General features: G+C 38.9%; 9 protein-coding genes across 15 annotated transcripts in view; 5 read left to right on the forward strand and 4 right to left on the reverse strand.

The window, feature by feature from the left end:
• Positions 1-14,245: 14,245 nt before the first annotated feature.
• Positions 14,246-15,577, reverse strand: kcnf1b (potassium voltage-gated channel, subfamily F, member 1b). The gene has a single exon (XM_028566311.1). The coding sequence runs from the start codon at positions 15,575-15,577 to the stop codon at positions 14,246-14,248; it is 1,332 nt and encodes a 443-aa protein (XP_028422112.1).
• A 2,681-nt stretch (positions 15,578-18,258) lies between these two features.
• LOC114547081 (V-type proton ATPase subunit C 1-B-like) lies at positions 18,259-25,335 on the reverse strand. The gene is made up of 12 exons (XM_028566313.1): positions 25,207-25,335; positions 24,601-24,668; positions 24,016-24,101; positions 23,413-23,507; positions 22,270-22,361; positions 22,088-22,183; positions 21,909-21,977; positions 21,047-21,139; positions 20,868-20,955; positions 19,663-19,760; positions 19,432-19,561; positions 18,259-18,348 (listed from the first exon to the last, which is right to left on the reverse strand). Exons 1-12 carry the CDS (start codon positions 25,333-25,335, stop codon positions 18,259-18,261), a joined length of 1,134 nt encoding a protein of 377 aa, XP_028422114.1.
• A 1,319-nt stretch (positions 25,336-26,654) lies between these two features.
• Positions 26,655-47,677, forward strand: nol10 (nucleolar protein 10). The gene is made up of 21 exons (XM_028565926.1): positions 26,655-26,862; positions 27,304-27,349; positions 27,438-27,536; positions 28,214-28,291; positions 28,385-28,422; positions 31,588-31,724; positions 31,822-31,887; positions 32,111-32,171; positions 32,523-32,608; positions 33,542-33,620; positions 35,079-35,228; positions 35,373-35,439; positions 36,188-36,240; positions 38,456-38,582; positions 40,928-41,007; positions 41,180-41,278; positions 41,706-41,798; positions 43,097-43,273; positions 44,046-44,356; positions 45,122-45,224; positions 47,295-47,677. Exons 1-21 carry the CDS (start codon positions 26,797-26,799, stop codon positions 47,457-47,459), a joined length of 2,181 nt encoding a protein of 726 aa, XP_028421727.1. The 5' UTR covers positions 26,655-26,796; the 3' UTR covers positions 47,460-47,677.
• Positions 47,678-62,488: 14,811 nt separating this feature from the next.
• odc1 (ornithine decarboxylase 1) lies at positions 62,489-67,707 on the forward strand. The gene is made up of 11 exons (XM_028566202.1): positions 62,489-62,636; positions 63,463-63,599; positions 63,810-63,944; positions 64,270-64,443; positions 64,591-64,763; positions 64,853-65,069; positions 65,160-65,243; positions 65,446-65,608; positions 65,724-65,839; positions 65,956-66,170; positions 66,424-67,707. Exons 3-11 carry the CDS (start codon positions 63,843-63,845, stop codon positions 66,572-66,574), a joined length of 1,395 nt encoding a protein of 464 aa, XP_028422003.1. The 5' UTR covers positions 62,489-62,636; positions 63,463-63,599; positions 63,810-63,842; the 3' UTR covers positions 66,575-67,707.
• Positions 67,708-70,863: 3,156 nt separating this feature from the next.
• Positions 70,864-76,951, reverse strand: LOC114547084 (G-protein coupled receptor family C group 6 member A-like). The gene is made up of 5 exons (XM_028566316.1): positions 76,685-76,951; positions 74,323-75,114; positions 73,238-73,444; positions 73,035-73,152; positions 70,864-71,792 (listed from the first exon to the last, which is right to left on the reverse strand). Exons 1-5 carry the CDS (start codon positions 76,949-76,951, stop codon positions 70,864-70,866), a joined length of 2,313 nt encoding a protein of 770 aa, XP_028422117.1.
• A 2,955-nt stretch (positions 76,952-79,906) lies between these two features.
• On the forward strand, positions 79,907-95,492 carry LOC114546909 (matrilin-3-like). Of its 5 annotated transcripts, none has more exons than XR_003691091.1 (8): positions 79,907-80,352; positions 81,178-81,324; positions 82,673-83,248; positions 85,937-86,056; positions 92,034-92,153; positions 92,367-92,486; positions 92,703-92,853; positions 93,114-93,274. XR_003691091.1 is itself a non-coding variant. In XM_028566060.1 (8 exons), the coding sequence occupies exons 1-8, from the start codon at positions 80,025-80,027 to the stop codon at positions 94,514-94,516; spliced, it is 1,566 nt and encodes a 521-aa protein (XP_028421861.1). In that variant the 5' UTR covers positions 79,907-80,024; the 3' UTR covers positions 94,517-95,492. The 5 variants fall into 5 exon arrangements, 3 of the variants coding, with proteins under 3 accessions (XP_028421861.1, XP_028421862.1, XP_028421863.1); XM_028566060.1 differs by lacking the exons at positions 92,703-92,853; positions 93,114-93,274 and adding exons at positions 94,069-94,170; positions 94,464-95,492; XR_003691090.1 differs by having other exon boundaries at positions 92,367-92,853.
• Positions 95,493-96,147: 655 nt separating this feature from the next.
• Positions 96,148-113,781, forward strand: wdr35 (WD repeat domain 35). 3 transcript variants are annotated; one of them, XM_028565600.1, is made up of 28 exons: positions 96,148-96,571; positions 96,695-96,812; positions 97,838-97,909; positions 98,053-98,145; positions 98,232-98,360; positions 98,556-98,689; positions 99,162-99,327; positions 99,424-99,569; positions 99,877-100,002; positions 100,580-100,765; positions 101,000-101,035; positions 101,142-101,202; positions 102,155-102,299; positions 102,704-102,773; positions 103,164-103,217; positions 103,309-103,418; positions 103,516-103,735; positions 103,823-103,903; positions 104,258-104,394; positions 105,577-105,780; positions 106,332-106,478; positions 107,105-107,237; positions 107,371-107,481; positions 108,265-108,429; positions 110,076-110,216; positions 110,316-110,472; positions 111,000-111,240; positions 113,257-113,781. In XM_028565600.1, the coding sequence occupies exons 1-28, from the start codon at positions 96,548-96,550 to the stop codon at positions 113,405-113,407; spliced, it is 3,558 nt and encodes a 1,185-aa protein (XP_028421401.1). In that variant the 5' UTR covers positions 96,148-96,547; the 3' UTR covers positions 113,408-113,781. The 3 variants fall into 3 exon arrangements, with proteins under 3 accessions (XP_028421401.1, XP_028421402.1, XP_028421403.1); XM_028565601.1 differs by having other exon boundaries at positions 101,003-101,035; XM_028565602.1 differs by lacking the exon at positions 101,000-101,035.
• A 3,514-nt stretch (positions 113,782-117,295) lies between these two features.
• Positions 117,296-119,963, forward strand: kcns3a (potassium voltage-gated channel, delayed-rectifier, subfamily S, member 3a). The gene is made up of 2 exons (XM_028566791.1): positions 117,296-117,374; positions 118,563-119,963. The coding sequence occupies exon 2, from the start codon at positions 118,616-118,618 to the stop codon at positions 119,915-119,917; it is 1,302 nt and encodes a 433-aa protein (XP_028422592.1). The 5' UTR covers positions 117,296-117,374; positions 118,563-118,615; the 3' UTR covers positions 119,918-119,963.
• A 17,479-nt stretch (positions 119,964-137,442) lies between these two features.
• The window catches only part of fosl2 (FOS like 2, AP-1 transcription factor subunit), an 8,045-nt gene continuing 4,425 nt past the window's right edge, over positions 137,443-141,062 (reverse strand). The window contains exons 3-4 of the mRNA XM_028566238.1: positions 140,968-141,062; positions 137,443-139,439 (exon numbers count right to left, since the gene is read on the reverse strand). The exon at positions 140,968-141,062 is cut by the window's right edge and continues 13 nt beyond it. Coding sequence (XP_028422039.1) covers positions 138,843-139,439; positions 140,968-141,062 — 692 coding nt within the window. The 3' untranslated portion in view covers positions 137,443-138,842. The remainder of the gene's footprint in view (positions 139,440-140,967) is intronic.

A 141,062-nucleotide genomic window follows, 5' to 3' on the forward strand; every position in this document is an offset into this window, starting at 1 on the left:
GTGAATTGCAAACTGCATTTCCTGAGATGCTTCAAAAGAAAATGTCTTGTAATATATACCCTAATATTCTTATTTATTTATTTTTTTTATGTTATTTTTGTGGCATTTACTATTAGATAGCTGACAGTGGAGAAGAATAGTGACAGTAATATAGGGGCAGACCCAATGATACAGTTGTTTCCAACCTGGTATCACCCAATCGGGTATGAATTTGCATGTTATCACAACACATGTTTTGCTTTTCCCCATGTCATTTCATGTTATCTCAACGTGATCTCTTGGGAAGGCATAGTAGGGGGGGTAGAAAGTAGGCTGTTGCGTGCACCCCCCCACTTTACGCCCCTGGCCCATCGCAACATGGTCTTTAGTTACATATTAAACATCAAATATTTAATCTAGATAGGAAGCACAGGAGAAAAAAAACGACTGATCATAAAATAAAATTCAATGATGGGGAAAAAAAATCTGTAAAATGAATTGAAATTTAATTTTGAGAATCTTGAACTTGAACTTTTTAAATGATTCGCCTTAAAACTGAAACCGTCAGTACCCACAGGCACCAAGATTGTTTTTGTCATGTCGAAACACAGCAGCATGGGCAGTACCTTAAGGTTAAGGTCTTACTCACTGACTTACATTACCACGAGCCTCAGCAGTTTGGACTCTCCTCCGTCCTTTTACTTCTTTGAAGGAGCTATTATTAACTTCTGTAGAGGTGAAGCACTTTCTAGTCCTCAGAGATTAATGAAAAGGTAGTCAGCATATGAATAATTTAGGTTTGTCCTCTTCATTGCTGAACTCAATTTGGACAGATACCCACTTAACCCTACAGTTTCTTCTCCCTTCAGATAAAATCTTTTCAGGAGTTTTAATTGCCTTGGTGAGATTTTCTTTATGGTTGCCTGCTTTGCCGTAGCAGTGTGTTTATGAAGATATGAATAAATTATGAATAAAAACAGAAATCCATGATAATGCTAGGGGGAATGAAAATTCTGGGAAATGTATACATTTCAAATAGCCAAGCCTCAGCAGTTCAGCAGTGCTAATAGCAGTTGAGGAAACCATCATTTGACATTTGCCTGCTGCATTCCTTCTTTAAACCATGACCTAATACAAATAAAGAAAACTGCTTATGGAAATATTTGTAAGCAATTTTAGTGATTTCTTTAGCTTCCAATACATGTTTCACTAAGACCCAGTGCAGTGGGTTCATTTAAATGCTGCAGTGCATCAGAACCTTGTCAGAAAGTTTACAGTACAGTCATCAGATTTCAGAGTTTTCCCACTGCAACCTGTTACAGCAAGTCTGCATGCATCCTCGCATCCAGTCAGAGTGACAAATCTGGCAACCTGAGATATGATTGTGTTTGTATGCTCTTCCATTTGTCATATCCTCTGTATTTTTATCAACATTCTAAATGTGTTTCACAGTTACAGTCCCGCTAGATGTACAGTAACATCTCCTATACATTTTTCAGTTTTTTTTTTTTTGCTTTGAATCATGGAATGAGATCTTTATAGCTTTACTTAAGTACAAATGTCGAGGTTCTTGTACTTTACTTGAGTCTTTTCTTTTCATGCCCCTTTCTACTTCTACTCCGCTACATTTCAGAGAGAAATATTGTACTTTTTACTCCACTACATTAATCTGACAGCTTTGGTTACTAGTAACTTTACAAATTAAGATATTTGCACACAAAACACATGTAGTTTATAAAATACAATGGTTAATTATAAATTAAACTAGCCAACAATTTACAGGCTTACAGTACAGCTACTGCAGGTCCTTCATTCCAGCAGCAGTCAGACTCTTTAATGCAACATCATGATGTAGCACTGCTAGCTTTTTCTGCAATATGAGCCATCACTGGACAATATTCTGTACTATGCATATTTATTTATTAATCACTATTTGTTACCTCCAACTGTGCAATATTTCATTTCTGTATATCTGTTTATATACTGTCTGTTTATATAAAGGTGTTTAAATGTTTGTTTTATTACTATTATTATAACTAATTCTTCTTCTAACTTAATGTGTATTTCTGTTATTCTGATGTACATTTTTTTCTTTTGAGCTGCTGTAGCACAGTGTGGGATTAATAAAGTCTATTTTAGCTTATCTTATCTTATTAGACGATCAAACACCAAACAGTTTGGATCGTTTCCAATTTCTGAAATGTGAGGATTTTTCTGCATTGAGTACTTTTACTTTTAATACTTTAAGGTACATTTTCCTGATGATACTTCCATACTTTTACTTAAGTACCATTTTCAATGAAGGACTTTTACTTGTAACAAAGTATTTTTACAGTATGGTATTAGTACTTTTACTTAAGTCAAGGATCTGAATATTTCTTCCACCAATGACTACATTTATGTGAAAGGGGTCACTTGTAGTGATGAGCTGACAATTCTCCTGATTCTGCAGTTCTACAGAATGGTTCATCGTGTTTCAGGACACTGTTAAAGCTCACTATGCGATAGCTCCCCAGCACCAGTGGCCAGTCGTCATCTACAAAGGTCAAATTTAGTCAGTAAGCCTAATACATTATTATTTTATTTAATGAGCAAATGAATTACTAATGAACTTTTTAAGCATTTTGATATTACTTCATATTACATTATTAGCATCCTCCTGATCCCTAAATAAATAGTTAATTAACTAAGTAAATGGGTGAAAAAAGGTGCAGAAGACAGTGCCAATAAAATAGTGTGATTCACGAGTGATTGATCAAGTAAATAGATATATCAAAAATCTACAATTAAATTTAATAATAAAAGAACATGATAATAAATGAAAAAACATGACTTAATAGTCTATATCCACGACGTTCCACTTCCGAGATTGCTCCGTTGCTGCAGGAAATTCCGCCGGATGTCTGTTACCTTCCGCTTTCTTTGTGTGGGAATTTTAAACTCCGGTGAATTTCTGAGGACTATGGTTATCTGCTCCTCAGATCTCTGCAGGGTAAATCCAGACAGCTAGCTAGACTATCTGTCCAATCAGAATTTTCTGTTGCACAACTAAAACTACTTTTGACAATACACAAGTTCCTTCCCGAGACTATTTTGCAGCGGCACCGTGGCTCTGCCACCATGACGATTGTGATTGGTTTAAAGAAATGCAGATAAGCCGCAGCATGTTTTTCTCCCATCCCAGAAGGCTGTGTGGACTCGCCAGACCCTCCTCCGCAGCGCTGTGGAGGAAGGTCTGGCAAAGCGAGACTAATGACTTCAGGACACATGATGCGACTTTCCCCTTTAAATGACTCTTACCTTTTCTCACCTTTACATGCACTCTTTCTTTCCTCCTCCTATTTCAGAACATGCACAGTAATGTTGGAATAACAATATTTTTAAGTGAAATCTGAATAAATAGCCAGTGCATTGCAGTCGGGAAAACAAAAAACAAAAAGACAAAGCTCTTCATCTGCTTTAAGCTAAGAACAAGCTTCCTTCCTAATCAGTTTTACTTTTAGTTGTTGGTCCCCAGGCATTCAGAGAGCTGGAAATGTAGCTACATGTACATTTGGCCAAAAGGACACCATGGACTAAAATATTATCATCCTTCCCACAAGGAAAGATTCTGCATGCTTGCAGCAGCTCTGCAGCCGGTGACATTTTAAAGAGCAATTTGCAAGAAAGGAATGTGAATAGGAAGCTAGCTCAACCATATGATTGAGTTTCCCTCATGTCCTCAACGATATTTAAAAAGGCATACAGCGCCCAGAACAGTTGAGCTATGAACACATTATCCCCAGTTGGGTCTTCTCAAGAATCACAAAGTCATGTGTTTGTTATGGCTGAGGGGGTACTCATTGGGATAATACTAAATACTGAACTATGTTACACAAAATGCAAAAAGTGATGATCACTCCCCAGCCTCTAGTCTAAACTGCTGTGCAATGGTCATATGCAAACAAAGAGGGATTCATTATGTTGTATCTGTACTGAGGGGGCATCATGGAAGCCTAATTTGTATTTCAGTATTTCACATAATCACAAATTTGTACAGAATGTTTGTGCCAATCCAGATAAGATAAAGAAGTGAAGTAAGAACTTTGACCTGCTGGTGGCGCTACAGAAAGGAAGGCGTTCTGATCCTATATAGACCCCTGGGGTCCGGGGACCCCTCACGGGGGCAGCAAAGATCACAGGGTCTTTATCTGGTTTGAGGTTGAGGTAAAAAAAATTATTTGCACATGTTAAACAAATTATGATTATACACTAGAAAATATATAATGTGTACTAAAGTCGGTATAAAAACTATATATTTTTGTTCTCGCTTAAAATTGTAGGCAGGCTACTTAGTAGGCCAAACCTCCGGGACCTCTTAGCCTGGGGCCCTTGGTGTCATCAGGTCAGCTAGCTGCTAGCAGTTAGCTGCTAGCTGCTATCATCGTCTTTCCTGCCGCCATGGCATCACTATTTTATGAATGAAACATGGCGGAGAAACATAAAAGTGCTGATAACTCCTCTGTATCAAAAAAGAAAGTAAGGCTCTATCTCGAGAGTTACCTCAACTTCGGTTTCCGGGGGGGGGGGGCGCCAAGGAAAAAAGGTTGGGAACCACTGGTTTAATCCATTATTTACTTTGATAACACACACACACACACACACACACACACACACACACACACACACACACACACACACACACACAAGTAATCCAAAACAATTATTGTTCCGGTGCCGGCAAAAATTTCTCTGGGTGACCTTCTTTTCAGCCTGATGTCCGAATCTGAGTTTTCTGTTGCACAACTACAGCTGCTTACACACCAACCAGACAGCCAACTGTCGGCAGAAGGCAGTTGGACTGATCAGTCTCCCCGAATTGGTCAAAAAAGTGCCTCAGAACACACTAAAGCGACGAGACGTAATATGTCTCCATAACAGCAGGCGGCGCTAATCTGTCTTGTTGCCAAAAAAATGAAAACCGGCAGCTGATTGGACGAATGAGTCACGTGGGTCTGTTTGCTCTGGAAATTCAAAGACAGACTGTATTGGCGGCATGTTTAGAATACGATCTCATATTTTACTAAAATAGTTCACCGAAACGTGTTTCAGAAAACATTTTAAGCGAGAAATAGGCCGAGCAGTTGCTGAATCTGTCTTCATTTCAGCTCAACAAAGGTCAGTTTAAATGATTTTTGTCAGATTTTGAGAGACGCTAGTCACGCTCATTCTGCATTCCGTTTCCGGATTACCAATCACACCGAACAGACTCGAGTCACTGACCTCGCCAGACTGTCCAACGGCCGATCATCGGCTCTATGTGTCCGGGCCTTAAAACAACTTTTGAACATACACATGTTCCACCAAAACAAGTTCCTTCCCGATTTTGCAGCGGCACCTTGACTCCGTGCGACGCTTAGCACCGCCCAAGACGATAGTCCTTTGTTTCAACAAATGCCAATAAACCAGAGCACGTTTTTGTCCCATCCCGGAATGACTAGCCAGACCCTCCTTCGCAGCGCTGTGGAGGAAGGTCAGGCAATACGAGACTACTTAATCTAGCACCCTTAAGGTCTGGTAGAGTACCTCCACTCAACTATATGGTCTGTTTCACCCTCTGTTAGGTGTGCCATAAATTAGAACTCACACATACAGTGTGTCAGTACATGACCACACAGCAAACAGGACAACCCCTTCACCCCATGCCAGCAGTGGCCTGTGCAGTAGAGAACATGCATTATTGACCAAGAAGTGGTTTGCAAAAATAAAACAGTGAGACATAGTCTCCAGCATCGGCACTTGAAAACCCATTCTCTGAAAGAGGCGAGCGGCCCTAAAACCTAGACAGGTTACCAGCTGTGCCCAGGAGGAGTGCAGAACAATCATTGAGCGGGCAAGGCTGAGCGCTCCCGCCGCATTAGACCAGCAGACTGAATAAAAACGGATGTCTAAAAGGTCACCGTCTTGCTGCTTTTACAGATCTCAAGATCAATAATTTAGCTGCCTGTCCGTTGAATCTAACGTACAGACCCTGAATTGTTTCTCACTCCATTAATGAAGTGTAACTGTCTCCCACTTCCTAGATAAGTAAAAAACTCAACTTAATGCAAACTAAACTGACATTTCTTAATTAGTTATTGGATTTCAAAGTCAGACAGGGAAAGATCCCAAAGCAAAAGAAGTCCACTGCACAAGCGTCCATAAGTGAGACAGTGTGTGTGTGTGTGTGTGTGTGTGTGTGTGTGTGTGTGTGTGTGTGCGTGTGTATGTGTTCAAAGTACATCTGTGGCCACAGGGTGGTACCAAATGACCTGCGCGAGCGAGTGCTAGAAGGCACCAATTTCCAAAAACATTTCACATTTCTACTACATAAGTGAAACAATTTAAAGATATATTCATCTTTCCAACGGTGAAATATCTTTTTAACAACTTTATTTGCAAGGAGGATGGACACAGGGGAGAAGGCTACTAATGTTACATTAGGTACAATTAGGTAACGTTAACTTGTAAATAGCTATCAGGAAGGATATTTCATCGGTGATTTGATGCCTGCTGCAGATCAAATTTCCTTCGGGATAATAAAGTTGAAGTTGACGTTGAAGTTGAAGCTGTCAAATTGGGTGTCGATCTGCCGGTTCCGGCTGGGTTCCATTTCGACATTTCTAGGTTCTGCCCCAGTTTTTATTAATAATTGACTGGTCTCTTTCGGTTAAAATAGGGAAAGAAATTTGGCTCTCTTTCTCCTCGTCATTGTTATCATCTGCTTACAAATTAGCTGGCTTCTACTCCACATAAACTTAACAAATAAATAAATGTAACCGTAAACGCTGATTTAAGTGGCCTCCATGGTTACTTCCGTATGACAGTGTGTTGCGTGTGACATCTCTTTTTCAGTCATTCATTCAGTCTTTTATATATCCTCGAGAGACCACTGAGGGCGACCCCCATTTTCAATGTCATCGAGTCAGATTACAAAGACAAATACAGAACAACAACACAGAAAGTACAATCATAAGAAATATAGAAAGACAATAAAACATTCAGAATTGGAAAAAGATTTGATGAAATAAATTAGGATAATAGGGATGCAAAAATACAATTATGTAAAGCAGTTACAAGTAGAAGTTTGCAGGTTTAGAACCAGATTTCTAAATTGTCCAAGAGGCACAGTTGAATTGATTTTAAGAAAGTGCTGTAATTTGTTCCAGGAGTCAGGTGTACTTAAACTAAAAGCCGTTTTTCCAAGTTCAGACCGAGCTCGTAGAACATGAAAAGTCAGTCAGCAGAGCAGGTCTGATAATGTCCCTCTGACTAACAGAGAAGTTCTGTCAGGTAAGATGTCAGTTTTCCAATTAGAACCATATAGATACCAGTGAGTATCATGTCTTTCTTGGAGAGAAGAGACCACCCAATACTTTCATATAAAATACAATGATGTGTACCATATGCATGACCGGTTATGAATCTCAAGGAATTGCGATAGACTGAGTCCAAGGAGATTTAAGAGTTGAAGATGATGCATGTCTATAAATCACCATACTCCAAGAGAGACATGAAAACTGCCTCAACAAACCTTTTCCTGCAAAATGGGAAAGATGCTCTGTTAAAGTGCTCATATTATCTTCATCTACAGGTTCATAATTGTATTTAGAGGTTGTACCAAAATAGGTTTACATGGTTTAACTTTTGAAAAAAAAATTTTTTGTTGAACTGCACATTGCTCCAGCTCCTCTTTTCACCCTGTGTGTTGAGCTCTCTGTTTTAGCTACAGAGTGAGGCATCTCACTTCTGTTCCATCTTTTTTGGGAGTCGCACATGTGCAGTAGCTAGGTAAGGACTACTAGCCAGTCAGAAGCAGAGTATGAGGGTGTACCACGCTAGCAGCTAGGCGAGCATTATAACGTGTGTTACAAAGTGACGCACGATTGTCTCTGAAGTAAAGGCTGGACTACAATAGAGCTGTTTGGAGCAGTTTGTGAACAGTGTTTTCTCTGGAAGATGGTAAGTCCCTTTGGGGGGGACTTTGGGCTTTTTCCCTTTGTAAACCTATAACATGCACACAAAAATATATAACACAATAAAGGAAAGGGAAAAAGCCAAAAAGCATAATATGAGCACTTTAAAGTTATTTTGCATATGTGGATCAGTTCAGGCTGGGGACCAGTGTATGTGTAATGTCCTGTTATGTCTGAAAGATGTACTGCAAAACATTAACCTCTGAATGACAAAAATGACTTTAACAACAGGTAGATAACGCCTGTAAATGTACCTACTGCATGACTGAAAAAGGACATTTTTGTCCAACTCAGCACCTCAATATATCTGTAATGATTCATTCTTTTGACGTGCATGCGAATTTGAAAAGAAACCCGATCTTTAGCTCTAGCTCCATTAAATCTATTGCATCGAATGAACTGCAGATTGCATTCAATGTGGGGGTCCAGTTTAAAAGCAACAGGCTTTGTCGCGGCAGAATAATGAGAGCGAGGCTGTTATTTAAAGACTGGAGCCATGACAACAGAAGACCACTGCTGTTGAGGGAAATTAGTTGTGCTTTTTTTTTAAGGACAAAGAAAAGCAAAGGGGGATATGTTGCTAAAATGTTAAACGTGAGATCACATAAAGGATCTAAAGTTAAGCTCTGTGTTGGATGCAATAGGTATGACTGACAGATGTTTTTGTTTAAGGGGTCTCCAACAAGTAGCTCGCCAATAGGTTGACAAACTGAGACACAAAATGACCACGATATTAAAAGTGAGGTAGCTAACTTTGGGGGCCATAGAAGTGTCAAGTGGTAATGTTTTCTTGGACCCCGAGGAGTTTTAATTGATGTAGCGAACTATGTCAGCTAAAAGTGTAAAATAGTCATGAACCTTGATGTGAAGTGAAGATTCTTCATAGGCTTTGGGTATTGTAATTTCATATAGCTTCATTCATGTGGCTGGGTTAGCTCAGTTGGTAGAGCAGGCGCACATATATTGAGGTTTACTCCTGGAAGCAGTGGCCGTGGGTTGGACTCCGACCTGCGGCCCTTTGCTGCATGTCATTCCCCCTCTCTCTCCCCTTTCCTGTCTTTATCTGTCCTGTGGAAATAAAGGCCTAAAAATGCCCCAAAATAATCTTTAGCTTCATTCAGCTCTTGTGTGTTATGTAAATAAATGTAAGCTATGTGATGTAAGTAGCTCTTTGCCACTTTTAAAGTAGCCCTTTTTATGAAAAAATGTTGGAGACCCCTGACTTAGAGGGATATACTGCCTGCACCGCCATTTGTTGCAAAATACAAAGGGCTGCATGTTCAAGTCACATAATGCTCTATAGCTTTGTTTTAGATGCCCAAAGATTGGAAAACACTTGGCAGGCTGAGATACTGCATATTCACATGAGAAGGTCTGACATCTGGGATGTAAGAGTCTGCTGCCAAGCAGTGTTGTGTTCATGTAATTTACTTGTCAGAAAATCAAACCCAAAAACACATGGGCACTCAAGCCTGACAAGAAATTTTTATATTTTATTTGAACAGAAATTAGTTGTGATAGGTTCTCTAATTGCAAAAGTGTGATTAAGGTACATGGGCACTATGTACTAGTGCTACATTGCTGCTAGACAAATCTATCCAGTAAATAAAAGTCCTCCTCCAAACATGTTTTAAATATGTAAAAATACTGATAAGTATTAAAAGCAAAAAGCAAAAACTCTGAAAAGGGGCTGAAAGAACATCTAATCTTTCTCCATCACTGAGAAATTCTGGATTTGGTCTCGTGCCCCGTCCGCCAACGCTGCTCCAGTTAGGTTGACCGTAGTCTCGCATTGCCAGACCTTCCTCCACAGCGCTGCGGAGGAGGGTCTGGCTAGTCCACACAGCATTCCAGGATGAGAGAAAAATGTGCTCTGGTTTATTGGCATTTCCTTACACCAATCACAATTGTCTTGGGTGGCGCTAAGCGCCAGACGGAGCAACGGTGCCTCTGCAAAATGGTCTCGGGAAGTTAACTTGTTTTGGTGGAACGTGTAACGGTCAAAGGTTGTTTTAGTCGTGCAACAGAAAAACTCAGATTCGACAGATAGTCTAGCTAGCTGTCTGGATTACAATTACAATTACAGCTGTCTGCCATCCAGCGTAATTTTGTAAATGTGAATGTGAAAGTGAAACGTTGTCAATACAGACTAGGTTGACCTTAGTCTTGCGTTGCCGCATTGACGCAACTGTGTGTTGCAGTGCTGCTGCATCAGTGCTCATATCTGTTTGTGAAACTTCCAGTTCCCTACACACTAACCTATGCACACGCCTACACTACTACATTACTATGACCAGTTGGAACTCATTAAAAGTGACTAATTATCTGTATTAAACCAGTCTTCAATCAAGATCTATTTACCATTATATCCTCCTCTAGACACAAGTGCTCTCTGGCACTGTAAGGATCGTGGGAGACTGCTCCTGTGAAGCATCAAGTCCCACTGGGGAAAGACAAGTATTGACGAGCAGGTTTCTTAACGTCTTTGATGCATTTGTTTACAGGTTGCCATGGATCCCACATAGGAGAGCCACAGTAAGAAAGACATTACAATTACAATTACAATATTGTTATTCATTTATTACCATTGCACTGAACTGCCTTGCACTATATTTATATTTAAATCTTAAATCTCAGATTATACTGATATTGCACTATTCCTTCCCTCTCTTCAATTGTTATTGTATATTTCTTGTACATTTGTAAATTCTATTGTATTGTTATACTGTATACCTAACATTATTTTTTATTTTTTTTATATTTCTTACTGTCCTTTCTGTTTTTATTCTTTATATGTTAAGTGAGTGTTGTACTTTGAGAGCCAAGATTAACCGGAGGCAGATTCCTTGTTTATTTACGCAAACCTGGCCAATAAAGCTGATTCTGATTCTGATGCAACAGCTTTGCATTTTAAATGTGAAGGTGAGTTTGTCTCACACTGTGGTCAGCAACTTTATAGTTTCAACCGGTGTGTCCGTGCCACACAGCAGGACTGATGACTGAGTCATCTGTAATGGTTGCTGATGCATAACATATGAAGTGCTATATTTGGTTAAAGTCAACGTCACTTCATGTCTCTCAATTTCCCTTCATCCTCACCTCACATACATCTTTCATGTCATTTTTGTCAGTGTTGATCAACAATCATTTATTCCTTCTATTTTCAGATTGCAAAACATGCTCTTTTCAAATTTGAAGCCGTAGGCGTAAAGTGCGTGTAAAGTTTTGCGTCTTTACACACCCTCAAAAAATGCCAGCACTAACGCTCTACGTATCTGATATCGGGAATGATATCTGCATGATGGTGGAGACTTTGACACATGACGAGTCCGATGAATTTAGATTAAATGCAGCTTTATTCAATATTGAACAAGTTTCTCACCGAGAGATAGATAACCATGTGTACACATCTACCCATAGTGTCTCAACAAAATGACTCCTCCTTCATACTTTTTGGGGCTTCACACATTCCAAGCTATCTATTTCTGTGGGACACTATTACCTCAAAACTAATCCTTTCATGGAAGATACTTCTAATAGATTAACACATTCCAGGCTCCAATTTCCTGTGGGTGAAGGTTGTCCTCAAATTAACCATCTTGTGTAGTACACTACATACAAGATATGAAATATATTTGAAACGTGAATTTCCAACCTATCAGTATCATTTGGTCTGATTGCTGCACTCTCAGCCAGTGAAGCTGACAGCTCATCCTCTGAGACGCAGTGTGAGTAGGTGGAGGCAGGACGAAGGAGTGAGATGGAGACAGAGAGAAACAGCGGGTGGGGTGCTGGTGGAGAAGAAAGGGAGTGTTTCTGAGTGTTGAGTGTGCGTGGGCGTGTATAGCCTTAGTTTGAAGTGTTTCCCCCGCTGGGGACGTCTGTTTCTCATAGACCACTGCTTTGGATCGTGTCACACGCGAAGCACAAACACAGAAACGTATAGGGCAACAATAGCAGATAACAGACACAAACACACTGATAAATGTGTATCCACACATACACAGTCACAACTCACAGGATCAACTGTGACATTCACCCACACAGCACACACTGACCCATGCCTTGCAGGCTACAACTCCGTTTTAGTGGAATGAAATCTATTTACTTCAAGTATTTTCTGTCATCATCCCTGTGTCATTTCTATACAAGATGGCTGCAGGAAGAAACAGTCAAACACTGATGGTGGCACCTTACAGGATGAAACATACGCAGACTCACTTCTGTAAACTCAAATACAGTTTTTTGTCTCGCAAATGCACTTTTACTTTTGATACTTAAATAGCCTACATTTAGCTAATAACACATATCCTACTCCTCACTTATTTTACTTAAAATATCTGAATACTTCCTTCCTTCACCACTGTTCAACTCTGTATCTTGGTGATCTTTTGGCAAGTAAATGCTTATGTATTCTTATACTTAAATTAAGGATCTTTTCACAAAAGTATTTGAAAATGCAATATGCAGACACTCTGTATCTTGGTGATCTTTTGGCAAGTAAATGCTTATCAACAAAAAGTACCTTATCTCTTCTGTATTCTTATACTTAAATTAAGGATCGTTTCATAAAAGTATTTGAAAATGCAATATGCATACACGCACACACACACACACACACACACACACACACACACACACACACACACACACACACACACACACACACACACTGATACATACAGACACACACACACTTTATCTTTGGACCTGAAAAAAAATATTGAAAGAATATTTATTCACATCTCTGGAGGAGTGGATGGCATTGTCAGCAGCTGTTCAGCAGCCACCTGTAGTTAATGTCTGGTTTGGTTAGATGTCTCCTGGACTAAATATTAATAAATCACAACATATAAAAAAAAACTCATTTTTATTAGAAAGCACATATACTCACGACCTTGGATTGTTTAGCTTTTTTTTTTAGTCCCCACCACCTTTGCCTATCTGTCCCAAGACCCACTGACAATGAGATCAGCTAGACACAGGGCACAAAATAACACAACATATGAAAAAAATATATTCCTTCAATCAACTTTAGGGTAATCTGAGATTAATCATACAGCAGTTATGTGGGGGATGCAATTTCTGACTCATTTATAGTCTAATTTTAATAGGTATTTCTAAAAAATGATCCACCCACACTGGTCCAATTGAAGTCCCTATCTGATACATTTGCCACCAAAGCACTGACACCTTATTATATTATATTATATTATATTACATATCAACTTGATTATTCTACTGTCCTCCAAAGAAAACAATCTGTATTGTTATTATTATTATGAATATTTGAAATTTGGACTCAAGTGTCACCTTGTCCATAACTTACAGCAGCTTACAGGTGATGCTTTAATGATTCTCTATGCACAAGTGTATATATACAGGCAGGGGCAATTCTAGGATAAGAGCATTAGGGGTGCCTGGAACCCTTTTAACGTATTTTTAAGCATTATTCTCATGTGCTAACTGTGCATTTTAACATAATTTTGGACCATCGTGGTAGGGAAACCATGAATTATGTACCGTAACTAGAAAGTCAACAATGCTGAGAAAACTTCCTTTAATGCTGAGCCACAGGGTCGTTAGGCCTACTACAAAGGTGAGGTGGTTTTACAAATGAAATTGGATTTTTATCTATGGAAAAACAGACATTTCTGATATTCACTTTCAATAACTATAGAACATTTTTGATTTATGCTATTTTGACCTTGGCTGTAAAGCACTATGTTCTGTAAAATGGCTCAGAATTTTTTTCTGAATGATCTCGGCATTTAGATTATGGGTTTAGTTTCACAATACTGTGATATTCCTAGAGCAGAACTCCTTTTTATTTATTTTTTTTATTTTTTAAGCAATTATTTTTTTAGGGGTCAAGTTTAGGGCTAAAATCGTCCCTGTACACAGGTTCTTCATGCACAACTTATTGTTCCATAATAACACACAACAACAGTTATGGAACGAAATAACTGCACCGTGCAGTAATAAGCAGCACGTGGCAGAGTCACAGTCAGCTGCAAAGACAACACCTGTGAGAAGGCGCTACAGTATATGTACAGTGTCACTGCATGGAGCTGTGCCAATGTGTCTGCAGGGCCAGGCAAAGTTTCCTGTCTTATTGTAAAGGTCTCTGCGTACCGAATTTTGTACAATTACTTTAGATGTTTTTATTGTGGTGCATTAGACTAGGTGTGGACAGGTGACCTTTTGATTTGCACCTTTTTATAGAAAGTGAATTGCCATCATAACAGCAGTAAAAGCTCTTGGGAAAGTCTTTATTTGCTCAAACTGCTGGTGCTTTCTCTGCGCGCGTCCTTGCCAGACTTCAGCTCCATCAGCTCCACCTCGTGCTTCGCCGCAGTCTCCAAAACTTTCTGCTTATTGTAGAAGACCACAAAGTTATTTATGATGGGGTGGATGGGCAAGGCGATGGCTATTACCCCACACAGAAAGCTCACGGCTGCGTTGCACTTCCCGAGCGTGGTTTTGGGGTAGATGTCTCCGTAGCCCACCGTGGTCATGGTGATGATGGCCCACCAGAAAGAATGCGGGATGCTTCTGAAAAGGGTCTCTGGGTGGCTTTGCTCCATGGTGTATGCCAGCGCCGAGAACACAAAGATCCCCACGCCCATGTACATGAGGAGCAGCCCCAGCTCCTTTAGACTCTTCTTGAGCGCGTAGGTCAGAGTCTGCAGCCCGGAGGAGTGGCGCGCGAGCTTGAAAACACGCGCGATACGCATGATGCGGAGCGCCTGCACCGCTTGTTGGACGTTAGTCAGCTCCATCATGGATGTGGTGCCAAGGTAAGTGAGGGACAGGACCACGTAGAACGGCATGATGGCCATGAAGTCAATGACGTTCATGAAAGAGAGCGCAAAGTGCAGCTTGTTCGGAGAGGAGGCGAGGCGCAGGAAGTACTCCGCGGTGAACCATAACATGCAGGCGGTCTCGATCCCCTCCAGGACCGGGTGCTCCACCAGTTTTCCCTCCGCGTCCGTCACCTGGAGCTCCGGGATGGTCCCCACGCACATCACCACCGCAGAGACCAGGACAGAGAGGAAGGATGCGATGGCAATGATGCGCGCCGGCAGGGAGGAACCCGGCTTCTCCATCAGCCTCCACAGGAACCTCTGGCACCGCTGGGTGCGCGTAATGCACTCATCCACCTCCAGATCCTCCAGGATCACTTTCACTTTGTTCGCAATCTCTGTCAGCTCCTCCTCCTTCTCACTTAGGCAACTTTTACAGCACTCGTCTAAAACATTTTGGTCTATTTTCCAGAACTCCATCTCCTTGATGAAACAGATGGGGCAAATGCCGGGTTTGATGTGGATTTCGCCAAAGTAGTAAACGTCGATGATGCATTTGAAGGCTTCAGGATCTCGGTCAAAGTAAAACTCTTTTCTGCATGGATCGAAGTCATCACAAAGTGACGAGATAACTTCATGGTTCTGGGTTGAGCAGTTCAACAACTCCGCTAGTCTGCTCTCCGGGTAGCGGTTCAAAACCTCCCCAAAAAGCACCACACGGACTCCGCCAATGTTCACAGCAATCTCCCCCTCGGCGCACAGCCCAGTTCTATATTTTGGCTTCGGAACTGTCCACATTTTACTTAATGTTTGACTGAATAAATATGTAGCCTATCCTATAACGTTAAAGTAAAGCGTACTGACCACAATTGATGTCCATTATTTCGGCGCGTAAATGTTTTCTCTTCAGACTGTTTCATGCACTGAATGGCACAGCTTTCCCTAACACTTCCCTCTCTCTCTCTCTCTCTCTCTCTCTCTCTCTCTCTCTCTCTCTCCATCTCTCCATCCATCTCTCTCTATCCCTCACTCTCCCACTCCCCCTCTCTCTCTCTCTATCCCTCACTCTCTCTCTCTATCCCCCTCTCTCTCTCTCTCTCTCTCTCTATCTCTCGGAACAGGTCTTTCTTCTCCTGTCTGGGAGATGCAATATAATAAATATATAGGCTGTTTAGGTTGAGAAGACAATGCAGTCAATAGGCTGTGTGTCAATTGAATGAGCACCGTTAATCAGCACTGCACCCTACAATACAGGCACATTCTAACTCCTCCACAGTGGTTATAGATCCCTATTGTCCATTTAAAAAGTTGGAAGGTAAATAAATTTGGAGTGAATTACTGGAATGTGTGTTGGTAATATCCAAAGGAAATCTTCCAACACCAAACACATTGATTGATCAGCTATAATGCATGATAGCTGATAGAAAAGTGCTGTGAAAATGGAGACAGAACAGAGATAGTGCACTCTCTGGTGATCATGTGCTGCATAGCATTCTGAAAGTAACTAAGTACATTTACTCAAGTGCTCGTTAAGTACAATTTTGTGGCGGTAGTACTTGAGTATTTCTTTTTCATGTTACTTTATACTACTCCACCATATTTCATAATTCTGTATCTGCCAGCTGATGAAGTTACTGGTTAGTTTTCAGGTTAGGATTTTAAATTTTACATCTTTTTGGTGGGTGTGACCCCTTACAAAAAAGCAGTGTAGGTGGGCTCATTGTCACGTGTCAGATATCTGATTTGTTAGCAGTTAGGCCTACACCAAATTCCCGCTCTAAACTACTCACATGATTTTATTTAAATACAAGTTTGAGTGCCAAAGAGGTAAAACTCTCCAATATTTCACAAAAAGAAAAAAAAAATATTAGAGAATAGTTAAAAAAAGTTTTTTTAAACAATTCTGTTCATCAAATTTGTGTTATTTCTTTTCTTACCTTGTAAATCATCCAACAACCTTTCAGATTTATCTTGTGACCCACAATATTGGGACATGGAACCAAACTACCTAAATGAATATAGCTAGAGAATTCAGATTTGGCATTACACAATGTCAAAACTATGGACAGTTTTTAACAAAGGATCATAATAGATTCAGCCAAACCAGAGCAATACTTTTTTTATTCTACATATTCTTCTTCCTTTCTACATTATCCACAATGCAACTTGACCAAAGACAGTTCGGTCGGAATAGTAATGCTAGTAGCGGCTAGTGCAGCCTCAAGCAGAGATGATGAGTGGGCTACAGAGGTCTAGTAAGCTCACTTCTCTCTGACTCCCCAAACTCAGATCTGTTTCATTTTCAAACTTGTAGCCTTCAGAGCCGGGACTTGTGTATTTCACATTGCTCCCCCCGGAACCACAAAAGGCTTTTCACAACTTTTTTTGTACTTTTTTTCCCACATAACGCAATTGTACTCCCCATGACCTGCAAACAGACTTTTGTGTGTTAAATTGGTGGAGTTCCCCTTTAAAACTAGCTTGACTAGCTACAAAATAAAAATCCTATGTACACGTTAATGTGTCAGTATACAGTATATATAATATGTTAGTCACAGTGGCCATGTTTCTGCAGAACAACTGTGTTTACTTTCTTAAGATTTCAGTGCTGGTTGAAATGGCGACACCTCTAGCTACTGGTGGTAACCCCACCACTAACAATGAAAACTACTATACAGACTATATTTACATTGAATTACTATACTGAAAAAATCTTGACCATAAATATTATCAATAATGTAGTCTGATTTCATGAATGGATTCAGGATTATAACCCTATATGATATGATTGCAGTACTGTTTCTTGGGTTATTTTACATTGTGGTATTGGTACTTTTACTTAAGTAACAGATTTGAGTTCTCCTTCCACAAATTGGTAGCATTACATTAAAAAACATTCTGATGTAATGAGTTAAAAGTGATGTGGGGAAAGGGAAGTACAGAGTGATGCTGTGCTTTCCCTTCAGAATAATATAAATAATATACAGTATAATGCACCAAAAATGTATGGACTTTTGTGTTGAACAGTGTGCAACTGCGCATTAAGAAATCACACTGTGGTGGCTGTTAGGTCTCTAGGAAGATGTACTCACTTAAAATGCTTGAATGTGCACCTTGACATTAACATTTACAGTGCATATTCTTGCATATTCAAATGGTTCCACAGTTCCATGTGCAGCACATAGCAAAGTGTAGTCCATGTGCAGCTGATATTGCGGGTGATATGTGCAGTGAAGAGGACTCAAATCCATCCACTGTTCACTTGACAAGATCATTTACACTGCTGTCCAAGGGAAGCTTGACAGTTATTTCTGGCTCATGAGAAATGTTGAAAACCAACATATCCAAGATATCACTAGTTGTGTTTTATTTTAGAGTTAAGGGTCTTTATGTTCCTGGCTCTGAGTGGTCCGCTCCACCACAGGAGCGACAGAGCCCATATTGCTTAGTCATTGTGTGGGTCCTCTCTTTGTTGACTGTTAGCTGATCTCCAGCAGATTGGTGTTGATATGGAAGCAGACGTAGGACAAGTACTCATGCTGACAGAGTCCTGGGATATCACAGCTTACCTGCTTGGCAGAGGGAGACAGGAGAACACAGACATCAACATTACAGTAAATCTGACTGGACAAACACTCACACTTACTTGCTATTATTGGCCTACGAGAAGCGTTGTCAAATTCTCTCATTACTATTCACCACATATACTTTCTTTCTTGATACAATATATTTCAATTGTGTTTGTATCTTGATAGTGAAGCCTTCAGTATGTTTGAATCTTTACAACACTGAATGTAAGCAACATGCTAAATGAAAAAGTGTGAATGAACTTGCCAAAGCCATTGGTGGAAGCAGCAATACCACAATTTAACAATGTCTTATCAATAATTATATTAACAATGGATCAAATCACTACATACAATGTGAAAGGGGTTGCTTGTAGTGTTGAACCTGCATAAATTATCACCTAACTCTTCATTTCCCCTCGACTCTACGAAGCATTCAGTTCATTGTTTTGGTTTTACAGACCACGACTTCATTTAGTTCACTCTCAACACTCTGATCAAATTTGTTTCACACAGAGCAGACAGCTTTTTTATAGAATCTCTAATAGAATCTCTATTAGGGGTAACAAACCAAATATATGCCTCTGGAATGTGTTCAAGTTAAGTAGAGGAATAGCACAACATGGCAATACATTGAAAGTTTAAGTAATTAAAAGTTGTACTTGTGTTAAAGAGGTTAGTTGCTCTCTACCCATGGTTATAGGCTAAAACACTGTTGTGTCATATAAATCCATGATGGAATAAAAATAAAACCCATTCAAATTAAAACTCCATTATCACTTTTAATTAAAACTGGCTCAGGTGTCATCCTGGGACTGATGTTTCACAATTAGGCCAAGTGAGTCAGTTATTGCTGATGAAGACTGTGAGATGTGGTTAAAAGCTGTGAAAAAAGCTAGTAAGTGGACCTTGATTTGACATTTTGACACATACTAATCCCGCAGTCAGGAGTGAACATCCATGCTCCAAAATGTGTATGTTTGTGTCTTTATACCTTTTGTTCTGTGCTTTAGATAAAATATGAATGTTAAAATGGCATAATCATAAGCAACGTTAGAAGCAGAGAAAGTGGATTTGGCCTCTTACATCTGTCTTGCTGGCAGTGGCGGTGGGGTCCAGATGTATGAAGAGAGAGGCGAGTTTTTCTCTCAGTTTCTTTGAATGCTTCTTGTCCGTGTGCAGCACAAGAGCCTGATAGTTCACCGGTAATCCATACCTAGCAGGAGACATCCTTATGAGTCTACTCACAGGAATCTAAATCACATGTCATTTTTCCATTCATGTTGAGAGGAAATCACTATTGTTATCAGCACTGACCTGAGGACTGATTCCACAAACACCCTCATTGCTTTCAAGTGAATCCAGGCAACAAACACCTCACTGAAATTCACCTTAAGCCAACGCACGAAGACTCCCTATGGAGGAGGCATGCACTTTTATAATATACTACAATACACAACATATTAATAATAACAGAATAATAAAATATTTTACATACACACAAATCCAAAACACTATATATATATATATATATATATATATATATATATATATATATATATATATATATATATATATAATTAGGGGTGGAGAAAAATCTATTTACATTTATTTATATTATATATATATATATATATATATATATATATATATATATACATACATACACTACCGGTAAACTAATCTTTGGGGTCACTTAGAAATTTTCATTCCACTCCATTATAGACAGAATACCAGCTGAGATCAGATGCATTGCTTTTTTAACCAGGGCAGCAGTTTTCAGATTACATTATGTACATTATGTGCTTACATAATTGCAAAAGGGTTCTCCAATGTTTTCTCAGTTAGCCTTTTAAAATGATATCAGATTAGTAAACAGAATGGGCCTTTGGAACATTGGATGAATGGTTGCTGATAATGGGCAATGTAGATATTACATTAAAGATCAGCCACCCACTCAGATCAGCTGGTATTCTGTCTATAATGGGGTGGAATGGAAATTTCTAAGTGACCCAAAACTTTTGACCGGTAGTATATATAAATATATAAACTATAGAGCAGGGGTCTTCAACATTTTTTAGGCCAAGGACCCCTTAGCTGAAAGAGAGACAGAGTAGAGACCCTTTTAGTTGCATATTAAACTGGGACAGATGGATGAAAATGGAAGTATTGATATAATGTATTATTCAAACATTATGTTTTAATGTTAACCATACACGTGGAAGGCAAAGTAAGTTCTTAAGTTTTAAGGTAAACTGTATCTGTGGATGGCTACCATAATGGCTACCTTACTTAGTAAGCATTTCATCAATGTTGTGTAAATTTAATGGGTTATTTTTTGTACGAATAGGCCGATTCATCTTTGCTTATAATATGTTGGATTTATGGAAACAAACAAACTTTCAAATAATATATATCAAACAATAATTTGGCGGCCCCTCAGCAGTGACTCTGAGGACCCCCTAGGTGTCACGGACCCCGCTGTTGAAGATCTCTGCTACAGAGTATGATGTTGGACTCACATATTGTTCCTTCTTGAGAACACTATGCTTCTTCATATCCTGCTGCTTCTTCGCCTCCATATCAAAGCTGTAGTCGCGCACGGTGAACCTGTGTGGATCATAGGCTACACTATGGTAATTGACACAGACAACACAGCTTTTACTTGACTCTGTATTTTCTGGCAATCCGTCCTGCTTACTTGCTCTCCTGGGCTTTGGCTTTGAATTCACACACAGCTCTTTTGAAAAGTGTAACTGAGAAAAGGCCTCCCTCTCCGTCCTCGTACAGCTTCCTGATGATCACACAAAATAATGACAGAATATTAGGGCGACACATGAGGACATGCAGCAATATGTCAGGCTGAAAGACAACAAAGAGAAAAAAAGTGAAAGCTGAGTGATATTGATGTAAATGGACTGTTCTTATATGGCACTTTTCTAGTCTCAACGACTACTCAGAGCGCTTTAACATTGTACAGGAACCATTCACCATTCACACACATTTACACTCCAACGCACAGCATCGGGGGTAACTCGGGGTTCAGCGTCTTGCCCAAGGACACTTCGACATGGGACTGCAGTGCCAAGGATCGAACCACCAACCTTCCAATTGGCAGGCAACCGCTCTACCACTGAGCCACAGCCGCTTGATGTACTGTAATACTGCGTTGTGATGGTAGACTAGATATTATGCATTGTGAATTTCTATAGCAAAGACTCTAAACTGTTATGTTATGCAAATTAACCTTAAAAGCTGTAGGGCTTTCACAATTCATCCATGACAAATTTTGACAAAACTTTCAGTTTTCGCTCTGCTTTAGTTGCCATGCTACAAAGCACTTTATTTTTCTTATAAGATATGCTAGAAAAGAACATTTCCTTCCTTGCAACTGATCCAAGCTACACAGACTCTTACTTTCTGCCGGTAATAGAACACCTGTGGTTACTTAGCCTGACCTTTTAGAGGCTAAAAGAAGGTACTTGGAGCTTTGCGGGTGCTCTTGTACTGAGATTAAGTGGAATGGCTTGTCTTACAGCCGAGAGTGCATAAAGACAGCTCACCTGCTGGACCGTGGAACCACAAACTCTGACAAAGACTCATAGGTCCTCTCCCACTGCAAGTAGCTCCCTCTGGGACCAAAAAACATGAACACAAACACATTTACACATAAAAAAACAACACATGCAACCCTTATGTTACACCATAGAATGAAGGTAGAATAACTTTTAGTGTCACCAACCTGGTCACCACTACCAGTAGAGTGGTGAGGTACTCTGAGACCACCAGGTCTTCCTTCCTGACTATGTCATTCAGACTGCGAGTTTGCAAAGTCCCACTGGGAAGACAGACATTCCAGTTCAACATTTCATTTTTCATAAAATTATTTAGATTTTTACTTAATGTGTCAGTGACGTCACTCACTCTAGTTTGTGCTCGAGGCTTTGCAAGCTCATTTTCACACTGTTATACGCCGCAGCTCGAGATTTTAATTCCGTCTCCATCTGGGAAACTTCCTGACACACATGCAAGTATTAACAGGACATGTAAACATCAGGAGTGCATTTGATATTAACCTCAAACTATAGTCTGGGATAAGAACTAATATATTGAATACCTTTAATATTATTTAATAGTTGGGGTTTGTTGGTGTGTAAGACATGGGCCTTTACCAGGCAAAGAGGGTCTAATGTCAAGTTGCATTATTAGAAATGTAGAAACCACATCGGAATTGGAATTGGTCCCCGGCTTTTTTAAAGACACAGTGAAATGGTATATGCAATTCCAAGCTCTAATTGTGTGTCCAAGTGGTAATTGTTCATCTCTTGTTACATGCTAAATATTAAACATGAATATGAAAAAATCGTAGCCAGCACCTCAAATGTGATTTTGAGGAAGGTATGGGTGGAGGTGAACAGTCCTATAGCCATATATCTCTCTACATCTATACAATCAATCAGTCAACCAATCAACCAATCAACCAATCATTTTATTTGAGGGGCAGTCTTAGACAGTTTCGTCATTTAGACTCCTAGTGGCCTCGTCCTGAGCCTCTCTGTGCTGGCCTGGAGAATCTGGCTGTTACCTGGGTGGTTTGGATCTTTAATGATTCTCCTAGCCTTTTTCTTGCAGCGCCCCATGGTGTAAATGTCCTAAAGGCAGGGCAGGGCCACGCCTATTGTATGTTCATCCGAACGAACCACTCTTTGCAGGGCCTTACGGTCCTGTTTGGGGCAGTGCTGTTTCCCGTCAGGATGCCCTCAATGGTGCCGGACTAGAAATTCCTCAGCTCTGTATCATTTGCTATTTGCTAAGCAACCACCACTTTGAGAGGTCCAATCACATCTGAAGGACTTCATTAAAATCCCTCTAGATAACCCATTTTATTTCGAAATATGTTACATTAGTGAAGCTACGGACACTATAACTTCCAATTCACTGTGAGTTTCAATGTTTCTTTTGTGTCTTCCAACTTTGCCAAAGTACAATAATAAATTGTATGATTTATATATATGTATATGTATGTATGTATGTATGTGTGTATGTATATTCATTTAATATAAGTACCTTGTTGATGATGTCTGTCAGGCTGGAGAGAGGCAGAGCTGTGGGGTACTTGGCTTTGTCCCACTGAAACTTGGTCATGTAGCTCATCAGCTCCACTTAGAAACACACAAGAAGTCATAACCTAAAAAGAAACCAAAAATTGCACAACAAACACACGCCGCCACACAGTAGAATAGGAGTGTCATTCCGAAAACATAAGGGGAAAAGCACTGTAAACAAGCACACTACATATAAGGAGTCACACAGCACTGCACTCCAGCTAAAAGAGCAAAGCCGGCAGAGAAAATACCCCTCAGAGACTGGAGGTAAGCTTTCAGGGGTGACACGGCCGCTGTCTGATTCATGCCGTGGTCTGATGGGAGAAAGTGATCAGAGACAGTGGTTAGCTTGGTTTGGGATGGACAGCTGTTCATCTCTCCTAATCTCTGAATGTATGTGTGGATGTTTGCATGTATCCATGCATAAAGACCCTGTTTAGGTAGCTCTTAGTCTCATTTGCAGTGTGTGTCACCTTTGGCTTCTAAGCACTCTCCTGATGAGTTTTTATATGATGTAATTAACACCCCCAGCATGTATCAGCTTGTGTGTTTGTGTATGACTGACCTCCATTGGCTAAGGCGTTTTCCAGCACTTTGTCACTGGACTGCTCCATCACCTCCCTCATAGTCTGATGTGTTTTTTTAATCACACTGACAGGAAAAACATCATAATTACAGAGGCGCTTCAACTTTTTTTGTTACAATTTTAATCATTTATTGGCTCCTATTGTGGACATTGGTTTTTGGTTATCCAAGCAAAGACCTCTAGCTTAAAATAGATTAAAAAAACAATGAATAAAACTGAATAAAAACCAGTCTGGGCTAAATTACAAGACACGATCTGTTTGGTTTGATCTCCCTAAGCCTCATTTTTATGTCGCAAAGAGACTATAACATCCCCTACACAGTCCCAGCTCAGATACACCAACAATGAAATTCAAAGCAGGAGGGAAAACTAACCGTCAGCTGACCCTGACTATCAATTAATCATGGTGTAGACTCACACAAGCTCAAAGTTACAAGTCTTAATTAAGGACAAAGCTGCACATTAAGCTACAAACGTGAAATGGCCAATGACAATCATGTTTTCGTGTGCGTCAACCGAGCATGGGCAATATTAGTTTGATTCATCATTCTTGGACTTTTTTACCTTTCAGTCAGTGTGTCGAGCTTGGAGAGATCATCTGACACGCTGAGAAGACTGTCCAGTATTCCCACCTGGGGTCACAGCATAGACATCACAGTCAGTGTTACTGTGGCTGATGTATTATGGATTTGACATAGAGCTCAAACACAACAGTACGCAACAGTTCTGCATGTATAATGACTAGTGAATGTACTGGCATTTAAGATTTTTCGTGTAGAGATGTTCACATATGAAATTCATGACTACAAATGTACATGTACGTTTGAACTCTTGGTAGAAATGAAAAACTGCTGTTAAAATATGATTCCTGGTGAACTGAGATCATGCTGAGTAAAATGGGTCAGATGGAAATTTTGTCTCAAACTGTAGCGAGCAACCTGAGCCTGTATTCCTTCACCAGAGAAGGACATCAAACACCATCATCCTCCTCAACTACATTACTGGTATAAACACCGCACAAACATACAAGAACAGTTATTTGTTTTTGACAGTGCTGTTCTCACAGGGCAAGAAGAAAGATCCCTTCATATCTGGTCCTTATGTCTATATATTTGATCCGTTTACTTGGCTCCTCCTAGACTCTCCCTAAGAACAGATACACAGCATTACCTTGAGATCTGGAATGGAGAACTTGCTGCAGGAGGCCAGGTTAGTTTTGACAATTATGTGCTTGAGTTTTTCTACACTGGTTAAACTGGTCTTGTCCAGAGGGACAGAAATAAACGAAAATTCTGTCATGACTCCAAGTGCTTCACATAGAGACCTCCAGTCAAAGTCCTCCTAACAACAGGCTTTGGCACCAAATAGCCTGTGACCTAGAGCAAACAAACATACAGTAAGGTGAACTCCATCATCAAAACATATATAGGCGTTCACACAGAGCTGACTTTGTGAAATAAAATGTAATGTTTTTCTTTATATTATTCTTTTTCTGGTGTCCCTAGGAGCACATTAACATTTGCCCTTAGTTATGGCTACTTGAAGTGTAATAAAAGAAACTACAAAATGAAAAGAAAGTACCTTTCAAAGCAAGCATTCTTACCGTCAGGTTATCTTCATGACTGTCCTGTGTCAGTCCCACTGTGAGTGTTGGAAAGTCTGAGCGGCAGCTCCACCTGAGACCGCCTTCTAGGATGACAAGAAGCTGTTACATCACTTCAGGTGATTTGAATAGACTAACTGAAATTGATTGACTTTCAATTTGCAACTTTGCTTTCACTCTCCATGTTCCTCAAAGAAAAAAAAAGAACAGAGCTGTTTTATTCTAAAGCATTTGTAACACTTGTTGGGCATTTGGAAGGGGGGTGGGTAGATCAATGGGAAAATGGGGTGGAAAAAAAAATGATGATTTGTACTGGCTTTAAACTTGTATCAATGTAGTTGCACCAATAAAAATTATATTAAAATATGATTTTTTTTGTAACTTTCTTATAAATGGGAACAATAAAAAACGTTGCCTGTCTAGAAAGGCTGCATCACTGAGTTTACATTTTACACAGAATATTTATGTATTGTATTGTATTGCATTGTATTATTGTATTGTATTTTATTGCATTGTATTGTATTGTATTGTATTGAAGGCCTATCATATTGTGTTGTATTGTTTTGTAGACTACTGTAGTTTTGATAATATTTAGGCCATTTGTAATAACCTGCCCAGGGAGGACAGATGAAAATAGCTCATTAGCCAACTCTGTCACATTAACATTAAAAGGTGAAAACTGAAATGTAAATAAATAACGTTAATAATTATTTTTAAAAAGAAATATGTGTCGAGGTTGCTTTTATTTTGTATGGCTATTGTACCCTTGAAAACCATCTTAATTTAATTTTCAGTAATTTGTATCAAGCGAATAAACTGATATTTAGTTTGAAATTTAAAACGGCGACAAAGACATATCTAGCTAAATATAGTCTATAGTATTGTGTAAATAAAAGCGTTGCTATCTAACAAAGTGTGTAACTTAAAGATTAACGTTTTGGAGTGTTTCATCCATTTTAAAATAGATGTGTTTATTTTACCCAGAATAACTTTGGACAGAAGGGGAACTGTGTTCAGCAAGTGTGGTTTCTACTCGGACCCATTTCGGAAAACTCACCTTCACTTCCTGTTTTTGCTCCAGAGCGAAGCAACGTGCAGTTGACCGGTGTGTGTAGTAACAGTGTTATGTGTGGCCAGAATCTTGTGCACCTTCCACAATGCAGATATCTAGTGTGAATGACGTGAAGATTTACAATTTAAGCCATGGGAAATCTCTTCCAGAGGTAAGAAGGACGGCTTGTTGATAACGCTAGTTACATTTCATACTCATGGGAAGTCACTGCTTAACGTTACCTTGAGGCAAGCTAGCTAGCTAACACAGCTATTACGTGATAACAGCAGTCCTGACATTGTGTATTGATAAAATGCCAATGCCAAACTCTATTCAACAACGCCACACGACAATATTATATTACACGACAATATTTCATTCAAACAAAGGAGGACACCTGACTATATAGTAGAACATAATTTGGGACTCCTGATTTCAGTATGCTTTGCCGGTACTATTACTTCACCTAGATTAAAATAAGCCGAACAAAGGTCAGAAGCGAGTCATATGAAACACAGCTATACGATTTGAAAGTATTGCTGTAACTAAGCATTGCTTTTATTTGATTTAATCTGTATGCTAAATCCTCCTCACCTCTACCTCTTTGATGCAGTGGCTGTCAGATCGGAAGAAGAGACAGTTACAAAAGAAAGATGTTGGTGAGTTCCCATTTCAGCATCACAGACTGGTTAATTGTTTTTAAAATGTATGTCTTTATTCTGACTTTTTATAATTTCTTCTTCTCAGACATCCAGCGCAGGATCGAGCTCATCCAGGACTTTGAGATGCCCACAGTGTGCACCTCTATCAAAGTGTCCAGGGATGGTCAGTTCATCATGGCTGCAGGTAAGACAAATTGTATACAGTGTTTTAGCAAACCTTCTTTAAAGGTCCCATAACATGGTGCTCTTTGGATGCTTTATATAGACCTTAGTGGTCCCCAAATACTGTATCTGAAGTCTCTTTCCTGAAATTCAGCCTTGGTGCAGAATTACAGCCACTAGAGCCAGTCCCACAATGAGTTTTCCTTAGTAGGTGCCATTTCTGTGTCTGTCACTATTGAGGAGGAGAGAGGGGGGGCAAGGTGGAGGGTGGGGGTGTGGCCTTGACCAACTGTCACTTTGCTCGTTTGAAAGCCATGATGTCTCTCTCTCATGGGTGGGCCAAATTCTCTGGGTGGGCAAAGCAAAGAAAGGGGAGGTAACCTTGCTCCTTATGACCTCATAATGAGAAGATTCCAGATCGGCCCATCTGAGCTTTCATTTTCTCAAAGGCAAAGCAGGATACCCAGGGCTCGGTTTACACCTATCGCCATTTCTAGCCACTGGGGGGGACCATAGGCAGGCTGGGGGAACGCATATTAATGTTAAAAAACCTCATAAAGTGAAATAAATTTTCATGCCATGGGACCTTTAAAAGTGAGAGCGACATCAGTTGTCAGTCACAACAGACCTCTAGAATATTCCCCTAAGAATATTTAGGCGGTCACTACATTTTTTGTGTATGTTTCCCATTCATTCCAGGCACCTACAAACCCAGGATTCGCTGCTATGACACCTACCAGTTGTCCCTGAAGTTTGAGCGCTGTCTGGATTCAGATAGTAAGTTTCGAAGACAGAACAAGGCCACTTGCCGTATGGCATGCATGTCACGTATGTCTAAATTGACGAATTTCTTTTCTTTCTCTCTCAAAGTTGTGGCTTTTGACATCCTGTCTGATGACTACTCTAAGGTAAGACATTGGGGGCACCTCCCAACACTTTACAGATGCTGTTGGAATTGTTTGTTTTAGTGTATGATCTCTGTTGTTACTTATGCACATGGTTTAATACGGGTTTGGTTTGTAAAAGCATAGTATTGTTATGCCATCACTTAAAGGAAGTGTGAGGTTATCAGAATCTGGTAATGACACTTACCTCCACATACCTGTAAAATTATAACATCTAGACATCAAAGACCTACGTGTTCATAGGGATCCTTGGATGAATTTATACGAAAGAAAGAACAGACTTTTTCATGATTAAAAATAGGCTTGAGCTGTTTGAAATTAAATGGTAACTGCCGTTATTTCCAACCTGGACCCTACTTTCCTATGTTTTTGTGTGTAAGTGACTGATGGGAACAACAATCTTTGAAATTGGTCCAGTATTAAGCGTGAACGCTGTAACAAACAGCCACAGACCCGGGCTGCAATGTAACCCTGTGGGGCAAATGTTCAGCATCAGTTTGGTCCACTAAAAGTGCTGTTTTTGCCGCTAAAAGGCTCAGATTATTATTATAAGTGTATGAACATTATGGAAAGGATCCCTACAGAGATAGACATTTTTTAAACCTCTTTAAGACCTTTCTGTTTAACCAGAAACAGCTCTGAGATCGCTAGCGCTAAACCTATCAGACTCACAGTACTTTTAGCGTGTATAGAGCCAACATATTTTCACACGTAAATCGGTAAACTATGTGCTTATTTCAACCCAAACTGGAGTTTTGATGGTTGGAAAAATGGAAAGATGACCCAAAACTGCTTTTCATTGTTTTATTTTGTTTCTGTCGACTTTGAATGAAATGTATTTTACGATGCTAACATTACTGTTTATTTACGTGGAGTCCGGTGGATTTAGCGAACGCAATTTTGTGGATGCTTTTATGTTTTAAAAAAAGGATCTCACGGGCACCTGGGTAGGTCACCTGGTAGAGAGCACGCCCACGTACAGATGTTCAGTCCTTGAGGCAGTGGCCGCGGGTTCGGTTCCAGCCTGCGGCCCTTTGCTGCATGTTGTTCCCCCTCTCTCTCCCCTTTGATGTCTAAGCTGTCCTGTCAGAAACAAAGGCCTAAAAAAGGATCTTACTTTTTAACAGAAAGGTTGACCTCCTTAGAAATCCTTTCCATAATGTTGTCAGACAAACTGAGCCTGTCAATGGCAAAACAAGCACTTTTGTAAACGTAAACCAGACAGCTAGACTACAATTTTACCACTAGGCCGACTGCAGCAATTTTGCTTAAAACTGGACCAATGTCAAAGATTGTTGTTCTCATCAGTCACTTAGACACAAAAAGGTTGAAAAAAATCCCCCCGGTAATTACCTTTTAAGCCAAACACCGGACCAGACAGCTAGACTGAAACCACCCTGTTTAAGTCTTCAATATAGCAACAAAAAAACCTGTTTAATCAACAAAAAGTATCCAATACAATCTCCCAGCATCAATCATATTACAGTTTTTCTCAATCACTTTGGCACATTTACTGCCTTATAATTGTCAAAACTCTAAGTACAATCCTCACACCACGGGTTACATTCAGCACACCACTCTGTGACCTGCAAAAGGTGATTACTCAATCAAAATAATTAACTCCTGTTTAAAATGTAAATAAATCCATCAATGAATAAATCATTGCCATCAAAACAAAAGATTAATTTATCATTGCGGACCAAGACTGTCAAAATGCAAAGACATCTTGTCAAATGACAGTGTACTCTAAAAGTGTGATAGTTACCCTCTGCAATAATGGCCAGTTGCTAACATTGTATATTTAGGCAGCTGAATAGTATTGATGTCAGCCATTGCACACACTATACTTGTTCAATGTGTGTACACACCAGCCAACCACAAATACACAAAGGAAGCTTGTACAGAAAAAGCTATACAACCGCAAAAATATCAGGAACTGTTGATGTGCACGAAAAAGCTAAATATTTATGCACTTCAAGGGTCATCCAATCTCAACTCTCTGTCTGGCCACAACATTTTATTGACGTCTCACCTGATAACCTCCCTTGCTGTGCAACAAGGGAAAACCCCCTTGGCATGAAGCAGCCCCCCTCCAACAATCTGCTGTGATATCCTCACCTGTCACCTGTTTGCGTTTGGTTGCTCTAAATTCTATGGAAGTTGTGTTGTTCCCCATACAGCCTAAGTCTATTCATCTGAAAACTTTTACAACAAAACCAGATACCTATTATGTATCTAATATATATGTGACAGGTTATTGTTATTGTTGGTTGTTCTATTTTGCATGCAGGGATTTACACAATGAGCACGTGTATAGTTGCATTTGAGAACAATATGATTCTATAGCAACTAAATGCAAACTATTATCATCTGCAAGGCTTACTAAATGCATTTTTTGCCAAAGCAATGACAAATAACTGACCTAATGTTCATATAAATAGTCATGTAGTTTGACCAAGTTTAGTAGTCATTCGACAATTGAGAAAAACTGTAACGTCCACAGAGAAAGCCAAGACATTACTGGGTTAAATCTGTATTTCTTTAAATAATAAAAAATGATTTTTGGCTTTTTCCCTTACCTGTATTGTGTTATATATCTTTTTTTGGGCCATGTTATAGGTTTACAAAGTGAAAAAGCCCAAAGTCCACCCCAAAGGGACTTACCATCTCCAACAGAAAACACTGTTCACAAACTGCTCCAAACAGCTCTATTGTAGTCCAGCCTTTACTTCCGTGACGAACGTGCGTCACTTTGTAACACGCGTTATAATGCTCACCTAGCTGCTAGCATGGCACGCCCTCATACTCTGCAACTGACTGGCTAGTAGTCCTTACCTAGCTATTGCGCATGTGCGACTCCCTAACCCTAACACTTCCAAAGATGGTACAGAAGTGTGATTCCTCACTCGGTAGCTAAAACGGAGAGCTCAACACACAGGGTGAAAAGAGGAGGTGCAGCAATGTGCAGTACAACAAAAATATTATGATTTTTGAAAATTAAACCATGTAAACCTATTCTGCTACAACCTCTAAATACAATTTTGAACCTGAAAATTAGCATAATATGAGCACTTTAATATCTAATTTAATTGACTCTTGAAATGGAAATGCAATACAATATTTTTGTTACTACAATTGCCTTTAAAGTTTTTCTGTGTGTCTGTACAGTTGGTGTTTTTACACTGCGACCGCTACGTAGAGTTCCACTCCCAGCATGGACACTATTACAAGACACGTATTCCAAAGTTTGGACGGGACTTTTCTTACCACTACCCCTCCTGTGACCTCTTTTTTGTGGGAACAAGGTGAGAGTGAAATTTAATGATAGATGTTGAGGCACAACTTTTAGATTAATGGCATGTCGGAGGAATAAGCTGTTAATGTTTTGCTTTTAATTTTCAGTTCCGAGGTGTTCAGACTAAATCTGGAACAAGGGCGCTTCCTCAACTCTCTTCAGACTGATGCCGTGTAAGGATAACAAAGTGTTTGCCATAACTGATGATAGTTGTAATGTGCTGTGATGCGTGTATGATCCAATAAGAGTTTACTCTAGATACAGCCAGGTGAAAAAATTGAAATTGTTGTACCACTGAAGTCTGTGGTGCCATCTGACGTGAACCAATAAGCTCTTTGCCGTCATTGCTATCAGCTGATGTTCATGGTGCTTGTTCACGTGTCTTTGATCTCTCAGGGAAAACAATGTGTGTGACATCAACCCCGTCCATCATTTGTTTGCCACAGGGTCCTCTGAGGTAAGTGCCACAGCAGGATGTGTGAGAAAAGGAGGCAGTTATTAGCTGTGTGTGTGTGTGTGTGTGTGTGTGTGAGAGATTCCCTAATGGTAGATTTTTCTCTCATGTATTTGATATTAATTGGTATACGCATCACACACCAGCTGGGCTAATACAAATAAGTTTGTTACACGAGTTCTGAGTGTTAAAGATCATATTTTCCAATATGAGAAATTTCCTATTGTTGGTGTTAAAAAGGCCCAGTTCGTTTAAAAGAAAACCTGTTTAAAGTCATGAGTTGAAAGCGTCCATAAATCTTCCATTACCCTGCATTTGACTGACTGTTTGACACGTCTTCCGTTGGATTACCAGGGAAGGGTTGAATGCTGGGACCCTCGTGTCCGGAACAGAGTGGGCATACTGGACTGTGCCCTGAGCAGCCTCACTGAAGGAACAGAGTATGTACCAAGCTGCCACACTGAGATGTCAAAGGATTTCAGCTGATGTCAGCCTGACGATGCATATGTAGCCCCATGGCAACACTTTTCTTCCACTGAAAAGAAGTTGCAAGCTGTGCGTCATTATGGTGCACTTCAGAATATCCCGCTTTCATTTGATTCACAGCTTTATCCTGTCAGGATCAGATTTATTGCCAACCAAGAGTAATACATATATTAACATTATCAATAAACATATTATAAAGGGACTAAACCATTAGGCAAAAGTACTGCTGCCTACAGAGTAGATATATTACGAAAAAAAGTATGTAAAAAGACTCTATATGGGGTGCACTGGTAGCTCACCTGTTTGAGCGTGCGGCCCATGTACAAAAGCTCAGTCCTTACCGCAGGGGCCCGGGTTTGATTCTGACCCGATGCCTTTACTGCATGTCATCCCCCTCTCTCTCTCTCTCCTTTCCTGTCTTCAGCTGTCCGGTCAATCAAAGGCCTAAAATAATCTTCTTCTTGTGCAGGGTTTGGAAGGTACATTTATATAGCATTTACTATATACAAATGAATCATGGGAAAAAAATAGATACATCAACATAAATATCAACTTTGAAGGGTATTGGGACCAACATAGTCACTAAGAAAGTGAGGCGGGGTCAGAAGGAATGAAATTGGATGGTGTGTCACAGCCTCTAGCCTTCTTGTACCTCCAGGTGGCGCCATCTTACAGTTCACACACTCTCCCCTTTCCTGTCTTCAGCTGTCCGGTCAATCAAAGGCCTAAAATAATCATACAAAAAAAATGGTTTGTGCAGGGTGTGCAAGAATATTGACCAGCCATGTGCAAATGTTTACAGTATATATAAGAGGCATAACAGTGTTTACCATTATTTTTTGTCTTGGTGTCTCACTTGTATTACTCTCCTTCATTTCTGTTGACAGAGTTCAAAGTTTGCCCTCAATTAGTGCGCTGAAGTTCAACGGCTCCCTCACCATGGCAGTAGGCACCAGCACAGGACAGGTGAGCCTAAAACATGAAGCTATCGGTCCTTTTGGCATGGCTGTCAGAATACTCTGTACCAGGGGTCTTCAACGTTTTTTTAAGCCAAGGACCCCTTAATTGAAAGAGAGACAGATCAGGGACCCCCTACTACATATATTGTATAAAATGAAGTTGCATATTAATCTGGTCCTACAATAACTTTTAGGGCAGCCTAAAGCATTTATAGATACCTTTTTTGCATAGAATACTAAGCTATTCAAATAGCCTAATAATTGTTGGCATGATTTTATACATCATGTTTTAATGTTAACCCTTAAATGTGAAACAAATGTGAAACAGTCAATCCTTTGGGATGAACTGTATCTGTGGATGGCTATCTTAGTGACTACATTACTTATTGGCCCTTACTGGCCAATAAGTAACCTACCATCAGTGGATTTATATTTGCTAATAATATGTTGGAATCATGTTAGACTTTTTAATTTTTGAAAAAACTTTGGAGGCCCCTTGGAGATACTCTGAGGACCCCCCTCCCCTGTTGAAGATCCCTGCTCTATACCATTTCATTTATTAATTCACAAGGACAACACACATTGATCAACATTTCTGGAAATGTGCCAGTGTTTGCCAGCTGGCTAACTTTTATTTGGCGACATGCTTTGAAACCAGAGCAACAGAAAACAGAAAGACATTAGTACAGTGGACAGTGTAAACTATCAGCTGCCCGCATGGCGTGAGATTCTGCCTTCTTCCTTAAATTAGTTGACCCACAAATAAGGGGCTGATGTCAGTCACGCCTCTAAAAGGTTACACTGTTCTCAAAACAGTCAAGGTCAGGAGCAACCAGTTCCCTTGTTATGTTGCCTCTTTTGGTTTAATGTAGGCTGGTTGGTGTTTCCAGTGTTACACAGCAGTCTGGAATACACCATTTACATTACTTACACCCATTACATTAGAGGCCAGAGCTCTGCAGATATTGTACCTCATCAACTCCTATCTTCAAGACAAATGCTGAAATTATGTTACATATCACATATTGTTTACAGAAATGTCCTATTTTAAGGGGATTTTGTCATTTATTACTTTATTTAACAAGAAGGTAGAAGGTGCAATATGTTGATGCTGCTATTGAACTAAGGCATATCAGACATGTCAGTTTACAGGAAAGTACTTATATTTTTTTATTGGAATTGTTTTGTTATTATTATAAGTATAGCTTTTGTGATACATGTTCTGTTTGACTGTTCAATGTTCCATGCTTATTAAAAGAAAAACACCAATTGCTGGTTTTATCTTTTACATAGCTAATATTGAACTGCAGCTTAACTTTTTTTATTGCAAATCGATTTGTAATTGTAATATTTGGCAGATAAATCGCAATTAGACACCCCCTCCCCCCCAAAAGAAATCGTTAAGCCCTAGTTTTGATGTAAACGGGACAGTTGCATTGGGGACAACGGTTGCTTTGTCTTGAAGGTGCTGCTCTATGACCTGCGCTCCAACCAGCCACTGCTGGTTAAAGACCACTTCTACAACCTGCCAATCAAGTCACTCAACTTCCAAGATCAAATGGACCTGGTCGTGTCTGCCGACTCCAAGATCATAAAACTCTGGAACAAAGACAGCGTAAGATTCACTAACAGCCCTCACAGGAACTGACTTCCCTGACTTGTGCCACATGTGAATGATGATGTGTTAAGGATTGTTTACATTATCTTTTTAAAGCGTCCGTACTCTAATATCAGGACTGAACTTATCTATTCACCACAGGGCAAGGTCTTCTCCTCCATACAGCCTCAGACCAACATCAATGCTGTTTGCATCTACCCTAATTCAGGTGAGAACAACTTCCCCATCAACATAAGATACACTTCATCGATCCCATTCTGTGTACAGTACAAGAGTGAAAAAAAAAACTATAAATATCAACTTTGAAGTGTATTGGAACAAACATAGTCACTACTAAAGTGAGGAGGCGGTCAGAAGGAATGAAATTGGGTGGTGTGTCACAGCCTCTAGCCTTCATGCGGCCGTCTTTTACCCCCAGGCGCCGCCATCTTACAGTTCACACACACTTTGATTTTGCTGTTTTGTCTTGTCTGACATTGCATTTTTGTTTTCACAAGGAAAAAAACTGAAGGCTAACTTTCACATTGAAGTCATCATTTAGTCCCAACTTAATAAGATTATTTTTATTTTTTTTTGTTTTTGTTTTTATGTTATTTCTTTTTATAAATTATGTTTCATTCTTAAAGCTGTAATAGAGCAGTGATTGACGCTCACAAATTGTTGTTGTTCTTCTTTTAGCTGCTGAACAGATATTTACAGTTTTCTCATTCCCTTTTCATTTTTTGGACAGAAATATATTCTGCAATATATGCAATAGTATAGTCAAATAAAAAGCTTTATCTGCCACTATCACAAATACACATGCCAGTTTTGAGTTTGAAGTGCAATGGCACCTTCAAGTATACATGAGTCATGACTGAAACTAAATTCCGAGTTTACACCAAAGATAAGCTCAATAAACATGCCCGGCTTTTGTCCTCACTTTGTTTTGCCTGCATCATGTGTGTCCTTATCAGGTATGCTCTTCACTGCCAATGAGGATCCCAAGATGAACACATTCTACATCCCGGTGAGTGCTGAGGCTTTTACTTTCTTTACTGCTGACATTATAACCCGCATCCTGTTCCATCAGGTGCTGGGCTGACGCGTTCATATTGAGACAAATACTTTTATGGGGCAATAAAGGCTATTTGATGTTACAGAACAGCAGTTTGTACAAGGTTCAGTAATTCAGGTGTTTAAGGAAGTGTTGCGGAAAAGCAAGCAATAGAGTGTGTGGGCATTAATGTGGTTCTCACAAAGGCCGCTCAGCATAATGAGTAAAGCTGCTGAAAGCTTGTTGTCATCAACAAACGTGTGACTCTCCTATGGTCTGACATTATTCTAGAGAAGGTGTGTGTGTGTGTGTGTGTGTGTGTGTGTGTGTGTGTGTGTGTGTGTGTGTGTGTGTGTGTGTGTGTGTGTGTGTGTGTGTGTGTGTGTGTGTGTGTGTGTGTGTGTGTGTGTGTGTGTGTGTGTGTGTGTGTGTGTGTGTGTGTGTGCACAGTAAACTTGACTTTGCTTTGTGTAAATGGATAAAGTGACCTGCTGGACATTGGCCCTTCTGTCCTGCTTTAGAGGGAAAGGTTAGATGAAGGAATACATCACACTTAGCTGGAATACGTGTTAGATCTACATCTGAAAAAAACAACTGTTTTGCTAATCGTTTCTTTTATGGCCCTGAGCTTCAGGAAATTGTGACAGGCATTCCTACAAGGTCCCATGGCATGATAATTTCACTTTACGAGGTTCCCCCAGCCAGCCTATGGTCCCCCAGTGGCTAGAAATAGCGATAGGTGTAAACCGAGCCCTGGGTATCCTGCTCTGCCTTTGAGAAAATGAAAGCTCAGATGGGCCGATCTGGAATCTTCTCCTTATGACGTCATAAGGAGCAAGGTTACCTCCCCTTTCTCTGCTTTGCCCGCCCAGAGAATTTGGCCCACCCATGAGAGAGACACATCATGGCTTTCAAACGAGCAAAGTGGTAGTTGGTCAAGGCCACACCCCCACCCTCCACCTTGCCCCCCCCCTCTCTCCTCCTCAATAGCTACAGACACAGAACACATCTAATGGTGCATCTAAAGAGCACCATGTCATGGGACCTTTAAACTCAATTGACCAAAACAATGAAGCAATATATTGAGAAAAGAATTGGAATATTAATTGATGATGGAAATTTAAATTGATAACAATAATACCCCTTCAGGCTGATTCAAGAGTCATGATCACCCTGTCGGGGCTGTATTCGCTATAACAACCGCTACACTTTACATTATCCCTTACATAGATGTTAATAAAATTGACGCACCTGAAAGTGCAAATTTTTTAATGACATTTTTAAACTGGTGTAGCCTCTAATCAAAATCCTTGGATTAGATATTGTAAATTCTAATTTAAAAAAAAGAAGCAATTTCCCCTTGACTGATCAAGTATTTTCTGAAAGGACTGCATTCGTTGTACAATGACAATAAAGACAATTTGATTCCAAATGTTCTATTCTTTAATCTTTATCTAAAAAATGCAGAAATATTATAAAAAAAAATTTGTACAATCATTCCCCAAAATAAGGCCAAGCAGGCCAGCTCAAAGTCTGTTGTTTCCCGTATCGAAGACTTTTTGAGAACGGCAACACACAGAAAGCGAACGGAGAGGGGCAAAGCCCGACATCGGATGACACTGAAGTCAGACTTAATCCTACGTCTGTTGAACCAGACTAGCTGCAGACAGATGGCCCAGGAATGCACAAATACTGTCCTGCCAACTTTTTCGGCCCAGGGAATCGTTCTACATCTCACCTCCACAAATAAATTGGATTCACACCCAAAGACGGGGGAATGTTGCTTAGAAGGTTCACAAAGGTGCTAACGTTAATGTATGTACAGGATACACGCACGTGTTGTATAAAGATCTAGCTCTCTCCTAATATGAAGTTACTTGCGATCCCTCTTCACAGGTTGCGTATGTCTATGGGTTGTAACCAGATCAATAAAGGTAAATTGATTGCTTAACCGGAGAAGCAGTGACACTCTGCTGTGCCGATGCTTTTGCTATATTACCAGTTCTGGGGTTACACTTGAGAATTGAGTCATTTCTAACTGGAATGGAAGTTTGAGCTCGTACAGTCTATTTTTGGTTTGACAAATACATGACAGGTTTCATACTTACTCAGCAGTCTAAATCTGAACCTGTGTGTGTGTGTGGGGCTGTGTGTGTGTGGCTGTGTGTGTGTGGCTGTGTGTGTGTAGGCGCTGGGCCCTGCACCTCGGTGGTGCTCCTTCCTTGACAACTTGACCGAGGAGCTGGAGGAGAGTCCGGAGAGCACAGTGTACGATGACTACAAGTTTGTAACCCGGAAGGACCTGGAAAATCTGGGTGAGACCTTGCTGCCTTAATTTCTATTCACAGACCTCGCTGCATGTGGAAAGAAATTTCAAAAGTCATACAACCAACCATGCAGAAAATATTTCCCCAAACATAAAATATTTCGTAAAATACGAGATCTTATTCCGAACGAGCCGCCATTATGGTGGGTTTTGAAATTCGGGAGAAGCCAGACCCACGTGACGCATTCGTCATTTCAGGTTTTCATTTTTTGGCCGACAATACAGATTAGCGCCGCCTGCTGTTATGGAGACGTATTACGTCTCGCGCACGCGCAGAACGTACGCTCAAGTCGGCGTCGCTTCGCTGTGTTCCGAGGCACCTTTTGGACCGACTGGAGCCTAATGATCAGTCCGACTGCCTATTCTGCTGACGGTCGGCCGTCGGGTTGGTGTGTCAGAGCCTTATAAGGGTTTGCACAGTTGGTTAGACTGCCTAACCACAGGCCTAGAGAGTGATTGAGAGGTTTAAATAAGAAAAGTAGTATGTGTGGGGTGGCGTAGGGAAGGAGGGTCAGGGGGAGTGGATACTGGAAGGGTTGAATGAACACTGGAATGCAGGCTCAGCAGTAAAGAGATCAAATGACAAGAAGCAGAAAGGTGGTTGGCTGCTGTGGAATAAAAGGAGAGTTGGGGCGGGGGGGGCAGGGAGCAGAACAGCAGTGTTGGTTTACAGAAGCTGTGTAATGTGGCCCTGTTATGTAACCTTGAGGCAGCATGGGCAGAAATCACTAGACGAAAAGTCACAGGATTAGCAAAGATATACGATTCATCATAAAGAGGCTGCCCCCGGCTAAAGAAGTTCTTAGTCTACTAACACTCCTATGATTTTGTCGACTAATCCATTAGTTGATTTTTTTTTTTTTTTCAAAAGATCTGTAAAAATTACTTTCTCCATAAAGAATCATGCAGAAGCACCACTTTATATCTCGTGTCAACCAGAGATGTGCTCATACATTTCTTGGAAAAAAGTCATTCAGCATGAACAAAGCATAAAACATTACAAATCGACTAAAGAAATCAACTAAGACCAAAACGACCGACTGATCCACTAAGAGGGGGCAGCCCTACATGAATGTCTGTACCAAATTTCATGGTGTTTGTGTCCAATTCATTTCATCATTTGCATGTAGGATAGACAGAAATCCGTTTTTGGCAGAGGATAGCTTTTTGGCAAGAAACCGGTAGCCTGTGAGTTGCAATCAATAAGTCTTAAGGGATGTAGCATCTCTCTGCCCGTACTGCTGTACTGCGCGCGGGGAGACGCACAGAGATTCCTCGATTTATAGTTGGATTTATTTATAGTTACCGTATTTTCCGGACTATAAGTCGCACTTTTTTTCCTACTTTGGCTGGTCCTGCGACTTATAGTCAGGTGCGACTTATATATCAAAATATATATAATTTAACATGTTTTTACATGAAAACATTACCGTCTACAGTCATGAGAGAGGGCTCTAGGCTTGTGACAACTAGAACGCTCCTCCTAAAGACAACTGAAAAAGAAAAGAGATAACAAACTGCAGGTAGTAAAATATGCAGCCGAAAACGGTAATCGAGCAGCAGAAAGAGAGTTTGAAATGAGGGAGAAACTTATGAGGGAGACTGGCGAAAAGGTGACTCTTACTGCAATGAAGAAAACAAAGAAAGCTAATCGGCTAATCGTGGGCTGAAAGCGAGACGGCCAGAGCTGGAGGAACGAGTCGGGAGGGGCTCGTTCACGGCGCAGTTACGTCTCCACGCCTTTTAATACATCCATGCTCCACGCCCTGCTAGCTAGTTGTTCTGTGTGCTATTGTATAGTTCAATAACTGTTAATGTGTTACGTTAACAAACCGGACACCTACCGTATTCAGCGTATTGTTCTGTGTGCTATTGTGTAGTTGAATAACTCTTGTATTTATAATCTAAATAAATGCGACTTATATATGTTTTTTTCTCTTCATGACGCATTTTTTGACTGATGCGACTTATACTCCGGAGCGACTTATAGTCCGAAAAGTACGGTAGATTTTTATTATTATTATTATTATTATTATTAGATGGTATTTCAATATTTGAAAAAAAAAGTTAGAGGATCACCAAAGTCAGATTCATCCTGGGAATCATTAATGTACCCCTGTACAAAATGTCCTTGCAATCCATTCAATAGTTGTTGATTTATTTCAATTAACAGACCATTGGATTGCCATCCATATACACACAGTCATAAGTGGCTGGCTTGAGTTGGCTATGACGCTCAAGATGTTTCTGCCCAGAATTTCCGATTAACTTGTTTTTGTTAATCTATTCAGCCGATTCCAGATGATTGTAATTCCTTTTCCTTATTCATGTCAGGTTTGTCTCACCTGGTGGGATCATCTCTCCTGAGAGCCTACATGCACGGCTTTTTCATGGACATCAGGCTTTATCACAAGGTAAGGTGTAAGACTTTTTTTTAAGGTGTCTGCTATATCAACTTTGTGTTTACATATCTTGAATGATGAGCTGTGTTGTTCAATTCAGACCGATCATGACATAACAGACAAAACCTGTTGTGAAAGTGTCTCAAAGAGGTATGTTTGTTGTTGCTGTGTGGTTTGGCTGCAGGTCAAAAGCCTGGCAAATCCTTTCGCGTACGAGGAGTATCGCAAAGATAAGATCCGCCAGAAGATTGAGGAGTCCAGGACCCAGAGAGTGCAGGTCAAGGTGAGAGGCCCTAACTCAATGTCTCGTCTTTCCACTAGTGGGTACAGCTTCACCTAGTTTGTAGAGTAGAACTCTTCAAATCTCCGACACTGAGAAGTCTGTTTGTTTAATGGATAAAATCATGCAAATAACAATCTTTTACTTTTTTTTTTCCACTCGGCATACCATTACCATATACAGTTCTTCCACTTCCTGTTGTTGACATGTATCAGCTCCACTAAGCATTTCATGGGGTAACATGTACCTTTCAAACTAGTTTGCACTGGTTTTTTCACATCCTGTCGAACTCCTCTCGATAGCTAAGTAATTATTCGTTGACGTCTGTGAAAATGTACATGCTGTTCTTGTCACGAGTGGAGCTGATTGGTTCATATTGCCCCATTTCCTGTGTATGTAATCCAATGTGCACATGTTCTGACTGATACAGAAGCTGCCCAAGGTGAACAAGGAGCTGGCTCTCAAGCTGATGGAGGAGGGTGATGACGAAGCAGAGCTGGCTTCTAGGAAAAAGAAGGGCAAGGTGAGAGAACATAGATTACCTAATCAAGGTGTTTATGTCTCAGTTTGTGCTTCGCACGTCTGCTGTCTCCATCACAGCACTATGGGTTGAAAAACAACCTATAATGTTCTTGCTGTACCTCTTTAGCTGGATGTAAACTCAGCAAAAAAAACGAAACGCCCCTTTTTCAGGACACTGTATTTTAAAGATGTTTTTGTAAAAATCAAAAATAACTTAGAGAGCTTCATTGTAAAGGGTTTAAACAATGTTTTCTTTGCTTGTTCAATGAACTATAAACAATTAATGAACATGGACCTGGACAGCTTTCAGGCGCTAGGCAATTAAGGTCCCAGTTATAAGAAAATTAGGAAAGTAAAGAGACCTGTCTACTGATTCTGAAAAACACCAAACGAAAGACGTCCAGGGTCCCTGCTCATCTGCGTGAACTTGCCTTAGGCATGGTGCAAGGAGGCATGAGGCCAGGGCAATACATTGCAATGTCCCTACTGTGAGACGCCTAAGACAGCCCTACAGGGAGACAGGAAGCACAGCTCATCGCCCTCGCAGTGGCAGACCATGTGTAACAACATCTGCATTGGATTGGTACATCTGAATATCACACCCATGGGTAGGGCTGTGCTCGATGGAAGAAATTCTTAGTCGACTAATTCAATTCATTCAATTGTATCGACTAATCGATTAGTTGATTTAATCAACAGATCTGTAAATCTGAGTTTCTCCGCAAAGAGTCATGCAAAAGCACCACTTTAATTCTTGTGTTTACCAGAGATGTGCTCGTACATTTCTTGGAAATAAGTCATTCAGCATGAAAAAAGCATAAAACATGACTAATGACTAATAACTAAAGAAATGTAAGTTGACTAAGACAAAAACAACCGATTAGTCGACTAATTGACTAAGAGGGAGCAGCCCTACCTACGGGACAGGTACAGGATGGCAACAACAACCGCAAAATCTGGCCAGCCTGGTGCAGTCCATGAGGAGGAGATGCACTGCACTACTTAATGCAGCTGGTGGCCACACCAGATACTGAACCTTTGTTCAGGGACACATTATTCCATTTCTGTTAGTCACATTTCTGTGAAAATTGTTCAGTTTATGTCTTAGTTGTTAAATCTTTTAATGTTCATACAAATATTTGCATATGTTACGTTTGCTTCAAATATAAAAGCAGTTAAAAGCGGCAGGACGTTTTTTTTTTTTTTTTGCTGAGTATATTTCCAACTACAGCATCTGTGAGCAGGAGAACGCCATCGCCCCTTATAATGTCCAACCACCTCAAATGTCCACACCTGCAGGCTCTCCCCAGCGTCCTGGGAGACGACCGCTTCAAGGTGATGTTCGAGAACCCAGACTACCAGGTGGACGAGCAGTGCGAAGAGTTCCGCCTCCTCAACCCCATCGTCTCCAAGGTCGGACAGAAGCGGAAGAAGAAGCTGCGTCTGCTGGCTCAGCAGACCGCCGCTTCCCAACAGGTAAGGCTGAACTTGTCGGTTACATTTCCCTGCACAGGTACGGGGACTGCATTGAGTTTGATATTAGCTTGCGAACGCGGTCCTATGTTTCTCCCTTACTGCAATTCTCCACCGAGCGTCCTTCGCCACGCGCCATACCACACCGGGAGCGTCTTGCCTGCCCGACTCGCAGATGTTATTGTCTCTACAAGTAATTTACAGAACAATCGCGTGTTTATTAAGCTAGTATCTACCTTCCACTCCAAGCACTCCTGCATGCCTTCTCTTTTCTAATGATGTCCTGATCTGTGATGTCTATTATGTTTTTACACCAAGATGAACCTCACGTTTTCCGTGGTGTTGTGAAGGAGACATGAACGATATTTGGGCGATATCTTTTGGTAAACTGACTGGATACTCGCGCTGTTTCGCTGCCTGCCCAGCTGTCCGGACGGCCCGCAGTACGCGCGAAAATAGACCTGGCGCGAATCTTCAGAGGAGCGGAGAGCCGCTTCACGCACGCTTCTGGGACGCGCCGTGGTGCGGCCGGTGGAATATCGAGCATCGACTTGAATGGCAGCGACTGGTCGCGGCACCTCCGGAACGCAGCTCCGCCGCGCCCAGTGGAAAACAGGGGTCATTCGCAAGTCTCTGCAAGCAAGTGGTGTTTGCGCATACTGTTATTTCCTAGACATCGTATAGGATAAGGCAGGATGGAGCTTCAGGCCTGTCCTCAGCGCCAAGAAAGAATATCACAGATCACTAACTTTGGCTTTGTAAAATCTCTTTCCAGGCGGATGAAGACGACGAGGAGCCCGAGGGGCGAGCCAGCTCCGAGGAGGAGAGCTCGGACGACGACAAGAGCTGGGTGGAGGAGGTGAGGGAGCAGCGGAGGTTGCTCTGGGAGGAAGGCCGAGACCGCCGGAGGCAGGAGAGGAAGCAAGCCGACCGCAACACCGTCCTGCTGGAGGGGGAACGGAACGGAGAAGAAACTTCAAACATGGCCGAGAGCAAGAAGACAAGTCAGCCTCAGTACTATCAGATCAAAGCTGGGGAGGAGTTCAGGAGTTTTAACGACATGGCCCGCAAGCAGAGGCTACAGAAGTATGTCATTTTGGAAATGTATTAGATGGAACTGTTCGAGGTGTGCTGGCTTGTCGTTGCGGGCGACACTCTTTGAAACCTATTATTCAGATTGCTTTAGGGTTTGCAGCTGTTTATGTCGGGAGATAACCTGACCTGTTTCTACATGAATAGATTTCCAAACTTAAAGGAATTCGCCGACTTATTGGGAATTTAGCTCATTCACCGTAACCCCCAGAGTTAGACAAGTCGATACATACCCTTCTGCTCCAGCGGCATCAGGCCAACATGCAGGTGAATGGTTCCAGCAATCCTACTGCTCCGAATAAGTGACAAAATAACGCCAACATGTTCCTATTTACATGTTGTGATTTGTAGAGTCACAGCGTGTACAAAAAACAAAGTAACATGAGACACAGCCATCAACATGTAAATAGGAACATGTTGGCGTTATTTTGTCACTTTTGTCACAATTCGGAGCAGTAGGCTAGTTGGAACCAGTTACCTGCAGGATCTATGCTAGGCTAAGCTAATGCTGGAACCGTCAGACAGCGTTACAGCACGCACGGAGATGAGAAGGGTATGTATCGACTTGTCTAACTCTGGGGGTTACGGTGAATAAGCTAAATTCCCAATAAGTTGGCGTGTTCCTTTAAATCAATAAATAAAAATATAAATTATAATAATACTGCACTGGAGTTCCCAGCCAAAACAATAACTCTACTCTCTGACTGCAGTGTATACGGTTTGGTATATTGTTTCTAAGGAATCTGTGTATTCTTCCAGGGCTTCTTTGGAGGACCGTCTGAAGTTGGAGGAGCACTCCGGAACAAGCCACATGGTTGACACTGCAGTGGGCAGCAAGCAAGTCAGCTTCACTCTCAAAAAGGTAAACTGTGTGTTCACCATCCTCTTTCTCCTATAACTCACTCCTATCACTCCATTGTTTAAAGCGATGAAGAACAAATATAAAACCCAAATCATGGTATCTACTGTACACCAGTGCAGCCAATTGTCCAACGTGGAGAGGATGCACTCAGGTGGTCTGAAGATTATTGCCAAGAAGAAGCTTTTAAGTTCCTACTAGCGCTGTCCTCGACTACAGAAATTCTTAGTCGACTAACACTTATATGATTTTGTCGACTAATCGATTAGTTGATTTAATTGACAGAGCTGTGCGCTTTGAAAGGTGGTTAAGACTAGAAAAGCACAATATAAATGTAGTTAATTAACCATCTTTAAAACTGAGTTTTTCCACAATTAATCCTGCAAAAGCACCACTTTAAATCTTGTGTTTACCATAAATGTGCTCATAAGTTTCTTGGAAATAAGTAACTAAGCATGAATAAGCATAAAAAACGACCGATTAGTCAACTAATCGACTAAGAGGTGGCAGCCCTAGTTCCTACAGTCTCTCACAAAAAAATTTACTTTTTAGAAAGGCTAGTCACAAAACCAGCTCTAGACAATGTAGACAATTTGGTAAAATTGTGAATAGCTACATTTTTGTAAAGCAAAAAGGCATTTCCTAGAACCCATGACAACAAGCAGTTCTTAGTAAATTACTGGGATAACCTTACAGGCACCGCTAGTGATTTCACTGTTCACACATGCAGGAAGATTTTTTGTACTTGCTTTGGCAATGCCAGAATCGATGGGGGGAGGGACAGCCCAACAGTGCTTATCCCTGCAATGTTCCTGCTAAATACCAAAAATCTAGTTGTCGGTACCGATACCCCCCAAAAGTACACAATACTCCATACCAAAGTCAATACCACAGCGTGTAGTTAACGGAGCTAACGTTAGGATGTGACAGACAATGGCGGTAAGAAACCGACTTTACTTCTGGTTTGCGAGCTCCCGGTGAAGTCGGGAAAGACGTTGCTGTAGATGTAATGTTACGGTTACTAGGGTGGGAAATTAGTCGGACAGGTTACCCTGCATATCAATCCCTGCTCCCATTTACACATGACCCAATGCAGGAAATGTCCTTGCACATTTCAGGGAAAGACTGTATGTGTGAAAGGAGCTTTAGAGTGATGTCAACATACACCAAACAAGAATAAGATGAGCAACATTCAAGTAAATGGGTTCGTTTCACTACAGTATAGGCCAGAGACTAAATTAGAAAAAGGAAATAGAAAAGAGCAGAAATGTACAAGAATAACTTAACTTCATAACTAAAATTAGAAAGCGGTAAAGAAATGTGAAAGCAGTGAAAACACAATTAATAGGTCTATAATCCACCAGGTTTATAATAGAAAACTTACAAAAATACTTGTGACTTTTAAAACCCTAAATATCATTTTGATATACAAAAGGGTTGTTTGGGGTATGTTATTATTAATTCACCTAAATGGACAATAAAAAAAAAATATATATATATATACAGTATACCCCTCACATTTTAGTAAATATTTCATTATATCTTTTAATGGGACAACACTGAAGCAATGACACTTTGCTACAATGTAAAGTATTAAGTGTACAACTTGTATAACAGTGTAAATGTGCAGTCCCCTCAAAATAACTCAACACACAGCCATTAATGTCTAAACCGCTGGCAACAAAAGTAAGTACACTCCTATGTTAAATTCCCATAGAGGCAGGCAGATGTTTATTTTTAAAGGCCAGTTATTTCATGGATCCAGTATACTATGCATCCTGATAAAGTTCCCTTGGCCTTTGGAATTAAAATAGCCCCACATCATCACATGTCCTTCACCATACCTAGAGATTGGCATGGTTTTATTTCAGTTGGCCTAATAGCTGGTTTGATTTGCATTGAGAGATGATTTTATGGAAAGTACCCCATGCAAATCTCTATAGTATAGTATATAGTGCTTGCTCCCCGAGTATAATTGCACAATGACTTTACTCCATGAAGGTACAAGTGGCTGAAATGCAGTAGTTTCAACACAATTTCTGTAACATGCATTTATTCTGTCCTCATTTGTAGTCAGAGCAGCAGAGGAAGCAGCAGCAGGCCGAGCGGGAACACCACGAGGAGAGGAAGAAGCTGAGGCGCTCAGCCGGACACCTGAGCAGCGGCCGCGGGAGAGGCTGGGGCCGCGGCAGGGGGAGAGGAGGACGAGGGGGAGGGAGGGGGAGAGGCCGGTACTGAGAAGGGCAGCCTAGTCCACATCCAGGGCCTCTGTCCTGGATGGACAACAGAGGCATTACCGGCACTGTTTTTTTTAGCGGCTTTCATTAACTCAACTTCAAGTGTCTTCGAATACAGATTTTAAGCTGTGGAGACATACTGGAGACTGAGGATTCTGCACATGTGGCAAAGACTGACATAGATGAACAGACAAGCCTTAACCCCACCCCCACCCCCACCCCCACCCCCACCCCTGCTCCTGGGTGGTATGTGCCATGTGTTTAGCCGCTCTTCTGCGAATTCTGAGCATAATCAGAAAGATTACTTATGTCCCTGCCTGTGTGTATATAATGTCTATGCCATTATCCAAAGGCAGGGATGTGGCCCCAGACGGAGTTAGAGATATGAAAAGCTGAAAGGACTCAACATGACCCGCCTTGTCTCAGGCGTCTAGTTTCTTACAACTGCTCCTCAGTGGAGTCAACTACTTCAGTTAATGGAGGGGGAGAACATTTATACTGGTGCAAACACTGTTTGTATTTTAATACTTTTTGTCATTACTGCATATTGTTAAGCCAATACTGGATTAACAGCTATTGTACTAATATATTTGGTACAACACTTGCTTGACTACATTGCTTTTATTGCTGAGTGCCAAAATGGCTCAAAATGTGCAAATACTCAATCAAACTAGAGCATGCTTCCTTTGCAGCAGTCCACTACTTTCATGCGTCCGAAGTAAGAGGAGGGGAAGACAAAAATGTGAATGAGGGAATTTTTTTTTTTTTTTTTTTTCCCCCACCAGCAACTGCAGTTCTTGGAAATAGAAGGACTGCCTGGGTGTCATCCCATCCCCCAGTGTGCTGGTGGTGTGAACCCCCTTCTACTTCAGCATTGGTTCATTTCAAATGGGAGGGAGGCGCCTTTCAGCCCTCCGCATGCAAACCCTGGCCCCCAGGCTCATTTGAACTCATTTGGTGTCGCCATGCTTTTTTCACCATCACCCATCTGTCAGGGTTAGTGACTGCATGAGCAACCACTTATGGACAAATCCATTAAATTAGCATGTTGGGACAAAACATTTCAAGAGCCAGACATAATTTCACTGTTGAAACCTTTAGAAGAATAGTTCAATGGTTTGGGGGAATACACTTATTTCACTTTCATGCTGAGAGTCACATAGGAGGATTGATACCACTCATGTCTGTAAGGTAAATACCAAGCTAAAGCTGGCAACCGGCTTAGCTTAGCATAGAGACTGGAAACGAGAAAACGGCTAGCCTGGCTCGGTCCAAAGGTAACGGAACTTGCATACCAGCCCAGATTAAGCTCACTGATTGATACATTGTATCTTGTTTGTTTAATGCCTACAAAAAACTGTAAAAACAAAAAAATAAGTCATTTTACGGGGGTTATGTGCCAGACTCTTGGCCGGGACCTGCAACTTCCTGGAGTCGGCTGGTCATTTTTAACACTTGGGATTTTATACAGATTTAACAAACAAGAAACATTGGTGCAATAAGGGAGCTTTAGAGGCGCTGATAAGCAAATTCTTTTACCTTTTGACCGAGCCACCAAGCTGCTTCCCCTTGTTTTTCTGTCTTTTCTTTCCTGTGCTAAGCTAAGCTAAAAAGGCTGCTTGCTCCAGCTGCATATTTACCATACAACATAAGTCGTATCAGTTCTCTCATCTAACTCCCAGTCACAACACAAATAAGTGTTTTTTACTCTCCAATATGAAGAACTATTTCTCTACTATATTACATTACCTTTTTTATTGCCGTGTAACTTTGTATACAGCTAAAACAGGGTTTTATCATACTTTGAAACAAAATAACTGGTACAAACCATTTTGAGGATAAACGGGACGATTGTTATCCAGGTTTTTGCTGAGAGATTACCATCCGTTGAGAGTAGGTTACTGAGGCCAGGTGACAAAGCTCCTGCCTAGTTCACTCCTTTGTGTTGGGACACCAGTGACTGTCCCACCGGAGAACAAATAAACATCATTTAGCAAAGTGTCATCTGATAAAGTTCTTTAGGCTGGGTTCCAGGCAAATATCTCTTTCACAATGCTTTTGGCTTCACCATGACAACTGGCAACCGGGCCTCAGGAAGTGGGTCAACCAAAAGCTGGCACAAAGAATAAGGAAACTGAATTTCCACAAAGACAAGGAAGTGCTATTTGATATACTTAACCTCGTATGCCAAACCATTATGTAGACTGGCCTGCGGTTTGAGATTTCTGATATGGAATTAATCAAGGCATGTCTTCACGTAATGATCAAAGATATTGCTTAATCTGATCAGAGCTTGATTGCAGTAGGACATTAGGCTTAATGGTAGATCATGGTGTGATTAAGGTTTAATTATAGATCTATAAGAAGCAAGAACCAGGGATCCTTTAATGTGACTGAATCAAACCATATCTGATGGTCTGTGGTAGCGGCCCCCGTTTTTCCTCAGAAGGGAGGTGGATTTAAAGCTTTAGTGCGTAACCAGTGTTTCCGTTAGGATTTTTTTTAGCAGTGGGGGCAGGTCCGAACACATAATTGCATTATCTTAATGCAGTGTAACTACTTCAGCATGTTAATAATGCACCTCAAATACAAACGTTCTCTGACGTGCACTCTAGTAATGCAGCCATATTTCTGATACCGTGGGGGGGCGCCACGGTCAAATCAACATAGAGGAAACACTGCGTAACTTTTTGATATTAATGAACGTCCGTTACATTCAAGCCGTTGCCAAATGAGTTGCTACAAAGCTAATTAAGACTATCAGCTCCACACAACTCTCTCTGGATTTCTCACTTTGGCTGTGTCAGAAGATTGGGGGCGCACGGTGACTTTCGCACACAGAAGCTCAAGTGAAGATAATGACCTCTTCTGAAGAGTCCATCATGTTTTTTTAATTCTACTTGTCCTCCTTGGCTACTAGCAAATGCGTGGAGGAGAGGTGGGGGCGGTGCACGTTCACGTACGGCTTGTATCATGTGGATGCGCCGACAGAGTTGTTGTCATTACTTACCTTCCTCCACAGCGCTGCAGAGGAGGGTCTGGCTAGTCCACACAGCATTCCGGGGAGGGGGAAAAACTTGCTCTGGTTTATTGGCATTTCTTTAAACCAATCACAATCGTCTTGGGCGGTGATAAGCGTAGGACGGAGCCGCGGTGCCTCTGCAAAATAGCCTCGGGGAAGAAACTTGTTTTGGTGGAACATGTACGTTCAAAAGTTGTTTTAGTCGTGCAACAGAAAACTCAGATTGGACAGATAGTCTTTTATGTTGTGAACAACTTTTCAAAATGTCCTTTCCAAGCTAGACTCATTTATTGTACATATCTGAATCTTTTCAATCAATCAACGGGTTTAAATCCTCATATTCCTCACCGCATGTCATTATATAGTCCTACCTTTGTTGCTCTCATCACTGTAATTGCCTTTCCCTGTCTTTCTGTCAGCACTGCTTCTAGGATCTGTAGATTATGATTACACCTTCAAATATCCCGCACAACTTCCTTGTCAGTCTGTCACCACCTTAAGTAAGGTATGAAGTATACCTTCTTGTTACTGGATTTGCTACTTTTTCACCATTGTGATTCTCAGTCTTAAAGGAACACGCCGACTTATTGGGAATTTAGCTTATTGTCCGTAACCCCCAGAGTAAGACAAGTCCATACATACCCTTCTCATCTCCGTGCGTGCTGTAACGCTGTCTGACGGTTCCAGCATTAGCTTAGCCTAGCACAGATCCTGCTGGTAACTGGTTCCAACTAGCCTACTGCTCCAAATTGTGACAAAAGTGACAAAATAACGCCAACATGTTCCTATTTACATGTTGTGATTTGTATAGTCACAGCGTGTACAAAAAAACAACGTAACATGAGACACAGCCATCTTCTAACAGTAAACAAACCGGGAACTATATTCTCAGACAGGCTTGCTGCGAGCATATCACTCCGCCCAAGTACTATATTCTTCCGCATTACAGCATTACAGCACGCACGGAGATGAGAAGGGTATGTATCAACTTGTCTAACTCTGGGGGTTACGGTGAATAAGCTAAATTCCCAATAAGTCGGCGTGTTCCTTTAATACCCTAAATGAGTTCAAGGGGCGTCCCCGTGGACTAAAGGTCTGAGATTCCAACTGAGGACCTTTGTTGCATGTCGCCCCATTGCCTTCTCCCCATGTGTCATGCTTATTCTGGGAGGCTCCACTAAAGAAAAACAGTAAGTATACATTGTAAGAGACATATTCAAATACAATAAAATAAAGGAGCCTATAATAACAATCATAAGAGGCAATAAAAAAAAAAAACTATAAAATAAAACATGAAATAGAACGACTAAATATAAGAAGCAATAACAAATACAAAAATATAAAAATTTCAAGGCATATTTACTAGCAGTGACTATTGCACACAGGGCCCTATCTTATAAGTGTCTTTGTTATTTTAAGACCGTTCCAGCGCCCACGTCATTTAAATAGCAAATACACCTGCGCCCATCTTTGCGCCCATGGGTGTTGTTATCTTGAGGCAGCGGGACGTGGTCGCGCCATTAACCAACAAAAACCTGGTCTAAAGTCAATAAGGCAGCATTTCATTGTTATTTTAACAGTGCATTAGTAAAATGGGCCTAGGCTCGTGCACACTATGCATGTTACACACACACAGGGAAGCGCAGCAGCACACAAACATGCAAAAGATTACAAATAAAATATTACGGTGCAAATCCGCCATCATGATAGCCATGCGCCATGGTCCAAACGCGCCTGGCTTTTAAAGGGAATGGGAGATGACACTCTGATTGGTTTATTGTACGTTGCGCCCAAAACACACCTATGAATTAATGAAGACACTATGTACAACCCTTTAGCAAAAGTGGATTTGTACACGCCCTTAACACACCTGCCCGAGGCGCTTCACACCGTGCGATTAAATTGTTAAAATAGGGCCCACAGACTGAATATTCAAATTAAATAAATTTTAAATTATATTCCTGTCACTCTACTGTCAACTTTTAGAAATAAAAGCAAAAAGTGGAGCTCAGGGGATACTATACAGCATGTCAGTGGTGATGATAATGATAAAGTTTTATTTAGAATATTTTTATGCAGTGAGTGAATTGTCTATTTAATCCATTGAACCTTGATTAGGTAGACACTAACATTGCAAGGACCTTTCTTTTAATTTGATCATACACGCATGCCAACCTGCTGTAACTTTGTAGGCATCTGTAGTTGGTCCAATGGTTTGCTCTTTTGCTTCTACCCCTCCCATGCTAATTTCATAGAGAACCATGACACATTCAATGTTTCAATGTGAAGCAATGAGCCTTCTCTTCAGTCTGTGCTCCCCCCCCCTCCCCGCCCCACCCAATAAGGATCAAAGGAGTGAAATGTGCTGATGCAGCCTGTTCACCGAGCTTCAGGCCAACCCCGGAAAGCACAAAAGTCTTCCATTCTTCCAGTGAAAATATGATCTTTTTTTTTTTTTCCTTTTCTGCCTTAGTCTCCACAGTGCCCGAGCGAAACCAACTGTTGGCAACTCAACCTTGAAAGAAGACGAAATGATGAGTCAGCAGAGAGCCAGATTAAACAACTCTCCTCTCATCACTCCAGGAACAGAGCTGACAAGTGGGCAAGTGGGGCAGCTGCATGGCCAAAAGTCTCATTAAAACAACCTTTTGATATAATGCAGACTGTAATTAGGCTGAAGATTTTTGTTACATTCAGGACTGTAATTTGAAAGGTTTTACCATTGAGGTATTTCTTTTGATGTTACCGCTCATTTTGAAACATTTGAGAGCATGTTTTCTCCACAAAAAAAACCTATCTAGTTGTCCTATATTTTGTCCTATACTTGTTTCCAAGTGCACTGATTGCAAATAACTCCTGACATGAACTCAGGAAACTGTAGCCATCTAGCATTCAGATTCTTCTTTGTCATTCATTCTCCATTCGGTTCCTGTGTCTGTCTGACAGAAAGCTGTATAGAGATACAAAATAAATGTAGGTCACTGTCGCAGGGAGCTTTCCACCTTGATGTTAAGATGTGACCCAGATGTGTCAGCAGCAGTGTTAGATGTGCACATTTCACCCTAATAAGCAAGTGAGTGATAGACAAAGGCATTGTATCTGTGTACAGGCCAGGGCTTTAAATTAACTTAATTAAAAATGTTTAAAGTTACCGGCCAATCAGATTTTCCACTAGCCAAATTTCAACAAAAATTGTAACTAACTTTACTACTTAATTTCAGCTCCTTTTGGTTTGTTTTGCACTGTTGCGTTTGTCTTCTCTGTTTCAGCGTAGCTCTCAAGCGATACCGCACATGCTGCGTAGTAGCTGACGGTTGTACAGCACGTCACGACATAAGTATTAATGGTTCAAGCTGCGTTGCCAGATAAAGATGATGTTTTCCAAGCCAAACACACATGAAACCGCCCAAATTCTTGCCAGAAAAAAGACCAATCTGGAAATCTGTCGCATCGTTTCTGCAGCCTGAAGATTCAAACAGACCCAGTGTTATTTTATTCATTCACCACCGGCCAAATTGGCTATTAACTTTACGATGTAACCCGCCAAAGTTGATTTTTACCCACATTTGGCGGGTTGGTGGGTGTCAATTTAAAGCCCTGGTACCAGCCATGCGTGGACAGTGAAAACAGGTTTTAGTGGTAAGATTTATTTTTCTGGTTTTCTAAATACAAGGGCCTGTAACAACCTTCACTGTAAGGATGTCGGTTTGTAGTCGTTCTGACCTCGAGACTCAAGACACACAAAGATACAAGACACGTTGCAGCTGCATGATATCTCAACATTATCACCATATGACGTTTGAAAAATAAGCAGCTCACATATTTGGTCTTTATATGGTGATATTAACACCATCCCAAGGAGTTACAGTCATTTAAAGAAAAATGTAGCCGATTAAAAATTCTATTTTATGCAGCAAGGAGTCCTTAAAATCAATTCAGATCATGTGCTCTGCAGGAGGGAGTTTGAGCTTGTTCTCATGCATCCAAAATATTCCTCCTCACTAGCATTATGTCCCAAATACCATGTAACATGGTGGATAGATGCTTTAATGTGGGTGTATGGTTCTTTGTTTAATATTAATAATAACCTTTCATGCAAGAAATGCAGCCCAAAGTGCTTTAAAATAAAGAAAGTACATGACATAAAATGAGCATTAAAATATTGAATCCCATAATTAATGGAAAATAGCACGTAAAAATAAAACACACCTGAACAAGACAAAATAAGATGAAATAGAACACATAGAATCCAGAAAGGATTTCAGCTTTGTCCTGGTTTCACTTAAAGAAATGATTGCTAATCCATTTTTTTATTGCCCAAAGACAGGTAACAGAGTTATAGCTGCAGCATCATTTGGTCTATACCACTGTTCATCTCAGGTGTGGCCGTAACACAAATAAAGCTGCCTTGCCTTGCCTTTGAGCTAAATTCTTCAGACAACATGCTTACATGCACAACAGGCGTTTTTCACGGCAGACATTTCGACTCATAATAAAAAACATTCACTTTGTTAATATGAGACTTGAAGTTTAGATCTCAATCCAAAACATCAATGAGACTTTAACCTGAGGTTTAATCCATGGAGTTAATGCTCCCAGATCGTCAAACAGACTTTCTCTTTTTGTTTTATGACTGATCAGTTTTGTCTCTTTTAACTTCAAGAAATGATTGCTGAACCATTTATTTATTGCTCAAAAGACATAGCTGCATATAGCTGCAGCAACATTTCGTTCAGCAGAATAACAAGACGTGTAACCTCAGGTTTAATCCAGGGAGTTAATATTCCCAGATTGTTAAACAGACTTTCTCTTTTTGTTCTGTACCGATTTGCAGGATTTCAGTTTTGTCTCATTTAACTTAAAGAAATGATTGCTGATACATTTATTTATTGCCCAAAGACAGGTAACAGAGTTATAGCTGCAACATCATTTGGTTCAGCCGAGATGTACAGTTGTATGTCATCCGCATAGCTATCTCCAAGAATGTGAAGTAAAATGTTCTCCTATTGATGTATGTTTTAAACCAGTTCATCAAGATTCTAAAGCCATGTTGACGAGTAGTGGGAGGCTTTCCTTAAGTTCTTCAGTCAATGTATTTCAACGTTCAAAACATATTTATTGCCCAATGTTAGGTAACAGAATTATAGCTGCAGCATTACTTGGTTCAGAAGAGATGTACATTTGTGTGTCATCCAGAGTGGGGCATTGGAGTTGGGAATTACTGGAATTGTTGGGTCTTGTTAAATTAGAGTGTACTCTATCTGTAAAGTGTCTCGAGATAACTCTTGTTATGATTTGATACTATAAATAAAATTTTATTTCATTGAATTGGTGTTTGTACCCAAATTCAAATGACGATCCATCCAATAGCTGTAGAATACTGTTTTAATGTTATACAGGATCATACTGTAAATGGCAATGCATTCTAGGGGAAAATTATAATATTACAGCACTATCTAAGAATGTTACAAATTACAGGAATTTACTCTTAAAGTGCTCATATTATGCTCATTTTCAGGTTCATAATTGTATTTAGAGGTTGTACCAGAATAGGTTTACATGGTTTAATTTTCAAAAAACACCATATTTTTGTTGTACTGCACATTGCTGCAGCTCCTCTTTTCACCCTGTGTGTTGAGCTCTCTGTTTTAGCTACAGAGTGAGGCATCACACTTCTGTACCATCTTTGTTGGGAGTTGCACATGCGCAGTAGCTAGGTAAGGACTACTAGCTAGTCAGAAGCAAAGTATGAGGGCGTGCCACGCTAGCAGCTAGGCGAGCATTATAACGTGTGTGATACACGTTTGTCTCTGAAGTAAAGGCTGGACTACAATAGAGCTGTTTGGAGCAGTTTGTGAACAGTGTTTTCTGTTGGAGATGGTAAGTCCCTTTAGGGTGGACTTTGGGCTTTTTCACTTTGTAAACCTAGAACATGCACAAAAAGATATATAACACAATTAAGGAAAGGGAAAAAGCCAAAAAGCATAATATGAGCACTTTAATACCAATGCATCTTTGGAAAAAAAAAAAGACGGGAATTACAGTATATTACTGTAAATTTAAATAATACAGTCAGAAACTATGTCTATTTATGGTAAAATAGCCCAAAATTTAAAAACCGTATGCTTACTGTAAATTAACAGTAGTTTACTGGAGAAGCTGCTGCTGCAAGTATTACTGTAAATTTACGGTAAAATGTTTTACAGTGTAGATTGTTTCCAGTCTTGCTAATGATACCAGTGCCAGTGTTTTTGTGAGACTGGTTAACTATAGCAATGATGGGAGATCTGTCAACAACAACAGGGCCATCACAAGTTCAATTACGGGACATTATGTGACATGTATAATTCAACTCCATGAAATAACGTGTGCCACTGGTTTCTGTCTCGATGGTTGAATGCTCCTCTCCGGCTCTCTGTGTGTATTTAACTTCCTAGCAAAAATGGTTGTTAACTTTTTTGCCAAAATGACACATGTCCTTCTTTATACTTAATAAATATATAATAATTTCTTTAGATGACGTGCCTGACTTGGCCTCTGAATCTCTCCGCGGTTGAAATGAGTGCTTAAAGGTTCAGAGTTAATTGAACTGGCCCTTCTTGAAGAAAAGCTGGTCCCAGTCTGGCTTCTGGTTCACATGGGCTAGAAACACCACTGGGGACAATCATTTTTGAAAGAAATACTAACACGTTATGCACGATATGATAGAAATGTGGGAAAACGTTGTTGAATATCGTGATAAAGATATTACTTGCTATAAATAAACAGATCTTGTGTTACCCAGCGTACTTAGTTCTGCCTTTCTGCTGCTTTCAGTATTCTGCTAAAATACAACAAATGAATTGTTGAATTTAAGAAATAATTTCCACCATTCTTTTATTGAACAAATTTTAAAAAAAGGAACTGAAGACAAAAGGCACTATTAAGAAAAAAGTGCATTTTTCTACTAATTTCCTTTTTTCAACTCAAAAAATCTCTCAGTGACTTTCGCAATACGTTGCAGTCTTTATTACACAAGTTGATATTGTTATGACGATTAAAAAAAACTGTTTAATGTCCTGTCCTAATTCTTCCTCATACAAATTAAGAATTGGAAGAGTTAGCAATAAAACACAACCTCATACACTCACTGTACTGTGTAACTAAAGTTACTGAGTCATTTCGCTAACTTTAAGGCTCTTTTTTTTACTTGTGCTGCTGTACACGTTTTATACATTAACCTGTAATTATTAAAAAGTTACTCAGGCTCACTTTAAAAAGACAGAGTGTTTCCTTTGTTAGTGGTGGTGAACCATTTATAAATTACAGCCAATTGCAACAAAAAAGGTTATAGTTCAAACAGTGCCCTTTAAAAAAAATTACAATTTCATGCTCTGTATCTGCATGTGGAGACCAGAGGGTGAAGACAAGCATCTACAAATAGATTGCCTAGACAAGATGTGAAGAAGGCAGGAGTAGTGTGATTGTGACAGTGACAGCCTTATGAATGAACTGACTATGGATGAGCGCAGTCAGCAGAGACCCAAAGTACCAAATGACCTAAATTACAAGCCACCCTGTGTATTTCAGAGCTTGACATTTACGTTCACTCTTTCATTGAAATGTCTTTCACAGTAAATAGTCTCATTCTTGTTTGATGTGTTGCATCTCCCTCTCATTTTACGCCAATCTGCATTGACATAAAACCGACATCAGGGTTGTGTCTGAATTCAGGGATTGCAATACAATTTAACAACAATGCACTTCCTTTCTGTGGCAGGCTAGTCACGGTTCAGTGGCTGCGTGGTGCAACGGTTTGCACCAGCTGTCCGGGTGGAGTCCATGGCGCTTCATCAGAGCTGTACGTTGATTGAGCTACTGTATCTGTGTGTCAACATGCTGCTGGGGGCTCGCCCCATCAAGGTCACATGAACCAGAGTCAAAAGAGTAAAGGAACAAGCCAGGTACCATCTGCTTGGATGGGCCTGGAGCCACGCAGAGAAACACTAAGACATCCGGTCTTATAGGCAGCTTTCTGGACCAATGACAAATGCTCAGGTATATTGAGGTCAAGCTTTAATTGATTTTGCCTGTTAAAGGGATACGCCACCGTTTGTTGAAATAGGGCTTTTCACGGTCTCCCCTAGCTGTAGATTGGTGGGCCCACGCATTTTTTGCGCATGTTGCCGGTTAGCATGTTGTGAGTAAAAGTCAGCCAACAACGGACAAAGAAACAACCTAATTACTTGCACTGAGACAAAAAATGCGTTGGCCCACCTATCTACAGCCAGGGTAGACCGGGATATGCCCTATTTCAACAAACGGTGGCGTATTCCTTTAACCTCTTATGAGCAAACAAATTAACAGAGGTGGAAAGAGTACAAAAATATTCTACTTAAGTAAAAGTACTATTACTTTGATGAACTCTTGAGTACAAGTAAAGTTACCGTTAGTAAAAAGCAGTTCATTTAAAAGGTACTCAAAGTAAAAGTTACTTTCTTACTTTTTAACAGCAGGGGGGAGATATATTTTTTATATTTATACTTATTATATATCTTATTTATATTTATTTAATTAAATTGCAGTCTTTTGCGATTTGATAAGGGCACAAAGCCGCTTCGGATTTGAGTTTATTGACAGTTACAAAACAATGTTGGAGACCTTTTTTTATTTACTTTTTATTTACTCAGTAACAGATTTGATTTAAAATGTAGCAAAGCGCAATACTTCAAACAAAACATTCTTAAGTAAAAGTAAAAGTACATATAAAAACTACTCAATTACAGCTTACTGCTTCCCACCTCTGCGAATCAAACTATCTTGAATATATACAAAAACACATTACTGTGTCTGTTGCATGATCAGGTAATTTCAGTTTAGTTAAACAAAACAACATAAAATCTAATATTCAATATTTATTTAAACACATTTAGACTGGACACTGGCACAGATCAGTGCTGTTATCTTTGTAAGTCTCTGCTATGTGCAAAAAAAGGTCATACCACATGATACAAACAGCAAGTTTATCTCACTTGAGAGGTGCTATTTGTTCTGGATGAGTTTGTTCATGTATCTTTCATTATCTTGGTACATGAAATAGAGCAGAGTGTATTCACTCAGGAAATGCCAGGGAAAGTTGTGTTTCATCTGCGTATTCTCACAAGATGTGTTATGCACACTGAGCTGGATGGTACAGGAACACAAGTTGATGAACGGTCAAACTGGCTGGGGAATTTCATTATGCAACTATCAGCTAACAAAGAAGGGAAGGGAAATACAAAGCCAGATGCAGTGATACACATGACACACGTCACCAAGGCCCGTACACTGCACTGTATCTTGTGGGTGGCCAATAACAATCATCATCCTTGTCCTTTGTGAGGCCTTGTAAATGTGGGGGATAGGCTACAATGGTCCACAGTCACGATAAACAGAAAGTCCACACATAGCGAGAGATAGACTTTACAAGAGGAGGAGAAGGAGACACAGACATTTGGTGGGAGAGAGACAACAACAGAAACAAAAGGAAATGACTGGAGTCAGGAGAAACAGTCTAACTCGGGATTTCTACGTAATACGTTTTGGGATCTTGTGATTTTGAACAAGCTGATAAACATCTGTTGAAAATAAATTAGCCCCCAAGTGTCGGCCCACTTCCTGACTGACAGGCATGGGTCTGCATAGGATGTGCAGCCTTCTAGAATAAGTTCAGATACAGGGTAGGACCATAAGGAAAACTGCAATGTATGAACATTATTGCAGATGATGTCATCATACAAATTTGCCACTTAACCTCATTTAAACTTTTTTGACCGATTCAGAAAGGGCTGTGCTTTTTACTTTTTGATAATTAAACTTCTTGGAAAACATGACATCATTCACCAACCCTGCAGAAGATTTGAATGAAAACCCCGTTGTGCAAAGAGTTGACTGCCATCTTGATTGTGGCCTCAAGACCTGGAAAAGATATTAAGTTAAGCCCACAAATATGTGGTCCTCATGAAGCCCTAAAGTTTGCTAGTGTCCTGGAAATAATGCTTGTGCAACATTTCCACATGTACTGTTGGGTCACAGTAACCAAATTCTTAATTTTCCTCCATGTAGTAATGTCGGTTTGTGAGCCAAAAGTCTATAAAAGCAACCTTTAGACTGATTAGACCGTGCAGTAAGGGGGAAATGTCTGGGTACAGGAATTTAAGGGCTTTGGGGTTAAAAAGTATCTCACGATCTATATCTAATATCTGTATCTAAGATACTTTTTTTTTTTTTTTAAACCCTGCATACCATTCTTAGTAGCTTACAGTGGCATAATGTATTTTCATTCATGGCAAACATAGGATATAGTCATAGATGATAAAAATGCATAAATTGTATCTAATACATTTATACTGACCTACAAAGGCAAAAGACCTTAACTCGATAGAGTGTGGAACTGAGAAAAATTAATTTAAAGTTTTTTAGTTGTCCAGCCAAATGAATGACAGGTAGGACACTGGAAATCTGGTAATTTTATGTTTTAGTAATGAACTTTATCTACATAAAAAAAAAATCTTGAGCTCAAACTTGACTTTTTGACTGTTGACCTCTATTTTGAAGTTACTGTACTCTGCCTTTGTATTGTCTGCAAAAAGTTAGACGCACGCCAAAGCAAAAGGCAGTAACTTCCACATTATCAATATTTGGTTGCTGATCACCATTTACAAAATCATTATAGTAACACCTGTATAAAATCTAGTGATCATGGCATATATTTTGGATGATTTACAATTACTTATAGGCTCTGATGGCTATAAGTTATAGCCACCGTTTCTCCTGGGCTTTTGGAAGTTACTGTTAAGACAACCCATTATTTTCTCAACGAACTTAGATAGCTACCTTTCCACATGATAAAGGATGTCTTGAATGTCCCAAAAATATCATTAACTCATTTTTGACCAAAAACAAAGTTAGGCTACTGCCTTAGAGTATTAGAACTTGGCGTTGCAGTGCCTGTGTTGACACCTTGCCATCTCTGTCATCTTGTGATCTCCTTTAATCCCATGAGGTAGGTCAAAAACTCAACAACTGAACAGACTGCTATGGAGCCAGGTCACATCATTGAGGCCATGCTGTCAGTCAGAGCCAGACAGCGTGAGTGAGCATCTCTGGGATTAACACAAATGCAGGGCAGGTTTCTTCCATCACAGCTGGCCATGGGGAACCTGTAGGCCTACTGATGATTGTTATCATCATGAAGAGCATAGAAATACTTGCGAGGGCTGCGACTAATGATTATTTTGTTATCACTTCGATCGAACCTGGGACCAGAGAACTATAGAAATTGCATTTGTGCTTGAAAAATGACTAAACATGTAAGCAATTATACAATTAGTATAATAGTTTCCAATCTTAATGTTTTTTAGAACATGTTGTAGGCTCCATCCCTACACACAGTCTGGCAAGGACCGCCTAGCAAAACAACACCAAATGGTCCATAGCATGGCTATGGACAAGTATATTTCATGTTAGGAATCTGGTTAAGAATGAGTAGATGGCTGAGTCAAATATACAGTCGATTCAGTTTTTTTAAGCTTTTAGCATATTGAATGTTTGGACTTCCTACAAAGAGAAAAACTTCAAATTAACTTTTCAAATGCTCAAATCCGCATTTTACTTTTTTTCATTGAGGTAAGGAAACCTAGAATAAGAGACAATACAAGCAAGCCTTTTACATGAGAGGTAAAAGCTGCATGGGGGCTAGACCATAGGGCTAGACAGTCTTGTGAGAATGGTGGTGGCGTGTTGGTCTGGTTTTAACGTCACCACAATGCAGTGGAAATGCTTAGTTTACATAGATAGAAGGCCGGTTTGAAGTGTCTGTGTTACCTAAGAAATCTTGTGCGTGTCCCTGTCTGTCTGTCTCTCTGCCTGTCTTCCCCGACCCCACCATCTGGATAAGGGCAACAAGCCTAAACCGGTTCATACGTGGATGGGAGGCCGGTTTCAGCTGGCTGCGTTGCCGTAGTAACGAGCTCTCTATAAATACTGTCGGGTCTTTTACCGGTTCCCACTTTAGTTCCAGTCCTCATACAGCCGACATCTCCAGCAGCGGACTTCATTGTGAGGAGGAACTGCATACTTTTTTTTAATCCCAGCATCCTGGTCTAATGGACACACTCTTTGTAAATGCTTTTTAAGGTAAGTCAAGGATTTTTTTATGTCACGTCACATTTTAGATTTAAACGCTTTTCAACTAACAAAGGGTAACTAACTTTCGGTTGTGGCGGGTTAAAGAGGACAAATAAATAGGGTCTTAGTAGGGGTGGGTATTCTTGCTATTTCACCATAAGGTCAATGTATTTAATAATGGAATCGATCTTGAGTTTAACATTACGACGTGGCCGGTGTGACAGGCGGCTGGTTAGCTAACGTTATTTAGCAATGAACATATCGCTGTTAACCTTGCTAACAAACTGGCATAACGTTAGCCTGTTAATATCCAGGGCCGTGGACTTTGGCGTGTTGCCGTTAACGTTATGCTGAACAAGGTTTTTAAACTGGCTGTGTTAGCTTGGCTTAACCACGTTAACGTTACCGTTAACTTAAGATGCTAAATCGCCTCATGGCACGAAGAGCTCTAGCTAGCTAACGGAACCGGCACATTGACGTCAGTCGTTAGTCACCGATTGGTTCCTTTTCATGCCATTCTTTAAGCTAAAGGCGGATCTTCTTTGTAATTTGATTAAATCTTCACTGGGCGGGGTTTAAACACTTTTCTGTGCAGATGGTGCCAATAAAATTAGTCATGACCGTTATAAAATGCAGCGTTATTTATTAAAGGCCTATTTTAATAAATTTTAAGCTAATTATAATGGTTTCAACAGGAAAATCCTTGTTTTTGTGATAAATTTGTACATGTAATATTCCTAGTAATGTAATTCTGTGACTTCAATGATTCAGCCTTTCAGGAAAGGAAAAGCATTTTGTATGTTTTAAAAATACTGTAAACTTCTCTTGTTTACAGAATAATCACTCTAGGAAGACGCACACTGGCCCAGGCCTTGAGTGTTATTTGAAGGGATTTAACTTCACTGGCGAGCCACCTTGGCTTCTCTGCACCTGAGCAACCCCAACACTAAATTTCATCTCTTTCATATCCAGGTAAGCCTTTTCAAGTCTGTTTTCATTTGACAGAAAGTGACAAAATGATTTTTAGTAAAGTACCATGATTTTGAGAATTCCTCAAATTTGCACGGTTAAGAATTTCCCAAGGGTGGGGGAATGTTATGAACTTTGGTAATCAAGGAATACAAGACACTGTGTTCCCAAAGCTGAATATACTCTCAATATGTCCTCCACTCCCTCTTTCAGTTTACTAGTGACTCACCAAAAGGACTTGTGACCATGAACACTGCCACTCCCAACGACTTTGACTTCTCTTTCCTTGAGGAGGGTTTCTCTGCCCGGGATATAGTTGATCAGAAGATCAATGAGTCTTCCATGACGGTAAGTGTCCAAGCTGCCATTGTTCAGGGGATACACAGATGGCCCCCTTTTTTTTTTTTTTTTTTTTTTTTAAATTTATTTTTTTGTTGTCGTTCGGTGATGTCAGCAGGTTCAACTCTGAAAGCACCTTTGTCCAGGTTACTGCTTTTGCGTTGTCTGAATTGTATTTCCTTTTACTTGACTCTTAAGCCCATGGTGATGCAAATGATTGAAAGTTTTAATATTACAGTGTGTATTGTTTGCAGTGTATTGGAAAAATGTTAAACTCATATTTTCCTTTTTTTTTTTTTTTTTTTTTTCTTCTTCCCCCCCTTCTCAATTACAGGATGATAGGGATGCGTTTTACATCTGTGACTTGGGAGATGTACTGAAGAAACATCTGCGCTGGGCAAGGGCCCTGCCTCGCGTCACTCCTTTCTATGCTGTCAAATGCAACGACAGCCAGGCTGTAGTTATGACACTGGCATCCCTGGGAGCTGGCTTTGACTGTGCAAGCAAGGTGAGTGTTGGAAAATTCCCCTAGCACTAGATGTTCTCAGAATAACCCAATACAAAGCGCTCTTTGATTAGCTGAAATTACATTGGCAGCTCGTGTTTTTAGATTGGCGCTTTTTATTGCTGACTGTTTGCATTGTCCCCCCTCTAGACAGAGATTCAGATGGTTCAGTCTCTGGGAGTGGATCCAAGCAGAATCATCTATGCCAACCCCTGCAAGCAAGTTTCTCAGATAAAATATGCGTCTGCCCATGGGGTTCAGATGATGACCTTTGATAGTGAGGTGGAACTCATGAAAGTGGCCCGCTGTCACGATAGTGCCAAGTGAGACCTTTTTACCATCAATAAGATATAGGTGTTTTAGTGGTATATTATCATTTATCACCCTAACTCCCTTTCTGCTTTGTGCCCAGGCTGGTGCTGCGTATTGCCACGGATGACTCAAAGGCAGTGTGTCGTCTGAGCGTGAAGTTTGGGGCAACACTCAAAGCTTGTCGAGGTCTTCTGGAGCGGGCTAAAGAGCTGGGGCTGGACGTAATTGGCGTCAGCTTCCATGTTGGCAGTGGCTGCACTGATCCCGAGACCTACTCCCAGGCAATCGCTGATGCCCGCTGTGTCTTCGATATCGGGGTGAGTTGTGACAGAAATTTTATATATAGATTATTTTTTTTCACCCAGCAAGGTAAACGTGAGATTTTGAATTGTTTTCTTTATTCCTAGAATGAGCTGGGCTTCAACATGGACCTGCTCGACATTGGAGGTGGTTTCCCTGGTTCAGAGAATACTGAACTCAAATTTGAAGAGGTATCTTGTTTTTTTTTTTTTTTTTTTTTTTTTTCCATGGGAAAAATATTATTTCTGTTTTGGTCTTGGACAAGCCAACACATCTTTTTTGTACATTCAGCTGCAACATCCGTACTAGCTCAAGATAATTCCTTTTTTCATGGTCTTATATTTAACTTTTTTTTTTTTTTTTTTTTTTCTCTTCCCCCCCCCCCCTTGCTAGATTACTGCTGTAATCAGCCCAGCCCTGGACAAGTATTTCCCTGCTGAAACTGGTATCAAGGTCATTGCTGAGCCAGGGCGCTTTTATGTGGCCTCTGCTTACACACTGGTTGTCAACATAATTGCCAAGAAGGTCATCATGGACGAGGAGTCAGCCTCCGATGGTAACTACCTTAATTTAAAAAAAGTTAACTTTACATTTTAGAAAATTTGAGTTTATTCTGAAAGCACATTTTTGTTCCCATTTCTCATTGGTGAAATGATTTCTGCTTTCTTCAGAGGAAGACGAAGGGACCAGTGATAGAACTCTGATGTACTATGTCAACGATGGAGTGTATGGATCCTTCAACTGTATACTTTATGACCATGCTCATTGTTTGCCAACACTACACAAGGTAAGTGAAACTCAAGGACTGAGAAAGTGGGGTGTGTGTGAAGTTTATCATCAGGGGAAAGGTGAAACAAATGATAATGGTTTGTCTCTTCCCTCCCCCTCCCCTCCTAATAACAGAAGCCAAAGCCAGATGAGGTCATGTACCCCTGCAGTATCTGGGGCCCAACATGCGATGGCCTTGATCGCATTGTTGAACAGTGTTACCTGCCTGACCTGCAAGTGGGTGACTGGCTGGTTTTTGATAACATGGGTGCCTACACGGTGGCTGCCTCCTCCACCTTCAATGGCTTCCAAAGACCTGACATTTACTACGTCATGTCCCGCACTGCCTGGTGAGTAGATGTCACAAAAATGGTAGTTGGTAATGGATCACTATCTATCTCTGTATGTTTGTACGGGTAATGGCGGCAGCATGGTTGTTAGCCCAAGCAAAATGTTTCACCCTGTGGAACAATTGTTGTTTTTTTTTTTTTTTTTTTTTTTTAAATCTTACTTTCTGCAAGTATGTCTGGTCATGAGGAACATTTTCAAATTTTAGTATTGTTACTAGACAATCTAACTTTCTATCTGCATTGTCTTCTACAGGCAACACGTGCAACAGATCTGTTCCCAGGGCATGCCAGCTCCTGCGGAGGAGTCTTGTCTTGAAGTGCCAGCCTGCTGTGGTCGAGAGAGCAACTTGGAGATTCCCAGCTTGGAGATGCCCGCTAAGCCCTGCCAAGCCCATGTGGTTTAAACGTGTTCTGTACATCGCAGCAATGTTCTCCGGATCTAGCATCCTTATTAATTATTGGAGAAGGGCGCTTTTGTTTTTTTTTTGTTTGTTTTTTCTCCTTCTTCCCTTCTCCCCAAATGTAGATTTTTAAGGCCAGTTACTTGACCGGAGGAGAATGAGAGTGACATGTTGTTGCACATTTTGTGTTCGGTACAGAAGTGGGGATCAACCCTAAATGAAATGAGGCTGAATCACTCTGGTGTCTCTGTGTGTTTCAGGCAGAGTGTTACAGGGCAACTTGTTGCTGCAGTCTTCTGCCCTAATTTGTGGTTAATGACTGTACGAACTGGAACACTGCAGTTCATGAAGAAACCATCTTCTGAACTGATATAGTGTAGGGAGACAAACCTTTTTGCTTTGCGAAAAAATGACTGGGAAAAACAACTTTACTGTGTTTCCCTTCAGTAAAGTGAGAGGCCCAGTTAACATCGGAAGTCTCATCCTTAGCTAGTAACTCGCAAAGAGGCGGTTGGAGTTTGATTTGATTCCTCAAATGGCTGCTATGTTTATTTATCTTTTCCATGATCTCCACTTCTGTACAGAACCACTCAAAAGTGTTAATCCTCAAGATGTTAACATGTATAAAACCTTTTATTAGCCACGCTTTCCTATGCAAAGTGTATAGGTACACACAAACGTACAGGAAATGAATGTGTCCCATTCTGCTAGTCAAAACACCATGTAATGTGCTGATCTGGCTGCAGCACTTGAAATCTTTTTTTCAGACGGCACTATAGAAATGTACTAAATACACATTTTTAGCTACCCATGTCAAGCATGTGATCCACCAGCTTTACCCAGGTCACCCGGCACTGCAGCTGCCACCAAAAACCAATATCTTTAGGATTAACTCTTAAAACACAGGGACTCAAGAAGCAGACTGCCCCTCTCCTCTTCTCCTCCCTTATTTTGTAACCTGTAGAAGGCAAGTCTGTTCATGATATGAATAAGCAGCAGCAGTGTTAAAACTATACGTTTTTAAAATGGATATGAAAGAGATGGGATTGCAAAATCATAATGCTTTCCTATGGAAACTTTCAAGTTTTTGTATTTTTTTAATAAATAAAACTTCAGGTGCAGAGCCAAATTATGAATGATGTGTGTTTTTGTTATGGGACAAAAAAGAAATTCATTGACTACTTGTATAGCACTATGGACCATTGAACACTATTCTTAGGATGTTTCAAGAGTTCCATCTAGTGTTTGCAGCAGGAACTGGTTTTAACTGGTGCTACCTGTGATGTTGCCACAGTGACCTTTGCAATAATAACTGACATTCCTCCTTTTCACTGGTATGTGTTTCCACTCATAACTTTCATACACATGTAAGAATTTATTTAGCTTTCCAGTGTAGACACGTGAGCCTAAAATAAACCCCCTTACTTGGAATGCACTCATGTTCAGACAGGTTTTATAGCTTCTCTGTGCTTGGAATGTAAATTATCCCTCAAGTCAATCCTGAACTTTATAGATTTTATATTATGCATGCTGCAACTGGATTGTATAACTTGCCCAATCTTAAAAATAACAAATCAACTTTGTTCCAGAGAGTTACTTCATCTACACAACAGATTTCCACACTTAATAGATTTTATTGGCAGTATTTCAACAGTTCTTACACCTGTCTTTTCACATCATTGCTGTCATATTTTTTTGCACAAATATATAATCCACACTGTAAAGAAAGCAAAGCTTTATGAAGCACTATAGAATAAAAATTTACAAAAAGAAAACCAATTGAATAAAATAACAGGCACTGAGATGGCACAGGTACTATATATAGTTCAAGTTCATTTATTTATATAGCACATTTAAACAGCCGCTAGACAGACCAAAGTGCTTTACAGCGCAAGCATATAAAAACTAAACCAGCAAGACAAAGCATAAAACACAAAATAAATGTATATATAAATAAATATGTATAAATTATATATATCATAGATCTAGAACTGTTCTATATCTATGACAGGCACACACACACACACTCTGATAGCAGTGTTGGGTGCCAACCTGCTCATCAGGAGAGGTCAGGGGTTCCGTTTCTTGCTCAAGGACATTTCGACTCTCTGGAGGAGCCAGAGATTGAACCACTTTCGATTACTAGACCAGTGGTTCCCAAACCTTTTGACATCAAGGACCCTGAAAACTGACACATTAGATCACAGACCCCCATTTAATAAGATTTTGTCCCAGGGTTCCCCATTTGATATGATTTTTATTTTTGCTTTTGTATGTTTTATTACCAAAATAGTCATCCATTCTGTCATTGTATTACTTATGGATGGAATTTTAGTTCAAATGAATTATTCCTCTTTTTTGGGAACCAACTGAAATCCCCTCAAGGACCCCCAGGGCGTTCCCAGCCTCCATTTTGAAAATCACAACCGCTCTACCTCCTGAGCCCCTTTTAATGGGAATATATTTTGTGTGTGATTTGAGTATCTGCCTGTTATAAAGGCGAGTTGTACCAGTAGTAACAGTAATATGTTGATACATGCATACATTTCATATTTATATTCACCACATGTGGTTCTACTCACATTTACAACATTCTAGTAACATCTGTAGTAAGTGACATCACATCCATAACAGTAGTATTTACAGCTGTTTGTCATGAAATTGGAGCTGCAAAGTTTAATCGCTTAGTTGTCAACTATTAAATGAATTGCTAAACTATTTTGATAATCGATTTGAATAATTTTTTATGAAAAAAAGGTCAATATTCTCTGATTCCAGCTTCTTAAATGTGAGTAAACTGAACATATTTGAGTTGTGGACAAAAACAAGACATTTGATGACGTCATCTTGGGCATTGGATATTTTCTAAATATTTCACCAGTCGATCAATCCAGTCGATTAATCGAGAAAATAATCTATGGATTAATCCACAATGAAAATAATCATTTGTTTCAGTCCTAATTTTAATAGGCAGCTTTTTATTTTACTACTACTTCTTTACAGTTTAGATTTAATTTAGGCAGCCGACGGCCAACAGTCGCCTTGGTGTATCAGGGCCTTTAGTCTGCTAAGATATTATTTGATGCCAACCCTACATATGACACACACACACTAGAACCATAGTGTACATACAGTGTGTGATGACACTGTAATTGTTGAAGAAGACATTTTAGGAAATACACTTTGCTTTCTGGCAGAGGGTTAATTAAGAAGATTGATAGGCTTACCAATCTCATATTGGATTGTTAAATACAAAGACTATACAGCCAACAGTCCGTTAGCTTAGCTTATTGGACATGTTAAAAAAATAATAACAAAAACACAACGTTAAACTTGTCAGCAATAAAAAAAAAAAAAAAAAAAAAGTAAAACAAACGGCATCCTCAGCCACATATAAACAACAAATAAGCAACTTAAATAACATTGTTCATCTTCAAAAGAGGCAGAAAGAAGTTGAAAACCGTCTGGTCCCACCCCCCTCTTCATTTGTATTCGTTATTCATAATAGAAATTCAAATTGCATCCATCAGTGTTCATGTTCAACTTAGTCGGCTGGAACAAATCAACCCTTTTGGACAATAACAAGATGTGTTATTGGGTTATGTGTTATGTGTTGTTTCTGAAGTTTCAGTTTTTGGTTACACTTTACTTGAAGGTGTCTACATAAGAGTGACATGACACTGTCATGAACGTGTCATAAACATTATAAACAAATCATAAACGTTTATGACCTAACGCTTCTTTTAGTAAGTGTCATTCGGTTTTTGTCATGACAAGTTAGGGTTAGAGGAAAAAAAAAGAAAACCTCGTCGCCAAAGGCACAAACCACTGGCGGAGATCAGAATCTCGGGGGCCCCCCATCGAGCCCCTCGGTACAAAAGTACCTGTTGCTGCAGCCTCCTGTGTCTGGTTGGGTTTAGGGTTAAGAGACAGGGGTGGAGACAAGACAAAGGTTATGGTTAGGGGTCAAAGGTTAAGGTTAGGGGTAAGGTAAAATGGGTTAGGTTTAGGGGGCTAGGTGGGGGTTAGGGTTAGGCGGGGTTATGTAGATACTTTCAAGTAAAGTGTTATAGAGTTTTTTGTTTGGATTGTAAAAAAAATGTCAGGTCATTATCACAGGTAAATAAATCTGCTTCCCAGCCTAACTAAATATTAGTAATTAACACGCTGTATTTTGTTTGATGCAAGTGTCAAAAACGTCAATAATGCTACAATATGATTTCCCCACAGGAAGACGTATTTCTGTGTGGTTAGGTTTAGGGTTAGGGGTTACCCCAGATGTGCATGTGAGATTATGATTTCACCACAGTTATGTCGCTCTGCTCATAATGCTTCCTGATGTACAAAGTAATGGCATTTTCATTATTAATCTCTTTCCTGAACACCATGATGTAACACTTTGGGGCCAAGTGACATCCGAGGATGCTGTAGCTAGAAATGAGAATGGCGGAGCTTTCAATGGCACTTTTGTACTTCCCAACCAAACTGATATAAATCGGGATGAAGAAAATCCAAACAATTAAAAACAGCAGCATACTGATGGTGATTAGACTTGCATTTTTATACAGATCTGGCAACTTTTGACCTTTGAATGCAAACAGGAAACAAATAAGGGCCAAGAAAGCGTTGTAGCCTAACATGGCAATAAAGAATCCAGGGGTGCCTTTGTTACACTGCCGCAGGACAATCTCGCTTGATATGTCTTTATATTCAGGAAATGGGGGATGCAAGTACAGCCATGGCACACACAGGGCCAACTGGATCCCAGAGACAATTGTCACCACAACCAGCGGCTGGTTGAGCTTCTTCATCAAGGAGCCTAACTTTAGGTCAAAGTTGAAGCCCACGAAGATTTGGAGCAGGTTGGCCAGAATGCAGGAGATGCAGAGGGAGAAGGCTATGCCAAAGAGAGGCAGGCCTACCTTGCAGGAAGCCTCAGTGGGTTCCCCCACAAAGCTAAATGTAAGGCAGAAGCAGAGCAGCAAGGACAAAAGCTCCAAGAAACACAGGTAACCTCCAACGGCCTTAACAACAGGAGTTCTGCGATGGATTGCAAACAAAATAGCAAACACAATGGAAACTATAATACCAAAGACTCCCAAGACACTCAAAAAGATATTGAAGGGATCTGACCAGTTGAGGAAGTCAACCATTTTCTCCAAACAGATATCCCTCTCTGGAGACGAATAGTTCCATGAACTGCAGGGTTTACACTCCACACCTATAGAAGTGAACAAAGAAATGCAAATTGAACTGTATGAAGAGAGGATGGATATTTTTGCATATTCATCATGGAGAATGAATTCCATTGAAAAGTGTTATGAAAGCGAATATTTTGTTAAGCAAATACCAAACCCCAGCATCTGATCACCAATACAGTGCAGCAGTGTGACAGTAAAGTCGCGCAACATTTGCAAATGAATCCAACGAAGACAGGACAACAAACCTGAACATAATATTCCATATACTACTCCTGCATAGGAGAGTTCAAACTTTTTAACTTTTGAATGCATTATTTAATAATATAATAATAAATCAACTGTTTTTTTTGCATTAAACTGTTACTTCAAATTGCCCTGTATAGGATATCGTCTTAAAGCTTGGTGTAAACAACATATTTATTGTCGTTTCATGGTTTTGGTTTTCAGTTCAGATGTTTCCTGTTCTATTCCTTGTCCGTGGTTCTGTTTAGTTTGCCTGTGTTCTTTTAGTTCGTGTTCTCTGTTTAGTTTTTCTAGATCCATCCGTTTGCAATACAGGAAGTGAAGCATTTGCATGCTTCACTTCCTGTATTGTTATAGTGATCAATTTCATGTGTCTAGTTTTGTTGAGTGTTGAGTCAGATTAGTCTTGAATGTGTTTCACCTGTCTGCGTGCTCACTTTGTCTGGTGTCAGTTTATCATCTCACTTTACTGTCAAAAAGTTCTGCCTGTGCCTAGGGCTGTGTTTTCTCGTGCTACTGGTTTTTGGATTTTTGGATAATTACCTGCTTACTTGGATTGTTAGTTTATTTTTTGGTCATTAAATCATTCAGCTCTCCATTATCTCCTCATCTCCTCCTCTGCATTTGGGTCCAAACCTGCAAATCCTGACTCGTGACGTCGGTGGTGTGTACCCTGATCACATTTAATAAATCTTAAACCCTGATTTAAAACCTTGGACAGTTGGAGCATAATAATAAGTTTTGTGGGAGTTTGAGAAGCAGATCAGAAATTTATTTTGGCCCAAAACCATTCTGTGCTTTATGAAAAATTAAGCATAAGGTTCAGGGGGCCCCTCAAATCAACAATTATTTGTATGTGTGCACTACAGATTATAGCTACAGATTATAAAAACATTCCATTCCAACTTTCCCCTATTAAATATCCTCAGTTGCTGTATGTATCTATTATAGGGATCCTCTTAGAAGACAGGATCTTAATTACCTATTTGAGGTGGTGCGTATTTAAAGGAAACACTTACCATCTCCAGGAGAAAATTCTCCTTCTGCACATGGAACACAAATGTTGCAACACGGTTTGCTTTGCTTTTTCAACTCCTGTCCTGGTTTACACGTTTTAGAGCAGTTGTAGGCTGTTACCTTTAAAAGACAAAAAAGATGCAAGACCAAATAATATCCATAGATTATTTTGGGAAATAAATATATCATGACATTCTAACCTTACCGTCACATTGCGCATGCTTCTAACAAGATCATCAGGGACTTCAAATTTTCCATCTGGCCAGTAATGGCCAATGGTTTGTATGCGTGTGGGGGATTCAGCCATGACCCAACGTAGAATATCATATCCTATGTTGGGGTCTCCATTGGCGTCAAAGAATATATGCGTGGTGTTCACAGTGAAGTTTACTTTCTTGATTTCCATAAGAAGCTGCGGAGACAAACAACATTGATGTAAAATGAAAGAAATGTTTCTTTTTTTGCTTATATTACTTGCAAAAGGACAAATTATAAAACAGGAAATATTTCACATAGAAGACTTTCAAAAATGTTAGAATATTGTAGGTATATTTTGTCAATAACAAAAGAAATACATTTCTGTTCCTTTAAAGGAATAGTTTGCTTATTCCTTTTCTTGCAGAGTTTTAGATGAGATGGTCTTGATCAAGGGAAGTACATTCGGGAAACGACAACAAACTTCGAGCTAGCAAGCTACACGCTGAAAATGGAAAGTTTTGAAGAAAACTTTGACTGTGCAAAAAGGTAGGCCTGCTTGGTTCTTTCGGGGACTGATTGTAAAGACTTACAATGAATATGTTTACGGCATTTACTCTCTAACTGGGACGTTTTGGGACTGACCATGGTGATACACTGGTAAGAGCAAATTAGCTAATTTATATATCTCATGTTTACTGTATTGTGTGAACAGTTGACTTCATTTTACATTATAGGTGGTGTTTTCTTTTTGCGGGGTGCAAATGTTCCACCGAAACAAGTTCCTTCCAGAGACTATTTTGCAAAGCCACCGTTAGTGCGTCCGGGAGCTTAGCGTCACCCAAGACGATTGGGATTGCTTTAAAGAAATGCAAACAACCTAGAGCGTTTCTCCTATGCTGGAATGTATGTGGAGTGCCGTGGAGATAGGTCTGTCAATGTGAGACTGAGAAGATCGCTAGTGGCATCAATCGTCTCATCAAATTCTGCAAGAAAAGTATTAAGCATTTTTTTCCAAAAAATGTCTAACTATTTCCTTAAAGACACACATTAGCAATGCATAATCTCCAATGTCAGAAGATAACTTTACTGTACCTCCAAGGCTGTAAATGGGGTGCTACGTTCACACACGTGTTTGTGACACTTTAGCAAGCTGCGAAGCCCCTCAACAATGACTTGAACAGCTAGGTAGATATAGTATGATTCATCCTGGTCAACGTAACTAGCCAAGCAACTCAGATCCAGACATTGCTCTGTTAGCGAGCAATTACTTCCTCTGTTCTTCTCAGACTGATTAGAACAAAGTGGATACTGAGTCAGGTGATGTTCGAGAATGGTGTTATTGGTACCGTTGAACATTGAGATGACATAGTCTTTAAAACCAGGAACCTCATTCCTCTTAGAGATGAATCCGAAAACCTCCCCGGCCATCTCAATGCGTGGCATTGCAGTGATGTTTTCAGAGGTGGACCATGCATCACTTGCAATCCAAGTTCTGTTGAGGTTGTGTTTGATAGCTGCTTCCATGATGATAACAACATTGGCTTCCTTGGTGAACACGATAACGGCTTCAGCAGAAGATGCATTGATTTTGCGTACCAGCAAAGCCAGCCTGGTTTTGGAATTGTTCGTAGAAAAGTTATCAGGCAGGATCTCAGTGAATTCAATGCATATATCCTTAGATTTACTGATTATGTCCGCAATGCTATCACTGCCGTACTTCCCGTACTCATCATCACTTCCTATAATGCCCACTGTTTTCCAATTAAACTGTTTCACCAGCTCAGCAATGGCTTTTGTCTGATACAGATCACTAGGTACTGTTCGCAGAAAAGTTGGGAACTTTAACTTGCTGCTGAGTTGCTCACTAGTCGAAGAATAGCTAATCTGTAAGAAACAGGAATATATCATGTTAAAATGGTTTTGCATGCTGTTTGCAACATTAATACTAAATATAAAATTGAAAAGACATTGGTAGAAGCAACCCACGCGTAGTGGCACTTGACAGTGCAAACACATGAAAACATGCCAAAACAATCCAATGGGTCACATGTGTCAAACTCAAGGCCCGCGGGCCAAATCCGGCCCCTTGCAGATTTAGATCCGGCCCGTATATCAGTTTGGGTTCACAATAAATTTTGGCCCGCCTAGTTGTGCGCCAAACCAAAAACACAGGAAAGTGTTTTTTAAACTGCAATTATATGACATTCAAAGCAGAATATGGCATATTTGCCAAATCTGAGACTCAGAAATTCCCCCAGAAGAAGGAGTTTTCATATTTAGGCTGTGAAACAAGAATGGAATCATTGTTTTGCTTGATTTGCTAAATTCTATGATGGCTAAGGAACTCTTTTGATGACTTTTGAAGGTCTTCATGTCAACAAAAATGCAACAAAAAGCAACAAATAGGTGAAAAATGTCTGAGAAAGCCACAAAAAGTCAGAAAAAAACAACAAACATTATGAAAAAAGCTACCAAAATGTAAAAAAAAAAAAAAAAGTGACATGCAGTAACAAAAGCACGTCAATAAACTCTACATCTTTTTCCAGTGTGGCCCTCTGGGAAAATGAGTTTGACACCCCTGCACTAGGTGGTGGCTGTAAATGTTTACATACAAAAGAACAGCTACCTAGTGACTCTCTCTGTATGTGGACTCTCTCTCTCTGTATGTGGATTTTTACTATGCAAAGCCACTTAGTGACCTAACACAGTGAAGTAAAATCATTGGGGTTCCCCTTGAATCGCTCCAACAAATTTACTGGAAACTCAGCACTAAAAAGGCACGAGGTATTATGCAGGATTCTAGTCATCCGGCATACAATCTCTTCTCCCACCTTCCATCAGGGAGATGTTTGCAGAACATCCAAACGCGCACAACACGTTTTAGGGATAGGTAATAAGGTTATTGAACAATAGCACAACAGGAAGGAGGGCTGTGGTCTGAACTTAGTCACTTATGTGTATTGTGTTTGGATATTCTATAATGTTTTTAATGCTATTATGTTTTTAAAATTGTTATTATTGACTGGTGCTGAGAGAGTGCAAAGGCATTGTATTTCATTGCTGTGGTACTTCGTACTAATATGCATATGACAATAAAGTAACTGAAGTAACCTACACAAAAGGGGAAATTGTTTGTATGGGAGGAAGGCTGTCAGTGCCGCTACGCGTGGGTTGCTTCTCTTTCTTTCTCTCTACATTCAATTGAATTCCCGACCGATTTGATTGAACTTCCTGAGCACCCTGGACTTTTTTTTGTCTTTCCATGAATACTAAATACTTTGTCTCAAGACAAATTAATTACAATTATTGCCTTATGTGTTATCAAATCTTAGAGTGAGATAAAAAAAATTCTGTCATAATAATCATTAGCTCTAAACTATTCAAAGGCATCTAACATATTTTGCTTTTTCAACTGTACTTAATAGGACACTATCAAGTACAGAGAGAAACATACCTGGGCCACTGATGACAGAGCAAAAACTCGTGCAACAGCTATTGATACTTCAGAATACCTTTCACCTATCACTGCCTTTGTTTGGGGTTCAGGTAAAGCAGATTGAAAGGTTGGAGGTACTAAGCATTTATCACGGTTCTTCAACATCTGGAGTGTCGCTCTTATGGCAAAGCTGACATCTCCACAAGTGTCATAGATGTCATATCCAATGGTGAAGTTGGGTAGAACCCCAGCACGCTGGTTTATTTCTGTGATGGCGTATATCATCACTTGAGACCTAAGGAACACTCGTAAATCATAGCTGCAAAAATTGACAAAGGACACATGGAAACAAATAATTTATGTTATAGTCATGTAAATGGACTAATTGTTAATAAGAGCGCACTTTAATTCAATTTCATTTATAGTGTCAAATCATGACAGAAGTTATCTCAGAAGACTTTACAGATAGAGTATGTCTAGAGAGAGAGAGACTTATACTTACTCACTACAGGAGATTGTTGTTCTATTGGTTTGTAAGTGAATTGGGAAAAGTCCTCCAATGATGATGTCCCCAGGAGAGTAAGCATTTAGAAGACCAGAACTTGGACAATGGCAAAACACACTCATGATACTCACAAATAACCACAGCAAGAACATTGTGGATACACAGGGGTAAAACACATGCATGCAATTGTTCCTTTTTCTAGAGTATGAACTGGTTCATTAACTACAGCTGTCATATAACACCTACTATGGGAAGTCAGACTGGATCATTTGCATTGTCAGGTGTGATCTACTTTAATGCAAAACACTAGCACATCTTCAAAAAAAAATTAAAAAAAACACCTCGTGGCACAAAAATAACACGCTGATTTGAATTGCTCATAGAACCACCCCATTACAGTATTGAATTATTTATAAACTCTTGATGATTTTCCTACCTTCAGATGATAAACTGGTTTAGACAAGATGGGTGTATGTATTTGACTGCATTTGTAAAGCATTTGAATTGTGCAATGGCTCTTTTATTCAGGTCAGTGACCCCAAAAAAGAATAACTGTGGCGCAGTTTGCAAAAGAGTCCATGAGAGGGCAACATGCTACATGTAGACTATGCTCTTTGAGTATCTTGGGCCTTAAAAAGAATTGTGTTTTATTTAACAATGAGTCATACCATCATGGTCATTTGTTCAGTTACCATAGCTTGAGTAATATGGACATAATATAATTTATATTTTGCAAATCAATTCAGGCCCACATAAACAGGTCATTATTGAATCAGTGACTTCTTAAAACACATTTTATGATGTCGTGTTTTTACCCTCTCATCTATTAATTTCATTGAATTTATTCATTGTCATTTTTACTGTATTTAAAAGGTGTCCCTTCTTCTGTTTTCACTATTACAATGATGTCTATAAGAATGAACTGTCGAGCACAAAGGCCATTTCCTCATGGTTATTATTTATTATGTCAGCAGAGGTCAGAATTGTAAAAGTTATTCCAAAGCACAAGGCAATACATCCGTGGAATACTATAAATGGGGATTTTAAGTTAATTTGTTAAAATTCTGAAAAGACACTAAATGTAGTACTGCAACATTAATATCTTCTCAGGAACAATTATTATAGCCAGTGGTACAAGAAGTACTGGTACAAAAGTACTGAGATCTTCTGCTAAAGTAAAGCAACACCACACTATAAAATACTCATGCATGCATTCATCATTTTACTTAAGTAGAAACCACAAACCTTTTTAGCAGCAAAACCTACTTTAGGTATCAAAAGTAAAAATAATCATTAGGTGACAGAATGGTTTATTATTGAATTTGTATCACTGATCAATTTAGGCCAATAGCTGTATTTGAATGTTTTATCTGGTGGAGATGGAGGGCTAATTAAAGCTACTCTGGGCTACTATTTTGGTTGTTTGATTTAGGAGAATGCATCATATTCAATAAGCTGATTATAATATTAATACTTGGAAATACTCAAGTAAAGTAGGCTTAAAACTGTCGCTGTAGCTACAGTACTTCGCTGTAAAACTTTTCACTGTCAATATACAGTAATATACTGGCAGCAGCTTCGCCAATAAACTACTGTTTATTTACCGTATGCATTAAATGTTAACCCCTTGACGCCTGAATTTATTCACAATTATATAAACAAAATATTATGTGTGTTTCTGGCTCCAAGCTGATGCTAAATTAAGTTGAGATTGTTAATTTGTCTATAGCATATGGAATAGATATAAATTTAGGTATGATGCAAATTAGCGACAACAGGCATTATGGTAAAATTCTTTACAAAATGGTAAAATTAATAAAACACATAGTAGATTTCATTCATGTCACAAAGTTGTTAGAACTTCTAAACTGTAAATGACAAATACATGGATCTTGAAAACGGCAAGAAAGAAAACACTCTCCTACTCCCTAACCTTGACAGTAGTTTCTTTAGGGTTAGGGGTAGGGTTAGGTTTAGGGGTAGGATTAGGTTTAGGGTTAGGGTTAGGGTTAGGGGTAGGGTAATGGTTAATTTCGCTTCCGTGAACCGGATGTATCTCCCACTCCGACCGGTCCTACGAGAAACCAGTGCATGCAAAAGGTTCCGAGGTATGTATCGCATGTAAACAGACCGGCATTGGGGGGAATACACACGCTATCTCGCCTGCAGTCGGAATGGAAGGGGTTTGATGCAAATTAGTCAGACAAAAGACAGTCGGCGTTAAGGGGTTAAGGTATTTTACTGTAAATGGTCAGTTTCCTACAATATTATTTGTATTTACAGTAATCTACTGGCTGCAGTGTAATTCCTGCCTTCCTTTATTTTCCCAAGATGCATTGGTATTAAGAGTAAATACCTGTAATCTGTAACGTTCGCAGTTACTGCTATCATATTTTTCTTTTCTCCCAGAATGCATTGCCATTTACAGTATGTTCCTGTATAACATTAAAACAGTGAGATAGATACAGTGTACCCTTCCAATGTTTCTGATAGTCCACTAATGGTTTTATATGAAAATGCACCTTGTAGGCCTAAATTGGTTAAATTAATATTAACAATAATATATATATATATATATATATATATATATATATATATATATAAAATGGACTGAATAACTTTCAATTTAGAAGGTAGCAATCCAGGATAAATTAATTGAATTCTGAACCCACCCTCACTCGTGCAGGATACCCCCCCCTCTTTCCAACGTCTCTGGGCCTCATGTTCTCCACGCCTTGTGGGCAGTGTGGACGAGATCATATAAAAAGGCTACAGTACAGTAGTGGAAGTGGAAGTGGGCCGAAGTGCATCCGGACCAGAGGCGGACGGAACACAACTGTGCGTGTAGGCAACATGACCTCATTAATGTGGGGACTGCTCTGTGTCAGTGGCATCCTGGCATCGGCAACTCGGGGAACTTTCCCACAGTTTGGGTCACGCAACCGGCAGATCCACTCAATTAGCCCTTCAATCCCACGAGTTTCCCCGCACGGCCCTCCAAGGGTCTCCCAGCGCTTTGAAGATATCAAATCTATTGAGCAAACCTCTGACGAACTGAGTGCTGAAACTTTTCAAGAGGTCCAGCGGGGCGGTTCCACAGCGCGAGCCTTCCAGCAGCTGCAGCAGGGTACCCGAACAGGTGCCAACAACCTGGCGCAGGAGAGGAGAACGGACAATGGAGGTCGGTTGGTCTTGTAGATGTTATATGTACTGTTCCTTCATTGTCAATATCCATCCACTTGTAGTTAATGAGTGCATTAACCATATTATATTTACATACATATATATTTGTTTCAATGCGTTTTGGATGAATTTAGCGCAACCGTTTTAAATTAATCTGACGGCTGAAGATAAAATGGATAAAATATACTTTATTTATCCCGGTGGGGAAATTCCCAAGAAAGGCATAAACTGCAGGGACTCAGGTTAAAATGGTCTCTTTATTCTCCACAGTATTAATTAAGACATCAATGGAATCATTCGGTGACGGAATGGTTTATTATTGAATTTTTATCACTGATCCATTTAGGCTGATCGAGATTGAGGGATAATTTAAGATACTCTAGGCTACTATTTTGGTTGTTTAATTTAGGAGAATGCATCGTATTTGTTAAGCTGATTATAGTATTGAAATGTAAATCTTGATCTTGGAATTGACTAGTAACTCTAGCTGTCAAATACATGTTGTGGAGTAGAAGTAGCATAAAATGGAAATACTAGTAAAAGCACAATCTTAAAACTGCACCTGTAGCTACAATAGGCCTACTTGAGTACTACAGTCATAATTAAGACATCAATGTACCAATACAGTATACTACAAATTGAGCTGCCCAACAAGCATGTAGTGCATACTATTTTCCCTTCTTTGATATTCACTTTGAAAAACTATTATAAAGCCAGTAATCATTATGCATGCCCATCATGTGGCATCTCATTTTGCTAGTTAAACCAAAGTAACTACTGCTCTAATGCTTTCCCCTCTGCCTTCTACCCTCCCTTGGCAAAGCTGGTGGCACTAATTCTAGGTTTAATCGCTATCAGTCCTCCCATCACCAGCCGTCTTCACAGCTGCAACACAACGCTGCACCATCTGCACCCTGGCAGCCCGCTCGAAATCCGAGTGGCTCTCTTGCATCCATCAGAACTGAAGCAGGTACTTAGGTTTATCCATAACTAACATGCTCATTGAATTCCCAAAAGGCAGATGTAGAGCAAATTTTAAAGGGTCATATATGCCCCCTAAGATATTTGTCTCATACAGTTTGCTTATCATTTACTAAGCTGAAAACATTAATATTTGTTCTGATAAAGCCCATGAAGAAGGGGAAAGTTAAAGCTGGGTGTCTTTCAAAAATGATCAATACCGATACCGATACCAGTACAGATAACGTGACTTTGATGCCGGTCCCTGAACAATGCTTTTTTTTAATGCAATTTTATAAAATCAATTATGAAGAAATTAAAACATTACACTTTACAGTACAATTATGCATTTGTTTTTCAGTTCCTTTACACCTATGTGACGCACACTGCAGGCGGGCCCCTAAAAATACAGCAACACACACGTGAGCCCCATCTCTCTACGACGTGTAGACAGCCAATCATCAGCATTGTTAGATCTTAGTAGAAGAATGCTGCATGCCTATTTGCCATTATGCTATATTTGCTATTGAATGACAAGGCATTTTTCAGTACTCGATACTATGGAGGCAATTTGGTCAGGACCTAAAAGTAGTTTGGTACCCAGCCCTAATGAAAGTCCCCTGATATTGAGATTAAAAATTACATTTTTCAAACACATGGAGTATGTTATGGCAAACTTTAGTTCCCGGTCAAAGTATGGTTACTGTAGTTTCATTAGAGCATTGCCTCGTTTGCCTAGGTGTGATGGTCTTATTGAATGGCTGGAGAAAAGGTTAATTAGCATGGAAAGGTACATTCCATGATTTCAGCATAGTGCCTTGAAATGCATCATTTCTATATCATCTTGCTGAGTTTAAAGTGATCATCAACACTTAAAACACAGCATTTGGGGGCGCTAATGAGAGCTATAATGACTTAAGTGAGCGCATCTTTTAACACATCTTTTGAGGGGCAATTCATATAATGAAACTATTGCTCACTTTTTTTGTTTTTTATTTATGACCTGATGGAATCTTCAATAATACAGTATTTGAAAGTGAGCTGTTATGATATCCTAGTATTTATCTCTGGTCTCCTAAAATTATAGCACTCAAACATTATTAGCACTATCAGCATCGTGTACAGCCTTTTTTTGTTTTTGCTTCTCAATTCATTTAAGAATATCTGTAAGTGAATCAGCCAACAAGTCAGATTATGGTTTAAAGTTTGTGTGCTTCAGTGAGTGTGTTTACAGTACACGTGTGCAAGGATGTGTAGGGATGCATGCCGGATTTCCATTCTCACTATTTGTGAGATTTTTGGTACTGTATCTTCAATCCAAAAACATTGGAAAATACATCTTTTTTTTTTTTTTACAGCAACAAGAGCGAATTGTAGAAATCGTCCTATAGACCTGGTCTTCATCATAGACAGCTCCCGCAGCGTACGCCCTGCTGAGTTTGAAAAGGCCAAGGAGTTCCTGCAGCATATGGTGGAAAGCTTGGAGATCGGCTCGGACGCCACGCGGGTCGGCCTCGTCAATTATGCCAGCACAGTGCAGATTGAGTTTCAACTAAAGACCTATTTTGCCAAGTCTGCCCTGAAGCAGGCCCTGGCCCGTGTTGAGCCCCTCGCTTCAGGCACCATGACAGGCATGGCCATCAAGACCGCCATGGAGAAAGCTTTCACTGCGGAGGCGGGGGCGCGAGCTAGCTCGGCGAACATTGCCAAGGTAGCCATCATAGTGACAGACGGGAGGCCCCAGGACCACGTAGAGGATGTATCAGCTGCAGCTCGCGCATCTGGGATCGAGATCTACGCAGTGGGAGTAGACAGAGCGGATATGGCGTCCCTGCGCCTCATGGCCAGCCTCCCACATGATGACCATGTCTTCTATGTGGAGACCTATGGTGTCATTGAGAAGCTCACTTCCAAATTTAGGGAAACCTTGTGTGGTAAGGATGATGATAATGGGAGTGCGGATATTCCATTAAATGGCGGAATTGATGATAACGGCCTAGGCATAGGCCTAAATAATGAAAATGACGATAACGGAAACAACGGTATGTCAGATCCGCCCTTTCAATTTCACGTGTGATTATCTGGGCAGCACCATAGAGGTAATGTCCATTCTAAAGTCCCTGGTCCTCTTCTTTAGTTTTAAGAACAAGGGCAAGGTAACCAGTGACTTAACGCCGCTTGTTGTGTTTGGATTTCCCACAAAAAGGTGTTCACTAACTGATAATATAAGTGTAGTTAATGAACATGTCCAATATGTCTTGTACTAACCAACTTAAAGAAGAAGACATAGCTCTGATCACTGTTTGATCTGCCAATTCAGAGCAAATTTGACATCTTTGAAGACTTTAAAATGGTTGAAACCAAATATGATGCTGCCTATACTTTTCACACGGAGCGTGCTGCTCTCTGCACTTCTGCGCTGAATCTTGTGCTTTACGCCGCGCGCCCTGCTCAGTTACCTGAAGGTGTGCTACGCTGCCCAGGTCCACAATTTGGGCTTTTGCAATCTGTGACAGAACATTAACGGCCACTCATCCTGCACGGCAAAAACTAAATTAGCTTGAGCTAAATTAGACTAAAATGAAAATTTTGATAAAATTTGAGCATACTTTTAGATTTTAAGAAATTGCTAAGAAAACTTAAGTTTTAACATGATGTTATCTTTTAATATGCTAATTACAATTTAAAAAAAGACCATAGACCTGTTTAAATGAATAGTTTGACATTTTGCAAACACACTTATTCATGGAGAACATTGATACCACTCTCTAATTTGTCCGTTCAGTAAGAAGCCGGAGCCAGCAGTCGGTTAACTTAGCTTAGCATAAACACTGTTAACATGGGGAAACCGCTAGCCTAGCTCTGTCAGAAGTTTTTTTAGGTTATTTAATTTGTTTAATATGTACAAAATTAACAATTTTCAAAAATGACAAGTTGTGGTTTCATAAGGGGTGATTATGTCTCATTACGTGTGAGACTATTTCTTGGCTGGGCACAGTGACTTCCTGGTGTCTCCGCCAGTTGCCTGGCAACCTCACGGTGACGACATTGCAGGGATAAAAAAATGTCATCCTGTTCCTATAAACAAAGCACTACATTTCATAGAGTGAATGTTTTTGCGTGTACAAATTAGGACATAAACGACTAATGATGTGAAGCGTTTATATGTTTTCTGCTAAATATAACATTTATAATGTGGTACTTAATGCTTGCAGGCTACAGGCATGCCAGCCCAACTGATCATTGCTATGATACATTTGGGTGATATCAAAACTTGGAAAATAAGAACTAGGAAGTGTTCAACATAAAGATGTAATTCTCAAATTATTTTGTACCAGCCCCAGCTTGAACCATAGCTCAGCCCACTGCCAAGCATGCAGCTACAGCTGTGGTCATCAGGGGGAATACATAAGTTATTGTGAGAGAACAGCTTAGTACTTTTGAGTAACTTTCCCCAAGTCAAAATATAAATAATTTCTCTTTTAAACTTTTGGTACCACCAAAACTAGCAATGTAACTGCTAAGGTTACGTGCTACTTGTGCAAGCTTCTCCCAGGGGTTGAGCTTAACGCACACTGTGCTTTAAATTATGACTAACTTCTAGTCACACAAATTCAAAAACTTGTTTTTGTTTGACAGCTGGAACCTGTGGAGTGAGTTCAGCCATCCTCTGTGTTTAACTCTGACCAACTTCTGTCCATCCACAACAGTGACGTCACTCAGAAGACATGCAATGATTACGACAGCGTGTTGCCTTTAGTGGATTTTGTGTTTGCATAGTCTGAACTGCATGGAATAATCTGTTGTAATATTAAGATGAATAGTTAATCAGGTGTCTTACATTCAACAGCCAGTGTAACATTTGAAAGTGACAAATGACTACGCGTCTTCCTTCCAATATGTATATATACAGTACAGGCCAAAAGTTTGGACACACCTTCTCATTCAATGTGTTTCTTTATTTTCATGATTATTTACATTGTAGATTCTCACTAAAGGCATCAAAACTATGAATGAACACATATGGAATTATGTACTTAACAAAAAAGTGTGAAATAACTGAAAACATGTCTTATATTTTAGATTCTTCAAAGTAGCCACCCTTTGCTTTTTTTGATAACTCTGCAAACCCTTGGTGTTCTCTCAATGAGCTTCATGAGGTAGTCACCTGAAATGGTTTTCACTTCACAGGTGTGCTTTGTCAGGGTTAATTAGTGGAATTTTTTTTTTTAATTCCAAAGGGTGGTGAAGAATTCTAATTCTAAATCTAAAATTAAGACATGTTTTCAGATAGAATCTACTATACATAATTCCATATGTCATTCAAAATAAAAGGAAATAGTCATGAAAATAAAAAGGAAACGCATTGAATGAGAAGGTGCATCCAAACTTTTGGCCTGTACTGTATATATAACAGGATTTTCCACCAACAACATTAATTTACTGTAACATCATTGTAGTTGAAGCACAGAGATCAAGCACACTAACTGCATGTGGCTATGTATAATAACACAATAATAAAATTAATTAATACATACTTACAACAACTAGCAGAAATATAAAACAAAATGATTGATCTCACTAGGCATAAGCCAATCAGACATTAGAGTGTTTCTTTTCAGGTTTGGATCCGTGTTCTGAGGGACACAATTGCCAGCACGTTTGTGTCAACAATGGCAACTCATACAACTGCAAGTGTCGCAAGGGCTATGTCTTGAACCCGGACAAGAAAACGTGTTCACGTAAGAATCTTTATCTTTGTCTGAATGTTTTTATCCAATGTCTCATTGTCAACTTAAAACTACTGCCAAAAAAGATCGAAGATGCCTAAAAGTTATATTCTCATTGAATCTTTCTTAAACATCGATTTGGGATGGGAAAATCATTGTTACACGTAGCAATTACTAACTTTTATGTAAATACTTAATGTAAGAACTTTGAGAAAACCTTGCAATTCCACGTTCAATTAGTTAGGCACTTTGTGCTGTGAACACACTGCATACCATCTCTTGTTACTAATGTTTTGGGTTGCCCTAAATAGATTAGGGCAGACAGTATTCATCACAAATGTGAGCAGGACAATTATGAAGGCCTTGGCTGATGAGAGGCACACATTCTAGAAGTAAATGATGGCCACTTAGTAGAGGACAAGTAGATCCTCTCTCCAAGTCACGGGCTTGACAAAATCTCACTGTTTAGTAGGTCAGCTACTGCCCGTGGGTTTTTTAAACCTAAATTTAGTTAGTTAATTAGTTTACTGCTTCTTGCCAACTTTACCGTATGTACTTTAGAGTAAATAAAGCTGTATTTATTTGCCTAACGCCCATGAGTGGGAAGTCAACAGCAAAACTTCCTTTCCACAGCCACCTGTTCTGCTCTGCTCCGTACAGAGTGGTCTTATAATAATGAATTAGGGTCTTATGGATGGCATTGGGCTTATAGGGACTGTCATACCCTATATAACGCCAATTTACAGGGTAATGTGCACATGTATAAAACAGAACTGACTCAGAGCTTCTTGCCATATGTATTTTGACTCAGTTGGTTAGGTAAGTTAAGTGTTTCTTTTCAGGTTTAGATCCATGTTCCCAAGGACATGACTGCCAGCATATCTGTGTCAGCAATGATGACTCATACATCTGTAAATGTCAAGTGGGATATGTGTTGAATGCAGACCAGAAAACATGCTCACGTAAGAACCGGAATATTTTTCAAAGATTTGTTGTCTGTTGTTTTTTTGTGTGTATGTGTTTTGCATGACTGAACATTTTTAATGTATCCTCCCAACACAGCTGGTGAGGCTCTTTGTACATTGGGCACCGCTTAGCTTGACTAAACAGGAAACGCTTTAGTTTATACAGTATGTACTGTAAAAAAGATAGGGTGAGGCTTTACAAAAAGTTCCATTAATAAGGGCTTCATGTCAGATGAGGGAGTTGTTTTTTTGTCGGGTTTGGATTCATGTTCCCAGGGACATGACTGCCAACATATTTGTGTCAGCACTGATTGAAATCTAGTTCAGTCAGACAACTCATGTTTGAAATGTTTATTATAACAGCAGAACATTGTGTTTGGCGGCCAGACTCCGACCTCATCACTCCCTGCAGTTTGGGTTTACATGAGATATTGGGGAGTGATGATAAAGAAGCTTCCCCCTAGCCAGGGCCTGCAGGTGGTTGCTGGGGTGGTGGTGGGGCTGAAAGCGGGCAGCAATACAGGTGCAGGGCAGCAGCAGCAATGGCAAGGCAGAGGTGGGGAAATGTGCAGCTTAAATAGACCGCCAAATTGGGGAGGGTGTTTTTGGTAAATGATACGAAGAGTGAGGCATGTCACGTGTGTGTACAGCGGTGCAGCTTGCGTTGACTGCCTGAACTAGCTCGTAGGTGTCGCCCCATTTATGTTTCTTGATGAAGCTGCAAGAGCTGCTAAGGCACTTGTTTTTGGACTGTTCCGAGTGTGCGGAATTAGCCTATATATAGAATTGGTTTGAAAAAGCACAGAATTAGGAAACTGGGATTGATGGACAGAGAATTTAAGCAAATTGCCCTGACTTTTAAAAAGCCTTTTAATTAAAGCCTCGGCTGTGATGTGCTTGACTGATGTAATTTGATTGAGTGTGTTACATGTGGGAGTGTCTGTTTTCAGGTTCAACTACATGTGCCCAGGGACATGACTGCCAACATATTTGTGTTAACACCGAGGATTCTTACATCTGCAAGTGTCCTTTGGGATATGTATTGAATGCTGACCAGAAAACATGCTCACGTAAGCATCTTAGTCCTTTTAGTTGATTTGGAGTGTGTGTTTTTGAGCCAGCATGAAATGGGTTGTAAATGCACACCAGAAAACATGCCTTATGACTGAGATTGGATTTGCATGCATTTACGACTCGTTACCTGTACTTTAGTGCTTGATTGAATACAGAAACCACCAGGTCTTGATGGGGCCAATGGGATGTGGACTTGTGGGCTTTTCTGAACAGAAACATACTGTAATTGTGAGGTTGTTGAGGTACTTTGTACAGACAGACTTTCTTTATGCCTCTCGTGACTAATATTTTAGTTTGCGTTTAGCACTTTCACAGTCAGTTGATGAGCTCAACCGGAATAACTCAAAGACTTGGGAAACAGATTGGTACATAAAGAGTGGAGCATGTAAGCACTAATTAAATGAACAATGGCCAGATGGAAGCTACAAAAGTCCAGGCTCTCCTTGACTGATATCATGATATGCCAGTTACGTAAATGATATGGACATGTCTCTTTTTAGGCTTGGATCCATGTTCACATGGACATGATTGCCAGCACATCTGTGAAAACAATGATGACTCGTACATCTGCAAATGTCAAGTCGGATTTAAGTTAAATGCAGACCAAAAGACGTGCTCACGTAAGAACTTGGACCTTAAGATATGCATGTCTTAATGCAGCATGACTGGTTAACATAAGAAATATTAACTTATGATGGCCTATCCTGATGGTCTAAGCGTTAGCTGTGGAAGTGTCTCTTTTTTAGGTTTGGCTACATGTGACCAGGGACATGACTACCAGCATATCTGTGTCACAAGTGGTGATTCATACCTTTGCAAGTGTCGTGAGGGATATGTGTTGAATACAGACCAGTTTTACCTCTATATTGTATATGCATGTAAGAGGGCAGTGTCTTGGGTCTCCCTCAAAGTCTGTTATTCATTTATTCCAAATGCTTAAAATTGAATTTGAACTGCAACAGTCGGTCAAAGCACTATGCTGTAGACATACTTACATCAGCTCTTGTAGGTTGTTCTAAATGATTAGGAAGTTATATGTGAATTTATTTTGAATGAGCAGGAAGCTGGGAGACTGTAAATTGATTGGTTCAGTTAAGTCAGTGTGAGTGTCTCTTTTCAGTTTCAGATACATGTTCCCAGGGACATGACTGCCAACATATTTGCATCAGCAATGATAACTCGTACATCTGCAAATGTCAAGTGGGATATGTGTTAAATGCAGACCAGAAAACATGCTCACGTAAGAACTTGGACTTTTTGACTTGATATGCATGTCCTACTGCACTGTCTGTGGTTAAATACAATCTTTATTCTTATTATTTTACATACTTGATTTAATGCAGAAAGAGGCATAGAGCATTTGACCATGGCGTTTATAATTTGATACAGCAAGAGCTGGTGAGGCACTGTGATGTAAAGTTGACAGTGAACACATTTCATATGAGCAGCAAGTGGGCTACTGGGGCTGATGGGGTTAAGTGGAATGTGTTGATTGCATACTAGAAAAAATGCTTATGTGGAAATCTGGACCTTAAGATATGTATGTCTACAAAATGCATAGATGTAGTTTTTTGAATAAATGCAGAATAATCCATATGCCCTTATCATTTTAAATCACTGTTGACCCATCAGTCTTAGACTACATTAGCTGTGGATGTTAGCTGTGGAAGTGTTTCTTTTCAGGTTTGGATATATGTACTCAGGGACATGCCTGCCAACATATTTGTGTCAAAAATGGTCATTCTCACCATTGCACATGTCATGACGGATATGTGTTGAATGCAGACCAGAAAACATGCTCACGTAAGAATTTGAATTTTACCTATACATTTGATGTGCATGTTGTGGTGCTGTGTCTCAGGTTTCCCTCAAAATCCATTATTTTAGGTGCATGACTGAATACTGCTAGAGCCATGGTCAGGAGGATTCAAAAATCTGTATGGGAATGGTGTTTGCCAAAAATAACAACCAAATTTGTTTAGCTGGACTTTTTCATTGGGTGACACACTGTGCTGTGGACACAATGCACATCAGCTTATGTAGGTTGTTGTAAATAGATTAGGGTAGTAGTGGATTCATTTTGAACAGAGCCTGGGACCGATGAATATAGCCTTGATGGCTCTTTAAAAGCTCCAAAATAGGCAAAGTTATGCTTGACAGATGATATTAGACCAAGTCGGTTACAGGTCTCTTTTCAGGTTCATTAACTGATAGTGTTGGAGTTTCAAGTGCATGCTCTGATACATTGTTTCAGGTTCCCTCCAAATTAAGTTATCAATTAAATTTTGCAGAGATCTTTCTGTTATATGGGTGTTTGCCAATACAGCCCTAAAGTGTCACCTGTAGAGCGAGAGCTGATGAAGCACAGATCAGCTCTTGTAGGGTACTTGTAGTAGTTTAGGATGGTCAGTAGTGACTCTTAACAGGCAGCAGGTTGAGACACTGGGGCTGATACACCCAGAGGTATGGTTTACATGGCCATGCTTTTAATACATTGTAAAGGGATTAGTGGCCCAATAAAACCTCCGTTAGTGCTCCTTGACAGATGTAATTTGACGTCAGTTACCTTTGGAGTGTCTCTTTTCAAAATTGGATACCCGTGTCCAGGGTCTTGACTGCCAGGATATTTGTGTCAGCCTGAATAAGTCGTACACTTGGGAGATATTAGCATCATTTGAAACAGTGGTGAGACAGAGGCTCCAACAGTCCAAGCCCTGCCTAAATGATGCCATGAGATGTCATATCACATGTGGACATGTCTCTTTTCAGGTTCAAATCCATGTGCCCATGGACATGATTGCCATCACATTTGCATAAACAGCGATGACTCTTACATCTGCAAGTGTCGAGTGGGATATATTTTGAATCCAGACAAGAAAACATGCTCACGTAAGAACTGGGGTGTTGATGGAGTGTCTCAGAGTCCATTATTTTGGACCCATTGTAGATTCTATTACTTACTAAGGGCTCTTTGATGTAAATTGAGTCTATCAGATGTGGAAGTGTTTCTTTTCAGGTTCAGATACATGTGCCGAGGGACATGACTGCCAACATATTTGTGTCAGTACTGATGACTCGTTTGTCTGCAAGTGTCGAATTGGATATGTGTTGAATGCAGACCAGAAAACATGCTCACGTAAGAACCTGGACCTTTCTAAACGATATGATGTTGTTTCTTTGGTACAGTATATATCTCACTGTTATTTTACACTTACACGGTCAGACGCACTTCATATCACCTCTCGTGAATTAGGTTATTGTATCATTAGGGCGCTTAGCTCATTGTGAACAACTCAGACTGATGCACTAAGAGGAATGGAGTACATGACCATAGATTTAATGAACAATTAAAAGGAAATTCGGGGGTTCTCAAGTCAAGATCTTCTTGACTGTTGGTGTGAAGCTTAGTCAGATGTGGAAGTTTTTCTTTTCAGAATCGGATGCATGTGCCCAGGGACATGATTGCCAGCAGATTTGTGTCAACAGTGATGATTCCTATATCTGCAATTGTCGTGTGGGATATATGTTAAATGCAGACCGGAAAACATGCTCAAGTAAGCACCTGATTCGTTTTAATATGCATATTTATCCGTGGTGTGATCCAGCATCTCGGATACCCCACAGAGCACCATATTTGGAGCCTCAAAGTTTGATTCAACAAAGCACCAAAAGCTCCGACTGGAGACTAGGAGCTAGCTGGTGAGGCAGCTTGTCTTGTGGACACACCACGTGTACATTCTTGAGAATATTGTTTTCCATATTGGAGGTCAGTGTGAATAAGCAGGAGATATACAGACAGGGAATGTTGAAATATACTGGACTGGATTTCTGAGGAATACACTCTTTTTTGTAAGGGAACTGTGACCAAAGGCTCTGCAAAAAAAGCTTAGTGATTGTTTTTGAAGTTATAAGACTAAGTCACTGAGGTGAGCCTTTCTTTTCGTGTTCAGGTTCGGATGCATGTGCCCAGGGAAATGACTGCCAGCACATTTGTGCCAACAATGGGAACTCTTACATCTGCAAGTGTCAAGTGGGATACGTGTTGAACATGGATCAGAAAACATGCTCTCGTAAGAACCCTCTTCCTTTCAACTAAACATTTGTACAGTACCTCATGATGTGTTATTCCATAGTAGCTGCTGAGGCACTTGTATTGGACACACGTACATATAGTTATGTTTTGGCAAGGGATTCCATACATATTAAGGTAATGATAACAAAGAGCTCCTTAATCTTGAATCGCTTAGACAAAATCAGTTAGATGTTGGATTGTCTCTTTCCAGGTTCAAATGCATGCGCTCAGGGACATGACTGCCAGCATATTTGTATCAACAACGGTGACTCATACAACTGCAAGTGTCGAGTTGGATATGTGTTAAATGCAGACCAGAAAACATGCTCACGTAAGGATTTTTTTTTACATACATTATGCTGTCTGTATATTGAAACCTTTCGAGACATTTCCCAGCTTTTGAATCGGTTCTAGCTTCAGGAATTTGTCAACAAACCCTTTAATATTATTGCTTTGTGAGCTGTCTTGTACAACTAGATTTGAGCTCGGCCTGCACTAACTTACCGAAAGGTGTGGCATAAATGGACATGGTTTAAAATCCTCAAAGGAACTATCAGCAATCAAGTTGACCAGGGGGCTCCTTGAATACTCTTTCCTTATGAAACTTGAAGAGGCTTTATCAAAGACTGGTTGGACCATGTGCTTGACTTGACAAGAGTTATTCCCAAACCGTCCTAAACTATGCAAGACGATTTCAGGTAAGAGGATAAGGTGAGAGTAAGGTGTTTTCAAACAATATCTGTTTAGGCTTACTAATAATTAGGGCTGGATATCCTTAAACAAATAACATGACTTCACTCTGCATCCACTTGTCTTCTGCATATGAGAACACACATGCAGACATAGAGGGAAAAATACCACTAATAGGGGGCTTAAGATTTGGGGTTACAATGCATAAACATTGATTATAATAATTATCATACCTTTCATGTCTGAGTTTTTGCTTTTTTTTCTGCAGTTGACTGCAACCAAAGCCACTGTCCAACAACAACAAGCACTACTTCTACTGATCCAGTCATTAAGTACAGCACAGTGTATAGGACATACAAGTGTGCTGTGCTGCTGGTTTAAGGAATGAGAGACTGCAATGGAAGTTGTGTTGCGAGCCATGGATATTTAAAGAGAACTGGATACAGAGTTGGAGGCAGGGCCCGTTCATTCCTATGAAAGTTGCTCAGTGGCACATGAAGTCAATAAAGTTCAACTTTCGTGTATAAAAAGACCCAGATCTACACAGGCGCACTAGAAACTTTCGCCGGCCGAGCTGGCTACTTCCAGTTTAGCGCTCCGCTAACTTGAATGGGGATTCAATTATTTCATTGTGCAGGTCTATGGACCCCATGGCAAAGCCCGGCGTACTTCCTGGGGGCTTGGTGGGTGCCTAGCAAGAACTTTGGTCCAAATAAAGGACCAAAAACATTGGTTGTAACTGATTTGCCTGTTGTCTGTTTTGATTGTATCTTTGTCAGTGAATATGTCTTGTATGTACTGTATATGTAAGCATATTGCTTAAACGATTATTAACATGTGTTCTCTTTAACGCTATCCACGCTTGACCTCAGTAACTTCGCACTCCCAGGTTGTGATTAACGAGTTTAAATGATTGAAACATTTTTTTTTAACATATTTCCTAATCTCACTCACAAAAGAAAATTCATGATTTTACATGATCTCTACTACGGTATACTGTTCAATCAATATCCATTATTCTTATCTTATCATTTGAAACAACACCTAATTTGAATCTGATTTTGTCAGCTGTTTTCATATTGAACACCAACTCTTTGCGGGAGGAGCATGAGATGGGCTGTCAATGGGCCGCCAAATTGAATATTACAAAGATGAGACACTAAACATGGTGAAACACCACTCACATGCTTTGACCTTCTATATTTTTGTTGTTATTCTTTCAGAGGAAATGAGAGGTGAAATAACTCAAGATGCCTGCATGTGTGAAGCTCAGATTGTGTTCCAGAAAAAAGTACAGTCAACCATACAGGAGCTGAGCAGAAAACATATCCTTTTGCTTGGAGGGCTGAGAAGGATCTTGAATTTATTATAACATTTTAAAATTGCGATTATGTGAGAGAATTGAAATGTCTACTTTTTACCTCTAAACATGTCGACATTTGCACTAGGCTGCTACAATTGTTTTGTCGTAGTACTTTTAATGAGAATAAGTTGAATCTATAGTTTGAGTCTATTGATATTTAGTGGTGCATTTTTCGAAATGCTTAGTGTGATGATGAACTGGTAAACTACTACTACTTCCAACTACACCTTTTAAATTCCTTGACAGTCTGTTCACTTGATGAACTTTCAGACAAAGTGAACCTGATTGAGGGCCAACAGCAGTATTAAGGACAGTGTTGAAGACGTTAGAAGATGTGTTCAGGACTAGCAATGTATCCAATTCTTTTGACCAACAGAAGTCATCTGTAACCCTCAAAAACTCTTAATGTTTCAGTAAAAATGTTTGGTATAGTTCTGCATGATACTGAGTTTTCATGCAGTAGTATAATGATTGTTTTATATTATAAAACCTGCATTTTGCATCCACAACAACTGTTACAGTAAAGTCACATGTAACTGGTGTAAACGTTTACATATAACTGTATCTTTGTAAGAAAAGCTACATTTCTTTCTGGCAGTGTAAGCCATTGAGATGAGTCTCAAACTATGTAAGATAATTAGGGAAGTTTTGGAAAATGGAGACGTGCAATTCTAAAAAGAAAAACAATGTATAAACATGTCAAAAGTTTACTTTCATAATGAATGTTTTTGGTGGCAAAAGTGTTGTACCACATCCTTGTTGTGTATCCACTGCTCCGAGGGCATTTATTGGTCAGTGTTCTTGATAGAACACAACAGAACAACTAATCTCTCATACAATAAGAGCATTGTTGTTACTCCTCTGATTGCAGCATTATTATGCAGAGAAAAGACCAAAATAAAGCCTGATCTAATTGGCCCATGGTATTGCTATAATACTTTTCTTTGATACCAGAAAGATTGCAACAACTGTGTTGTTTGGTAATTATTGTTTCTTTGTAACAGGTCCAGGACATGTATTTAGGGGGAGAGGGAAAACAGTTTAGGGAGTTCAAGGGTTATAGGACCGCTTCAATACTCTGCACACTTGGCAAGTCTTGACCAAAGTCTCTGGTAGCAGTCCTAGCAATTATATACTATTTCAATGCACTAAGTTTTGAAATTGTGAGATTTTAAGATCCACTCAGTTTTTTTTTCATCCAGGTATTTTACTGCACAGTACTTTCTTCATACAATAGACACATGTACTGTATTTTCTACTTTGTGATATATCCATGAAACACATGGCAAGGTCTTTGTGTAAACTGACAGTTATGTGCATAGCCTACATATTATGGTGCTTTTGTGATCAAAACTGTCTCGGTATTTGTGCATCTGTATCTGTATTTTTTTCTATTGGGTGTATAGTTGCACATGGAAAATAAATATTCTAAAAGAATGGATCCTATACATCTCTTGTATTGTGTTACCAAGCCACTTTTGAAATCAATAAAATCATATGGAAATGTAGCATTTCAGAAAGAATAAAGGTAACACTGTACACAACATTTTGAGTAGTTACCAGGGGACAAATTAGGAACTATTGTCAAACATAATTAAATGCAACATTGTATAATAACACTTTTATGTAGGCTATTGAATTGCTCGTTTATTAAGCTTCACTAATGGTGGGCCTACTACAGTTTTACGGTATGCTTTATTAAGTGCAAGACATTCCTGTATAGTGAAATAAAGTAGTGTTACCTTTTCTCAAATACTGGAAAATTGAGTTCAAAATAAAAAAAATGTTTAACGGCTCATGTAATACATGTTATGCTATATAAATAAAGTTTACTTACTTACTTATTTACTATCACATTTTAGTGAAAGGGCCAAAAGGACGGTATCACCAGAACGCGAACAAGAAAAAAACTACAATTACCAGAAAGACCCTAACCCTCTTCCGGTTTACGGTTACCAAGGGAGACCGAGGGAAGCTACAGCCTCTGAGGACTAGCTAGTTAGAGCAATGAAACTTCCAATTTGAACTGTTTTTCCGATACATTTGCTAACGTTATTAACTATAATCGTAATTTAACGTTTACCGTCATTGCTACTTACGTTAGGTATGTTAACTGTGTTGCGTTAGGCAGGTAACTACCAAAGCTAACGTTACGTTCACCAGATGGAGGCCGCATGATGTAGCTAGCTAAGTTAGCATAGCAATGTTGAAAAAGTTAGCTGACTTTAGCCGTCTAGTTAGCTAATTGACGTTAGATCAGTGTCTTGCTATATTAACTATTGTAACTACGCCGTAAGCAATTTACTTGGGGTTGGTAGGGGTCCGTTATCACCACTGTCATGTTTATTTACCTCAGCAAGAAGGTGAGTGTCAGTGCCTGTGCTCTGCCACCTAACAAACGTTAACGTTACCTAACCACCTATCAATACGTCAGATAAGACAGAGCTTTGGTTAACAGTGTGGCTTCAATTTTCCGTGTTTTATAGATTGCTATCCCCAACAATATCCATCTAAAATGTGTCTCCTGGAACAAAGATCAAGGTTTCATTGCATGCGGAGGAGACGATGGTCTCCTCAGAGTACTCAAGCTTGAATCTCAGACAGGTAAGTTCAGTGGATGGAGCTTACAGCCTGCACAGTCCTGGTACACACAACATTTCTAGGCAGTTTCTAGCTACCCCTGGCCTGATGGCCTTCGATGGTAAAGCCACAAGTGAATTGCTTTTTGCATGAAAATTATAATCCTATTTATAAAGGAACTCTAGTGAACACATACAATACAAAATGCAAAGTTGCTTGACATGCGAAGTGCTTTGCACCATAGCCGGATAAAAAAAGAACCCATATTCACCTAAAATGATTGGAGTACTGTCACTCATGTCACTTGTTTAAATTCCTTTCTAGTTTGAAAGATTTGTAGGACTTGATGACCTAATTATAAAAACAGTAATAATAATGAAATATAAATGCAGTCCAGCCCAAGAGGACAAATAATAAAAAAGTCCACTGTTGATTACCAATACACTGATGTTTGCGCAGCCTGGTTTCAGGTGTTCTTTGTCAGTGTGTCCTTGTTCAGATTTAACATATATTTAGATATATTTATGTAATTATTGCTTTTATATTGCTCTAGGATAGAATAAAAGTGGTCAGCTATAAACTGATTAATTTTGAAATTTTCATTTTCCATACATTCAGCTTTGTGTTAAAGTGTATCTGTTACAGTCAAAGTCATTACGTAATACCCATGTGATTGAGATTTGAGGGTTTTTGAAACAACGGCTCTTACAGTGTTTAAGAAATCTTCTGAAAGTTTTTATAAGCTTTTTGGCTCTGTTCTGGTGCCTCAGTCACTGTAAGTAGAAATAGTGCCACCTTTGTACGTTCCATCTGTCAGACAGACCCACTATTATGTTATTATTTTGTTAAACAAACTGAGAAAACCACCAACAGTAAAGGGAAATAAACAATACAAACTACGTGCTGGTATTTATTAACTACAAACCACTGCTCTAATGCTGTAGACAAGTCTGTGTCTTTTTAAAAAGTTTCTTAACAATTTTGTCACTAAGAATTGCTTGGACATTTTTGAGATCCTGAACCTAATCTCTTGCACTACTTCTCAACAGATGATGCTAAACTTAAAGGTCTTGCTGCACCCAGCAATCTGTCAATGAACCAAACTCTAGAGGGACATAGTGGTAAGTTATATTCAGTACTTACACGACCTGTTGTCATTACACTATGTTAGTAACAGACAGGGTCCACAAAATTCTGTTGGTGCACACACGTTGAGCGAGCCACTGGAACATTATCTGACCCTTCATGATTACTACACCTGCAGGCGCAGTACAAGTGGTCACGTGGAACGAACAGTATGAGAAGCTGACAACCAGTGACCAGAATGGACTCATCATTGTATGGATGCTCTACAAAGGTGATTACTGTCAACAAATCAAAAAAGCAAGTTGTCTTGTAATAAATGTGGCTTTTAATAGTTGTTTGTCTTTGACCCTTCCAAAGGTGCATGGTACGAGGAGATGATCAACAACCGGAACAAGTCGGTGGTGAGGAGTATGAGTTGGAACGCTGACGGTCAGAAGATCTGCATTGTGTATGAAGATGGAGCAGTCATTGTTGGATCTGTAGATGGTAAAAACAGATTTACAGTGTTACTGCCAAAAATCTAATAAATAGAGGTCAATCACAATATTTTTTCCAACCAGGTTACGCATCAAATCACTAACGCTCCCTTGACAACGATGCTTTGTTTACATACTGAGGGAAGGAGTATGAACATGTGCAGCAGGATAAATGTAGAATTAATGCTTCTTTTTTTTTTTTTAGGAAACCGGATTTGGGGAAAGGAGCTAAAGGGAAATCAGCTTGCTCATGTGGCATGGTCGCCAGACAGCAAGATCCTCCTCTTCGGCATGGCCAATGGGGAAGTACAAATCTACGACAATCAAGGAAACTTCATAGTGAGTGCTTAAGCTTAAGTAAAATAGAAATGTCAGTTAATTTTAGTATTTATTCATGTAGAACTACATGGCTTCCTGACTCAGAGGATGCTAATTTTATGAATAAAAGTGTAGGCGCAATGCAGATTCAAATGTGCAGAGGGAGTGGCAACGCAGAGATGGTATTTTCAAAGGTGCAAGCATTCTGCGTGCATAAAAACAGCAGGTCTAGGAATAATCTATTATTCTGTATATTGTGGGACAATTCAATAGCCTACTTAAAGCTTTAAATGGTGGGATATCATCTTGTTAGTGATCCAGAAATACCGGTAATCAAAGTTGATTTTGGAAAGCCCCTAAGTGTAGAACTTGAAAATGTCAAAGTGCTAGATAGCAAAGCACACCACCACCACTTCCATTTAATGCTTAAAGGTACACTTTGCATGGTTTATCCACGTGAAATTAATACAAAATAATTAATGTTATGTTTCAGATGAAAATGACCATCGGCTGTCTCACCAATGCGACCGGAGCTGTCAGTATTGCAGGTATCCACTGGTATGCAGGAACTGGGGGTTACGTTGAACCAGACTGTCCATGTCTTGCTATCTGTTTTGACAATGGAAGATGCCAGGTCATGCGCTACGAGAATGATGAAAGTAAGGAGAAAGAAACCTTCAAATTTTCCAGTTTACACTTCAATGATTCAAATGTTTACCAATGTTGATGAGCTATGCTGCTGCCTTTTTCTTCAGACCCAGTGTTTATTGACACTCTGATGAATGTGGTCAGTATCCAGTGGAATCATTGTGGCAGTGTTCTGGCGGTAGCAGGTTCTCTCAGAGCCTCAAATCTGGAGAAAGAAGTCAATGTTGTGCAGTTCTACACACCATTTGGAGAGGTGAGGGTGAAGATTTTGATCCCTTACTTATACAGAGTTTTATGGTTTATGGTGACTAACAATAATAATTTACATGGAATGGAGATGATAAGGAATAGTTTAAAAAAAAAAAATTATAATTTAAGAATTAAGTACCTTGCCATGCCAGTTTCTCTGTTGTTGTACCATCCTACAGCGGTTGAAAATGCAAGTAGGCTGAGAATTGTGCTCTGAAAGCCAGAAGTCTCAGCACCTGGCAAAACAGGCTTTGAGTCAGTGATATTAATTAAAATCCATCCCTTGCATACCCATAACTCCCTTTAAACAGCATCTGAGAACTCTTAAAGTTCCTGGGAAGCAGATGACAGGAGTTGGCTGGGAGGGAGGAGGGCTGCGTATTGGCCTCGCTGTGGACTCCTACATCTACTTCGCAAACATAAGACCAGACTACAAGGTAACAACATGTGTGTTTTGCTTTTAATTAAAGTTTTTGGCAAAGAAACGGTTCTTGAAAACACTCATAGACAGAGAAAACATAATAAAAACACTTAATCTGGCACAAATATGGTTAAAAGGTGGCCAGTTGCTCAGTAGTCATCAGGGCAGAGTCAATAAAAACTAGTAAGTAAAACCTGGTTCCATAAAGACATTGATCACACATCTGAATAAACACTCTGTCACAGTAATATTAATCAGCTTTAAATCAATAGAATGTTTGGAAGATATTGGGGCAGTCTTTACATGTTCCATTAATTTTTAGGTGTCTAAAGGTCCTTTGGACCATTGATTTTCTCTTTTACAGAGAAGGTGTGTGTCAAAGAATACATACAAACTAGCCATATTGTTGTAGTTTTATGAAGCGACCGTCTACGCTCTGTGGAACTGCATAGACAACACCTTGCTTGTATGATCTGTCTAAAAAATGTTTGGTCATTTGAAGGAATGTCTTTTGTTTGATCATATTTCTTCCCAGAGTTCCAAAGCCCCGCACAGAGGGTAAACCTCACCAGCTCTTTTATGTCTCTTAACAGTGGGGCTACTGTAGCAGCACAGTGGTGTATGCATACACAAAGCCAGAGCGGCAAGAGTACTGTGTTGTATTCTGGGACACCAAAAACAACGAGAAGTTTGTCAAATATGTCAAGAGCCTGATGTCCATCACTACCTCAGGGGACTTCTGCATCCTGGCCAGCAAGGCAGATGACACCCAACCTCAGGTACAAACATCTCCGGATTATACAGTATGTCCTAACATGGCAACAGTGAGAGGAAAGCAACAACAACAAAAAAACTTGTAATGATTTATAAAACATTGCATTTAATTCTCTAGTTACATGTTGTATGACTCTTACAAGCTTATTCATTGATACCGAAGAGAAAGAGTGATAGTAAGGATCACAAATGTTTCTCTGCTGTCTCGCTTCCCGTTTTTCTAATTAATTGCCACAAAGGAGGATGCTGAGTTAGAGTCTGGAAGCCATGCAAGGGTAATGTACAAATTAAAACCACACACTCAAAATGAGGACTATTTGTTTTGATAAAGAATCATAAGTTGACCTGTTGAATAATGTTGCACTACTGTGTGTTTTTCAGTATGTCCTGATTCTGTGCAACTCCATTGGGACTCCACTGGACTCGAAATACATTGACATTGGTGAGTTCATACAGTGAAGAAAGAAATACTTATTTTGTGATGCCACTTTCTTTTGCATTTTCTGTGAACCTTCTTACATTATACCATCTACTAAACAAGCCGTGTGCCCTTCAAGCTTGCATACAGTTGGCACACAGAAGTGAACTCTGTAATAATCTTCTTGTCGCACAACAGTGGGTTGATCAAAGTCCTAATTTCCCATAAGGATGGTGTATTTCTTCAAGTCAATGTGAGAGATCACACCCTCTGTATAGAGAGTAATGGTGGTTGGCCTTCTGCCACCTGCAGCCCACAGTAACATCTTTCATGGGCTCACAGCATCCTATAGCAAACAGACAGTGAGCTCTGGGCATCTTTATATCTCACAAATATTCAGCATTCTGTCCCTGCTTGACCTGGCCGAATGTTTGCTTAGAACCTCAGGCAAAGACGGTTCAAAGTCTGCAGATTTGAAGGACTTAGTGGGTCTGAACGGGTTTCAGATATCCCACAAAGTTAAATAATAAGAGAGTTAGTTCAAGTGTGCCTTTTGGTGGTGTCTCCTCTTGTGGCCTCATGATGGCTTTTTTTTTGCCAAACTAGTCAAGTGTATCATTTAGAGAACACTGCATTATCTTCTTGTATTTATCCACACAGAAAACATGAACTGAGTTGTGCCTAGTTTAAAGTTACAAAAAATAAAGATTTACAATGATTTACAAATCTTAATTTGCCAAAATGTGAAAACCTAATTATTATTTATGTACAGTATATGTAGTGAATTGTATGGTTTGACAAGAAATCCTCTTAGTTGGTGACATTGGTAACCTTTGCTTTGGAAATTTGATGCCAGAAGCTGGGCACACACAATTTACATTTCATGACAAAAAAAGAGGTGGATACAATTGATTTAGTTGCTCCCAAATACGATTGAACATACATTCTACATTGATATTAATTTTTACTTGGTCAGATCCACTGTTTGTCACAATGACCAAGACACACGTGATTGCTGCATCCAAAGAAGCTTTCTACTTATGGCAGTACAGAGTGGCAAAGAAGTTAACCGCCCTTGAAATCAACCAAGTGACTAGAACTAAGAAGGAGGGAAGAGAGAGGTGAGTTTTTTCAGACATTGGCATAACATTTACAGTACAATGGAGCTGCATTTACATTTTATAAGTCATACGAACTGTATTTATTATAAAATAGAACGCCCACAGTACACATCAAGCAGATCAAGGAAAGTTACAGAAAGGCAAGATAACCACAAGGCTAGATTCTATGAGTCAGTGGATAAAACCACGGGTTTACTGTGGTGTTGGTACTGACACTGCTATGAAAAGGATTCATTCATCTGAATCAAATGCCACTGAGGTTCCAAACAGACTGGGCATGACCTAATGTTCTGCCAGGGCTATCCTAGCACCTGGACAACAGTTCACCTCAGTAGAAAAGGCAACTGTGTGTCTGTCTGTCTGTCTCTCTGGCCCTTTCTCATTCTCACTTCCTGCCTTTCTAGGGTTTATCACATTGACAGTAATCCATCTGGAGCCAATGACAGCAGTCCAGATTTTGCAAAAGCCTTCACAGTAAGAGACATTTTTATCCCTCAAGTTGCACAGGTTTTGTAACATCCAGGTTGCAGCACAAAATAAAAAAAATGTCTTACTTTTTCCTACAGTATACTGTAAAAATTTTTTTTAATTGTATCTCTCTACCTACTGTTTGTGAAGCCCTTTTTGGTCTAAGACATTAAAAGAAAACTTTTTTCTGGGGTTTAATTCATTGGAACTGTTTCAAGCCTTACTTTTGAAATGTTAAAATTTCAGTATGAAATTGATTTACTTAACACATAAACTACTACTAATAGTAGTTTGATTTAAAATAAAGTGTTAGCTCAAAAAGGAATAATTGCAATGACAATTAAGTGATTTTTGTCATGTTCACGGTGGTTTGTCATGGTTCGCATGTCATTTCAGGCAACTCGAGATCCCATTTGTTGCATTGCAGCAACAGATAAGACCCTGGTTGTGGTATGTACATCTCTGGTTTAATTATACAATTTTGATTAATGCAATAAAAGTAAAATGAACATTGAGTGTTTGGGTGTATGTGTGCTTACAGGGTCGTGAGTCTGGCACCATCCATAGATACAGCCTCCCAAATGTTGTTCTCATCCATAAATACACTTTGAACAACAGAGCCTACTATCTGTCCTTGAACTGCAACTCCAGGCAAGCATTGATTGGTGTTATGCAGGATAAACTTACAGATATCTATTGTTAACCAACCATAAACACTGTTATAAAATGTAATTTTTACTTTCTTTAGTCGTCTGGCCATTATCGACATTGCGGGCGTGCTGACTTTGTTGGACCTGGAAGTTCGTGCCTCCATTGGCGACAGCACAGGAAACCAGGCATCCGCAGGAGATCCATCGAAGTTCGAACGCAAGGATGTGTGGGACATGAAGTGGGCTAATGACAATCCTGATCTGTTTGCCATGATGGAGAAGACCAGGATGTATGTCTTCAGGAACCTAGACCCAGAGGTGAGTGCTCAGGTGTTTGTGTGATGGTCAGCTGAATTGTCTTATTTTTTACTAAACATTGTGTATTTAAAAAAAAAAAAAAAACAGGAACCCATCCAAACATCTGGGTACATTTGCAACTTTGAAGACCTGGAAATCAAATCTGTCCTGCTTGATGAAATCATGAAGGTAAACCTTTGAGAAAAGTAGCACCTGAGAGAACACAACAACATAACCACTTGCGCTAATATCAAGATACTTATTTTCTCATAGTTTCAATTGAAGGTTTATTTTGCCTACTAATATTCCAAAGTAGATGGATTTGCAATAGTTTAAACTTCTGTTGAATTGTCTTGATTATTAAGTTGACTAATGAGGTAACAGCTGATTGCAAAACTATAAGAATTCCTCCCTTCATAGTATTAACTGCCATAAAGAGAAGCTTTTCTCATAACTACTTTGTTGTACCTTGAAAGTGCTGAAAGGTGCAGTTTGTATTTGTTGATTTAATTAAACGATCCGTTATGGGATCTTGCTTGGCAGGATCCAGAGAGGCCTAACAAAGACAACCTCATCAACTTTGAAATCCGCTCCCTGAGAGACAGTCGTGCATTGATTGAAAAAGTTGGGATTGAAGATGCCTCACAGTTCATTGAAGACAATCCTCACCCAAGACTCTGGTAAATGCAAAATTTTGATCTTTACTTTTGATTCAGCATAAAACATGGCTTTAAGTTCAAGGGCCCTATTTTAGTAATGCAAACGGCAGTTTTCTTTACAACATTGGGGATGCAGAGCATATTAGTAAAGCCACTTTAAAGCGCCATCAGAAGAGCGTGACTCGCTCTGAAACGTGTTTTAAACATTTTTGTAGTGTTCCCTGGACACAAACCAGTAAGAGTCATTAAAAAGGAGTTCCACAGTAGGCTATTATTGCAGGTGAATGATGTAGGCTAAACCCTTTGAAATAAAAGATTATGGATTATAATTATGTTAATGATGGTGCTGCAGCCTCAGAATGGGATTAGTAGGACTAGTACTTTTTTGACCGCAGTATAGCACCTAAATGAAATGGATTATAGGTTCAATATCATTTCACCAGTAATATTGGAATATACGCATTTACTCAGCAATTTTCTTCCACGCGAATTCTCTCTCTTTTGCTGTGTTTCTTTTTTTAAACTCTGTATGTGCGCATGAGTATTTCCTCCGACCCGTTTGTTTGTGGTTGTTACCATGGTGAATCATAGTATCATGGCTCCATTCCTGCTGCCTTTTTATTGAGGTGGTGCACGCGCGTGAACATACTCTGAGTTGATTGAACCAACTTATATCAGCTGTTCTGAAACCGAAAACTCAGAGTTTCCCATCTCAGGGTAAATCAACTCAGACATCAGGGTTAGACTGAGAGTTTGGAAAACCTTCTACCTGAAATAGGGCCCAGTTGTGGGAGGATTATTGCAGAGAGATTTATGGTAAGACTTTTGGAGCAGCAGTGTCATCGCTGTAGCTTATGTGTTTTCTCAGGCTAGTGTGTCAATTCTTGCAGCATCACTCAAAATCTGGCAACATCAAAAAATGTGAGTCCGTTTCAGTCTGTAAGAGTCATAAAGTGATAGAATCATTGGGTTTGACATAGATGGATTGATTATAGACATAATCGACATATTAATTATTTAGTAAAGGTAGATATTGATTTATATTTACAATTAACAGTCTTAGTCATGGATTGTCACACAGATTAATAGCTTAATTAATCCTATCAGAGTGGGTATAAGGATGTTTGCATACACATCATGCCATGCAGCCCTACTAGTGATAGTAACTACCCCCAATCTCTCTTTTGTTTATAAACCTGCCAGGCGTCTTCTGGCTGAGGCAGCCCTTCAGAAACTGGACCTGAAGACGGCTGAACAGGCCTTCGTCCGTTGCAAAGACTACCAGGGCATTGAGTTTGTCAAACGACTGGGCAACCTGCACAGCGAGCCCATGAAACAGGCTGAGGTGGCAGCTTACTTCAGCAGGTTTGAGGAAGCTGAGCGGATGTACCTGGATATGGATCGCAGGTACATTTAGCCATATTTGTTGGGGCATATTTGATGGTGACATCAAAACTTCCACTAATCGATTATGTTCTTGTGTGCTTTTGTCCAGTTTGTCATTTTAAATGTCAGCTAGGGCTGCACAATAAATCAATATTTTATTGAAATCGCAATATGGACTTGTGCAATATCCAAATCGCAGGGGGGGCCGCAATATTTGTTAAAGGCAAAATATGTGTCAAACCATTCTGAAGGAAGTATTGTTGTGCTGAGACATCCCAGCCTACAAATCATATCCTACAGACTAAAGATAACAATATTTGTTTGGTACAGATCCTCGCAAAAATCACACTATAATCATTGTTATAATTTGAATATTTTTTCTAATAAAAATGAGAATAACGATACAAAAATGATCATTCCCTTAAATATCGTGAATCATATTGCAATTGCAATATCAGTCAAAATAATCCCAATTAGATATTTTCCTCCTATCATGCAGCCCTAATGTCAGCATTATCTAATGCCACCAGTTCTTTAGGCATCATGGCCAGTTGATGATTTGTTTCTTGTAGGGACCTTGCCATCAGCCTTAGGATCAAGCTGGGAGACTGGTTCAGGGTGCTCCAGCTGCTCAAAACTGGCTCTGGGGACTGTGATGATACTCTGCTGGAACAAGCGTACAATGCAATTGGAGACTACTTTGCTGACAGACAGAAGTGGTATATAATTTTAAATTAAACTTTACTTTTTCTTGTTTAGTGTATTTGTGTATGTAGTATAAAAGTTTATTTGTAATATGCTAGTTTATTTGTGATATGCTATACATAGTGTATCTGTTTTCTCGTGATTTTCAATCACCATGCAGTATATTTTGTAGATCCCAAGCATCTAAAAATGAAGATAATAAGCCCTTATTCTCTTCAGTTGTATGGTATTATAAATGCTAATAAAAATATTCCATCATTAAAGGATAAATGAACATTTCATAAATTCTATCTTGCTACCATGTCCATATTTACATTCAGTTATTGAGTCACTATCATAATCATTCCTCCTGTACTGTGAAGTGATTCCTTCCTGACATCAGTCCAGTGTTCGTGATGGAGGACAAAATCCACAGTTTTCATTCTGTGCATTCTGACTGTCATCCGAAGACAATGTGAGGCTTCAGCAGTCTGAGTTAGCTATATCAATTAATTAGGGCAACCAATAACTTTGTCAGTGTACTTTATGGTCATGTGAGTATTCTTCTAAGATAGTCTGAAAAAATTTAAACCTGTACTTTAACATCAAAGGAAACTCTGCCTTACTATAGGTTTTAAATATAAATCCTTTCTGTTTCAAGGGTCAATGCAGTACAGTACTACCTTCAGGGTCGTAACCAGGAGAGGCTGGCAGAATGCTACTACATGTTAGAGGACTATTCTAGCCTCGAAAAGCTGACTACTGTGCTGCCAGAGAATCATAAACTTTTACCGGTGAGCCAGAGATTCAAATTTGACCAAAAATAGCTCTTTGATATTCTCTTTGGGCTTTGTGTAGAAGTTTCAGACATCAATGACTGTGAATCCCTAAAACCAACTCTCTATTGTCCCGATCTCTGTGTTTCAGGATATTGGACGAATGTTTGCCACTGTGGGCATGTGTGAACAAGCTGTGAAGGCCTACCTCAAGTGCAACCAGCCCAAAGCTGCCGTTGACGCCTGTGTCCATCTGAACCAGGTGAGAGACAGACAGAAAACCTGTGGCGCCAGAGTTTGGGAGTGACACACAGACAGCACTCCCTCAGCAATCACACACACTGTGGCACCCGCTGTCCTCCCACTCCCATCCTCTTCCTGAGTGATATTCAGAAGTTGAGTGTACAGTAAATGCTGCTCTCAAATCTTTCTTTTACAATGTCAATTTGAACATTTGGTTTAAGATGGTTGTTTAACTGTTCTTTGCTCAGGTTTGGACAAAATCAAGAACTTTCTTTTCATAAATACTGTAATCTGCAGCTGGTATATACTTTGCCTACTTTTAGCCACAACTGTCTTTAGTTTAAAGGACGTTACATTGTGCTCTAATTGAACCTGTGTTAATCCAAATGGAGAAGTTGTTAGTTAGTCCAAATTTATTCCCTTCTACTCTGTAGGTGGTTTCTCCTGCTGTGTTAATGCTGTGTTTTTGATAATGAAATGAACAGGCCCTCACTGTTACTGTTTTCTTAACTTTCCTGTTGGCTCATCCCCATAATGTTTGAAAAATACAGTGGGTTCTCATGTTATTGAGACTGACCACCAATCATACACATTATCATTATTATTATGTATACATTGAAGGAACTGACAGATAACATTTCACTGAAATTTTAATTTTATATGATTTCATGTGACAAATAACAAATTGATTGATCTAAATGGTAAAATGGTAATGCGCACAAATACAATATTTAAAAAGCTACAGGCAAAAGTAATATTGTTGTTGTATTGTTTTTGAATGGATGTTGTAATTTCCTTCCAGTGGAACAAAGCAGTGGAACTGGCCAGGACCCACAACATGAAGGAGATTAAATCTCTTCTTTCCAAATATGCTTCACATCTTCTTGAGAAGAATAAAACTTTAGAGGCGGTGGAACTGTATCGGAAAGCCCACCATTTTCTTGATGCAGCCAAACTCATGTTTAAGGTAGGCTTTTGTTTGAATGCTCATGACTTTTAAATAGCTTCATGAAAGAAAAAAAAGTTTAAAAGCAGTTTTATGTGATTTCTACCCTCGGATGAAGAGATCTTTTTCAGAAAGATAAAGCCAGAATTTGAGCGGAGCTAAAATGAATGGGCATTATTCATTTTTTCAGCTTCCATCAGCACCTTGAGAGCAGTATTTTAAGGGTTAATAATTTGAATAAAGGTGTACAGTGCTGCTCATCAGTATTGGAACCCATGCTAAAGTTGACTAAAAAGAGGAATAAAAAAAATCATCTTTTGGAAATTGATCTTAATGCCTTAATTAAAAACATTTGGAAAAGTCCAACCTTTAAGGACACCAATTTTCTTTGGAATGAATAATGTATCGTAAATAAATAAATGTTCTTCTTTAAAATACAGGGGGCATAAGCATAGACACCCTTATGTTAAATTCCCATAGAGGCAGGAAGATTTTTATTTCTGAAGGCCAGTTATTTCATGGATCCAGGATACTATGCATCCTTCACCATACCTAGAGATTGGCATGGTTTTATTTCAGTTAGCCTAATAGCTGGTTTGATTTGCATTGAGAGATGATTTTATGGAAAGTACCCCATGCCAATCTCTAGGTGTGGTGAAGGTTATGTGATGATGTGGGGCTACTTTAATTCCAAAGGCCAAGGGAACTTTATCAGGATGCATGGTATCCTGGATGCATGAAATAACTGGCCTTTAAAAATAAAACTCTGCCTGCCTCTATGGGAATTTAACATAGGGGTGTCTATGTTTATGTCCCCTGTATTTTAAGGAAGAACATTTATTTATTTACGATACGTTATTCATTCACAAAGAAAAGTGGTGTTCTCAAAGGTTGGATTTTTCCTAATTTTCAATTAAGGCATTAAGATCAATTTCCAAAAGATGATTTTTTTTATTCCTCTTTTTAGTCAACTTTAGCATGGGGTTCCTATACTCATGAGCAGCACTGTATAACACCTAGGGCCTTAATATTTAGAAGAGATCCCCCGTCAAAAAATATGAAAGATAACTTATCCCCTCATATCATGTACGGAAAACAAGAACTGTGTCAACTTGTGTTTCATCAGTGGCTTAAAGATCACAACAGGAGCGTGAAAAATAAAGATGTGATTTTAAATATCTTTTATGTAGATTTAAACTTTGGAGCTTCTGGCTTTAACAAGGTCTTATTCTCCGATTTCTAACTGTTCTAACTGTTTCTAATAATTTGTTGTTGAGCTGTACATGATTCCTAAAAAAAAAACTATCCCGATACACGTGTGATCTTTTAAATATGCAGAAAGTTTTGAACAATACAGGAGAATAATACTTTCCTTTACATAAATGAAGATATGTGCACCATAAATTGTTGCATAAAGATTCTCAAGAATGCAGGAAATTGTGTTTGATGCTCAAAATGTTATAAGGGAGGACACCCAGACCCCCCGGTTATAGTGTGTGTGTGTGTGTGTGTGTGTGTGTGTGTGTGTGTGTGTGTGTGTGTGTGTGTGTGTGTGTGTGTGTGTGTGTGTGTGTGTGTGTGTGTGTGTGTGTGTGTGTGTGTGTGAGATATGCAGCTAGTTGATTGCTGGAATAAGTTGTTTGAGGGCATGGACTTTGTCGCCACAGATAGCAGATGAGGAAGCGAAGAAAGGGGCCCGACCACTGCGGGTGAAGAAGCTCTATGTGCTGGCGGCACGTCTTGTTGAAAATTACCACGAGCAGGTGAAGACGTCACAGCAAAGCAAAGCCAAAGGGAAGAAGTCTGAGGTAATATATTGCTACCGATACTGTATATACGTACAGTTATATATATATATGTGTGTGTGTGTATATATATATATATAAAAATTATAATACTGTAATTAGGCAACATCTGCACTTGCTGGGCTGCTTGAGGAAGATGCAACCTCTTCAGACAATCGTATTGTGGACAGTGCCTGGCGTGGAGCGGAGGCGTATCACTTCTTTCTGCTTGCTCAGAGGCAGCTTTACGAAGGCTACATGGAGAACGCCATGCGCACAGGTGCCAAATCACATAGGACACTTCACTATATAATGTAATAACTGTTATTACAGTGTATTCCACACCGACTCGAGGACAGGAGTTGAGTTCATGAGCTATTATTTAGTTTATATAGTGCATTCCCTCTTTTTAGACTGTTGATTAGATTCACATGTATGGAGAACACAAAGTCATAAATTATGGTATTGCCCAGGTTGTCTCTCCACACATTTTTGAAGCAGTTATCATTCTGATAGGTTTATCATTAATACATTATATAAGATACCATAGCATCATTTGTGTAAACAGTTAGGACAGTACTCAGTCATCAGATCAATATCTGTACTAGCTATACAAACTAATAAAAGTAGAGGAAGAACCTGGACAAATCTAAGAATGAGAAAGTATTGATTTTCACAAATTAATGTTTTGACTTGGACAGTCTTGGGACTTGGGCTATATTGAGCCAGATTAGTTTCCTATAATAGATACAACCAGACAGAGTCAGTGGAAGTCCATCTCTTTACTGTTTTTTTCCATTTGTAAAGCCCTTCACCTGCGTGAGTATGAGGACATCATCCCAGCGGTGGAGATCTACTCTCTGCTCGCCATTTGCTCCACAGCCAATGGGGCCTTCAGCACATGCTCACAGGCCTTCATCAAGCTGGAGTCCCTAGAGAGTCTGGACCCTGAACAGCGGCAGCTTTATGAGGATCTGGCCCTGGAGATCTTCACCAAGCACACCCCAAAGGACAACCTCACAACGGACGTGTACGGATCATCAGAGGGGTGAGGGCACCAATAAGTTCAGATCCAACTCTGGCTGCAAACACCTACACTGCATGGCTGCAAAATGCCATTATCATATTATTTAAAAGTCCTTTAAAGTACATGTTTTGGGAGTCTTTCCTTCTTACACAGAGTTGGAAAATGTTATGCACACAATTTTTATGTTCCATGGTAAGGTTAGCTTAGCTTAGATTCACTAATTACCATGACAAACATATTAAAGACATGATGAGTGTGTCTGAATCTACATAGGGAGGAACATCTGTAATGGCTTTGACAGTTAATTAGGGGAGTGTTTTGAAATTATTACTATTAAAATATAAATACATTCCTGTATCAACAGCCTACATTACTTTTATGTGGGGTTAAATAAGCAAAAATACTGTTCCTGGTCTGTGAAATATGTATTATTACTACAACTATAACTCATTTTTAAAAGTTCTCTGCTTCATCTATGGGCAAAAGACAAAAAATAGTTATGTCTCAAGCCCAAATGCAGTTGATTATTACAACGAAATGTTAAATTAGCTATATTCATAATCCATATATTTTCTCTAACAATGGCTATTTAGATGATTTGTATACCCAACAGTATGTGTGAATTTTGGGAGATGAAATAGATTACAGAGCGAGTTCCTGTAGGCTGAAATAGCAGCATTTGGGTCTTTATTATTGTCGCTCTCTTATAATGCCGAAAAGGGGGGAATGCTAGGAGTTTACAAATAGTCAAATAGGCTTCATTCTATGCAAATGAGCCTAAATGCAAAAACAGTCAAATTCACTTAGATCAGCGCTTACAGCCACACACAGTTACACTCAAATTATTAGCTTCTTACCTTACAGTCACATTAGCTACAAGAGACAGAGAAAAAGTGACAAGTGACGAGGCTACTATCGATACAGAACTGTGGATAGACAGTTGGTGGTAAAGAAGCGCATTTATAAGGTGTCCTCCGCTTCAAATCATGTCATCTTTTTTTACAGTCCGAACAGCACTGACAGACTGGGATATTAAATCACAAGTTTAAAATGCTTGCCTGAAGTTTTGAGGAATGCCTCTGTCTGAACATTTCTTTTTCTCTCTGCCATTGCTCTGCCGACTCTGTTGTTGGTGCAAGGCAACCGGAGCACGATACGTTAATATAAGGCAATGCTGCACAACGTGACGCAAACGTTACAAGCTGAAGCTGCACATTTTTGAAGCTTAAGTGGATATTTGTTTTTACTATTTACAGCGCATTTGTCATTATTTCCATAACTTCCAAAACTCACGTGAAGGCGTAGGACTGTACACTTTCTTTCACATGTGGTGCACTGTGTGAGAATATAAACAAAGTCACGTGACTGGGGGCAAAGGGCATCGCTGAGGGCAAAAGAAATTAACACAAGATTGAATGATATGGCGATTTAATTTGATGTAACTTTACTAATGATGGGCTTATCGTAAAAATGCAGCCACAACAGGGGGGGAAAAAGAAAGAAAATGGGCTGTTGCCTGGGCAACAATAGCCCATATGTGCACTTCCCTGGCAACATTTATACTTTGCCTCATAGATAATTGCAAACCGATTCCAAAAAAGGCAGAAATTCACTCACCTTAACGGGTTTGTTGGTGCTATAATATAAACACAATATCTTTTGTGAATCAGACCTTGAGCCGGGGCAGATAGTAGTTGCAAGTGATGCGCAATTCATGGTGCTATCAGCAGCCACAATCTGTTCTTTGTGAATTTGCCTCAGAGTTTTGTAGGTTTTTGGCTCTGGTGCTCTATTCTAACACTAGCACTGCGGTGAGTGGGTGCTACACCCAGTTGTAGGTAGTAGACAATAAACAGTTAAGCTAGAGCTCTAGAGACCAAGACCAGGGACATGTGGCGTATGCATTCATCATTACAATTTGACAAAAAGGCCACTCTCTAAAACTCTTGTTGTCCTTTAATCCTTTTACTAAGTTTCTCTACTACATCATAATATTCCCTGACTTCAACTACAGTACATCTATTTTTCCCCTTTTAGGACGGAAGGAACTTTACCCACATGCATTGTGACAGGTCTACCGATCCAGGAGTACCAGTTTTGGATGTGCAGTGTGTGTAAGCACTGCGCTCTAGGGCAGGAGATCAGCAACTATAACTGCTGCCCACTGTGTCACTGTCCTGTAGCATGAAGCTCAATCACAAAAGAAAACTTCATTTTTTGGAGGAAAACCACATTTCAAAGTATTGTATATGTTTCTTTTTTTATATGTTTTTGGAGCTCATGAACTGAAATTATTTACTCGTAGAAATAGCTGCACTTGGTTTCAACTTAATGCTTAAAGTTCTTGAACTAAAACTGTCATACGCTGTGTGCACAGTCAAAACATAGCAAACTATATGTTCAGCAAGCTTCATTTTATGCTGTTAATAATTTAGTTAATGTATTTTTGTACCTTCAATGTTGTAAAATATATTGTAATATTTGAATCGAAAGAACTGCTTAGTTAACTTGTTTCATATGAAGGTAATTGGTGAATAAACGGTCACATTCATTTAAAACGTATTTTTGCTTGGATTTCATTATGCTGACTTTTACTCTCATGTTGCATTATTGATCGCTGTACATGATGTGGGAAATACTGTTAGGCAGAGGACAGAAGGCTTTCAAACCATTATCACCAACCTGTTGGTCAATACCCACACCACCCGTAATGTTCCCTGAGAACACCGCTCCACTTGGGAATAGTAAATAACAAATACGTATCTGTGCTGACCATCTGTAAGGAATACTTGAGTACATCCAACCAGATCGTTAGGTGGAATTTGATCCGTGCTTTCCAGAGTTCAGTTTGGTAGATAACGAGAAGGACATGGTTCAAAGGGAAACGCTGTGTCTATCATGGATTTAATTGTTGGTACATGATAGGATGATGTTTGCAGAGTGCACGTTTTTAGCCTTTTACATTGCTGTCTTGGATCAAAAATGTTTGCCTGAAATGATTTTTAAAAACTTGACCAACATTGATATCACGGTAAGTATTTCACACAACACTAATGGTTACATGTCAGTGATCCATGTTGACTTGCCTCTGACACAATGGTCTCCTGCCATCTACTGTCAGGAAATGGCATCAGTGAGAAGGCTACTGCATCAAGAGCAGTCAATTTGTCTCAGCTGACTCAGTGTTCTGTTTAGCATCATTTTCTATAAGTTGGTATGCCTGGCAAAAGGATATTGTATTGTTGACACCCATGGTACTACAGAGTTGTTTGCAGCTTGATTCGTCTTCATTATTACTTACATTGACTAATCATTTCTCAATATATCTTTATTTTACTATATTTATTGTTTATTTTATATTAATCTTTAATATGTTTGTTTATGTATGCCCCTGTCACCTAGGCAAATTCCACATAAGTGTACTTATTGTGGCAATAAAACCTTTTTCTGATTCTGAATCTTGGCCAGAATGATTTTTTTTTAAGATTCTTTTTTGGGCTTTTCCGCCTTTAATCGATAGGACAGTTAGGTGAAAAAGGGGAGAGAGAGGGGGAAGACATGCAGGAAATCGTCACAGGCCGGACTCGAATCCTGGACCTCTGCGTTAAGGCATAAGCCTCTTGGTCTATGTGCGCCTGCTCTACCCACTGAGCCAACCTGGCCACGGCCACAATGATTTTTTTAGTGACACTTATATAAGGAGTTACTGTTTTATCCCCTGAATTATACTTCACGTCCACAAATAAAGAAGTAGCAATATGCTGATACTAACATACATGTCTGTTACTTACCAACAACAACTGCTGTGAGTTTTTGTACATTGCTGCCTTAGTATTTTAAACCAGCTTTCACTGTTGCTGGGCCCATAAAGGCTAATATTCTTGATCTCAAGTGTTCCAGATAGTAATAGGTCATGTTTAGAGGTTCATGTCACTAACTACACAGTTAGGCACTGCCACCTTAGCCATATTGAAACACTAAATCTTCCCTATCCCTCTCTTTTTTTCTTTTTTTTTCTATTTTACTTATAGCTTTTCTGTTTAACAAACAAGAACAAAGCACAGCAGAACACAGCAAAGTAACCCACCCATAGACAAGCAAAAAACAATAACAATAGACTAACAATTAAGTAGCTAAATGAAAAAGAAAATATTGTATCGAAGTATGCATACATTTTTATATATATATATATATATATATATATATATATATATATACACTACCGGTCAAAAGTTTGGGGTCACTTAGAAATTTCCATTCCACTCCATTCCAGACACAATACCTGCTGAGATCAGTTGTATGTTTTTTTTTTTAAACAGGGCAGCAGTTTTCAGATTACATTATTTGCTTACATAATTGCAAAAGGGTTCTCGACTGTTGTAGAAAGAAGTGGCTGAAGAAACACTTGAAATTCATGCTTTTTGGTCTAAACGTCATACCCAAATTAAAAGTGGTACAGCTCCCATATACTTTGACACTCAGGGGTGTGCCTGATATCATTGGAAAGGTGATTGATGTGGGTTTGTTTGTGCATTTGAGAAGTGTTGTATTTTGTAGTTTTTTGGCTTTTTATTTGCACTTTTCAAATAGAAATAAAAACGCACAGACATATTTGTAGAAAAGAATTCATATAAAATCCATTTTTGAGTCTTTTAGCTTCTGAATTTTTTTTTCTGTAGTAAGCTGAGACGTGGCTAATGCTGTGTTGTCTGTCACCTGTCAGATGTGTTTACAGCAGTGTATTTTAATAATTTTACAGATTTATAACTTGGACAGAAATAAAAAATCTCCATTCTAGCCTCTGTAACTCTGTGTCAGTAAGGCCTAGAATCACCCTGACACAACTTGAGAATGTTTCCTTTCCAATGATATCAGGCACACCCCTAAGTGTCAAAGTATATGGGAGCTGTACCACTTTTAATTTGGGTATGACGTTTAGACCAAAAAACATGAATTTCAAGCATTTCTTCTGCCACTTCTGTCTACAACAGTCGAGAACCATTTTGCAATTATGTAAGCACATAATGTAATCTGAAAACTGCTGCCCTGATTAAAAAAAACAATGCAACTGATCTCTGCTGGTATTCTGTCTGGAATGGAAATTTCTAAGTGACCCCAAACTTTTGACCGGTAGTGTATATATATATATATATATATATATATATATATATATATATATATATATACATTCTTGATAGATAAGACAAAAATGGTTGCCACATTTCGTCAAAGGCTACAGAGTTGAGAGAGACATTGTATCTTACTTTCTCCATATGTAGCAAGTTGGATATCTGCTAGCCAGGTCTTAAAAAAGGGAATATCCTCACTTTTCCACAATGTTAATTCCCTATCTCTCTTGAACACTTTTACTCCTCCCTCTGCTGCCAGGTCATCAAACTCTGCATCAAACTTGGGTTTTATATTTGCATAACAGTGCGTGTGTGAATGATCCACTGGAAAATTGGGATGTAGCCTACTGTATGTATATATATATATATATATATATATATATATATATACTCAGTTGCCCACACCCAGCAAAAAGTGACTGTGTTTAATCATTTGAATATGTCAGAAGAGTGTAACATTGGGTTTGTGGACCAGCACCCTTCACACATCAATAGCTGAAATCCAACCATGGGCAATGGGCACTTTCCTTGAAATATATATATATTGTATTTTAAAATAATGATATATCCCCCTCAGCTTTATTCTTTTAGTTTTGCTGTTTTTTCCAAAACGTTTAATATTCTTTGAGACAAAAAGCCAGCACAGCAAACCCCAAAAATATTCACAATAAGATGAGGAACAAAATTAAGAAACAAATGAGAAACAGAAGGCAGCCCTTTAAGAATGATGTGAGCACTTAGCCAAAGAATCATAAAATATTTACAGTGATACAATTGGCACCTTAAATAATCTGGCGCACCTGGACACTGGAGCGCATTAAAGTTTAAAGTTGTATAAAACAGCCGGTTGGTGGGGAATAATGTGGCAGCAGGGTGATCAACTGTCCTGGTAGATGCTGCGTTCCGCCCTGCGCTGGACTCAGAAACACCACACCACTGCAACGTGTCCTGTACCTGCGCTGTTCACTCCGGACTGAGCTGAACCAGCCACGGCACATCTGCGCCGCCGGAACAACTCATGGCCAGGTATGCCGCTGTAATCATTTCCTCCAGTTTATACACATGGTTGTACAGGGACTATTATTCTCTTGCAGCGACATTATTTGTCTAAGTAATATTTTTTGCACAATTTTCGGATTTTTTGGTGCATAACTCCCAATGTCCTCAGGCTATAATTGGCGCACAAAGTCGGTTTTATTTCACTTTCGTCTTTTACTTTTTATGTGCCATTATTATCAATTATTTTTGGAGTCTACAACGCTGAGAAGTTTTATTGCTGCAGAACGTGTCAAATCTGACCTTGGTTTGCCATTTCACTGCAGTTTTTAACTCTGTATTACCGTGCGTAACACAATACAAGTCAGTCGGTGCTGCTCGTTTAAGAGCTGCAGGAGTGACAGCAGATATGGATGACTTGACGAATACCAAGTCGATGTTTGTATGTAAAACGTTTGGTATCATATGTTTATTGTACAAACACTAATGGTGCACTGACATGCCTACATGATCATTTGATCAGCACTAGTTTTATGCCCTGAGCCATTGGCAGCCAATACATTCCATTTAATGAGCCAGTTCTTGTTTTCAGGCTTAGGTTATTTCTGTTGCATAAACATCTAACTTAAAAAGTTGACTACTTGTGTTCATTGCATGCAAATGCATTTAGAGCAGTGGTTCCTAAAGCGGGGGTCCGAGGACCCCCAGGGGTCCTTGAGGGGGTTACAGGGGGTTCCCAGCAAAAACAGGAATAATTTAATGTTACTATAATTCCACAACACAATGACAGAATATATGACTATTTTAGTCATGGGTTTCGTACATTTTCTGTAATAAAATATCTGAAAGCAAAAATCCTGTCAGATGGGGGACCCTGAGACAAAGTCTTATCAAATGGGGGTCCTTGGTCTAATTTGTGTCAGTTTAGGCCGGGGTAGCCTACTTGACATGGAAAGGTTTGGGAGCCACTGCTTTAGAGTACTGTCAAGATGTGTGTAACTTGTGACACAAAATGTAACTATGTAAATTTAAATGCCTGATGGAAACATTTTCTTTTCTTTTATTTAGTTTGCAAATAAACAAGTGATGTCATTCCATTACAGGGTGCCCCAGAAACCCAGACGCAGCTGGACACTTGACGGCTCTGATATATTGCACATCAATGTGATCAAATGACAAGAATGTGTGAGGTGTTAATTTCAGTGTCTCTGTGTGCAGGCAACAAAGAGATTTTCACCAAGAATAGCTGAACGGCATCTAGCAGCCTCATCATGATGTATGGACAGATCCTTCATCCCCACAGCCCTGATGGTTGCTTTATAAATGTCAATGTTGGTGGGTTCAAACAACGGATGGAGCACAATGTTCTGAAACAATTCCCGCAGACACGTCTGGGTCGCCTTCTGTGTTGCAGCTCCAAAGAAGCAGTCCTGGAGCTCTGCGATGACTTCAGTCCCTCTGAAATGGAGTACTATTTTGACCGCAATCCACGTTTTTTTGGCTACGTTCTCAACTTCTACCTCACAGGCAAAATCCACCTGGTGGACGGGCTGTGCATCGTCTCATTTTTTCAAGAGATTGAGTATTGGGGCATCAAGGAGAGCCACCTGGACTTCTGCTGCAGCAACAAATTCCATGAACTGATGGGGCTTGCTGGAGAGAAGTGCTGGGATCAGAGCAGCGATGACCTGCAGCTCCACAGCTCGGACTCATCTACTGAGGAGCTGTCAGCTTCGGAGGAAGACATAGAAATGTTTGAAGGCTCCTGGTGTGCGGATTCTCGCAGGAATATCTGGATTCAACTTGAGAATCCAGGTTACTCCACTTCAGCCAAAGTCATGGCTGTAACATCCCTAAGCGTGGTCCTTGTCTCCATTGTTGCCATGTGCGTCCACAGCATGCCGGACTTCCATCAAGTGGATCTCAATGAGAAGGAGATTGAAAACCCAGTGCTGACTTTCTTTGAGAGCCTCTGTGTTCTGTTCTTCTCTGCAGAGTTTATTCTCCGTCTGGCTGTTGCGCCATCAGCCAGGAAGTTCTTGTGCAGCCCCCTCAATATTATTGACTTGATGTCAATTATGCCCTTCTATGTAACTCTAGCCTGTGATAAATTGGATGAAGTTGAGAACACAGACCTGGAGAATGTTGGCAAAGTGGTGCAGATCTTGAGGTTGATGCGAGTCTTTCGCATCCTAAAACTGGCTCGCCACTCAGCTGGCCTTCGCTCTCTCGGTGCCACACTGCGACACAGCTCCAGTGAAGTAGGGCAGCTGGTGCTTTTCTTGTCTGTGGGCATTTCCATGTTTTCTGCTCTTATTTGCTTTGCAGAGACAGAATCCAAAGAGTCAGAGCTGCAGACTATTCCTATTGGCTGGTGGTGGGCCACCATTAGCATGACTACAGTGGGCTACGGGGACACCTTTCCCGTGACGCTTGCTGGGAAGCTGATAGGAGCACTGTGCATCATCTGTGGGCTGCTGATCGTGGCTCTGCCCATTACTAACATCTTTAATAAATTCTCCAAGTTCTATGAGAAGCAAAGACATATTGATCTCAGACAAAGCAATACATGAACCCTCTCCAGCAAGTTCTAAAGAGTTCCAGGATGCAATGTCAAAACCTTTACCCCACAGACTCCTTCACTCACCACCCGTGAGAAGTTGTAAAAGAATGTGACCATGACACATTAGCAGGGAAAAGGGATGAGCTGCAATATGTACTGTTTTGTACTGTAAACTAAAATAAATGGGGGCTTAGTATTTAAATGTAATGCAAGTCTGTTTTTCTTGTGTCGTGACAAATAATATGTTGATGGCTTGAGGGAATAGTTTGACATTTTCTGAAAATTTGCTTAATCGTTTTCTTCAAGAGATATATGAAAAGATTGATACCGCTCCCATGTCTGTACAATAAACATGTAGCAAGAAATAGTCCACAGCGAACAGTAAAAATAAATAATAACATCCAATTGTAGTTTAGATTAGTATTTGTTAATTATTGAAACTTAGGTGCTGGTGGTGTGTTTTGTTACCTATTGACAGATCCTAGCTGTTTTCCCCTGTTTCCAGTCTATAACATATATCAAGTATATCTATCGATCTTCCCATCTAATTTAGACAAAAAGGAAACAATTACCCAAACAGTTCAAAATGCTCCTTTTCCTCCATTGACTTGTTTTTAAGCCATTAAATGCATTATTAAAGTGCTCATATTATGCTTTTTGGCTTTTTCCCTCTCCTTTATTGTGTTATATATCTTTTTCCACATGTTATATGTTTACAAAGTGAAAAAGCCCAAAGTCCACCCCAAAAGGACTTAACCATCTCCAACAGAAAACATTGTTCACAAACTGCTCCAGACAGCTCTATTGTAGTCCAGCCTTTACTTCTGTGACGAATGTGCGTCACTTTGTAACACATGTTGTAATGCTCGCCAAGCTGCTAGCATGGCACACTCTCATACTCTGCTTCTGACTGGCTAGTAGTCCTGACCTAGCTACTGCGCATGTGCGACTCCCGACAAAGATGGAATAGAAGTGTGATGCCTCACTCTGTAGCTAAAACAGAGAGCTGGGTGAAAAGAGGAGCTGCAGCAATGTGCAGTACGACAAAAATATAGTGTTTGTGTATGTATATGTAAACCTGTTCTGATATAACCTCTAAATACAATTATGAACCTGAAAATGAGCATAATATGAGCACTTTAATGCTTAATGGCAGTAAAAGACTAAGCTATTCTTGCATTTGCAGCAAGAAGGACGTGACACAGCATTCTGTAGTTCATGTCCTTGCAGTTCTCATCTGTTATTGATCCATGCGTCTCATTCTCATGTCTCAGTTGTATTTTGTGTCAAAAGGCTTTTCTATGCATAATCCAATGAGATGCTTGCTGCTTGCTGGGTCATCCGTGTAATGAGTTCTTAATCAAGTGCTGGGTCAACAGCAGTTAAAGTCAATAAAAAATCCTTACAAGGTGCTGAATTCACAATTTATCCCATCCTAAGTATCAAGAGTCTTTAAACGGAGAAGCATAAACTGGATGATATTGGTCTGGGTTGGTCTTATTATCATTAAAAGGATTTGTGTTTCTTCCATGCAGCTGTTATCAGGTTGTATTTCACATTTGTGTTGAATCTATATGCAAGCAAACGTTCAATCGTGCTGCGGTTTGATGCTCTGCTTCTTGCAGCAGTTACCTTTATCAGCAGTACCTACGTATGGATGCTCTATCTGCTATCTCATCCACAGATAAGAATGTACCGATCAATAAAAACAGATCAAATATCCGAGTTGCCAATACTGTGGACAACAGAAACTTCTATCTCAATCCAACTGGTTTTTAGGGGGTGGGGATTTTATTCAAGAGTTAAGTAAATATGTTTCGGAAATTTGTATTTCAATTCTAGTAAAATAAGTTTTTAAAAGTGCAAACAAATAAAAATGCATAAAGATTTAAAGTACACTTAGTACTACACTGAGTTGAATTTAACATTATTATATTTATAATACATAAGGTTAAAGTACACTCGCATTAATTATACTTATACTGGATTATTATATTATTATAATGTATTCAAGTTTCAGTGAAGTAATATGCTTGATTAAATATACTAAAAAATGTGCTTGAAAAGTCATACTTCTCAGAAGTAGACTGCACATGTTTATTAAATAATTATTTAAAGGGTACTTTGGTATACATTAAACCAAAAAAAATAGTAGGACTATATTAATAAGAAACTAAAAATGTAATTATTTGACACTGTATTTATACAAAGTATTTTTAAGATATATAAAATATCACTTCAAGTAGGAATGAAATAAATATTTTATGTTGTAAATACACTAAAAATATGCAAATAATATGTTTACAATTGATCATATTTTGTAAAAGCGTACCCAAGTTTGACTGGTACATTAACGTGCAACATAATGTATTTTCAATGCACTTTAAGTAAGCACATTAGGAATACAAATATAGTTCCTTTTTTAATGCAATTTTAGCACTTATTTTTGACCTGGGGCTTTAGTCTGATTATTCTCCCCGGCAGCTGATGACTACAACAGCCTTTAGAGAATTGCTTAGTATCTTGTGGCTTCAGCCCTTAAATAAACATCTACATCAGCACTCAGGGGTATGGTCACCTTTTAAGCTTGGGTCCCTCCTGCTGCGTCCTCCTTTATGCTCAAATTATGATTTAGTTCATCGCTTCTGTCTTTATAAGTGAATGTCACCGTCAGCAGTATCTGTGATCATCTCAGTACTGGAGGACAGCCAGGCGCTTTCTACAGAAACATGGAGAGATTGGCTGCGCTGTTGGGGTACTTTAATCACTAAAAGCCTAAACCTGCTAGAGACCCCATGAGGATGTTCATATGACAATGTTATTGACATACATGTTAACAACTAACATGCAGAAGGGGTGACATGCATCAAAAAGCCAACAAAAAGAGCGTTGTTAGCAAATATAAAAAATATACCATGGGGTTTGTTGAATTGAACTGATATTTTGACTATTTATTTAATTATTCTTTTTTTGTTAATTGCTCTATTATATCATTTAGGACACATTATTAAACCAATAAATTAGGATTTTCTTTGACTAGTGCAGTGGAACGGGCCCGATTGCTTGGTTCCCATTATTGCTGCTTGTAGTAGGGGTGATACATTGATCTGGATCGTTATATATTGATGCAATGATCCACGATCCAATATTATCGATGCAAAGTGAAAATATCGATACATATCATCTATAAGATGCCTCTTTATTTTAGAATCCCACTTTATATTATATTTTTTTTATTAAAAAATTGTTTGTTTTTAATTTAAATGTCTGGAAGAGATCAGTAATACAATTGTCAAATCATATTTTAATTGCTTTTTTTGTTGTTGATTTGAATGGAACTGTTTGATCGCAGGACCCTGATTTGAATTGAATCGAAATAATATCATGACAGACTTTAAGATATCAGCAAATATCATATCGTTGTCCAAAGAATCAATGGGAGGTGGCAGTAGCTCAGACAGTAGGGAGTTGGGTTGGATACCGGAGGGGTTGGTGGTTCAAGTCCCCATACAGACCAAAGTGTGGTGGTAGACTGCTAGCTGGGCACTGCCAAGGTGCTCTTGAGCAAGGCACCGAACCCCCAACTGCCTTTCCATGGGCAACTCTGACATCTCTCCATTAGTGCATGTATAGGTACTGAGCTGTGTGTGTGTGTGTGTGTGTAATTCAGGCCTGAGCATGTGTGTGTAATTCAAATTTCCTCTTGTGGGATTAATAAAGTATACATTATTGTATTGTGATAAAACTTGTGATTTATACCCCTGCGTTTTTGGGTGGCATGACTGAAGTGAGAGTCACTCATCAAATGGTAGATGTAAATTAATTGTCTTGTGCTATTTTTTTCTAATAATTGTAAAATGTCTAAAGAACATATAAAGAACAAAGTCAAATAACTGAAAACCATAAGTAAGATATCCCATCCAAGAATAGTTAAACTTCATTTGTACTCCATTTTACTATAATAAAGAGTGCAAAGCAGTTTACTAGCTATTGAATAGGATTTGAGCCACATGCCTTAATATGTCCATGTCTAATGATTATTAGCCTTGTTATTAGCCTTTTACTGCTTTGCTCATTTCACAGTGGCTTCACAAGACTGAAATTGATTTCCTTTTAATTACCCTTGTGGCGTTATTAGCTGCTCTGCTTACTCAGCACACACATTCACTCACAATGAGCATGTTGTGTTCAAATAAAGGGCGTGTTCTTGAAATGCAGCATTTGCACTATGGCTGACACGCCGTCTGAAAAAGAAAAGACTGCCAGTGCCACAATGGTGCTCTAATGCAGCAAAAAAATATAAAAGTGCCCTGTAGGGTGGCCATAAAATCAAGAAAATGTGTAACAGTGTCATACAGGCTGCCTTACATGCTAGATAACTTTCTGCTTGCTGGTGCCCTTTTTATTTTTATCTGCCCCTGCCCCTCAGACAGCCTGAGTCTGCCACTGCTCATGTAGCCCACACACAATATAGATCAGAGGAGAGAGTAGCATATTGTTCGGCTTGAAGTGTTTAGCTGTTAGAGTGCATGTATCATAGAAAATGTCTTTAATGTAATGACTGAAAACTAGACTAAACTTAACCACTAAACAAGTGCGCAGTTCAGTCTACAAAAAGGTCTCAGTTGTCACAGCTGTCTTTTTGCAAACCAAGTAAATTAATTTGTCGTGATTGAATCCATGAAGTCTTTGTGCCCTGACTCAGCCCCAGCAGGCTGGAAGATCCCAGGAACTCAGTGTTTGATTTCAAGGAAGGAGCCCATGCTCGGATTTCAGCTATTGATGTGTGAAGGCCGCTGGTCCACAAACACAATGTTACATTCTTCTGACATATTCAGATGATTAAACACAGTCACTTTTTTGCTGGTTGTTGGCTACTGAGTACAGCTACACTGTGGTGTCTCAGAGGTTGGGTATAGATGTTAGTTTAAAGAAGTGATTTAAAAAGATGTCACCGATTTGGCTAGACTGAGATCATGAAGCATGAAGCTACTGTTCATGCAATTCAAAAATCCATTTACGGCCTGACAGAAGCTAAACAAGTTGAGGAGTATAAAAGAGAAACAGTAGGCCAGGTTAGTAGTAAAGTTCACAACACATTTCAGCAGCGGTGTTCAGCACCTCAGAGAGAAACTACTTTCAATTATAAGGGATTAATTTGAGAAAATAGCACTATTTTGATATGGGAAAATTTTGACCTTTTGTGTGGAGTTTGCATGTTGTTCCAGACTTTCTTTGACATACTATACTATGACTTTTTTATCACATTTTTCAACATATTATACTATCACTATTTTTGACATACTATACTATGGCTATTTTATCACTTTTTTCGACATATTATACTATGACTTTTTATCACTTTTTTCCGAATCACAACAGCTTCATCATCTCTTCCACAAATATATTTTACTTGATATATGTTATACTTTATTCCTACATTTTAATTTTTTTCTGATTTCTGATGGAATACTGTGTGTTTGTGACATTTTTACATACATAGTATACTATGGCTTTTTTATGAAATGCTTTTTTATTAAATGTATTGATGATTCTCTGTAATTGTGCATGTGGCAATAAAGAACTTCACTTTATCACTTAAATCATTGTATGAACTTTCTTGCGACATACTATACAATGACTTTTTCATTACTTTTTTCGACATAATATACTACGACTTTTTTTGACATACTATACTATGGCTTTTTAATCACTTTTTTCGACATACTATACAATACATTTTTTCGACACACTCTACTATGGCTTTTTTATCACTTTTTTCGACATACTATACTATGGCTTTTTTATCAATTTTTTTCGACACAATCTACTATGGCTTTTTTATCACTTTTTTCAACATACTATACTATGGCTTTATATTGCTTTTTTTCGACATGCTATAGCACGATTTCATTCAAAATACTATACAATGACTTTTTTATTGCTTTTTTATTGCTTTTTTCAACTAGCATACTATGGCTTTTTTATCACTTTTTGACATACTCTAATATGGCTTTTGTATTGCTTTTTTAGACATACTATACTATGACTTTTTATTACTCTTTCGACATATGATACTATGGCTTTTTTATTGATTTTTTCAACATACTATACAATGACTTTTTTCCGACATACTATACTATGGCTTTTTTTTTATCCATTTTTATGACATACTATACTATGGCTTTTTTTAATCCATTTTTATGACATACTATACTATGGCTTTTTTTAATACATTTTTTCGACATGCTATATTATTACTCTTTTCGACATACTATACTATGACTTTTTTCGACATACTATACTATGACTTTTTAATCACCTTTATCGACATACTATACTAGAACCTTTTTCAACATAATATACCATGACTTTTTTATCACTTTTTTGACATACTATACTACGGCTATTTCATTACTTTTTTCTACTAGTATACTATGGCTTTTTATCACTTTTTTCGACATACTATAATATAGCTATTTTATCACTTTTTCGACATACTATACTATGGATTTTTTTATCACCTTTTTCGACATACTATGGCTTTTTCAACAGACTATACTAGAAATGTTTTCGCCATAATATACTATGGCTATTTCATTGCTTTTTTCTATGAGTATACTATGGCTTTTAATCACTTTTTCGACATACTATAATATGGCTATTTTATCACTTTTTTCGACATACTATACTATGGATTTTTTTTCACCTTTTTCGACATACTATACTTTGGCTTTTTTATCACTTTTTTGACATACTGTACTATGGCTTTTAATCACTTTTTTCACATACTCTAATATGGCTTTTCTATAAATTTTTATAACATGCTATACTGTGGCTTTTTTCGAAATACTATACTATGGCTTTTTTATCATCTTTTCGACATACTATAACAATGATTTTTTTCAACATACTATACTACTATACTATGACTTTTTTCAACATACTATACTATGACTTTTTTATCACTTTTTTGGCATACTGTACTATGGCTTTTTTTTTTGGGCATTTTAGGCCTTCATAGTAAACCTCTACACATGTGCGCCCACTCTACCAACCGAGCCAACCCGGCCACTACTATGGCTTTTTTTTATCATTTTTTTCACATACTATACTATGACTTTTTTATCACTTTTTTGACATACTCTAATATGGCTTTTCTATCAATTTGTATGACATGCTATACTGTGGCTTTTTTCGACATACTATACTATGGCTTTTAATCACTTTTTTCGACATACTATACTATGGCTATTTTATCACTTTTTTCGACATACTATACTATGACTTTTTTATCACTTTTTATGACATGCTAAACGGTGGCTTTTTTCAACATACCGTCGAATGGCTTTTTTAATCACTTTTTTTGACATACTATACTATGGCTTTTAATCACTTTTTTCGACATACTATATTATGGCTTCTAATCACTTTTTTCGACATACTATACTATGGCTTTTAATCACTTTTTTCATGTACTATACTATGGCTTTTTTTAATACATTTTTTCGACATGCTATATTATTACTCTTTTCGACATACTATACTATGACTTTTTAATCACCTTTATCGACATACTATACTAGAACCTTTTTCAACATAATGTACCATGACTTTTTTATCACTTTTTTGACATACTATACTACAGCTATTTCATTACTTTTATCTACTAGTATACTATGGCTTTTTATCACTTTTTTCGACATACTATAATATAGCTATTTTATCACTTTTTTTGACATACTATACTATGGATTTTTTTATCACCTTTTTCGACATACTATGGCTTTTTCAACAGACTATACTAGAAATTTTTTCGCCATAATATACTATGGCTATTTTATTGCTTTTTTCTATGAGTATACAATGGCTTTTAATCACTTTTTCGACATACTATAATATGGCTATTTTGTCACCTTTTTCGACATACTATACTTTGGCTTTTTTATCACTTTTTTTGACATACTGTACTATGGCATTTTAGGCCTTCATAGTAAACCTCCACACATGTGCGCCCACTCTACCAACCGAGCCAACCCGGCTCGGTTGGTATCACTTTTTTCACATACTATACTATGGCTTTTTTATCACTTTTTTCACATACTATACTATGGCTTTTTTATCACTTTTTTCGGCATACAACTGTGGCTTTTTTAATCACTTTTTTCACATACTATACTATGGCTTTTTTCAACATACTATACTATGGCTTTTTTATCACTTTTTTGACAAACTCTAATATGGCTTTTCTATCAATTTTTATGACATGCTAAATGGTGGCTTTTTTCGACATACCGTCGAATGGCTTTTTTAATCACTTTTTTCGACATACTATACTATGGCTTCTAATCACTTTTTTCGACTTACTATACTATGGCTTTTAATCACTTTTTTTTGACATACTGTACTTTTTTTTGACATACTGTACTTTTTTTTTTTTAGATTATTTTTTGGGCATTTTAGGCCTTCATAGTAAACCTCTACACATGTGCGCACGCTCTACCAACCGAGCCAACCCGGCCACTACTATGGCTTTTTTTTATCATTTTTTTCACATACTATACTATGACTTTTTTCAACATACTATACTATGGCTTTTTTATCACTTTTTTCGGCATACAACTGTGGCTTTTTTAATCACTTTTTTCACATACTATACTATGGCTTTTTTATCACTTTTTCACATACTCTAATATGGCTTTTTATCACTTTTTTTCATGACTATACTATACTTTTTTTGACATACTATTTTTTGACATACTATACTATGGCTTTTTATCATTTTTTTTCGACATACTATACTATGGCTTTTTATCACTTTTTTGGCATACTATACTATGGCTTTTTTTATCACTTTTTTTTTTTCACATACTATACTATGGCTTTTTTTATCACTTTTTTTTTCGACATACTATACTATGGCTTTTAATCAATCATTTTTTCAACATACTATACTATGGCTTTTAATTTTTTAATCACTTTTTTTACTTATACTATACTATACTACTATTTTTTTTTTAATTTTTTTTTTCATACTATACTATGGCTTTTTTTTTATCATTTTTTTTCATACTATACTATTTTTTTTTGACATACTATTTTTTTTTTTACATACTATATTATTTTTTTATCACTTTTTTATCACTTTTTAGCATACATACTATACTATGGCTTTTTAATCACTTTTTTGACATACATACTACTACTATGGCTTTTTATAACTTTTTTTTTTTTTCACTTTTTATGACTTTTTATCACTTTTATACTATACTATGGCTTTTTATCACTTTTTTTTTTCACATACTATACTATGGCTTTTTATCATCGACATACTATACTATTTTTTTCACTTTTTTGACATACTATACTATGGCTTTTAATCACTTTTTTTGACATACTATACTATGGCTTTTTTATCACTTTTTTCACATACTATACTATGACTTTTATATCACTTCTTTCAACATACTATACTATGGTTTTTAATCACTTTTTTCATGTACTATACTATGGCTTTTAATAACTTTTTTTTTTTACACTTTATACTTATTTTTTTTTATGGCATAACCTTTTTTTTTTTAAGATTTTTTTTCACATACTATACTATGGCTTTTTCACTTTTTCGACATACTATACTATGGCTTTTAATCACTTTTTTTTTTTCAACTTTTACTATACTATGGCTTTTTTATCACTTTTTCACATACTATACTATGGCTTTTTATTTTTGGCTATTTTTTTTGACATACTATAATATGGCATTTTTTTTATCAATTTTTTTTACACTTTTTTCAACCTATACTATGGCTTTTTTATCACTTTTTTCACATACATACTATGGCTTTTATCACTTTTTAATCTTTTTTTTGACATACTATACTATGGCTTTTTTATCACTTTTTTTGGCATACTTTTATACTATGACTTTTTATCACTTTTTGACATACTATACTATGACTTTTTTTCGGGATACTATGCTATGGCTTTTAATCACTTTTTTCAACATACTATACTATGGCTTTTAATCACTTTTTTCGACATACTATACTATGGCTTTTAATCACTTTCTTCATGTACTATACTATGGCTTTTAATCACTTTTTTTGACATACTGTACTATGGCTTTTTTTTTTTTTATTTTTTTGGGGCATTTTAGGCCTTCATAGTAAACCTCTACACATGTGCGCCCGCTCTACCAACCGAGCCAACCCGGCAACTACTATGGACTTTTTTCACATACTAAACTATGACTTTTTTATCACTTTTTTCAGCATTCTATACTATGGCTTTTAATCACTTTTTTCGACATACTATACTATGGCTTTTAATCACTTTTTCGACATACTATACTATGGCTATTTCATACATTTTTTCGACATACTATACTATGGCTTTATCACTTTTTTCACGTACTATACTATGACTTTTTTATCACTTTTTTCGGCATACTATACTATGGCTTTTAATAACTTTTTTTGACATACTGTACTTTGGCTTTTTTTTAAGATAATTTTTTTTATCATCTTTTCAACATACTATACAATTACTTTTTTCAACATACTATACTACCATACTATGACTTTTTTCATGTACTATACTATGACTTTTTTATCACTTTTTTTGGCATACTATACTATAACTTTTTTATCACTTTTTCGGCATACTACTGTGGCTTTTTTAATCACTTTTTTTGACATACTATACTATGGCTTTTTTATCCCTTTTTTTTAATACTATGGCTATTTTTTTTTTTTGACATACTATACTATGGCTTTTTTTTTTATCATTTTTTTTCGTGTACTATACTATGACTTTTAATCACTTTTTTCGACATACTATACTATGGCTATTCATCACTTTTTTCAACATACTATACCATGGCTTTTTTATCACTTTTTTCATGTACTATACTATGACTTTTTTATCACTTTTTTTGGCAAACTATACTATGACTTTTTTATCACTTTTTTCGGCATACTACTGTGGCTTTTTTAATCACTTTTTTCGACATACTATACTATGGCTTTTAATCACTTTTTTTGACATACTATACTATGGCTTTTTAATCACTTTTTCGACATACTATACTATGGCTATTTTATCACTTTTTTCGACATACTATACTATGGCTTTTAATCACTTTTTTCAACATATTATACTATGTCTTTTAATCACTTTTTTCGACATACTGTACTATGGCTTTTAATCACTTTTTTTGACATACTATACTATGGCTTTTAATCACTTTTTTCATGTACTATACTACGACTTTGAATCACTTTTTTTTGACATACTGTACTATGGCTTTTTTTTTTTTTTTTTTTGGGCATTTTAGGCCTTCATAGTAAACCTCTACACATGTGCGCCTGCTCTACCAACCGAGCCAACCTGGCCACTACTATGGCTTTTTTTATCTTTTTTTTTACATACTATATTATGAATTTTTTATCACTTTTTTCGGCATACTATACTATGGCTTTTAATCACTTTTTTCGACATACTATACTATGGCTATTTCATCACTTTTTATCAATTTTTTCGGCATACTACTGTGGCTTTTTAATACATACTATACTATGGCTTTTAATCACTTTTTTCATGTACTATACTATGACTTTTTTATCACTTTTTTGGCAAACTATACTATGACTTTTTTATCAATTTTTTTTGACATACTATACTATGGCTTTTTAATCACTTTTTTTTTTTTCGGCATACTATACTATATATCACTTTTTTTAATCACTTTTTTTTTCTATGACATACTATACTATGGCTTTTTAATCACTTTTTTTATCACTATGGCTTTTTCACTTTTTGACATACTATACTATGGCTTTTAATCACTTTTTTCGACATACTATACTTTTAATCAATTTTTTATATCTACTTTTTAATTTTTTGACATACTATACTATGGCTTTTAATCAATTTTTTCATGTACTATACTACGGCTTTGAATCACTTTTTTTTTACATACTGTACTATGGCTTTTTTTTTAGATTATTTTTTAGGGCATTTTAGGCCTTCATAGTAAACCTCTACACATGTGCGCCCGCTCTACCAACCGAGCCAACCTGGCCACTACTATGGCTTTTTTTATCTTTTTTTTCACATACTATACTATGACTTTTTTCGACATACTATACAATGGCTATTTCATCACTTTTTTCAACATACTATACTATGGTTTTTTTTATCACTTTTTTCATGTACTATACTATGACTTTTTTATCACTTTTTTTGGCAAACTATACTATGACTTTTTTATCACTTTTTTTCACATACTATACTATGACTTTTTTATCACTTTTTTCGACATACTATACTATGGCTTTTAATCACTTTTTTTGGCATACTATACTATCACTTTTTTATCACTTTTTTTGGCATACTATACTATGACTTTTTTATCACTTTTTTCGGGATACTATGCTATGGCTTTTAATCACTTTTTTCAACATACTATACTATGGCTTTTAATCACTTTTTTCGACATACTATACTATGGCTTTTAATCACTTTCTTCATGTACTATACTATGGCTTTTAATCACTTTTTTTTGACATACTGTACTATGGCTTTTTTTTTTTTTTATTATTTTTTGGGGCATTTTAGGCCTTCATAGTAAACCTCTACACATGTGCGCCCGCTCTACCAACCGAGCCAACCCGGCAACTACTATGGACTTTTTTCACATACTAAACTATGACTTTTTTATCACTTTTTTCAGCATTCTATACTATGGCTTTTAATCACTTTTTTCGACATACTATACTATGGCTTTTAATCACTTTTTCGACATACTATACTATGGCTATTTCATACATTTTTTCGACATACTATACTATGGCTTTATCACTTTTTTCACGTACTATACTATGACTTTTTTATCACTTTTTTCGGCATACTATACTATGGCTTTTAATAACTTTTTTTGACATACTGTACTTTGGCTTTTTTTTAAGATAATTTTTTTTATCATCTTTTCAACATACTATACAATTACTTTTTTCAACATACTATACTACCATACTATGACTTTTTTCATGTACTATACTATGACTTTTTTATCACTTTTTTTGGCATACTATACTATAACTTTTTTATCACTTTTTCGGCATACTACTATGGCTTTTTTAATCACTTTTTTTTGACATACTATACTATGGCTTTTTTATCCCTTTTTTCACATACTATACTATGGCTATTTTATCACTTTTTTGACATACTATACTATGGCTTTATCATTTTTTTCACGTACTATACTATGACTTTTAATCACTTTTTTCGACATACTATACTATGGCTATTCATCACTTTTTTCAACATACTATACCATGGCTTTTTTATCACTTTTTTCATGTACTATACTATGACTTTTTTATCACTTTTTTTGGCAAACTATACTATGACTTTTTTATCACTTTTTTTCACATACTATACTATGACTTTTTTATCACTTTTTTCGACATACTATACTATGGCTTTTAATCACTTTTTTTGGCATACTATACTATCACTTTTTTATCACTTTTTTTGGCATACTGTACTATGGCTTTTCTATCAATTTTTATGACATGCCATGCGGCTTTTTTTGACATACTATACTATGGCTTTTTTATCATCTTTTCGACATACTATAATATGACTCTTTTCAACATACTATAGTATGACTTTTTTATCACTTTTTTTGGCATACTACTGTGGCTTTTTAATCACTTTTTTCACATACTATACTATGGCCTTTAGTCACTTTTTTCGACATACTATACTATGGCTTTTAATCACTTTTTTCGCCAACTATACTATGGCTTTTAATCACTTTTTTTGACATGCTATACTATGACAAATTTTGTGCTACATTAAATTCCACCAATTGTAGTTTTTTTGTTTCCTGTATGCCCAACAAAGATGGAACAGAAGTGCGATGCCTCACTCTGTGGCTTTTCTATCAATTTTCATGACATGCTATACTGTGGCTTTTTTCGACATACTATACTATAGCTTTTTTTATCATCTTTTCTACATACTATACAATGACTTTTTTCAACATACTATACTACTACACTATGACTTTTTTCAACATACTATACTATGACTTTTTATCAGTTTTTTCGGCATACTACTGTGGCTTTTTTAATCACTTTTTTCGACATACTATACTATGGCTAATTTTGTGCAGGAAAAGCATTTTTTCTGCTACTTTAAATTCCACCAATTGTAGTTCTTTTTTGTTTCCTGTATGCCCAACAAAGATGGAACAGAAGTGCGATGCCTCACTCTGTAGCTAAAACAGAGAGCTCAACACGCAGGGTGAAAAGAGGAGCTGCAGCATTGTTCAGAACAACAAAAATATTTTTTATTTTTTTATTTTACCATGTAAACCTATTCAGGTACAACCTCTAAATACAATTATGAACCTGAAGATGACCATTATATGAGCACTTTAAAACCTAGTGTTGTATTTCTCTTCTTTGACCACTTGAGGGCAGCAAACACCCATGATTTTAAACGCCATCACATTCAGATCAACAATAGAAGAAAATACTTTCTTTCAAAGTAAAAACAGTTCAAATGTACAGCAGTGATTCTCATTCTTTGTCCACTTCAGCTGATGATGGATAAAGCATTCACCATGATAGCACAGAGATGTTTTATTCAAATCAATTTGCTGTCAGTTTTCTCTCCATAAAAGGATGATTTTCCAGTTGAGTGGCTTTATTGCAGCTGCTACACCTTTATAGCCTGTAGAAGGACAATAGGCTAACTTTCCTCTATTGATAAATGTGCAGTGCATCCAAGTGTTTTGACAGACTTAGAGTAGTTCAATGTTTCAATTAGGGGACATACGCCTGGATAATTTAATATAAACTACACACTTTATTTGTGAATGAAATCTGCAAATGTCATTTCATTTCCAGCTTTAATTCCAATTCAGTTCAATTCAATTGAATTTTATTTATAGTATCAAATCATAACAAGAGTTATCTCAAGACACTTTACAGATACAGTAGGTCTAGACCACACTCTATAATTTACAAAGACCCAACAATTCCAGTAATTCCCCCAAGAGCAAGCATTTAGTGCGACAGTGGCGAGCAAAAACTCAAACCTTTTAGAGAGAAACCTTGGGTGGTGAGGAAAACTTCCTTTCAGGGAGAACCCTCAGCCAGACCCAGGCTCATGGTAGGTGGTGTCTGACCGTGCCGGTTGGGAGTGTGATGAACAGTGACAATAATAGTCATAATAAAGATAGTGGAACTATGACTAGAAATAGTAGTTGTAGTAGTTCATGGTGTAACAGGGCACTGCAGGGCATTACAGGGTGCAGCAAGGCATAGCAGGGCACTGCAGAGCGTAGCAGGGTGTAGCAGAGTATAGCAGGGCGCGGAGCAGGACCATGGCGACAGCTGCACCCATGATTTAGGTGCCACCCTAGTCCAAGGAAAACTGCTCGGCGAAAAAAACATAAGGACTCCGGGGAATAAGCTCCCCAGAGCTAGGTTTCACCATTGGTGTATATTTGAATGGTAAAAATACTGCATTTAAGTGGTTAAAATACCATGTGACTATAATTTAAAACAATGAATATGTACCCAGTTGCCAGTGTATTAGGTACACTTAGCTAAAACTAATGCAGCCTAAAATGACTCAATAAATCAATATATTAATGAGGGTCAAATAACAGACACCTCTACTTTGTTACTGTGAACTATAAACCCAACCTTCTTTTTCTCCTTCAACTTGTTTAGCTCCTGCCTTGCTGTGAATTAATAAATCATGTAACTTTTTCAATTCAATTAAATTTCAATTCAATTCAATTTTATTTATAGTATCAAATCATAACAGGAGTTATCTCAGGACACTTTACAGATAGAATAGGCCTAGACCACACTCTATAATATACAAAGACCCAACAATTTCAGTAATTCCCCCAAGAGCAAGCATTTAGTGCGACAATGGTAAATCACTTCTTAAAACTATACCTCTGAGACACCACAGTGTAGCTGTACTCAGTTGCCCACACCCAACAAAGAGTGACTGTGTTTAATCATTTGAATATGTCAGAAGAGTGTAACATTGGGTTTGTGGACCAGCGCCCTTCACACATCAATAGCTGAAATCCAACCATGGGCAATGGGCACTTTCCTTGAAATATATATATATATATATATATATATATATATATATATATGAAAAAATAAATATATATATATATATATATATATATATATATATATATATATAGATAGATAGATAGATAGATAGATAGATAATGTGTGTGTTGGGTATAGGCTATATAGACGGTGTCTATTCCACCTTTCAGATAGTTGAATGATTGAACATGAAGCCTATACGGAACATATAAATACTCCTCGTAGTAGACAAACATTTACCATGTTCTGTCATTGCTTCGAGACGTTTCAAAGAAGCAATTTGGTTCTTGATTTTTTTTTTTGTCTTTCAATTTCATCAAGTAAGTCAAAAACTTAGTGTCTGTCTTTCTTATTTTGGAACGAGCCGAATGATTGATAAACAGGCTGGTGCTATTTTGAACAGTAGACTGAATTACATCATTTTGAAAAATGTGTAACTGAATTACTGTAAGTGCATTCCCATGAAAGAAAAAGGACAATTGTAGGTTGAAAATTATTATTAGGTTTTATTATTATTCATTTAAATTAACAAACACTGCTATATTATTTACATATTGCTGTTTTTTTTATTAATTTTGATTCATTTTAAACAGTTAAAGCATTTGGAAAAGAAGTAATAGTTGAAAACAGGCGACAGACAGTAGATGACATGTACAGCAGAAGATCTACAGTCAATGGCTTTCCTATGTGTGTCGAGGGGCTTCAGGATATTTCAACATAGAGACATATCAGACTCGCCCACAGTAATGTTTTTGGTTATCATTTCACCTCTTTGTGTTGTCAGACAGGATTAAAGATGTCCCGCTGCATCCACACGTTATCACAGCCAGCGATGTTAAACCCAACATCATTAAAAGATAAATAGCCGACATGTTCTTTCCAAAGTAGCAGCAGCTTGTATTGAATTGCAAAGTCCGTTTTCTGCATCCAGCACATCAAAAGTCTTCCAACCACAACTTTTATTCCCCTGATAACAAAAAAGGGTTAGAGCAAAGATGACACCCCCTTTGACCCCCTGACATTATATTCATTAGGAATGTTTGAAGTAAACTAAAAAAGTCCCAAATATCGCTGTTGTCCTTCTCAGTGCACAGTATTGAAAACCCTTATCCCTTTAAGATACACACATGTAAAAATAATTAAAAAGAAGTGCTTCATAGAACTTTAGAAATATTACATCTTCTCAAGGTGCTCCCGCTTTCATCTCAGGCCAGCTGTAAAAAAAAAAAAAAAAAGTCTTCTTATCCCTTCCTTATTGTCAAAAAGTGAACTGCGTCTGGCCCTCGTTTAAAGCCAGCAACGGCTTCCACTAAGTTTCTACAGAGTACCTCGATGTTGGCATACGTTTATACACCCGTAAATCAGCACATCTGACTTGAATTTAAACATCATTTCTTTACTAAAAGTGACAGATTTACAAACACAGTATAAACAGGGTTGACATCATTGGCAGCTGGCGACAGTCTAGACCACAGTGGCTCTTTTCAAATTTGCGCAAAATCCCTCCTTTTAGACAAAAGACGGACGAATTACAGGATTGCATGTGTCAAACAAACCTTTTTGGCCTTTTGAAACCTGACCTGCAGTGTTGAAAAAAGGTAAGACCTTTATTTAGAGAATGTAAGAAGCGCCAGAAAGAAGGTCAGAATCCAGTGGAGGAGGGTTTTGTTCAAACTTTTATGTTGCCTGAGCGAAAACATAAACCTTTTTTGATGTGACACAATAAAAAAGCAAGTTTATCATCCCTCCACATATTCTAGACTATACAACAGCCTGCAGTCGTGCAACGCTCTTCACGATGGGGTTCTACTACACATGAGAGATATCCCTGACATCAATGTAAATCACATACACTTTGTCATAAACAGGTTGTAAGTTCAGGTACAGAATCACTGAGGAAAAGCACATCAATACTACTGTAAAGTCAAGCCACTATGGCAAAATAGAAGGTATAGAGTATTGAGGAACTAGTCATTGATTGAAAGTTGGCTTGTATCCTTTGCAACACTGAGCAGTGCTTTGGTCACCATGTGGAGGACCGTTTTGCTTTTCTACAAGCAGATTAAGGAGAGGACAACGTCTCAACAAAAGACTGTAAAATTTTATCAGCACAGGCCATGAATGCAATTAAAGAGATGGAAATAGCATCAGAAATGTGTACACGCTCTTATTAGCGATTCCTGAATCAAGGTCCAAGTTAGGAAAGGACAAATCTAAATGGAAAAAGAGATGAGAGGAAGTCTTTGCTTATAGTCTCTTTCTCTCCTCAGAAAATCCAGTAGAAAGCTGACCTCGTTTAGTGATTTATTGATTCGTCTTGGCGGAGTGCAAGTGTCGGCCACATGGCTTTTTAAACATTTTCAAAAAAATATATTAAGAACACGCTCTCTAGTTGTAGTCACATCAACTCACAACTGCCAGATTTTGGCATGTTTTTCTTCAGAATTGTCTTCCCAGTAAACAAGTTGACACTCGGGAGTTGAAATGGTGAAGGGATGACATTTTTTTTTAGGACTGGTGCACACACACTCTTACAGATAATAATTTCTTTTCTTTTTTTACACTGAAGCAGAACAAGAAGAAAAACACGGCATAGCCCTTGTGGGTCTCCCCTGCGAAAGGGGGGGAAACGGCTCACATGGTCAGCTTGGTCTGGACTTTTGAATGTGCTCTTGGGGTCTTTCAAAGACACTGGATAGGGGCCGCGCAGTTGATCCTCATGCTCGCCGTCAGCCACAGTGTTTGTTTCTCAGCTGTACCGAGCAGATCCCTCGCTCAGAGGGCCAGGAGGGTGGGCGAGTTGAGGGAGTCTGAGGACTGGTCCCCGCTGCTGCTGCTGCGCCGGTGGGCCTTGGAACAGGACTCGGATGAGGGCGAGGGGCTCTCGGGCTCCAGCATGCTCGGGTAGGTGAATATGAGGCTTGGTGCGTTGGGCGTGGCGGCCGGGGTGGATGCCCCCACCACCGGTGTGTTCAGGCTGTCTCCATCTGTGCAGTACATCCCCCCACTGACAACGCCGCCACCCAGGCAGATGGGCTTGATGACGGAGCGCTGGGGCTTGCCCACATCCTCGTTGTCCTCCGGCTCTTGCTTCACTACCACGTGGTTCATCTGAGCCCGGGTGCCCATGTTGGAGCGTATGGTCAGGGAGAGAGGGGCGTGCTGCTGCTGCTGCTGCTGCTGCTGCTGCTGCTGCTGCTGGTGGTTGTGGTGGTGCTGCTGGTGCCCTGATGACTGGTGGCGCTCGTCGATGGGGAGCTTGCACACCGGATTATGGGCAACCAGCATGAACTCCAGCTTGTCTTTCTCCTTCTGCAGGCTCTCGATCTCCTTCTGCAAGTCTGCTTTCTCCTCCTCCAGCTTTTCAGTCTCCTAGTAAGAGAAACAGGACATATGGTTGAGCACTTAAGCTAAAGTACGAGCAGGTTTTTTTGTATTACGTTTTTTTTTTTTTTTTTTTTTTTTTTTTTTTTTTAAGAAAGAGGGAACAGAGAGATGGGGAACAACATGCAACAGCCAGACGTGAACCAGCGACGTTATAGTTCCTGGTGAGCATCACCTAACCCTTAGGCCCTAAGCAGGATAGTTTGAACTTGATAAAAACAAAATACTGCAACAGCCTCTTGTGACGTTGTAATGGCATCATTTCAAGTTTCTGCAACAATCAGGTACTCAGACTGTATGGTATTCCTCCGAAGCTCCAATGGAGGGCACTGTTAGTTTGCTACAGTTTTACTGCAAGAATGTACAAGCAAGAATTTGTCATGAGCCATTTAGACTAACCACTTGTAATCTCGAGGCCTTCTGCTTGACTTTCCAATAATGATGTGCATTGTTTGTGTCTTGGAGATATGAGCTCTGCATCAAAAGTGTGTCATAATGTGTCACATAAAAGACAAAGGTTCAACAAAAGCCACCCGTCAGTTCTAAACTTCAGGCAGATAAAGATAAGCTGATACGCTGTCTGAGAACTTTGACTCATGGGCAAAAGGTATGAGGAAGTTGTACACAAGGAGCCAGGGGAGTTGCCCAGCGAGACACTTAAATAAATGATATCAGTTCATCAAAGACTGCAAATGCTGATTATTTTCACTGGAAAGGGGCACATCTTTTATTTGGAATTTTTAAACACAGCCGCGTAAAGACGGAAAGGCGTTTTTTTTATTTTCCCCCCTAGAAGCAATGGCTGTGGTGGGTGTGTGTCTGCATATGTGTGTGTGTGAACGCAGCATGTCTCCATGTGGGTTTGTGAGACAAGCAATTGGCCCCTTTTACAAAATGTCCTTCATTCATGGAGACAGCTGCCTACAGCAAATTCCATTCCTGTTTTTTTTTTTTTTTTTTTTTTAAGGGCTGACAAGCTCAACCTCACTGTAATTCAGCTAATTAGTCCATTTAGATGCCGTTACTGTCTGCCAGGCAGGGCTGTGAGACAGCCCTACCTCTGTCTACAGCTGCCGAGACAAAAACCTTTTCATCGCCTGTCATCTCTTCACGCAGACCTTGCACTCAGAGACGCAGTGAGAGTCAAACCAGTAATACAAGGTTGTAAATTTAGGTGTGGAGTTCAATCGCTCATCAAAAATCTGGACTCCTGCCAGACTTCTGAACAAGTGTAACTTATTTTGTTCCCCTGTGCATGTATTCTCTGTGTGAAAATCATTTCGGTTTTTGCTTCTTCTTTTTATTGCCATTTTATCATTTTTGCATCACCTATAAGCATGGCAAATGTTTCCCCCAAACAGTAAGCATGGTTGTTTATTAGCTAGAGGTGGTGGCCACATAAGAGGAACAAGATGCTCCAACACTTAACACTAATTTGGGGTTGCTTTGTGTGAATAAAGTGGAACCCGTTAAGAGATTCTGATCTGGTGGCTCCAGTTTTCAGGTTTCTACTCACCCCTTGCAGCATGTCGGTGAGCTCTCGCCTGCGGTTGCGGCATTTGGCGGCGGCTAACTTATTTCTCTCACGCCTCACCCTCCTTTTCTCTTCTT

This window comes from Perca flavescens, chromosome 20 (assembly GCF_004354835.1).
Source record: "Perca flavescens isolate YP-PL-M2 chromosome 20, PFLA_1.0, whole genome shotgun sequence".
In the NCBI taxonomy this organism is placed as follows: domain Eukaryota; kingdom Metazoa; phylum Chordata; class Actinopteri; order Perciformes; family Percidae; genus Perca; species Perca flavescens.

Excerpts from the sequence above, each read along its gene's own strand:
- kcnf1b (XM_028566311.1), bottom strand. The coding sequence starts at position 15,577 with ATGTGGACAGTTCCGAAGCCAAAATATAGAACTGGGCTGTGCGCCGAG.
- LOC114547081 (XM_028566313.1), bottom strand. The coding sequence starts at position 25,335 with ATGACAGAATTTTCGTTTATTTCTGTCCCTCTGGACAAGACCAGTTTA. Across the intron at positions 24,102-24,600 it reads CTCGACACACTGACTGAAAG|TGTGATTAAAAAAACACATC; the intron begins GTAAAAAAGTCC and ends TTTTCCTGTCAG. Across the intron at positions 22,184-22,269 it reads AGCCTCGAGCACAAACTAGA|TGGGACTTTGCAAACTCGCA; the intron begins GTGAGTGACGTC and ends CTGTCTTCCCAG.
- nol10 (XM_028565926.1), top strand. The coding sequence starts at position 26,797 with ATGCAGATATCTAGTGTGAATGACGTGAAGATTTACAATTTAAGCCAT. Across the intron at positions 27,537-28,213 it reads TCAGTTCATCATGGCTGCAG|GCACCTACAAACCCAGGATT; the intron begins GTAAGACAAATT and ends CATTCATTCCAG. Across the intron at positions 35,440-36,187 it reads TTGCATCTACCCTAATTCAG|GTATGCTCTTCACTGCCAAT; the intron begins GTGAGAACAACT and ends TGTCCTTATCAG.
- odc1 (XM_028566202.1), top strand. The coding sequence starts at position 63,843 with ATGAACACTGCCACTCCCAACGACTTTGACTTCTCTTTCCTTGAGGAG. Across the intron at positions 63,945-64,269 it reads TCAATGAGTCTTCCATGACG|GATGATAGGGATGCGTTTTA; the intron begins GTAAGTGTCCAA and ends TCTCAATTACAG. Across the intron at positions 64,764-64,852 it reads CGCTGTCACGATAGTGCCAA|GCTGGTGCTGCGTATTGCCA; the intron begins GTGAGACCTTTT and ends CTTTGTGCCCAG.
- LOC114547084 (XM_028566316.1), bottom strand. The coding sequence starts at position 76,951 with ATGATATACGCCATCACAGAAATAAACCAGCGTGCTGGGGTTCTACCC. Across the intron at positions 75,115-76,684 it reads CTCTGTCATCAGTGGCCCAG|ATTAGCTATTCTTCGACTAG; the intron begins GTATGTTTCTCT and ends TGTTTCTTACAG. Across the intron at positions 71,793-73,034 it reads AGAATTTTCTCCTGGAGATG|GTGTGGAGTGTAAACCCTGC; the intron begins GTAAGTGTTTCC and ends TCACTTCTATAG.
- LOC114546909 (XM_028566060.1), top strand. The coding sequence starts at position 80,025 with ATGACCTCATTAATGTGGGGACTGCTCTGTGTCAGTGGCATCCTGGCA. Across the intron at positions 80,353-81,177 it reads GAGGAGAACGGACAATGGAG|CTGGTGGCACTAATTCTAGG; the intron begins GTCGGTTGGTCT and ends CCCTTGGCAAAG. Across the intron at positions 92,154-92,366 it reads GGATCAGAAAACATGCTCTC|GTTCAAATGCATGCGCTCAG; the intron begins GTAAGAACCCTC and ends GTCTCTTTCCAG.
- wdr35 (XM_028565600.1), top strand. The coding sequence starts at position 96,548 with ATGTTTATTTACCTCAGCAAGAAG. Across the intron at positions 103,904-104,257 it reads TGCTTGATGAAATCATGAAG|GATCCAGAGAGGCCTAACAA; the intron begins GTAAACCTTTGA and ends CTTGCTTGGCAG. Across the intron at positions 107,238-107,370 it reads AGAATCATAAACTTTTACCG|GATATTGGACGAATGTTTGC; the intron begins GTGAGCCAGAGA and ends TCTGTGTTTCAG.
- kcns3a (XM_028566791.1), top strand. The coding sequence starts at position 118,616 with ATGATGTATGGACAGATCCTTCATCCCCACAGCCCTGATGGTTGCTTT.